The sequence below is a fragment of the Emydura macquarii genome, unplaced genomic scaffold (genome assembly GCF_026122565.2).
Source record: "Emydura macquarii macquarii isolate MOO-44397 ecotype Brisbane River unplaced genomic scaffold, CSIRO-AGI_Emac_v2 contig_3487, whole genome shotgun sequence".
In the NCBI taxonomy this organism is placed as follows: Eukaryota; Metazoa; Chordata; order Testudines; family Chelidae; genus Emydura; species Emydura macquarii.
The window spans coordinates 471529-615707 of record NW_027133624.1 but is presented as its reverse complement, the minus strand read 5'-3'; the positions used below and the strand labels follow the sequence as shown (position 1 = coordinate 615707).

The 144179-nt window shown below is 44.4% G+C and overlaps 7 protein-coding genes across 8 annotated transcripts; 5 read left to right on the top strand and 2 right to left on the bottom strand.

Moving 5' to 3' along the window:
- Positions 1-4488: 4488 nt before the first annotated feature.
- Positions 4489-14035, bottom strand: LOC137144873 (olfactory receptor 8S1-like). Its single transcript, XM_067535359.1, has 2 exons — positions 13714-14035; positions 4489-5108 (listed from the first exon to the last, which is right to left on the bottom strand). Exons 1-2 carry the CDS (start codon positions 14033-14035, stop codon positions 4489-4491), a joined length of 942 nt encoding a protein of 313 aa, XP_067391460.1.
- Positions 14036-26394: 12359 nt separating this feature from the next.
- LOC137144832 (olfactory receptor 5AR1-like) lies at positions 26395-27339 on the top strand. The gene has a single exon (XM_067535318.1). The coding sequence runs from the start codon at positions 26395-26397 to the stop codon at positions 27337-27339; it is 945 nt and encodes a 314-aa protein (XP_067391419.1).
- Positions 27340-35747: 8408 nt separating this feature from the next.
- LOC137144842 (olfactory receptor 14A16-like) lies at positions 35748-36704 on the top strand. The gene has a single exon (XM_067535329.1). The coding sequence runs from the start codon at positions 35748-35750 to the stop codon at positions 36702-36704; it is 957 nt and encodes a 318-aa protein (XP_067391430.1).
- Positions 36705-48893: 12189 nt separating this feature from the next.
- Positions 48894-71760, bottom strand: LOC137144872 (histo-blood group ABO system transferase 1-like). Its single transcript, XM_067535358.1, has 5 exons — positions 71730-71760; positions 53271-53337; positions 51369-51404; positions 50398-50532; positions 48894-49640 (listed from the first exon to the last, which is right to left on the bottom strand). Exons 1-5 carry the CDS (start codon positions 71758-71760, stop codon positions 48956-48958), a joined length of 954 nt encoding a protein of 317 aa, XP_067391459.1. The 3' UTR covers positions 48894-48955.
- A 1804-nt stretch (positions 71761-73564) lies between these two features.
- LOC137144821 (olfactory receptor 4D1-like) lies at positions 73565-80828 on the top strand. 2 transcript variants are annotated; one of them, XM_067535308.1, is made up of 2 exons: positions 73565-73580; positions 79909-80828. In XM_067535308.1, exon 2 carries the CDS (start codon positions 80058-80060, stop codon positions 80826-80828), a length of 771 nt encoding a protein of 256 aa, XP_067391409.1. In that variant the 5' UTR covers positions 73565-73580; positions 79909-80057. The 2 variants fall into 2 exon arrangements, with proteins under 2 accessions (XP_067391409.1, XP_067391408.1); XM_067535307.1 differs by lacking the exon at positions 73565-73580 and having other exon boundaries at positions 79881-80828.
- Positions 80829-88748: 7920 nt separating this feature from the next.
- On the top strand, positions 88749-89681 carry LOC137144871 (olfactory receptor 5V1-like). Its single transcript, XM_067535357.1, has one exon. It carries the CDS (start codon positions 88752-88754, stop codon positions 89679-89681), a length of 930 nt encoding a protein of 309 aa, XP_067391458.1. The 5' UTR covers positions 88749-88751.
- Positions 89682-112583: 22902 nt separating this feature from the next.
- On the top strand, positions 112584-142979 carry LOC137144870 (uncharacterized). The gene is given in 11 exon segments (XM_067535356.1): positions 112584-112627; positions 114436-114727; positions 120272-120499; positions 120908-121034; positions 122443-122952; positions 122955-123349; positions 130225-130492; positions 132381-133114; positions 140050-140309; positions 140637-141015; positions 142149-142979. Coding segments are annotated over 11 exon segments (4068 nt in total).
- The last annotated feature ends 1200 nt before the right edge of the window (positions 142980-144179 follow it).

Here is a 144179-nt window from a genome sequence, read left to right as displayed (position 1 = left end):
TTCCAGGCCATGCAGTTCCCTGCCTAATGGTGAATTCTCCAGCAATACAGACTGTCTCAACAGGCCTGCTTTGGAGGACTGCTTCTTTTTCTCAAAGGCTATACCCATCACAACTGCCCACAGTACAGCCATCACAGACTTCTCTCCAAGAAAGCACAGTTATTCTTCAAGTGAAATCACCACAGAGAAAACACATTAAAACAATACAAGAACCTACACACATGCTAATAAGTCTACCAAAATTCACCCCAACTCCAGGAAGGGCGCTGGCCAGTGATCAGTCCTTCAACCTGCACATGTGTCTGTTTTTCCAGTGGTTGCAAGTTCATAACAGCTGTTATCTCAGAACAAGCGTACCCATGAACCTGCAAGTCACTGTTTTATCCAGCATTGGCATCTGGTTGGGTCCTCGTGTGACAGATGATCACCAGACAACGGGTTTCTCTGAGGATGCAGCTACAAAAGGATCTTTCTGGAGGAGAGAATTTGCTTTCCTCTCCTCCCAGGTATTTCCTAGCATCCCACATACCTTTCATGCTTTCAAAGAGTTCTTTGAGGCTCATAACACATCCCAGGATTTACATTAGTCATGTGTCTTCGGAAAGTTACATACAGCCCCTCAGCGGTACATAAACATTTGCATTTTTAATACAATGACCTCTTAAAATACTTAAACTTAATTCTATAAAGTTCAACTCGATTCCAATAAGTATTTAAGGTGCACGGAGAACAGGTCAGATCTCTGAGTGGGTGTTGGGATCAGCAGGTTAGGATGCTGCGTGAAAGAATATACCACAGCAAATACAGACATCTATGTTATCATCTGAGCTCTCTTTGAGTCAATGGGCATTTTGCCACTTGCTTCAATGCACGTAACAATTCAGTCCTAGACCCTGTTTACACTTACCTCTAGGAGTCGGCAGCAGTCAATGGGAGTTACGCAAGCTACACAAAAAATGTGCATAACCCCCGTCAACTTCTAGGCTCTTCTTCTGCGCGCCGTCTTCACTGCACTGCACCGACGGGAACCGCGTTCCCGTCGATGCAGTGCTATGCCACTTGCGAAGGTGGTCTTAGTGGCTCGATTTCTGGATCGAGTGAGCGGGTCTGCACTGACCGCTGAGTTGATCCAGAGAAATCGATCTGACGGCAGCGACTTTTCTGCCGTTAGTGTAGCCGTCGCCTTAGTGACTTTGCTATATTGTTGCAACTTCTGTGTCTTAGTGAGTGGGTATAACAAGTGAGTTATGGGCATTATTAGGGAGTTGTGGGGATGTGCTCTTGACAAGGATGCTGATATTGTCTTGAGAGCTACTAATACAAACCTTTGCACCCAGGTGGAAGTGCCAGGAGTTGTCGTGGGACACAACACAGGTTCAGGTTTCTGTCCAAGCATAATCCATTGTAGAATCAGGGCCTACACTGGATTCCTCTCGTCATAGCTGGTGAAAATCAGTGAGGACCACCTCGGGCAAATGTTGACACAAGTTGTCTATGCCTCCTTCAACGTCTTTGAAAATCAACTGATACTCCCTAGCATATCGGTCAGCGCTAACGGCCATTCCTACCGCTGCCCGTCCTCTCTGCTCTTCTCTTTGCAGGCAGTCATTGAGCAGGTACGGAGTGAATCAGAGGGATGGACATTGAAAGATGAAAACAGGCACGAGATCCCATGGTCTATCAGTAGTGATTAAGTGGACTGAGAAGTGGGCTGGGAGTCAGGACACCTGGATTTTATTTGTGAATCTGACACTGACTTTCTGTATGACTTAGCTGCAAGTCACTTCAATTCTCTGGGCCAGACTGGACCATCTTGATCATCTACTCTGCCCTCTGTTTAATATGGGCCATGACATCCAGATGAACCATAGCCTTCCTCAGAAATAGTCAGTCCCACTATGGTCCAGATTTTCAAAGTTTTTAGGTACCTAAAGATATAGATAAGCACCTAGTGGGTTTTTCAAAAGTGCCTGGGTGTCTAACTCCCACTGAACTCAAAGTCTGTTGGCATGTTTGAAAATCCCACTAAACACCTATCTGCATCTTTGGGCACCTATATACCATTGAAAATATGGCCCTATGTGCTTAAATGGGACAATGTAATGCCACAATGGGACCCCACTCTTGGTTGGGGTCCCGAGTTATTCCTTGTAATAGAAACAATAAATAAATAGACATTTTAGTCCAGAAGGGTATTAGCCTCAAGTTCCCAGCTCTGGTCCCTAGGAAGGATTTTCTCCCTGAGCCAATAATGGAAATCTAAACTCCTAAGGCATGTCTACAAGGCATTGCAAGCCCGGGTCTGTGGGACCTGGGCTTGTGGACTCAGAGTTTCAACGACCACACTTAAGCATCCACATTGCATTGTACACCTGGGTTCACCAGGGTCTCACTGCAGTGATAATGCATCCATACTGCACTCTGCAGTGGGGTCTGCATCTTGAGCTGTGTCCACACTGCAAAATGATAGGAGTCGGGCCCTTATAGCAGTGGGACTCAGGCTCAGACCCACCCTCCTACCAGGGTCAATGGGCCTGAGCCCTGAGGACTTTCTGATCCAAGTCAAATTGACTTGTGTGTGGACGGTAGCAGGGATTTGAGCTTAACCCTGAATCTGAGCCTGGGGTGTCTATGCAGTGTAAACACACTCCTGATACCCGAAACACACTTATCTGATTATGGCAGACATGTATATAACCTTCATTGTGGTATGATCTGAGCACCTCACCATCTTCAGTTTCTTTATCTTCACAACACATCTGTGAGATAGGGAGTTACTGTTACACCCATTATACAGATGGGAAACTGATGCACAGAGAGACTAAGGCCCAGATTCTTAAAGCCGTTCAGAGCTGTTTAGGCCTAAAGTTGCAGATAGGTGCCTAGTGATATTTTCAAAAGTGCCTGGGGATGAGATTTTTAAAGGTATTTAGCTACCCAGGTGCTTTTAAAAATCCCACTAGGCCCTAGATTATTAAATTTCATTGCTTTCAAATGAAGCTTTAAAAAACCCAACCAGGCACCTACCTGCACCTTCAGGCACTTAAATACCTTGAAAATCTGGCCCGATGTAACTTGCTGAACTTCACATAGGGATGGGGCAGAGCTGGGAATGGCCCTTAGGTCTCCCAAGCACCAAGCTACCTCTCTAATATCCCTACCACACTTCTTACCCTACAACACCATCTGTAAATTTACTTTGCGTTATGAGGGATGAGTGGGTAGGGATTAGCCAGTGCACAAAGCAGGTTGGGTAATATTTCCCTTATTTGGCTCCTGCAAAGCAAACTCCCTTTAAGTCAGCGTTTCACTTAAAATATTACACGTTGGTCCAAGAACATTTATACACGTAAAACCCAGTCAGCTGTCTAAGTAGCAGGGGAATGCAAACTCTGAGTCTCAGAGAGCAGCTGGGTGTGTGGGTGAAGGCAGAGTTAGCTTAAAGTCGGATCTTTTCTCACCCACCCATGGCAAAGTGAATGTGTAAAACCAGAGGAGAATGACGGGCTGGGAGACAAGCTTCCAATCCTCACATTTCCCTTTAGAGACACCAGCTCATGCCTTAATATTCAGGCTGGGTCCTGCAGAGTCTGTTCCAACTCAAAGATGATTATCACAGTTCAGGGCAACTGCACCTGTGTTCCCCCTCCATGGTTTCTTGAGGGCTCCCAGCTGTCACTTTTCATGGGCAGAGACCCACATCCCAATCCCTCATGGCCATGGTTTTTTCCAGGTTGCGCTGTTCCTTGCCTACACTGTGATATCCCTAGCAAGCCAGACTGCCCAAGCAAGCCTGCCTCTGTGCTTCGCTTCCTCTCCAGAGGCTGACAAACAGCATCACTGCCAGCAGTTATAAGTCACCACACCTCTTTCTAAGCAGGCACATTTATTCTTAAGGTGACAGCATTACAAAGAAAACACATTAAAAACCAAATGTCCTATGCAGATGCTCAAAGCTCACCCATCAGTCTTATGGGGCATCAGTAGGCCAATGTCCTTCCAACCCACAATTGGAACCCATGGTTTCCTACAGTATTCTTATCAGCAAATTACAGAAGTATGGGTTGGATGAATGGACTATAAGGTGGATAGAAAGCTCGCTGGATCATTGAGCTCAGCGGGTAGTGATCAACAGCACACTGTCTAGTTGGCAGCTGGCAGTTCAGAGGTCGGTGCTGGAGCCGGTTTTGTTCAATATCTTCACTAATGAGCTGGAGGATGTGGTGGGTTGCACCCTCTGCAAGTCTGCAGATGATAGTAAACTGGTGGGAGTGGTAGATATGCTGGAGGGCAGTGATTAGGCTACAGAGTGACCTTGACAAATTGGAGGATTGGACCAGAAACAATCTTTCAGGTAGTTAAAGGCTGCTATCAAATCCTCCCTCATTCTTCTCTTCTTCAGACTAAACAAGCCTAGTTCCCTCAGCCTCTCCTCATAAGTCATGTGCTCCAGCCCCCTCATCATTTCTGTGGATCTTTATTAGCTAGTTAATGAACATCACTAACACGACTTGAGTATATTTTCCCCAGAGCCATTTTCACTTCTTTATTTTTCAGGCTGTAGATGATGGGGTTTAACATGGGAGTTAAGATGCTGTACTGGATGGAAAAGAGTTCATCTAGAACCACGGAGGATGCTGCCCTGGGTTTCATATACTGGCAGAGAGCCGTGAGGTACAACAAACCCACCACGGTGAGGTGGGAGCTGCAGGTGGAGAAAACTTTACGCCTACCTTCTGCAGAGCGTATCCTCAGGATGGTGGAGATTATGTGAATGTAAGAGACCAAAATGGGGATGAAGGAGCTCAATCCAAATATCACAACGGACATAAGAAGAACCACTTCATTGGTGAAGGTCTCGGTGCAGGACAGAGCTAGCAGTAAAGGGAGTTCACAGCTGAAATGGTTGACTTCATTGGGTCCGCAAAAACTCACGTTTAATAGAAAAAGAGTGTTGATGAGTGCAAACAAAATGCTCATTGTCCAGGCACCAGCCACCAGTTGACTGCAGACTCGCTTGTTCATGATGTTCACGTAATGCAGGGGGTCACATATGGCAGCATGTCGGTCATAAGCCATCACTGAAAGCATGAATCCTTCAGTACAACCTGACATGATGATAAGGAAAATCTGTGCAAAACAGCCGAAGACAGAAATAGTTTTCTGCTTTGATAGGAAGTTCTCCAGCATCTTGGGGATGGTAATGGAAGAATACAAGATATCAAGGAAGGAGAGGTAGAAGAGGAAGAAGTACATGGGTGAGTTAAGCTGGGAATCAGTCCTGATTGCCAGCATAATCACCATATTCCCCACCAGGGTAAATAAGTAAATAATTAAAAACACCAGGAAGAGGAAAATCTGGAGCTGCGGGTCATTGGAAAGTCCCAAGAGAATAAACTCAGTCACATTGTTTTGACTTTCCATTGGCTGTTATAGATATAGCGATGACCTGTGAGAATGGGAAAAAATTAAATTAAATTAATTGACATCTGATGGGGTTGATCTGAGCTATAAGAAATGAGCAAATGTGACAATATGTATCAAAGGCAATTGGACATTTTAGCATAGATGGTAATCATTTACAATGCCACATTTCCGCTGGGTCGGTCTCAGAGCTTTCTGTACTATGCATCACTTCCTAAGGCCTGATCTACACTGCCGCGCTGGGTCGATGGTAGATACGCAAGCTAAGTACTGTAGAATGTGTCTCATCCATCGACTTACTTATGCTCCCTTACTGCGGCGTCTTCACTGAGGTGCACCGATGTGAAATGCCGTCTGGTCGACTCAGCATTACTCCCTTCCGGAGAGGTGGAGTTACTGTGTCAAGTGGAGAGCACTTCCAGGATCGATTGAGCAAGTCTCCACTGGCCGCTCAATCGATCCCGCTTCGTCAATCTGTGAAACCCAACACAGCAAAATCAGTGTAAGAGCAAATTTCATTCTGGACACCTCCTAATTAAGGTTCACAATCTCTGATCCTAAAGATTCCCTGAATTGGTAGAACCCTTGTATTGCAGTCTCTTCTCAGAGCCTCAGTCTTGGACCACCATCCATTGTGCAAGATGCTGTACAAACTCAGAACAAAGAGACCGTATCTGCCCCAAGGAGCTTTGTTCTACCCTCTCATTTGGCATCTGTGCTTTTTATTCAATGGTCTACAGTTTAGAACCTTATATTAATTTCTCACACTGCAGCTTGCTGTTGGGCTTCTTGTATGTTACAAGTCAGGAAAATCTCTGTGTTGTTTCTTACTAAAATTATGTATGACTCTTTCCTGGTCAGTTTGGTGTTATCTGCCTGAATGCATGAAGTCCAATCAAAGGAGACTGTAATAAAGAGGGTGGGGTGCTAAGGAAGGGCATAACAACGGCCTAGATATAGAACGTATCCTTGAACTCAGTTACCAGGTTATTACTCATCTGGAGGGACCCACACAGCCTCTATCGTGGCAACAGGGCTGTCTAGCCAAGGCTGAGAAGAGAGAGGTCAAAAGACACTGATGGGTTAGAAGGTGCCCTTGCCAGAGGGGGAGCAGCGGGAAGGAATGGTCAGCGTTCTGGAGGCTGATAGATGGACAGACAGACTGGCAGACTGAGAGTCTGGAACTTCACCCAGAAAGAACAGGAGACGGCAAGGCTGGGTCATGTCTCCCCAGGAGCTAGAGAGGAATGCAAAGCATAGGGGAGACAATATGTCTCTTCGTTATTTTCAAATCTACTTCTCTAGGCACTGAGGGCAATTTTGGCAAAATTCTTCATGCCAGGGGAGTTACTCCTGATTTACATCATTTTACAGAATGACAGATAGGAGAGAGCAACACCAGGTGGCATTTGGGGTAGCAGGGGAGGGGAGTAAAGGGTTGAATTTAGTTACACAACAAAAAAATCTACCTGGGACTTGTCTCCACTAGGATTTGAAATGGAGGCAGCTATCTTAAGTTATCTATCTCAATGGAAGATACACCCCTTACTGCAGTGAAGACAAAGTTTAGGAGGTTAGGTACTTAAAAAGCAGATCTACTTGGATCATTGGAGATGGGATTTTTAAAGACTTTATTCTCTCATGTGCAAATTGATGATGTTCTTCATCATCATTGTTTCCAAGCTAGCACTTTTCTTCAGTGGACCTCAATGAGCTTGAACAAACAGGGTAACTATCACCATCGCCCCCCAGTTTAGGAATGGGGACTGTGTAATACAGATAAGGTAAAATGACCCATCAGGCCAATGACAGAGACAGGAATGGAACCCACACACCTGGTCCCGGACTTCAAATGCTCATTCATAAAATGTCTTTGAAAAAGGCAAAGGTCACAGCTGATTAAAAAGATGCAAACTCACCAGGAGTCCATATGAGGATTGCTGCTGATGTGAAGTTTTCACTCCGACCTGTAGCTTTTGGACTCATATAAGTAAAAACATCCTCTGTCTCACAAATCCATTGGTTAAAGGACATTGAATGAGCATAACCCTGAACGAGCAAATCACTGAAAGGATATCACGGATGGTAAATCTAATGTTCACAAAGCCCTGTCATGCCTAACTTGGTTAAAGGAATAAGACACTCCCTTTAGCTCATTGAAAGATGTATAGTTTATACCAGAATAATGTCTGAGGTAATCCTTGGGTTCCTTTGGGCATAGATCCCTGAAGGTTTGCATGTGTCACACTTATGTTCACTCATTAATTAATCAAACTTTTAACCTCATACATTTTGTAGCCGTAAGTACATTTCTATGAAAGACATTATTTTATTTGATTTATACATAGATTCTCAGAGGGAGAAAATCACTGTCGCCCTATTGACTTTGTTTTCTCCACTGCAGTTTGCTCCCAAATTAATCTTCCCCATCTGCCCTCTATTTCTGAGGTAGCTTTAACCACATCTTGGTTGCACCACATATCTTTTATTGCAGTGTTTGGGGGTGTCTCTTTGTGTTTTGGGATGTGAGGATTTCCTTGTTGCTCTCGGTTTTCTGTTTAGGGTTATGGCTACTCTTCCCCATGGGTGTTAGGCAGGGATGGATGATGTGCAGTTGAAGGCTGCTGTATTATCTGCTCATGACACTCGTAGGTTGTACTGTTTCCTACCTACATTGTATATCAGGTCATCTGGGAATGGGGACAGCAATGGATCAAGTCACCACAACACCTCTCCATTTGGGGTCATGCAAAGCAGTATTATTGGTGGATCTATACGTGTCAGCCTGTGATGGGACAGGCTTCTCTCCTGCCTTCTTCTCCGCAGAAACTGCTCAGACTCTACTGGTTGTACCTTTACCGTACTCTGTCATTTCAAGTTCCCTCCAGCATTTCCACAACCACCTTCGGGCAGCAATCTGTCTACCGCACCTGTTGATACTAGACACTTAGTGATCAATATGAATACCAGTGAGACACAGTATGCTTGATTTGCAGATCAATAAGGCTTAATGTGCAAGGTTTTCTATAGATATACTAGTTGAGTACAAAGTCTAAAATTAACTACTATACTATATACTATATCATACTCACTAAGCCTGGAGGACTAAGCAGTCACTCAGAAGGCTGTATACAGGAATGGTTTTCCCACCAGGGAATCAGTGGCCTCTGGTCTGACTGGCAGCACCTCCCGCAGACTCAGGTGTTGATGAAGTGCCCCTTTGTCTAAATAGTGACTTCTTACACCCTTCAATTAACAACTTTCACCTAATTACCTCTCTACTCATTATCATATATACTAATTACCTACACTGGGTTTTCACCCTTAACTAAATTCCATCCTCACCATGATCATTGGGGTCATCAAAACAACATCTGGTGATAGGAGGGGTAGTGTAAAAATATGCCCCAAGGCAATGAAACAGTGTACTCCCAGACTTTCAAGGATAATATGTGGTTCCCATCACCGTTATCTATGAGCAGCTGGAAGCATACATGTTGTGTATTTCGTCTTGTTATGTGCCATGGTATGCAAAAACTGAGACCTCTGCAAGGTTATTCAGTAGTCCTATTCATCTCTGCCAACTGGAAGATGTCATGCAACAGGGGTCAGAATAGCCAAGCAAGCAACTGAAGCTATGCTAGGACTGTAGGACAGGGATCAGGCAACTCAAATTGTACTGGGCCTCCAACATTTAACATCTGAGTGATCAGAGTGCAGGCTCACCTGTCTACTCCCTGCACTCTGTCACTCAGCCCCGCCAACAGAGCCAGAACCTGAGACTTCCACGGAGAAACGCCTGAGTTGTTACAGCTCAAGGCAAAGAGCCACTAGCTTCTAGCCGAAATGTATAACACTTCTATCATGCTCTGCGGACTAGATGCAGAGGGGGGAAGGTAACATGGACTGATGAAGGGATTACATGCTTCCTCTGAGCAAAGGAAGCTCAACTGAGCACCTGAAGACCACAGCAAGGAAACACTGGGGTATTGGGTCTGAAGTAGCATCTCTGGCTTACCTGTGTGGAGTTCCTTGAGCCACAACTCCAAATGGTGTGAAGTGGGAATGATCCAGTGCCTTGTGTATCTCCTCCATGGAGAACCCTGGATTTGGCCGTTAGTGTGGGTAGAAAGGGGGCGAATCCCAGTGAATTTAGGAGGGGAAGCTGCATCCCCAGCCACCTGATCTATAAATGAAAGAGTTACCAGAAGAGGTCCAGCTTCCTGTGGCTATCTTTGATCTGCATCCCAGACTGAAGGAAGGTTCGTAGTTCCTTCATTCCATAAAGGAAGGATATCATGGACTGAGGTCAGAAACCAGGAGTCAGAAACTGAGCAGGACTGGAGCAAAGTGGGAACAGGGCTAGAGCAAGGCTGGGAACAAGTCAGCAACAGCAGCAATCACATCTGCTGGCACCAACATTGAGCAGCCACTGCCAAGTGCTACTGCTGGTCTTAAGAGCAATCTCACAGAGGCAATCTGGACAGTTAGGGGTTTCAGCTAACTAATCCCAGGCCTGGCTGCAGGCCATCATTCCTGATAGCGTTGCTGTGCCTCAGTTCTCCATCAGTACAATGGGGATAATAACACTTCCCTCCCTCATAGAGGTGTTGTGGGGATAAATATATTTAAAGGCTGTGAAGAGCTGTGAGATTCTACTGATGAACTGTGTTCTATGAGCACTAAATATTATGTCATCCCAAATTTCTTTTAAGCCACAATTTTATCAAAAGTTTATACCGTAAAGTGGGATTGTCAAAGTTTCTTGTGGATTTGGACACCCATTTCTGAACAGGGGAGATAGGCTTCTAACTCCCTTGGGCAGCTTCAGTCTCCCTCAGTTTGGTCTCCCAGCACGGCAATGTGATGGAGTCAGTGGCTGGTGTGAGATGCTGAGCGTATGTCAACCCTGCAGTTCAAGATGTAGTCTGCAATGGCCGGGAGTAGTCTTACCCCACTGGTTTTAATCTATCTTGCATGCTAAGATTTTCAGTGAAGATAGCTGGTGCCATCTTCTGCACAACCCTGCCGACTTCCTAGGTACACACTCATTTTATTAGCCCATAACAAAGCCTACACTGTCATATGAAGAGCAAATCATGTCAAACCAACCGGATAGCTTTCTTTTACAGAGTAACAAGCCTTGTGGATGGGGGGAAGTGGTAGGTGTGGTATAGTAAGGCTTTTGATACTGTCTCGCATGACCTTCTCATAAACAAACTGGGGAAAAGCAACCTAGATGGAGCTACTAAAAGGTGGGTGCACTACTGGTTGGAAAACCATTTCCAGAGAGTAGTTATAGGTGATTCACAGTCTAGTTGGAAGGGCATATTGAGTGGGGTCCCGCAGGGATCGGTCCTAGATCAATATCTTCATATATGATATAGAGAATAGCATAGAGAGTACACTTATACATTTTATGGATGATACAAAGGTGGGAGGGTTTGCAACTGCTTTGGAGGATAGGATTAAAATTCAAAATGATCTGGATAAACTGGAGAAATGGTCTGAAGGAAAGAAGATGAAATGAATTAAAGACAAATGCAAAGTACTCCACTTAGGAAGGAACAATCAGTTGCACACATGAGAAATGACTGCCTAGGAACGAGTATTGCAGAAACAGATCTGGGGATCATAGTGAATCACAAGTTAAATATTAGTCAAAAGTGTAACATCATTGCAAAAAAACCCAACATCATTCTGTGATGTATTAGCAGGAGTGTTATAAGCAAGACAGGAGAGGTAATTCTTCCACTCTACTCCACACTGATTAGGCCTCAACTGGAGTATTGTGTCCAGTTCTGGGTGCCACATTTCAGGAAAGACGTGGACAAATTGGAGAAAGTCCAGAGAAGAGCAACAAAAATGATTAAAGGTCTAAAAAACATGATCTATGAGGGAAGATTGAAAAAAATGGATTTGTTTAGTCTGGAGAAGAGAAGACTGAGAGGGAAATGATAACAGTTTTCAAGTACATAAAACGTTGCTACAAGGAGGAGGGGAAAAATAATTCTCCTTAACCTCTGAGGATAGGACAAGAAGCAATGGCCTTAAATTGCAGCAAGGGCAATTTAGGTTGGATATTAGGAAATTTTTCCAGGGTGATTAAGCACTGGAAAAAATTGTCCAGGGAGGTTATGGAATCTTCGTCACTGGAGATTTTTAAGAGCAGAATAGAAAACACATGTCAGGAATGGTCTAGATAATACTTACTCATGCCATAAATTCAGGGGACTGGTCTAAAAGACCTTTTGAGGTCCCTTCCAGTCCTTTGATTCTACAATTCTATGACATTTATGCTGGTATTTTTAGTGTGGTAGCTAAATTAAAGATAGTTTGGGGATGCCTACCCCAACTGCAAATGACACTACTAATTGCAGTGTAAACATACCCTTCAAAGGATGGGTGTACATGCAATTCACTTCTAATTCATCTCCACCTTAGGGCTAGTGGTGTAGGGAAAGGCTAATTAGATCAATGCTCTAACAAGATCATTGCTTTCGACAAAGCTGATCTCTTTCCACACTTCCTTTTCTATGCATCCAGTAACACGCTGCTCCTGGGGTTTAGGGGGGGTCCATTAATGTCACTGTAAACATCCCTTCTAATATTAGGGGTTGATTATCTCCCCACTTACACTGATTTGACTCATATTAAACTAGTTATTAGAGCTGGTTGAAAAATCTTATTTTATTTCCACAAATATTATGAGCAATTCTGTTCAAAACATTTTTTGAAAAAATATCATATTTTGTACCCCACCAAAAAGTGAAATGAGAGGAATATTTTATTTCAAATAGCAATTTTCACTTTTTGTTTGTTTGTGTTTTCAAAAACAAACAAAAATGTATATTTGTTTTCAGATTTCCCCTCATCTTTTTCTCTCCCTAGTAAAAGAGGAAAAATGTAGAAAAGAAAAAGAAAAAGAAAAAAAATGTAGGGAAGAAACGTAAAAAACAAACCCAGTTCCTCCTCACACACATTGTGTCTCCCTTTTTTATTTCCTCACATTTTTCAGTGGAAAAGAGGAAGAGAGATTAAAAAAAAATGCTGAAAACCAAAAATCAAACCCCATATTTTATTCTGTTTTCAAAACCCAAACAAAACATTTTCTTTAGAATGGTTAAAAACAAAACAAAACCTTTTTTTCATTTTGTTTCAATTTCTTTCCATTAAACAATGCAGTAATACACAACTTTTTGTGGAAAACATAATTTATATAAAACAATTTGTGATGGGAAAAAGCTTGTTAAATTTTTTTGACCAGCTGTAGGGGTTACTACTGATTTACACCAGGGCAAATGAAAGGAGAATTAACCATCATGATACCAATGGACTCACTCCTGATTTACACCAGGGTAAGTGAGAGAAGAATTAGCCCCGTTGACTGCAATGGAGTTACCCCTGATTTACACCTGGGTGAGAGAGAGGAGAAGGAAGCCCATTGGCTTTAGGAGAGTTACTCCAGATGTATCTCAAAAAGGGGGATTGATTTGATTTTTGAAAAACTAAGGCAGAGTTTTTGGATTCCCAAATTCCTTAGGTGACTGAAAATTTCATCTTAAAGCACTTCTGGACTCAAATACATAGATTCAAATACTTAGCCCATTGCACAAGCGTGGATTATTGACCACCAGTTCAATGTGTCTTTATTCTATATTTAATAACATTAACATTCCTTGGGAAACTTGAATTTTCCAAATAGTTTCCACAGAGCAGTTTTCACGCCTTTGTTTTTCAGGCTGTAGATGATGGGGTTTAACATGGGGGTTAAGATGCTGTACTGGATTGAAATTATTCTATCAAGATCAGATGCTTCAGAGGTCGACTTCATGTACCGGAAACAGCCTGTGCCGTAGTATAAAATAACAACAATGAGGTGGGAGCTGCAGGTGGAGAAGGCTTTACGCCTGCCCTCTTCTGAGCGTATCCTGAGTATTCTGGAGAGGATGTGAATGTAGGACACCAGGGTGAAGAGGAAGGAGCTGGATCCAAAAATTATAATAGATGTAAGAAGCACTGTTTTCGTGGTGAGCGTCTCAGAACAGGACAAGACCAAGAGCGGAGGGGACTCACAGCTGTAATGGTTGATTTCATTGGGACCACAGAAATGTAAGCTTAATACTGAAAGAGTGTTGGGCAGTGCAAACAAGAACCCAGATACGCAAGAGCCACAAAGCAAGTGACAACAGACTTGCTCGTTCATGGTCCCCACGTAATGCAGCGGGTTACAGATGGCGGCGTATCGATCATACGCCATCGCTGAAAGAATGAAACCTTCAGTGCTACCTGACAAAAGGAAGAAGAAGTTCTGTGCAAAGCAGCCGTTGGCCGATATCGTCTTTCTCTCTGCTAGGAAGTTCTGCAGCATCTTAGGGATGGTGACTGAGGAATAGCAGATGTCGACAAAGGACAAATGGAACAGGAAGAAGTACATGGGGGTGTGGAGTTGAGGATCGCTGCTTATCACCAGTATGATCATCACGTTCCCCAACAGGGTTATAACATAAATAACCAAAAACACCAGGAAGAGGAAAATCTGGAGGTGTGGGTCATTGGAAAGTCCTAGGAGGATAAATTCTGTCACCATGGTTTGATTTTCCATTTCCATATATTCCTCAATATTATGAGCTGTAAAAACACATTAAAATGATTAATATAATAGAATGCATTAGCAAAATGATGATATAATTCTTTGCCTCTCAGTCCTACACATCCTTGGCAAGTCATTTTCACCAATCTGCACATCAGTTTCCCCATCTGTAATATGTGGATAATGATACGGACCACCTTTGCAAAATGCTTTGGGACCTGCTGATTAAGCTCTTCTGATAAAGTTTGCAGATGACACAAAGTTGAGGGAGTGGTAAATAATGAAGAGGATGTGTCACTGATATAAAGAGAACTACATCACTTTGTAAGCTTGAGGCAAGCAAAAATATGTGTCTTAATATGGCTAAATGTAAATGTATACATCTAGGAACAATAAATGTTGGCTATACTTACAGGACTGGGGACTCTATATTGGGAAGCAATGACTTTGGTGGATAATCAGCTGAACATGAGATCCAATGCAACACTGTGGCCAAATGGGCTAATGTGATTCTTGGATGCAGGAACAGGGGAATCTCAAGTAGGGAGTAGAGAGGTTATTTTACCTCTGTATTTGGCACTGGTGCGATGACTGCTGGAATACCGTGTCTAATTCTGGTGTCCACAAATAAAGAAGGTCATTAATACATTGGAGAAGGTTCAGAGAAGAGCCAGGAGAATGAATAGAGGATTAGAAATCATGTCCCACAGCGATAGACTCAAGGAGGTCAATATATTTAACTTAATACAGAGAAGGTAAAGGGGTGAATTGATGACAGTGTGTAAGCACCTACACGAGGAATAAATATTTAGTAATGGGCTCTTCAAAGTACCAGAGAAAGGTCTAACACGATCCAATGGCTGGAAGTTAAAGCTAGACACAATCAAATTTGAAATAAGGCATACATTTATAATGGTGAGAGTAATAACCCACTGGAACAATTTACAAAGGATTATGGTGGATTCCCCATCTCTGCAAGTTTTAAATCAAGATTGGATGTTTTTTTAAAAGATCTGCTCTAGGAATAATTTTGGGGAAGTTTCTCCAGCCTGTGCTATACAGGAGATCAGACTAGATGGTCACAATGGTCCCCTCTGGTCTTGGACTCTATGAATCCATGAATAGTGCTGTATACAATCTAGGCATTATTATAGTATTAGTATTATTATCTATTCAATCTCCAGATGCACCCTACGAGAAACCCAGACTCTACGTTCTCTCAGGCATGGGGGGTAGATTCTGAAAGGGACTTAGGCACTTAACAGCCACTTTTGGCACATGAGTTCAAGATCTAGGTTTCACTGAGATTCACAAAAGACCCGCTCTGCAGCCCCTGAAATCTGTAAGCACCAGAACTCACTTGGCACCTACATTTCTGCTGGAAAAACTCCTTAGGCACCTATGTTTCTGCCTTTGGGCATGTGCAGTGCTGCCTACTTGACTTGCCTAAACACAAGAGTGACCCTAAGACATGCTCAAAGGCCACACTAAGTGACCAGGACCTTCCTGGTGACCTCACAGACTCAGAGACTTTAAGGTCAGAAGGGACCATTATGATCATCCAGTCTGACCTCCTGCACGAGGCAGGCCACAGAACCTCACCCACCCACTCCTCTAATAAACCCCTAACCTATGACTGAGTTACTGAAGTCCTCAAATCATGGTTTAAAGACTTCAAGGTACAGAGAATCCACCAGCAAATGACCGTGCCCCATGCTGCAGGGGAAAGCAAAGAAAACCCAGGGCCTCTGCCACTCTGCTCTGCGGGATAATTCCCAAATATGACGATCAGGTAAACCCTGAGCATGTGGGCAAGATTCACCAGCTAAACATCCAAGAAAGAATTCTCTGTAGTAATTCAGAACCCACCCCATCTAACATCCCATCACAGACCACTGGCATATTTACCGCTAGTAGACAAAAATCATTTAATTGCCAAATTAAGCTGCCCCATGATACCCCCCCCCCCCGCCCATACATTTATCAAGCTCATTTTCAAAGCTAGCTAGGTTTTTTGCCCCCACTGCTCCCCTTGGAAAGCTATGCCAGAACTTTATTCCTCTGATGGTTAGAAACCTGTGTGTCATTTCAAGTCTAAACTTCCTAATGGCCAATTTATATCTATCTGTTCTTGTGTCCACGATGGCGCTGAACTTAAATAACTCCTCTCCCTCCCTGGTATTTATCACTCTGATGTATACTTTTAGCCCAGTGGTTAGTGAGCACACCTGGAAGTAGGAGACTTCTAGTTGAAGTGTCCCCTCTGGCTGAGGGAGAGAAGGGATTTAAAGAATGATGTGACATTTGGCAGGAGAGTGTCCTAACCACCAGCAGTGGGATATTGTGATAGGGGGTGGGTTCCCTCAAGATCTTCTGTTGAAGCTGTTCCTCGCTGGATAAATAATTAAGCATCATTGGGCCAGAGAGAGAAAGAATGTATGTGAATGACTCTATACCCACCTAGTTTGGGCACTCCACTCTGGTGTGGGAGACCCAGGGCCCAACATCCCTGCTCCAATGAATATTTAATTATTGATACAAAGCCCTGTCTGGGACGATTTAGTTGGGGTTGGTCCTGCTTTGAGTAGGGTGTTGGACTAGATGACCTCCTGAGGTCCCTTTCAACCCTAATCATCTATGATTCTGTGATACACAGTGGAGAAGCTTCAACAGGAGCAAGTGAGGAAGACCCATATCATACCCCTTAGCTTAACCACAACAGTCATCTGGGTAGTGGCAGATCCCTGTTCAAGTCCCTTAAGGTGAAGAGAGGAATTGAATCAGGGGCTTCCCACTTGCTGGGTGAGGACCCTGACCTCTGCACCAAAAGCTATGAGGCTGCCATTCCTGGCTTCTTGCAAAAAATGCCCTAGATGTCTAACTCCCAGAGAGGGCTCACCAGCTGAGACGCCCAAATGGAAGAATACACCTCCCTGCATCCCAGACCTTGCTGCTGAGCTCCCTCTGAGGGGCAGCGAGCTTTTGTAAATCCCTTTCTTGTGTGCCCCTCTCCCTCCTTGCATTGTATAGGGAACCTGGGTGCCAGACTCAGCCTTTATGAATCCCAGTGATTCCCTAGATTCCTAAAAGCCAAGGGAGGCAACGCTCTGCATCCCAAAGTCTAAGTTCCTTGTTAGTCTAGTCCAGAGTCACTCCTATCTTTCTAGTTTGTTCAAGACATTCATCATCATCTGACTTGTAAGCAAGTGTGGCAAGGTTTCCAAGTCACCACTTCATCTCCTTCCACTCTGCTACCCTTGGTCACCCTGAGACGTATGTCATCCTGCTCCTGGGCAGTATAAATGTTGTGTGTTTTAAGAAGTAAAGAAAAAATGGGGGAGGTTGGAAAAATAATACAGTAATCCAAAGAGATCTAGAGATCAATGGACAGAATGTATTCAAGACTGTTGAGATGCACTAGGAGTATGTTTGTACCCATGAATTTGGCCCACAGTTTCCAATGTGGTCACAAATTTTGGATGTTTCATTATCTTGCAGACTAACTCCTGAGACATGATAATAAGAGATCAGGAACACTGAGAGTGCAACTGACTTTAGCTAGAATCTTGGGTGTTCACAACATTTGAAATTCATGCCTTGGATTATCTCAAGTTGCTCCCCTCAAGAAGAAAGAAAGAAAGAAAGAAAGAAGCAGTCTGTGATCAGTGGTGACTTCAGAATAAGTTATAGGCTTTATTCTGTACTTGTTGATCAAATGTTCAATGATGCTACTGTTTTGTTTTTGTTTTGAATAATTACCAATTAAATAAGTGTCTTGGTTTCAGCTGGTGATAGAATTGCATTTTCTTTCCCCAAAAAGTAGGCAACAGATTAAACAGGAATTAAAAAGAGAACGGAACTCACCATGAATCAGCTGCCTAATAAAAAATATATATTAGTAGTGGTGGCCTCTCTAGTTCCACCCAAAATATCAATCTCAGGGCTTGCCTACATTTACCTCTGAGATTCGGTGGTAGTCGACTGCAGTCATGCAAGCTATGCAAAAAACTTGCGTAACTCCCGTCGACTTCTCTGCTTCTGATCTGCACGCCATCTTCACAGCACTGCGCTGACGGGAACCGCCTTCCCATCAATGCAGCGCTACACCACTTGAGAAGGTGGTCTTAATACGTTGATTTTTGGATCGATTGAGCGGATCTTCACTGGCCGCTCATTCGATCCAGAGAAATCGATCTGACGGCCGCGAATTTGCCGTCATCAGTGAAGACGTAGCCTCAGTCCACTTGAAATGACAAAATGAGTCATTGGAAAGAGCTCCAGCCTCATAACCTGGTTGTCCTCTCTTTACTTGCATGCCTGGATCTGCCATGAAATTGCAAATAACATTAATTACATCAGGAGAGAAGGTATCAAAAGGAAGACAAAAAAAAATCCCAAAGATTCAGAGAAAATGTCCTGGAGAGAGAAAACTGAACAAAAAAATGAACCTTTTCACTCATTCACAGTGTCATTTGTGAATGGTAGGAGACAAAACCATAAGATAGTTATTGGATTTTTTTAAAATGACTTTTATATAATATACAATTGCTGCCAATAGTGGTTCTTAACTCCCATTGATTTCAGTAAGAATTAAGTACAGAATACTTTTGAAAAATCCCACAGGTGCTGTCTCCATCTTTAGGCACCTAAATAACTTTAAAAATCTGGCCCTTAGCCTCTCTCTCAGTTGGTATCAGAACTTTCCCAGCTCCTGGAGGCATGTGAGGATAAGGACATTCAAGACCGTGAGACACTGACATACTATGGCAATATAAGAACTAAAAGTACTAAAAATAGGTAGTATCCATAGATCCACAGATCTCAAAGCATTTCACACTGGAGATAAGTGTCATTATCACCATGTTAGAAATGGGCAACACAAAGGAAAAATACTTCCCTAAGCTCCATGGCAGAGCAAGGATTAAAATCAAGGCCTGTTGAATGCAATTGTACATTATTTCATTTCCTTTAGAAAGGGAAAAGAGATTAAACCAATGTTAAACTGAATTAAATGTCCTTGGAATCCACACACTGATAACCGATAACAGGAGATTTCAGTGCTGTCCCATAACTTGCTGACATAAACAAGGGCACAGCTAAATCCTCCATTGGAAGTCACTGAAAAACTTACCCTCAGCAGCAAAATTATTGCAAAGATGATGGGATCTGTAGACTGTTCATCAGTCTCGGGGAAAAAAAAAAAGATTTATGTGACAGAGAGATTAACATTTTATACCAGCAGAATGTATGAACAAAAATTTCCTTTTTCCCCTAAGACCTGGTCCCTAAAGTTTCTCTTGATTAACACCCTTCGCCTCATTCTGGAGCAGTAATTAATCACACTTTACCTCCCGCCACTTTGACAGCACTAACTAGAAACTACAGACTACAACATTCGGTTTGAGCTGGTTGTGGATAACGCAAGCAACGGATCTTTTCAATTAGGGATCAGAAGCCAATATGCGTCATTCTCCACCACTCAGGTTCTGTGTTATAGACTAAAGTCTTTCATCATTTCCTTTGTTGACAGTCGGTACCTGTGGGCCACGTGCACTGTAACAAATTTCTCCCCAAGGGTGAGATTCACCTTAAGCAAGCTCCTCCACACCGTTTAAGCCATGTTGTGCTCTTCTGTGGTAGAACTAGGCCCAGAGAAACCATTCTCTGTGTGTGAGTGGGTGGGAGCTCAGAACTTTTATCTGACATCTCCAAATAAACCATGGCCACTTTGTCTCAGGCGTATGGCGGGGTAGTGGCCACTGGAAAGAAAGTGTGATCTAGTGTCCCCGAATCACAGTGTAACTGGAACACAGGACTAAAGGAAGGAAGTGTCTAGTAGTAAGAGCAGGAGAGTGAGATTCAAGATTCCGGGCTTCTTTTCCTGGCTTGGAGAGTGTGACATTCCCCTCTGCAATCTGGACTAGTATATCACTGTATCATCCCAATCCCTCACTCCTGGAGACCGTCTTGCGCTTGCCTTGCTTAGTGAACCATCCACTCCTGGATCAATTCACTCACAGCCTCTTGCCTATAAGCAGCTCCTATTTTAGTGAGTGAGTGCTTCTGGCCAGTCACTCATGCGATTATGCAATGGTGTGATCCCCCCCAGCCAACATCCCCAGTCCCAGATACAGCCCTAGGAACTGCCGTCTTACAGAGTTCAATGCTCCCGAACTTTGTTGAACACTATTTAATACTGGACAGTTACAAGGTTCTGTTCACATCTTTGACTTTTTGGCTTTGCAGACAATTTCAAATAGGAATCAAGGAGTTAGTATTCAAATTCCCATTTAATTTCAATGGTAGTTGAGAATCTAACTCCCTTAGGCTCCTTTGAAAATACCAGTCTATAACAGCACCATGACTAGTTCTTCTGCCAAGAGCCAACAGTGTCTTTGTTTCATGGCCCACCATTATACCCCATGGAAGACACACAGCTGCAAATGGATATGTAGTTTGGCCAGGAAGCCTGGCCTATAAGAGAGAATGAGGGATCGGCAAGCCAAATTACAACTCCTATGAAGCTATGCAATAAGGAAATGCAATTCAATGTTCAATTTACTCAAACCATTTTGTTTCAAAGTCAGTTAGATGAAGGGAAACTAAATATTTTAATTCAGGGCTATTGAAATGTTTTGTTTCAATTGGAAAGGCGAAAGTGAAATATTTAATCACTTCCCAATTGAAAATTTGTTTGGTTTTTAGGCCAGTCCTACAATAACATTGGAGGTGAGAACTACCACCTCATTGGCAAAGGTGACACTGCAGGAGATATTCAGAACAGAGGGGCCTTCACAACAAAAGTGGTTGATTTGGTTGGCTCTTAGGACAAGAATGGTGTTTACACAGGACAAAAATGGTGTTTACCAGTGCGCCAGTAAAAATAGTTAAGCCCAAGAGAACCCACCTGTCGATCTTCTGATGTAAGGTGAAAAGTTCAAGGCAGTTGCCATTTAGACCCGATACAGAGGAGCCCTATAGGAATTAGAGGGTCTTTGCTCATGTTTTGTATGTAGTTCAAAGGATGGCATATTGCTTCATAGCAAGATCAGGAAGAGAAGCAGACGGGAAGACGACAACACCAGGAGGAGAAGAAAGACTAGCCAGAATGTTAAAAACACCAGAGACTGAGAGCATGAAGTTTATCCCTTAATAAATTGATTGTTGTTTTCTGAATTTGAATTCTTCTGATGCCAGAAAGAAGAACATCTGGATGAAGCAGTTTTGTATGTAGTTCAAAGGATGGCATATGATAGAAATAGTGGCTGAGAGCATGAAGATCTCTGTAATTCCTGATGCCAGAAAGAAGAATATCTGGATGAAGCAGCTGTTGATAGAAATAGTTTTCTGCTCTGGTAGGAAGTTCAACAGCATCTTCAGGATGGTAACTGAGGAATAGCAAATGTCTACCAAGGACAAGTTACTCAAGAAGAAATACATGGGGGTGTGTAGGTGAGGGTCAGCTCTTATCACCAGCATGATAAGCATGTTCCCCAGCAGGGTGATTAGGTAAATAATCAAAAACACCAGGAAGAGGATAATTTGGACCTGTGGGTCACTGGCTAGTCCCATAAGAATGAACTCAGTCACTGTGGTTTGATTTTCCGTGCTCATTTGATGAGCAAATAGCTAACCCGTAAAAAGAAAAATAATATAAACATTAACAGACGTGAGGACTGGGTGTCTGGCTGGTGAGTCTTGCCCACATGCTCAGAGTTTAACTGATCAACATATTTGGAATCCAGAAGGAATTTTCCACCTTCCTCTGCAGTATTGGGCATGGGTCACTTGCTGGTAGATTCTCTGTACCTTGAAATCTTTAAATCATTATTTGAGAAGTTCAATAACTCAGTCTTAGGTTAGGGGTCTATTACAGGAGTGGGTGGGTGAGGTTCTGTGGCCTGTATTGTGCAGGTCAGACTAGATGATCATAATGGTCCCTTCTGTCCTTATAATCTGTGTGTCTATAACTCTAGGGGCCATCCACCCCATACATCCACAGTGACTGACCCCTAAATGGCCTTTCTTTTTGTGGGGGTAATGGCTCTGATCCAATCCCAGGGCAGGGGACTGGCTGACTCAGGGAGGGTTGGAGAATGAAACATGGGGCCTTTCCCCTTTAGGGTCACTGGTTCCGATTAAGCCCCAGTCCAGGGGACTGGCTGACTCAAGGGAATGGGGAAAAAGACATTGTGTCTTTCCCCTCTAGGGGAGCCAGCTCTGACCTGGTCCTAGGGTAGGGGACCAGCTGGCTAAGGGGCTGGGGAATGGAATACCTAGTGGCTATGTACTGGCTGATACAAAGCAGGGGAAGAAGAGCTTTTCTTGGTGCTACACTCCAAAGCTTTCCTGGCCTATAACTAGGGGACGAGAAACCACCCTGCTATTCTGCACCCAGGAAGTAAATGGAGAGCACATTTGCATTCATCGATATAGGATCCCAACCAGCCTTGGATGGAGATGCTACCCAAGGCATGGGCTGATATCAGGCTGCTCTTGACAGGACATTATCCAACTAAGTATAGTTTTTGATTTTGTTTTCTATGTGACCCTTCTGTTTCCATTGTCCCCACTCCCTAGATCGTAAATCTTGATCACTGACAATAAATATGTGATTGTTTTCCCTGGAACGAGATCTCAGCCAATGTCCAAGGAGTTCCTCCCGAGTTGAATCAGACAAGCTGGTGTGTGTGCTGTTTCCTGGGGACATCAGCTCGGGTATCTCCATGAGTGTTCAATGGAGATGGTTCTAGACACTACAGGGGAACACTTCAGAGGGGCTCAGAGCCTGGTGTGCACCTATTGCTAACCTGCCAGGCTAAGTGAGGGCTGGTAGAGCCCCACGGAGATTGCTTGGGAGACAACAAGCTGGGGGCATCGGGGAGCTGACATCCGGGTGAGTCTCTCTCTTGTGGGACTCAGGAAGGTAACAAGGGGACTCACAGTCCTGGACACCTTGAGAACCATCACAGGCAGTGTCACTATCTCCCTTTAGGAAGAGGAATGAGCTGCACCAGCATAAGGTACCTTTATACCGGGGCAGCTGTCCCACACTGGGGCTTGTGGTATGGAAGAGGAGCAGCTCTGTGCTGGATGTGCCGTGTTGCCCTGGCTGCCAGGATATTTATTGCATAACTATGGTGGGTGAGTGGAATAAGGGGCTGGATGGACAAACAAGCAGGAAGAACAGAGAATGGACCTGGATGACACTGGAGGGTTGGTCCAAGACGAGATGTTATCTTGCCCACCTCCGCTCTCTCATTTTTTCATGAACATTTTCATCTTTGACGAATCCTCTTATTGCAACAAAAATAGTGTTTGTCCAAAAAACCCCAAAAAACATGGGAGAGAATGTTTATTTTTACTGGCTGGGCCTTAAATAGACCAGCTGAGGTTTTTCTGAGCCACTTAAGCTAATTCCCATTGGTTTAATTTAAATGACATTCATTTCACCAGTGGAAGATCTGACTCTATGACCTATTAACTGCCCTAAAACTTGGTTAAGGCAGAGTCAAAGGTTGCCCAGTGCTGGCTTGTGCCCTTCCACAATGTGGAAAGTGATGAAACATAAACCTGTGGAACTGAAATTTACACCAATCGAGGATCCAACAATGTGAGTGAGGCTGATGCAACCTGCCTGCTTAACAGCTGATTTTTCTAAGTGCTCTAAAATCCACATGCTGAATCTCATTTTCTTGAAAATCCCTTGGTGTCTGAACTGGCTTAAGTGGGGTAAATTTGGAGTCACTTGGTCCAAGGGTGCCTGAAATGAAACACTCCTAAATAGGGGACCTGAGAAGAAAACAGGCTAGGCTCCTGGTTTGGTTTCAGATAGGCTTTCACGCTTCTTCTTGCTCAAGGATGCAGGTTGCAGAAGGCAAATTGATACACCCAGGACTGAGGTGAGGTGATGTTTGCAAGATATAAAAAATTATTCTCTTGGGAGACAGCACTGCTATAACTTCTCAGTTTAGCATCTCCCCAGCTAGGCTTTGCCTCTCAGCTGGGCAGAGAGCAGGAGACTGGAAGGTGTTGGTGGGAAAGGGACAGGGAGACACTTGCTTTCCGAAGCCCTCATCAGGACAGGACGGCAGAAGAGCTCTGAAGGGAGAGAGCGAGGCAGGCAGCCAGGTGAAGAGAAGACAATTCCTGCAACGAATGGGCTGAGAATTTCAAGCTTGAATCTCAGATTGATTTCCTTCCACGGGATCACACTTACCAGCCTGGATCATCATTCCGCCTACCTCTGCTCCTTATATGCTGGATCAAACCCTTGGTTCTATCTAGCCTGCTGTTTCCCCTTCTTTCCCTTCAACTCCAGAACAGACCTATGTGCCCATCCAGCCCGCTAACCCCTGGATATTTGCTGCATCCAAACAGACCCACAGTGCATATGTTGCAGCCATTTATCATGCCTTGCTGGAGGAGACAATTTGTCCATTGATCCCAGTTTCACCTGTGAAATCATGGAGGACCAGGTGGGTCAGGATTGAGGGGCAGAGGCAGAACAGTGGGAGCCCAGGTGATGTTTTTCCTTGTTTCTTCTTTTCCACTGGCATGTTGTCCAATAAATATCTTTCACCTGTCCTCACTGTGGCTGCAGCTGCAATATTAAACCACAGCTCAGCTGGCAACCAAGATCACTGGAAAAATGACAAAAAAAATTGTTTGGTTTGAGGATTCCCTCTTAGATTGAAGTGCTCAGACCTGGTCTGGAAGGGTTGGGGCTAGTGGGTTGGAGCAGGAGGCGGAGGCTGGGAGACAGGACTCCTGGGTTCTATCTGAAGACGGAGCAAAGACTTGTACATCTCAGGAAAGTGCTGTTCTGGCATCTCTTTGTCAGCTGAAACTGCATCCTGGAGAGTAGAAAGCTTCTCAATCATATTTTTGTTGAAACCTTTCCATGGCCAGGAAGCAGTTTGGTTTTGACTAAATGATTGTTTTTTCTCCTCAAAAAACAAGTTTTGCCAATTTTATGTATTTACTTACTTACTTTTGGTTTTGACTAGCTATAACTAGGGACGTTAGGGTAGGTATTGTAAAGAATTTAGTCACTGAGAGAGATTTTCAAGCACGTCCAGGTGCCAAGCTCTCTTTACTGAGAATGGGTTTTGGGCACCTACCTGTTTTTCAAAATCTCAGTAGCTGCCTAAATTCCTTAGAAATCTGATCCTTAAACATCTTCGAAAATCTGGTCCTAAGTCAATCTGTGGCCGAACAAGTAATTCAGCTTGAGTCTTCTGTATCCCCAGCCAGGTCCCTCACTGTTTGACCGTATTCCAGTAACACAGATGGAATAAATGGGCCAAAGGTGTTAACAGAACCCAGTCATTGTCTAACATTAGACAGTGAAACCATGTCCAGCGTTTGGTCCAGATACTTAAGTCTGCTTAATGGTATGGAAAACACACCATTATAACCTTCTATTAAAAATACAGAAAAACGTTAAAGAGACAAGGTGGGTGAGACAGAGCTCTGCATGGGTGTCTCTAACCAAGTACCAACACAGCATACGGAAAACAGTGTAAAGTATTAAATAAGTCTTTCATTGTAACAACATGCCTTTTTGATCCTTTATGAAAGATAAAGACAAGAAGGAACACAGTTTAAGCATTTGAAATGTAATGCGTTGAGTTATTTTAATAATTTACATTGTTCCTTTTCCCTTAGCTGGAGAGTCTTTAGAAGGCAGTGGGGGGTGAGAGAGACTATTTGGCTGTCTTTTTTAATAGCTGAGTTTTGGGGGGGCAAAGAGAAGCAGTTAACTGAGATGGGCTGGAGCTGTTGTCATTGCTGTTTCTGGTCCCGTTTCCTCTCAGGTGGTCTTTAGCATTCAACTGGAGCTGGTAGGGTGGTGATGTCACCTTGGTCACTCTCTCTGGCCCGTCTGGTCAGGACATCACTCATGATCAGGATAACAAAGGGCTGGAGAAAGGTTTCAGGAAATGGCAGCCATGTTGGAGAACCTCATTCCAGTAGCTTCTGTCTCTTCTTTCTCGTTTCCACCCCACCAAATCTCTTTCTTTGAGAACCCCAAAAGGAGGTGATGCAGGAATAGCTCATTCCCTCATTATTTTGTCCACCAATCAGGCCTAGTTTCTAACACTCCAGTTTTGGTTCATTGATTTCCCACCCCACACATTTCTTGTTTAGCAGGGATGATCTTAACATAGTCTCTGAGTTCTACTGGAAGGCCTTTTTATTTGGACTTATTCAGTCTCTGTCTCCCTTTCTTATCTTTTCCCATCAACCTTTCTTATTGTAGGTTGTTGTGATGTCTTTTTAACTTTCACATACCTTTCTACAGTTCAGCTCACAATAAGAGTAAATGTATTGGCCCAACTCTCACACCACTGCCCTTTCTCTGCTTGCAGGGGATGGATGTCCGGGAGCCGAAGGGGAGGGAAAACAGCACCTCGATGACTGAGTTCATCCTCCTAGGTCTCTCTAGCAACCCAGAGGAGCAGCTCATCCTCTTTGGAGTCTTCATAGCCATCTACTTGGTGGCCCTGATGGGCAACATGCTTCTCATACTGCTCATCAGCCTGGACTCCCGGCTCCACACGCCCATGTACTTTTTCCTGGGCAACCTCTCCGTGGTGGACATTGGCTACACCAGCTCCACCGTGCCCAAGATGCTGACCAATTACCTGGCACGGGACAAGTCCATCTCGTGGACCAGCTGCTTCTCCCAGACGTTCTTCTTTATCTCCTTCGGGGGGATAGAGTGCCTGATGCTGGGGGTCATGGCCTATGACCGCTACGTGGCCATCTGTCACCCACTGCACTATGGCACGTTGATGAGCCAGCAGCCGTGCGCCCGGTTGGCTGCAGCCGCCTGGGTCATTGGCTTGGCCAACTCAGCTGTGCACACATCCCTGTTGTCCATCCTGTCCTTCTGCCGGGGCAACGTCCTCCGCCACTTCTTCTGCGACATCCCCCCGCTCTTACGGCTCTCCTGCTCCGACACCTGGATCAACCAGGCTGTCACTTTCACCTTGGGTGGTAGCCTCGTCTCAAGCTCTCTGCTGGGGACACTGGTGTCCTACATATACATTGTGATGGCCATCCTCAGGATCCGCACAAGGGCCGGGCGTCTCAAGGCCTTCTCCACCTGCGCCTCCCACCTGACCGTGGTCAGCCTCTACTTTAGCACCATCCTCTTCAATTATCTACGCCCCAACTCCACCTACTCGCAGGATCAGGATCGGGTGCTGCCTGTCCTCTATGGCATCATCATCCCCATGCTCAATCCCATCATCTACAGCCTGAGGAACAAGGAGGTGAAAGGGGCGCTCCGAAAAGCCCTGGCTAGGAGCTAGGCAGGTGAAAGGGACATGCATTGGCTTGAGAGCCAGGACTCCTGGGTTCTATCTCTGGTTATGGGAGTGGAGGGGAGAGGAGAGGGGAATAGTGGGTAAGAGCATGGATGCCAGGAGGCAGGATTCCTGGGTTCCACACCCATTTAAGGGAAAGGCTCTATGTGTGTGAACACAAAGTTTTCTGATTCCAGTTGCCAAAGATTTGTCTGAACATGTTTCAGTTTTCAGCAGTATTGGATGTAACATTTTGGGGGGCAAAACTAGAGCCCTGCAAATCTGTGGACATCTGCTTTATATCCACAGATCATTTTATGCAAATCGTGGATTGGATGCAGATCTCAAAGGCGAGGAAGCAGCTGTCTGCAGCTTATAGCTTTTGGGGCTACTTCTCTGCCTTTGAGATCCAGGGATGAGGGCTGGAGGCTGATTAGCTATTCAGCGCTGCCCCCACCCTCTCCATGGCTGGCCACCAGTAAGTTGTTCAGCACCAGACTGATGTGGCTAGCCTCCAAACAGCTGATTGGGGGCCCCAGGGCTGCGGGTGCCATGCGGATGTGGATAGAGATAAAAGGCAGACTGAGGATGGCACATAGGATACAAATTGATTCTAGTGGATGTGGATCCGCATTTCTGTATCAACACAGGACTCTACAAAAAAAAAGCTTTTTTTTTTTCTTTGCTGCAAAACTTTTTTAAAAAATTAAAAAATTAATTCTTGTCCATTATTTTCCCAGGAAATAAATAAATACATGAATAAAAGTTTTGGGTTTTTTAAGAAAATTTCCCTACAAGAATCTTTTGGGTCTTTTTGTTTGTTTGGTTTGGTTTTTGCAACAAAAAACAAAACTCCAAAGACAATTTTTCAAAAGCTTTTTTCTTTTTTTGGTAGAAACACTCAGTTATTGATAAAACCATCCAGGGTTTGATGAAAATGTTCAGTTTCAAAAAGCTTTTTTGGTAATATGTTTCAGGTTTTGATAGAAATATCCAGTTTTCAGTAAAAAATGTGTGTTTTTGAAAACCTTTTATAGTTAAAAAAATACGTGTTTGAAAACAGAATTGTTTAAATAGACTTGTCTTTCCCAAAAATGTTTGAAGTGTCTTTATTTTGAATGAAAAACTGGAAATTGTCAATAAAAATGATATTTTCCTGCATGCTTTACTGATTTGCCGTTTTTCCTTTGAAAAATGGTTTGGTGAAATGAATTTTTACCATCTGTACTGATTGCCCTTTCGGTGAGGACTTAATGCCTAATAATTATGGCTAGCTGATAATTGAGAATTGTTTACTATTTAATCATTCATTATTTATTATTGGTGCCTGTAAACTGGAGACAGAGACCAGGACCCCACTGAGTTAGGTGCTGTGCGGACAGAATTAAAAGGAGTTTCTTGCCACAAACAGCTTATAGCCTGCCCTATCCACTGCCTGTAATGACTCTCTGGGTGGACCTGTTGCAATGTTACTGTGACTCTAACACTGAGGAAGTGTTTGCCACTGGGTGCTTTACATCAATGAACCATTATGTGTGTGACTTCGGTACCTGTGGTTATAGCAATATTCTGCAGTGAATATCCTGGAGGTGACAGCATTGATTCATTTAGCTGGGATTTTTCCAGACCTTATGGTTGGATCCAATACTTTTCCTCCTAGTTTTTATCTCTTTGTATCTGGTCCTTCCTTAATGTCAATGCTGATGAATGCAATGTATTACACATGGGAAAGCATAATCCCAACTATACATGCAAAATGATGAGGTCTAAATTAGCTCTTGCTACTCAAGAAAGAGATCTTGGAGATGTTGAGGATAGTTCATCTGAAAACTTCCACTCAATGTGCAGCAGCAGTCAAAAAAGCTAACAGAATGTTAGAAACCATTAGGAAAGGGACAGGTAATGACAGAAAAAATCATAATGCCACTATATAATCCATGGTATACCCATACCTTGAATATTGCATGCTGTTCCGGTTGCTCCATCTCAAAAATGACAAATTAGAATTGGAAAAGGTACAGAGAAGGGCAACAAAAATGATGAGCGGTATGGAACATCTTCCATCTGAGGAGAGATTAACAAGACTGGGACTTTTCAGTTTGAAAAAGAGATGATTAAGGGGGATATAATAGAAGTCTATAAAATCTTGCCTGGTGTGGATAAAATGAATAAAGAAGTGTTAATTACCCCTTCACAGAACACAAGAACCAGAGGTCACCCAATAAAATTAATAGGCAGCAGGTTTAACACAAAGAAAAGAAAGTATTTCTTCACAAAACACACAGTCAACCTGTGGAACTCATTGTTGGGGGATGTTTTGAAGGCCAAAACTATAACACTGCTCAAAACAAACTAGGACAGGACAGGAACTAGGACAGGACAGGACAGGAAGAAAGGAGAACAGCAGGATACGGACCCTGGACTTCAAAAAAGCAGACTTTCACTCCCTCAGGGAGCTGATGAGCAGGATCCCTTGGGAGGCTAATATGAGGGGGAAAGGAATCCAAGAGATCTGGCTGTATTTTAAAGAAACCTTATTATGGGCACAGGAACAAACCAACCCAATGTGCAGAAAGAATATCAAATATGGTAGGCGTCCAGCTTGGCTTAACAAAGAAGTCTTTGGCGAACTTAAACACAAAAAATACTGCTCAAACATGCAGGAATTAAATCAGGAAGGCCAAAGCACAACTAGAGTTGCAGCTAGCAAGGGACATGAAGGGGAACAAGAAGGGTTTCTACATGTATGTTACCAACAAGAGGAAGATTAGGGAAAGTGTGGGCCCCTTACAGAATGGGGGAGGCAACCTAGTGATAAAGATGTGGAGAAAGCTGAGGTACTCAATGCCTTTTTTGCCTCTGTCTTCGCAGACAAGGTCAGCTCCCAGACTGCTGCACTGGGCGGCACAGAATGGGAAGGAGGCGAACATCCTGCAGTGCTAAAGGAACAGGTCTAAGACTATTTAGAAAGATTGGACATACACAAGTCCATGGGGCCGGATGCAATGCACCAGAGGTGCTGAGGGAGTTGGCTGATGTGATTTCAGAACCATTGGCTATTATCTTTGAAAGCTCGTGGCAATTGGGGGAGGTCCCTGATGACTGGAAAAAAGCAAATATAGTGCCCATCTTCAAGAAAGGGAGGAAAGAGGAACCGGGGAACTACAGACCGGTCAGCCTCATCTCAATTCCTGGAAAAATGATGGAGCAGGTCCTCAAAGAATCCATTTTAAGGCACTTGGAAGTGGTAGGTGATCAGGAACAGTCAACATGGATTCACCAAGGGAAAGTCATGCTTGAACAACCTGATTGCTTTCTATGAAAAGGTGACGGGCTCTGTGGGTGTGGGGAAAGCGTGATATACCTTGACTTTAGCAAAGCTTTTGATATGGTCTCTCACAGTATTCTTATCAGCAACTTAAGGAAGTTTGGTTGGATGAATGGACTATAAAATGGATAGAGAACTGGCTAGAGCATAGGGCTCAACGAGTAGTGATCAATGGCTCCATGTCTAGCTGGCAACCGGTCACAAGCGGAGTGCCCCAGAGGTCGGTCCTGCGGCCGGTTTTGTTCAACATCTTCATCAATGATCTGGAGGATGGGGTAGATTGCACCCTCAGCAAGTTTGAGGAAGACACTAAGATGGGGGGAGTGGTAGATACCCTGGAAGGTAGGGATAGGATACAGAAGGACCTAAACAAACTGGAGGATTGGGCCAAAAGAAATCTGATGAGGTTCAGCAAGGACAAGTGCAGAGTCCTGCACTTAGGACGGAAGAATCCCATGCACAGCTACAGACTGGGGACCGACAAGCTAGGCAGCAGCTCTGCAGAAAAGGACCTGAGGTTTACAGTGGAGAGGAAGCTGGATATGAGTCAGCAGTGTGCCCTGGTTGTCAAGAAGGCTAATAGCATATTGGGCTGCATTAGGAGGAGCATTGCCAGCAGATCGCGGGAAGTGATTATTCCCCTCTATTCAGCATTGGTGAGGCTTTCATTTGGAGTATTGTGTCCAGTTTTGGGGCCCCCACTACAAAAAGGATGTGGAGAAGTTGGAGAGAGTCCAGCGGAGGGCAACAAAAATGAATAGGGAGCTGGAGCACAGGACTTATGAGGAGAGGCTGAGGGAACTGGGCTTGTTTAGCCTGCAGAAGAGAAGAATGTGGGAGGATTTGATAGCAGCCTTTTACTACCTGAAAGGGGGTTCCAGGGAGGATGGAGCTGGGCTGTTCTCAGTGGTGGCAGATGACAGAACAAGGAGCAACAGTCTCAAGTTGCAGTGCGGGAGATCTAGGCTGGATATTAGGAAAACATTTTTCACTAGGAGGGTGGTGAAGCACTGGAATGGGTTAACTAGGGAGGTGGTGGAATCTCCATCTTTAGAGATTTTTAAGCTGTGGCTTGACAAAGCCCTGACTGGGATGATTTAACTGAGGTTAGTCCTGCTTTGAGCAGGTGGTTGGACTAGATACCTCCTGAGATCCCTTCCAACTCTCATCTTCTATGATTCTTAGCTCATTTATTGGCTGAGGATGCATTTTGCAGTTTTCTGTTTATTAATCATGATCTTGGAACATTCTGTGAACATTAAAATGGGATTGTTGTGTTAACCAATGAGAGTCTCAGATATAGGAACCAACATAAAACTAGGATCATAGTGCAGATATTCATCGCCTGTACACTGTTACTGCTCCACAACACAACAGCAATTTGCACAAGCTGGGCAACTGGCCTGGTGTACTTTAGTGGCACTATGCCTGATTTACACCAGCTGTGAATCTGGCCCTTCGTATTTATTTAGTTTCTCTGACATAGCTACGAGCAGTGTGAATTTAACATTTTTAAAGTGTCATGCAGCATTGTATCCACGCCAAAATGAGCTACGTTTGTGTGCTGTGTGCAGAGAGGAAAAGAAATGAAATGACTGAGAAAAAAAGAAAGTAAGAAAGAAAGAAGTTGGTTTATTCATCCCAGTATAAATTGAAGAACAGATACAGAAAATCTCTGCATCACAGAATTCCTCCAAAGTTCTTTCCCTGGTGGGAATGAATTGGTCTGTAATCATTAAAAGTTAGGCCTGGTCTACAGTAGGAAATTAGGTTGGTATAGCTATGTCGCCCAGAGGTGTGAAAAATCCACACGCTCTGAGGGACGCAGTTAAACCCACCTAAATCCTGGGGTGGACAGTGCTAGGTGGACAGGAGAATTCATCGATCTAGCTACCGCATCTCTGGAATGTGGATTACCTACACCAATGGGAGACCCCCTCTCCTTGGTGTAGGTAGCATCTTCACAGAAGCACTGCAGAGGTGCAACTGGACAGCATTTTAGGTGTGGACAAGTCCTCACACCCTTGTAATGATTTGCCCGGCTCAAAGAGCTATGAAAGTGCAGGTGGTTTAAGAACTTTTGGTCTTCCCTTTAGTTTAAAGAGACAGGCAAAGAATATGGATTTGAAACTAGGCAGTGGATCAGATCCCCAGCTGGCATAAATCCGCATTGCTCTGTCTTTAAATCAAAAGGCCGGGTCACAATGTTGCATAACTAGCCTGAAATCATTGGAACTGTAGCAGCTGACACCAGTTCAGGACAGACCCTTGGTTTTCAGTCTTTGCCTTTGTGTTCCTCTTAAAGACCAACATCAAAAACCCAGGGCAGCCTGAGCTGTGGCTTCCTCTGGTGTCTGCATCCCAAGACCTACTGATGCAAGGCAGGAAAAAAACATCCCTGCTCATCCAGTGGTAACTGTGTGGAGTTAATGCAGGAACTGGCTACTCCAGGCCAGCTGAGATTCTGGTGCCACTAGGTTCTTAGCTATTGTAGGTCAGACGTCTGTGCTAGAAACATATATTTGATTTGGTAAATATCTTGGGACACCCTTTGTGCCTCAGCCCTGCCTTGTTGATAGCCAAGGGTCCTTCCAGGGATGCTGCCATCATATGGGATCCAGCATCAGTGCTGTTCCCCTCTGTGCAGTCAGGGTTCAGCTAGGGCAGGTTGGACAGCCCTGGAGACCAGAGTCAGCTATTAAGCCCCAGAGCAGGTGCAGAGCAGGCTGTGGCTGTATCCCAAGCCAAGCTGGGATCAGCTCTTGAGGTATGAGGGACTTTCAATCCCTGATCCCATTTTATCCTTCACCTCTCAGCCTAACCTGTGCTAAGAGGGAAGCAGGGAGAGCCATTTATGGTGTGGATTCTTGTCTGCTAGGAACTGCAGAGACCCAGCACCTGCGGAAATCCAGTAAAGTGACACAGAAATGGTTGCTGGATATTACAAAGATAGATAGATAGATAGATGGATAGATAGATGGGGTGTATGGGGATAGATAGATAGATAGATAGATAGATAGATAGATAGATAGATGAGGTGTATGGGGCTGGCTGGATGGATGGATAGATAGAGTTTCCCAGCATTGGAGGATTAAATCATCACAAGTTGGGAAAAGTTCCAGAAACACTGCCACAGTAAGTTTGCTATTTCAATTAACTATGTTAGTGTCTTAAAATAGAATGCACATTTACGAAGAGAAATACGAGTTGCAACTGGAACTGCTTAAGACGTTTGCTTTCAATTCATGTAGAGCCAGTCAGATTTCTTTTTTTCAGGGGAGAATTTTGACTTTGCATAAAAGTCCCCAAAATCTGTTGTTTTTGCAACAGAGAACCAATTATTTTCTGCTAAAAACTGTAAATCTTCATCCCAAATCCCCCCCTCTCCAGCAATAATTTAAAAAAAAAATTCAGTTTTTGGATAGAGAGATTAAAATTCCCAGGAAGATTTGTTTAACTGAAAACCCACGTTACCTTTTAAAACCATTTGAGCAGAACTTTTCTGACAACCTCTCGCTGGTAATGTAGCTGTCTGCCTGGCTGGGGATGTCTTACGATACCATAATTTCAAACATCCATTTTTATTTCTGTTTGAAAGAAGTAGCTGCAGAATGGGAAAATTGAGAAAACAGCAGAGCTGATAAGCCCTGGAATATGTTTTATACCTACTAGCACCTTGAAATTCAGGGTCAGCACTGACCATCACAGCCTGTATCTTGACTCTGCCCAAAGACATAAAGCATACATCTACCCTGCAGTGTGGAGTGTGCGTCCCAGCTGTGGGTAAGCAGACATACGTTAGCTCTGCTGGAGCAAGACTAAAAATTGTAGAGTAGCTGGAGGTAGCAATGGTGGTGGCTTGGGGTAGTCACCTGTGTACAAACCTTCCCAAATTCTTTGGGTACATACTTGACCGTACAGCCTGAGCTGATGCCGCTGCTATCTCTGGCCACAAGGGTATATTTAGCGCACTAATTCGAGCAGAGACAAATCATGTCTGCCTACTGGAGATGGAAATGATGCTCCAAGCTGCAGGGTAGATATACCCACAGGAGATCAATGGGACGAGAATCCAGACCTCAGGTCTATCATCATCTCCCGTGTGCTGCCAGCTGAGCACAAATGCTGTAAAAATGTTGGTAGCACATACACATAGTAAGACACAGCCCATCCCACACAGAGCTCACGAAGCAGAGAAAGGGAGGGAGGGGAAACCGAGGCACAGAGAGGGGAAGTGACTGGCCCGAAGTCGCACAGCAGGTCCGAGATGAGGCCAAGAACAGAACCCAACTCTCCTGACTGCCAGTGATCCATACAGCACAGACATCAAGTCACATATGGAAATGATACAACATAGAAGGGCAAACAGATGCTACTACTCCATGAATAGCGAGAGATGGTATTGCTGCCATAAAACATTTTGTAATCAGGTGGCAGGTCATTCATACACAGACTTGGGGAGGAATCATTCCAGACAAGCTGACACTCAGGATGCTGGGTGAGTCCGTCGTATTTCCCCGAAAGTGGGAATCAGGCGGTATTGACATTTTATTATTTTATTTTCATGCCCAAGTTTTAAGTTTCTTGCTTGACAGAACTGAGGGACCCTCTCCGCTATGTCTGCTGGGTCTGACTTGTAATATTTCCCCTTTTTTAATTCATTTGATCAAGGTATATATTAAGCCAGATCCTCAGCACTGCAATGGGTTACCTAGGGAGGTGGTGGAATCTCCATCCTTAGAGGTTTTTAAGATGCAGCTTGACACAGCCCTGACTGGGATGATTTAGTTGGGGTTGGTCCTGCTTTGAGCAGGGGTTGGACTAGATGACCAGCTGAGGTTCCTTCCAACCCCAATCTTCTATGGTTCTGTGAGATGGGGTAAACTGATGCAGCCACATTGAGTTTAAGGGAGCTAAGCCAATTTGCAGGCGAGTGATAACACACCTGACTAGTCAATGGACGTGAAGAGAACGGTAAGACTTTGACATTCACATCATAAGATATTATGGAAGAAATCAGGATCATGCCCTCCATCCCGCTCATGCTGACCTTTGCCCCTCTCCTTTCCTCCCCAGGCAGGACACGATGCCCAACAAAACCACTGTGACAGAGTTCGTTCTCCTGGGATTCTCTGATGTTCGGGAAATGCAGATTTTGCACGTTGTGTTTTTTCTAGTGATGTACCTGGCAGCCCTGTTGGGGAACCTTCTCATCATCACAGCAGTAGCCCTTGATCACCATCTTCACAGCCCAATGTACTTCTTCCTGATGAATCTGTCCGTCATAGACCTTGGATCCATCTCTGTCACCCTCCCCAAATCTTTGGTCAATTCCTTCTTGAACAACAAGTCCATTTCATATTATGGATGCGTCACCCAAGTCTTTCTCTTTATCTTCTTCGCTTCAGCAGATATCGCCTTACTGACCGTCATGGCGTATGATCGATACGTCGCCATCTGCCAGCCGCTGCACTATGAAATTGTGATGAACAGGAGAGCTTGTGTCCAGATGGCCGCTGGTGTCTGGATCAGCGGCATTCTCAATTCTGCAGTGCTCACTGGGAACACGTTTGCACTCTCCTTCTGTAGAGACAATGCGGTGGATCATTTCTTCTGTGAAATCCCCCAGCTCCTCAAGCTCACCTGCTCCGTATCATATCTCAGTGAAACTGCGGTTATTGTCTGCAGTGCATGCTTAGAGTTATGCTGCTTTGTTTTTATAATTGTGTCATATGTTCAGATATTCAGCACAGTGCTGAGAATCCCCTCTGAGCAGGGCCGGCATAAAGCCTTCTCCACCTGCCTCCCTCACCTCACTGTGGTCTCCTTGTTTATTTTCCCTGGCACCATTGCCTACCTGAAGCCTACCTCCAGCTCAGCGTCAGTTCTGGATTTCATGGTGGCTGTTCTCTATACGCTGGTCCCTCCAGTGATGAACCCCATCATCTACAGCATGAGGAACAGGGAGATCAAAGCTGCCCTAGGGAAACTCATTGGCCGGAGGTTATTCACCAAGAATGAAATGTCCGTCTTTCTCCCTTGACCATTTCATTCTGAGTTTGTTTAGAGCTATAAACAACTGAGGACAAAATTGTCTTCATAAGAACATAGTGTTCAAACTTGTTCATACAATAGTAAAAATTGAGACTGCCTCCTCTAAACTGAGTGGCCTTACACCGGGTTATACCAGTGTAAATCAGAACAGAATCTATCTCTCCAAATACACATCTATCTGTCTATCTTCGAGATGTATGCAGTCACCGTCATCATGGTACCACAGAGCTTTGCATGTAAAATCAGTAGCTACAGTGGAGTCCCTAGTGGACTTCATGAAGTATCTATCTCTTCTCCTACTTCAAGATAAAAAATCTACTTGGGGTATGAAAGGCTTTTTAGTTTGCTTGATTGCGTCTTCCTATGTTTTGTCTTGTTTATTGATTTGTTTCCTTTTCCAGATTTGTTTTGCTATGTGGGTATGTTTGATTAGATGGCATTGTCTTCATCTTTCTTTCTTTCTTTCTTTGGTCAGAGAGAGCTGAAATTTTCCTTTGCACAAGGATGAAAGAGCGGGAAAGAGTTTCTGTCTGTGTCAGGATGGCTGCATTCCTGCGTAGGTGATTATTTTAGTGCAGCTGGGATTTGATCATGTTATTAATGATTTGTTAGAGCATCTAGAGCCTTGAAGAGGCATTTTTAAAAATATATTTATCTAAATAAATAAATAAAAATGTTGTAATATTCTTGCTATGATGTAAAGGGATTTGTAAAGAAAAACGTTTTGCCCTGTTTCCTGTTGATAATCTGTCTCTTGACAACGAGGTCAAATTTTTGATCCCATTGAGATGTTTTGGTGTGATGGGCATGGAGTTGCTATGCAGTATTTTCTCTTTTTGGTTTGGGTTTTTGGTTTGTTTGTTTTTGTTTGGATTTGTTCTTCCTTCTGTGGTAAAGGGGGGGAAAAGGCTGTCTGGTCACACAACTCAGAACCGGTTACAGCTCCAGAGGGAAGAACTGCAGGCAGCAAACCCAGTTAGACCTGTTGGGAAACCACAGCTGGTGCATAGAGGGCTGTGACCCAGGACCCATTTTGAGAGGGGAAAATTGTGTAATTTGACCCTAAGAGAGGGGCAGGCATGAGGCCGAGAAGGGGTGCACTCAGAGATACCAGGAATGGGGCAGAGATGCAGCTAGCCTTGTAAATATAACAGTTGGGATTTACACTTTCACATCAAAGGGAGCTGCATTTGACCAATGGCCACCCATCCGCACAAGGTTCTGAATGTGTCTAAAGGTGCTCTGGATCACAGATGCTGGTTGTCGTTGTGGTTGTTGTTATTATATTAATGATTGGTATTATAATACCATATTTGGACGTTGCAGTATATTCTAAATATGTGCTAGATAAAAGCAAAGCTGTTTTGAGTGGTTATATTTTAACATGCTCTGTTTCCCTTTCCTGCTTGGATACACTGATGCATTATAAACAAGTTTCCTGAAAACGAAGGGGCAGCTCCTCACTTGGTCCAAATCGTCAGTGTTTCTTGTCCAAACACAGCAATTATGAATTTAAAACTCAACCCCTTTGAATATTCTGAACTAAGGCACTGATCTGGAAAAACCCTAAACAAGTACCTAAATTTAATCCCGTGAGTAATCCCATGGGAGGCTTAAATTAAACATACTAAAATGCTTTCTTAGTTTAGGGTGTATGAATGAGATATTCACCTGGGCCTGTGGTAACTAGAATGCATCTCCTCTTCATTTTTAGAGGAGTTCAGCAACTCCCTTGTGCTTCTTTGAAAATCCCATCCCAGGTGCATCAAGTTCACTGATTCGATGAACATTAATGTCTGCTTTGCTGGAGTATTCAGGGAATATACATACAAAGGGGACATCCATTCAGCTGACTTAAATATATTTAAAAAGTAAAATGACTATTCCCAGAAACATGTTTTTCCTGTATTCATTCAGTACTTCGAATGCCAATGCGTAGGATCTCACTCAACTTTCTGGGAGACATAAAGGTGCAGCTCACAAATTTTGTATCTTGTAATGCTCTGCTATGTATTTCAGTAAATACCAATGTCCATTCATCACCTATCAGCCCAAACTCCTGCCTGCACAACTCACGTGTCTAGAAGTTAGGCCTCATTAAAACCATCAAGGTCCTGAGTCTCTCTTCTTCTGTTGGTGGAGGAAGGAGAATGTTTTGGTCAATGAATGTGCAATGTTCTGATGGTGAATGAAAAGGAGAGAGGTCTAAAGTAGGGTTGGGCCCTTTGACACCAGGACGGGATTTGACTCACCAACAGCTACAGCACCCGTAGTACCATCCTTTGGTAGAGGGTTAAGATGTTCAGCTGTTCTTCGTGACATCATTCAAGAATTAGGATTTGGGGACCTGGGTGTGTCCGTTACTTTACACACCAAACTGATAAGGGGAATAGAGAGAAAGAGATCAACACCGACGAGGGCCGGCTTGGAGAGAGTATGTAGTGTCACTGCCCATGTCATCGGTTCTGGTTAGATTCTTAAGGTGGAGATTTTCATAGATTTCAAAGACAGAAGGACCATTCTGATCACCTAATCTGACTCCTACATAAGACAGGCAAAACAACCTCCCACAAAATAGTTCCTAAAGCAGATCTTTTAGAGATATACATTCTTGTTTAAAAATGACCGCCTTATTTCAACCGAAATTTGTCTACCTTCAACTTCTAGCCATTAGATCATCTTATACCTTTCTCTGCTAGATTGAAGAGCCCGTTATCAAATAGTTGTTCCCTATGTAGATATGTGTACCCAAAGCCTTCTCTTCGTTAAGCTAAATCAATTGAACTCCATGAGTCTATCACTATAAGGTACGTTTTCTAGTCCTTTAATCTTTCAAATGGCTCTTCTCTGAACTTTTGCTAGTTTATAAGCATCCTTTTTGAACTGTGGGCACTAGACCTGGACACAATATTCCAGCGATGTTCCCTGTGTAGACTCGGTACAGCACATAATGATTTTCAGGATTCTGGTCATTTTATAATGCTGATGAACCTCAGACACTCAGAAGGGATTAAACTTAAACTGGGGAAAAGGGCAACCAGGATTTTGTTGGTTTCAAAGTTCTCAAGAGCTTGACAAATTAAGATTCTGTGGGTTAAGAAATCCCTCTTCTCCTTGCTTCTCTGCCACATTGTCCTTGAGTAGAAGGCCAGAGTAACCACAGCAGGTGGAGCTCTGGAGGAGCGTGGATAAGCAGCCATGAGTCTCAAACACACTGGTTTAATGGTCAAGGACAGAAGGACTGTGGGCTCCCAGGGCCAAAGGAAGGGCATCATTCAAGAAGTCTGAGCCTGTGTCCCAGAGCCCCAGAGGGAGAACTATGACAAGACTCTACCCAGACACAGTAACCTGGAAGTATTTGGGATCCTCTCTCCCCCACACACTTTGTTCCTTCCCCTTTTTTCTCCTGAACCATTCATTCTTTTTGCCTTCCTTTGCTTCCCTCCTGCCTTTCTTCATCCTATCTGGAAAGCTTTCCAATTTGCAGTTCCTGCAGTCTTAATGTTAGTTAATCAGTGGGTGTTTAACATGGGAGACACACTGGATATGTCAACATTGCAATGTAAGCCCAGGGTCACTGGAAATCGAGTCAGCAGAGCTTGGGATTGAGTGTCTACACTGATTGCGGATCCTCCCTTGCAAATTTTTGTACCCAGGCGTCAACCTAGGGCTCCAGCATCCACAGGCCTCCATCCAACCAGCCATATCCCAAACTTCCTAACTCCCTCTTGAAATATGGCTGCTCTACTCCTTTGTTCATGGTGCAATGTGGGAAAACTTGACCGCGCACCCGTGTCATAGGAAGTTCGAGCAGCCAGCACCCTCCTGTGCCACCATGTTGATCTGCGTGCTCCAAGCTACTGAAGCCAGCCACATGGAGGAGTCGCCATTTGAAGAACTTCGCTTATGTGGGCTTTCACTCCAGTGTCAGGAAATGAGCCGAGCTTCTGTGAGCTGCTGATGGATGTTCCAGCAGCCTTTTCTGACCCACTGAAGGCCCCTGACAAAGCTCATGATGGAGCAGGAGGAGGACACAGACATGGCAGACTTGCACATGACATTCGGAAGGTTAAGCACAGGAATAAATTGACTAGGTTGGTTGTGGAATCTCCATCATTGGAAATTTTTAAGAGCAGGTTTGACAAACACCTGTGAGGGATGGTCTAGGTAATACACAGTCCTGCCTTGAGTGCAGGGCACTGGACTAGATGACCTCTCGAGATCCCTTTGAGTCGTACACGTCTTTGATTCTATGTGGCCATAAACCTGACCCTTGTCACACTAGTGTGTCACTCCACTCTTAGCCTTCATTCCTGCTCTGCAGCAACTTGGTAGGCCAGCATTAATGCAGAAATAGGACCTCTGTTGAGTTAATATGATGGTCACTATCTTGGTTGACACCTTGTGGTTGCACCAGGGACCTCCAGAGCTAAGGGCATGAGTCCTTGCAGCTTGAGATAAACTGCCAGGCTCTCTGGTAGGGGTCTGACAGACTCACAGGCTTGGGGCTTTGAGTGCAGAGAGGATTCATAACACAGAGACCAGTGGATGGCATTTGGTACATGTCATTCTGTGGGGCTGCTTTATCTGAACTGGAATCACTTCCCTCAGCCTCCGGACAGGCCTCACAGACATTTGCACTAATCTGACGTCACTGATAATGCAATTTATTCTCAGCCACACATGGTCACTCAGATTCTCACACTCCAGAATGTACGCCTAACCCAGGCTGACCCAGCATGCCTCCTTGTCCCCCTCTAGTGGTCAGACCTTGTATAGCATCTTATGAGTCTGCTATTGCCTCCGTACAGGTCACTTAGTGCTTGAAAATCTACAGGTCCTGTGTTTAGTCCCTACAAACCTTCCATCAAGGGACATTGAGAGAAAGACATATTTAACCATCTTAATGCATTACAAATTATCTTCCAGATTGTAATTATTATCCCCTTTTAACAGGTGATAAACTGAGGAATGCAGAGATGAAGTGACTGAACAAAGTCAGAGGAATAGTTGGGATTGGAACTTGGGATGTCCTGGCCCCTAGCCCTTTTATCATCATCATCCTCAAAATACTTTAGAATCAGGGAAATGTCAGAGTTACAACATAAGGAAGTTGAAGAAGTGAGGAAGGAATATTACAGATGAATAAGAATTACTCTACGCAACAACGCAACTCAAAAATTTGACCAAAGTCATTAACACATGGGTGATGCCAGTAACATGGTGCAGTGCCAGAGGGATTAAGTGGAATCAAAGGAGAAGGAAAGAAAAGGCTATCTAAACAAGAAAGCTGTTAGTGATACACAGAGTATTGAATATCAGTCAAGACATAGATAGGATGTAAATTCAGTGATGTGATGAAGGAAAAGGTCTGCTATCTCTGGAAGCAGCAGTTGACGATTTGTTGACATTATACACACTTCCAGAGGGGTAGCCGTGTTACTCTGTATATAGCAAAAACAACGAGAGTCCTGTGGCACTTTAAAGACTAACAAATTTAATTTTAGCAGACGTAAGCTTTCGTGAGGCTTACCTCACTACGTCAGATGCAGAGGTAGAAATGAGAAACACGCTGCACCCCAGAGCGGCCTGCATTTCATTGGTTGGTTACAGTGACCACCAAATACATTTCTTGTTTACATTCCGTTTCATGCATTGCTAAAGTTCTCTGTGGGCTTGTGTGATGAAACCCAAGACAATCTGAGATGGAAGAGGTCAGACTAGATAATGTAGTGGTCCCTTCTGGCCTTAAACTGTATGGTTCTATGATAATATTAAATATATCCATGTTATGTGACCGTAAGTGTTTGGTCTAAAGCAAGCACAGCTATGGTGGAAGTGAATCTTAAAGACAAACACAATCTCTAGGTATCAAATAACCCCAGAAGAGTAGAAACGATTATCTCCTATTTTTTTCAACGTACAGTGCCAATTCAGTAGGAAAATGTTATTAGGAGACAACTAAAGCCCACTGCATCAACCTCATTGCTCTACATGCAATGTTTCTTCAGGAGCCTAGGAGGGAAAGGTTCTGCTCCCCTAGGTGAATTATTTGTGTCCTTATTCTCCAGACTTTGATGGCATCCTTGGGTCTGATTTACAGCAATGTTCAACACCTGAAGCTTCCAGTGAAGTCAGTGAGACCTCAACACCTTTGCCAATCAAGCCCACACTGACCCTGTGGTGACTGGAAAATGATCAAGGACCATACCAGATCCAGGCATGTCTCCTTCCCTGGCCAGACTCACAAGTGTGGGGCAAAAAGCTCAGCACAACACAGAGGGAGATTTTGCATTAGCCATAGCAAATGTTGGCATAATGAATTCCCTTGGTATTAATTAATCTTCCTAGGGGTTCTGAAGATGGGGGTTGCTTCTGATAACAGGGGACCACACAGCTCCATACTCACAAGAGAGTTTAAAGCTACAGGCACTGAAAAATCAAAGTCTTTGATATAATTTCTGACCATTGCTTGACCGTCCCCGACCCCCAACCTCCCACTCAAGGGAAAGTGAGATGCTCTAGAGATAACTAACCTCGGTGGGTGGCTCACACATGACACGTGACTAGCATGAGAGATTTGCAAACCCAACGACTCCTGGGCATAAATTAGATGTTAATTATACTGAGCTGGGCTAATGCTGGGGGATGCAGCCCCATTGAATTCAACAGAGTTGTACCAAACTGCAATGGCAGAAAATGTGGATGACAATAATGAAATACTAACAAGGCTATGCAAAGTGCGCTACTACACTGTGAGATCATGGTAGCACTTTGACCCTATGCTGCCCCTAGTGCCCTGTATAAAGTATCACTTTCCCATCCCTCACCCTCTGTTGCCTGTAATGCCAATTATGGAGTAGAGCTGCCCCTGCCCCAATCTTTATTTGATGTTGTCTATTAGTATAAATGATTATTTCTTCCTATCCACTACTGCACCCTGGTGCCCATGACACACTCAAGTTGCCCTTTCACATCCCTCACCCTCTTTTTCCACCTAACACCCATTACAATCAGGGCTTCTGGTTTTCAGAATTTATTCATTTCGTTTTTGTGAGGATTATGTTTATCAACTTTTGACTTCCATGACTCTGATTCGATGATGGCGTGCAGCTCTTTGTAAAAGCAGCCAGTCTGCGGCCCAGTGCCAGATCGATCGTTGGCCATCTGGAACGCCTGCCACAGCGCCTTGACTTTCACAAGACCCAGCTGCTGGTCCCTCTTCTAGCCCTTCTTGCGCATCCCCCGAGCGATCGGCTCGCCGGTGTCCATGTTTCTGTGGCTCAATCAGAGCTGTGCCGGCACAGCCTCTTCTCCTCACAGGCCCAGGAGAGCCAACACCTCCTGTCTCCACCAGGCAGGAGCGCATCTGCAGCCTGCAGCCGTCATGGTCAGCGGGGCAGTTGCATTTGACAATGGAGAGCTGCTAGGTGTGCTGGAAAAGGAATTTCAAACATTTGCAGGGCTTTAAAAGCGAGATCTGAGCAGCAGAGTTCTCAATGGTGACCAGAGCTGTCAGGGTGGGGCCTTGTAGGACAGCTCCTGAAAGCCACTAAGAGTCGACGTAAGTAACGCTGTGTCTACACTGGCGCTGCATAGATGTAATTACATTGACTGTGACTCTGCGCCACTCGGGGAGGTGGTGGTGTTAAATCGGCGTAACAGGGTGCTTAGGTCAGAGGGAGCCAAGTTTAAGTGAAGACAATTTCACAGTCAGGTCGACATAAGCAACCTCCATAGCGTCTGTGTGCCAAGCCCTGTCAGCTCGGTAGGTTTCCAAAGCCTGTTCAGGCTGTAAAGCATGAAGGATTCTTTCGCCAAGAATCAGGCAGCACAGACAATATTGAAGAGGTTTATTCACGATACCGGGAAATCTGATAAATCAGCTTCAACTTCATGGTGTTACAGTGGCCAATTATATACGCTTTCTTATCGATTACATAGTACGTTTTAAATTCTTTATCTATTCACTTACAAATACAGACATTGTCCCATCCAGAGAGAACAACAGTGATAATGGTCGTTACATACAGCAGAGACACTTTAATCACTCTGCTTACATCAAGGATGCTAGGGTTACAGTCAGTGGGGAGTTAGGGTGGAGGAAGAAGGGGGGGGGGGTCCTTACAGATAGGTGGCAGATGAGACAGAAATTCTAAAAGCAAATGTGCTGTTCTCATTGGAATTGGAATTACTAAGAGGACATCTGGCTTCCTGAGGCATCGGATGCTTACGCTAGCCATTGTCCTTGAGGCTCAGGTATGCTCGTTAGCCATTTAAATGAGTGTTGACCTACAACTTGCTAGCTGAAAACAACCTCAAGCCTTACAGTTCCCTCCTGTTTGACGAATCGAACCCGTAAGTGAGATACGATCGATTATTTAGATACTTTGATATTCATGATCTACTTTAGGATTTAACAGGGGAGGTGTTATGCACAGGGGAGGAAAATGGGGTGGAGGCAAGAGTAGAGAGCATAGTAAAGTTGTTAATCATGTGCTTAAAGTAACAGCACATACACACAGATGGAAAGAGGACAAAAAGAGGAGCAGCAGCGGCAGCTATTTGCAGGATAGTCCACCAGGTGATGAGGCTGTAGGACGGGCCAGAAATTGAATCTTCCAAGCAGGTTACAATCTGGATGGAGAGTTGGACCTTCGCACGGCCTTTAGCAGTGTTCTTATGAACGGTGGCAGACACAGAGGCGGCAACAAAGACCACTTTAGCTAGCAGCTCCTTTGCTATTTGGGATTGCCATACCACCAAGCAAGTGTTGTCATTCCAGTGAAGATGCGGCCGGGCAAATGAATATCACGCAGAGTGAAGGAGTCTGTCATCTGTAGACACATGGAGGAGTCGGCTGGACATTGTAGTGGGCCGTAGTTGTAATATGATGCAGCGGTGATAGAACACTTGACCAGCAGTCTCAGCATCCAGGAGAGGAAGGAGAGTAACAACCACAGAAGAAGGAGTATTCAAAGGGTGGAGGGTAGAACAAGAGCAAATAATATAGTCAGCAGTTTCTGTACAACAGTCTGAAGTTGTTATGAGCATGCCGCCACTGGGGGAGGGAGACATAAAGCCAGAAAGGCCTATTCGATAGACAGTGTTGTTAGACACATAACCAAAAGATTTACAATAAAAAGAGGAAGGAAAAACATGGGTGGGGATAACAAAAGGGTCTGTAAGAAAAACATCAAAAGAGGGGGTGGAAGAGGTTTCAGGGGGTAGGGGAGGAGGCAACAATTAACTGAGCAGATATATTTGCCATGTTTGCGAGGGCAGAGGAAGAGAGGGTGTGGGAGGGGGGAAAACCAAGGCATATATTTAACATATTTTCTTTTAACATATTGAACAAATCATGATCTAACATATCACAAGCACGTCCTTTAGATTGGGATATAGTCATATGGATTATGATATCGGAGGATTTTTTAATACAAGAGACCGGCAGTATAATGACAGTGAGGCGACCCTGATGAGTAGTGGTCTCAACACTCCAGCTGCTTACCCACTTTTGAGTGTTTTGTAGATGTCTGCACAAGAGGGCAGAGTTAAGGGTACCTCTTCATGTTATAGTCACTAAGGAGGGACTATTCAGAGAGGCTTATGGGAGTTAGGTGCTCACCTCCCATTAAATTGGGAACTGGCACTTCCCTCCTTGGAAATCTTTGAGAAATAGCATGTGACCTTTAAGTTAATGGTTGTTCTCATGTAATTAAAAACTGTATCATAATGCAGATCCAAAAGAGCACAGTCAAGGGGGGTTGTACATATTACTACATGTCACTGGATAAGCAAAAATTACTATAGTTTTGCATACACCCAACCGGACAAAGATAAGGCTGTGTGATCATGCCACATTATAATCCTTGAGAATAACACATATTCATGTCATTACAGATAAGGATGGGCATTTTCAACCGAGCCTGAGGGAGTTAGGACCCCAAAAAGAGACTGAGATTTCTGCACCCGATTCCCTTTGCTCCCAGCCTGGATTACAGGATGTATCCAACAGGAGGCATTCCCACTCTATGAGATTATTTGGGAAACAGGATGTAACCATGACTGTTATTGCCAGATAATGCCGAGCGCACCTCAATGGAGAGTGCAGCTTTGCCTTCGGCATTTCGTGCTTTGGGATGCTTGGCAGTGCAACCTTCCTGTTCAGGTCACTTAAAGAGACAGATTTAAAAGAACAAACCAACATATTTCTTGTATTATATTAGGGCCAGATGTTTAAAGGTAATTAGGTGCCTAACTCCCATTGGTTTCAATGAAATGTAGGCTCCTAATTCAGCTGGACATTGCAATGGTGAGTGGAGCAATGTCTAAGTGCCTTTAAAAATCTGGCCTTTAGTATCTAGAGTACCCAGCTGAGATCATGGCCCCATTGCGCTTTGAAGCTTAGAACACTTCCCAGGGTTTGCACTGGCCACATCTCCCTCCTACAGGCATTACACGCAATCCCACAATAATACGTATGCGTTGCATTTGTAATACAATAGACCCAAAGCTACTGAAACCTAATTCCATGAGGTTTTTCAAGGATGTTGCAGGAAATGGCAATATCTGTCGCACATTCTAAGTAGACCAGAGAGACAAAGAGATGGGAAACTGAGGCACAGACTGGGGAATTCTTCTGTCCGAGGTTACTGGCAGAACCGGGAACAGAGCCCTCTAAGTCCAAGGGCTATTTACTGGATCTTGATGCTTCTCCATAGACAGGGAGAGGATTCTGTCTATCTATTTATCCACCACCATACATTACAGGTCAGATTATGCTCTGATATTGGCCTGAATCCGAAGTAACTACATTGAAGATAGTGGAGTGACACTGGTGTGAAGCCAGTGGAAGGACAAAGAGAACCCAGACCACAGTATCCTCCTTCTCTGGGGTTCTCTGGGATGAAAGAATATTCAGGGTAGAAATGCAATGGCAGGTAAGCTGTCTCTCCTTCCGTCACTTGGCACTGGAGCGGAGAGGGACATCTCTAGGAGTGTGGAGTCTATAGTAGCCTCTGTCCCAGGCCAGAACACCACAGGCACTCACTCTAGGCTCTTCGCTCCTCAGCCCTTACCTCTCTTGGGTAGAGACCCACATCTCTCTCTGCCTCCTGACTGGGTTTTTTTCCAGGCTGCTCAGTTCCCTGCCTACACTGGGATATTCCCAGCAAACCAGACTGCCTAAGTAGGCCTGCAACTGTGCTTTGCTTCGTTGCCGAAGGCTTATGAATAGTGTAACTGCCAGTGGTTATCAGTTACCGCACAGCCCTTTCTGAGCAAGCACATTTATTCTTAAAGTGAAAACATCATAGAGAAAATATTTAAAAAAAAAAAGAAAAAGAAGAAGAATATACATGCATGCTAAAAAGCTTACCAACCCCAACCTCAGCTTCTGGTAGGTGTCAGTCCTTCAAAACCCACAGCTGGGTTTTCCCTCTGGTTCATATTTGTCTCAGATGCAGAACTGGAATAACCGTGTATAGTTCAGTCTTTCCTTTATGGAGTTCAGGCCTTTGATTTTGACCTCATGTAACAGGTGATCAGCTAACAACGGCTCCCTGCTCAGGAAATAGCTTCAAAAGGCTGGGTTTTTGCATAACTGGAAGTGAGAAATTTGCATTCAGCACACACTTGATATTCCCCAGGCAAACTACTTCACACGGTTTGTTCCAAAAGTCCATTCTTGTCTGGCACATTGTCTGCTCAATATAGTCCCTTCATGTTCAGAACACATCCCAGGGCTCACATCCCATCTCCTCAAAGATCTTTCATACAATCCCGGACCACAATAATATGTAAACTTAATGCAACAAGGTATTTCAAGGAGACTGTAGGAAACTGACAGATCAGTCATGCCATTTCGGCTGCAGGAGAGTTCTCTGATTTTAGGATTTTGTGGAAAAGCCGGCAATGGAGGAGCACACATAATGACATCAAATTAAAAGAAAAGAGTTGCAGAATAAAGTCTAATATGATGAAAAAACAAAAACAAAAAAAAAACCCTGATTCATCTGCTGATGGCTGTGAATGTTGGGAGGTAGGAAAAGGAACTGTAAAGCTATGCAACCACCATCCCTCTACTGGTTCTCAGAAGTCACATGACCTTTGCATTTAATACAACAGACTCCAATGATACTTACATTTAATCCAATGAGACTTTTTTCAAGGGTGTTGCAGGAGATCGCCATATCTGTCAGAGCATCCATCCATACTTCTCTCTCTTTCTTCCTTCCTTCAGGACCTGACTTCTTTCAGATTCTTGCGCACTGAGGACAGTCTCTTAACCTTGATAATGGGAGGTCTGATCAGCTCGTCATCCCAGTAGTACTCCGGGGACAGTAGGCGTGTGGGCTTGTGGTAGAGGAGGTATTTATTCAGGTGGCTTTCCTCGTGCCACTTGGCTTCGATGCCGTTAGCTCTGTCCTCTGTGACCCCTTTGAAGCAAGCTGTGGTCAACTTGTAGACCTCAGACACACTTCCGCCATAGAAGCTGGCCGCATAATAGAAATCACCTTCCCCTCTGGGGATGGCGGCTCGTGACTCCGGCCGCCTCTCGTAGGAATTATTCTCCCGGGGCTTGGTGTATTGCCAGGAGCTGATGGTCCCCACCAGCGTGTCAATGATCTCCACCCCAATGTGCTCGAACAGCTGAACGTCGATGTCCATGGAGTAAAGATAGTCTACTTCGTAGCGCCAACGGTTGCGGATGTAGCTGCTGATGATGTCCATGCGGTTCATGGAGATGTCCTGCCATCGTGAGTAGCTCTCAACAGGGATGATGAAGAGACGCTTCTCAGGGGCCAGCTTCATGGACGGGACCTTCTCCGGGTGGTCAGTGAAGAGATAGAAGTTAACCCTGTGCCCAGAGAGGAAGAATATGTTGACGGAGCGAAGAAACCCTTCTATGAACCGGACGTATCTAAGCGACAAATGAGTGCAACAGTCAACGAAGTGAGTTATTAGTGTGGTTTTAGCTGTGAATGTAAACAGGTTATAAAGACTGTCTTGCATTCACCCCAACCACAGTGTCCTGGATATCTAATTTTCACAATCGGGAGCTTGTTGTCTCTGATGCTACCATGACAAGATCCCTAGAAGAACCTCCATCCTTCCTTTCTTTCTTCTGAAACACAGATGACCTCAGTTTCAAAGCTCAGGGCCCTGGACCAAATTGGTCAAAACTTTTCAGCTCCTGGTTCCCTTCAGTCAAGAATAAGACACACATGGTTGGTTCACTATGGGGTTTGAGCATCAGGTTAGTCTCTAGAATAGGGGCACTGGGTTTTGTGTCTCCCTTAACCTGGATGAATGCTCTAACCCAGTGGTTCCCCAACTTTTTATGAAGATGACCCATGACTGTGTTTTGTCTTTTTTTGTGACCCACCTCCTCTGCTCACACTCCCTCCTAGTCCCGCAAAGGAGGCATTGATCACCTGCAGCACCCTCTTTGCTCAGCACCATGGCCCTAATCCTGGCCCCAAAGGAAGGTCCAAGGGTGTGGGGACAATTTGCAGGGTGCGGCACACTTCCTGAATCCCAATATCTCTGTGCTTTAAGGGCTGTCTGCACAGCGTGCGGTGGAGCGGAGCTAGCAGTGTTATAGGAAAACTTTCAAGGATGGCCGTCACACTCCATCACACTGCACAGCTAAGGGTAGTATCACAGGGAAGTTATACTTTTTAACAGCAAAGGTGGCCACCCCGACGACGAGATTTTTCTGTCTGTACTGGGTATTCAGGATGTCTCTGTTGAAGGTGCCTTCCCACATGATGGGAGCCAGCCAGGGAGACATCAGCAACACGTCAGTTCTCCTGCACGGAATGAGAGAAAACACAGGAATGGCCCAATTGGCTCCATCAGGTCCCATAGCCTGTCTTTGTCATTGGCCAGCATTAGACACTTCAGGGGAAGGTGCAGGTCACCTCCTTGTGGACAATGATGGAGACCTCATCCATAAATGACAATTGTATCTACCTACCAGCCAACCCTTCTACACATTCTCCTATTAATCTGAGCACATAACGTAACCGGGTGAAAATAACGGGAATCTTCCTGACATTTCACATGAACAGATTCACACTTTCCTTCCAGAATATTGTGTCATTTTGAAATAATGTTTGAGGTTCACAATGGCTTGGGTTTACAAAGGAGAAGAGGGGAGGGAGACATTTGAGTCTTACTAAAACACAGTGGTTTTACTGCATAGCGCTCTTTGAAAATCCAAATCAGATGACAATTTTTATGGGAAAAGTGAAAGTGTTAAATGATTTTCATGGGAAGCCAGTTCAAATTCTAAAATGTAAAATGACTAAAAGTTGCATTTTCCCCCCAAAAATACTCATTGAAGTGAAAATAGGCCTTTTGTACTTCAAATTGTGTTTTCTACTGAAAACACAAACAACCAAAAAGCCACTTTTAAACAAATTTGCAGTTTTTCACAAAATCAAACTGAAATAATTTTGAGACTTCTCTCTCTATCTATTTTAATATGTTGCCAGGGCTAACGCTTTAGGTTCTTATAGGTACTCATCTCTGGAATTGCTGAGTAATAACCTGATCTACAAATAACTTCCATATTTTTTCCTTTTTTATTTATTTTTTTAATATTTATCCAATTTAAAACAAAATGTCAGAAGGGCAGACTTACTGAGGCTTGTCCAAAAATGGCTGGGCATATGACATTCTGTTGAAAGAAGATATGCATTACTGGGATGTAACCATATATATTTAGTATCTTTAATTTTCCATAATGGCCAATAAGAATGAATTAGAAATGGGCATCTATATTATATAAGGGACACCAAAAAATGAGTATGGTAGAGTTGTATTCTACATAGAAGTTCTGGAACAGCCTTTCAAGGGAAGCAGTGGAGAAGAATACCTAGCTGGCTTCAAGACTGAGCTTGATAAGTTTATGGAGGGGATAATATGATGGGACAGCCTAGTTTGGCAATTAACTGATCTTTGACTACTAGCGGTAAATATGCCCAATGGTCTGTGAAGGGATGTTAGATGGGGAGGGTTCCGAGTTACTACAGAGAATTCTTTCCGGGTGTCTGGCTGGTGATTCTATCCCACATGCTCAGGGTTTAGTTGATCACCATATTTGGGGTCGGGAAGGAATTTTCCCCCAGGGCAGATTGGCAGAGGCCCTGGGGGGATTTCACCTTCCTCTGCAGCATGGGGCACGGGTCACTTGCTGGTGGATTCTCTGTATCTTGATATCTTTAATATATGATTTGAGGACTTCAATAACTCAGTCTTAGGTTAGAGGTCTATTACAGGAGTGGGTGGGTGAGGTTCTGTGGCCTGTGTTGTGCAGGAGGTCAGACTAGATTATCATAATGGTCACTTCTGACCTTAAAGTCTATGAGATTGTGGGAATAATTTCCTTTGAAGGTAATGGTTAAAAAGACACTCTTCCTCTCTATGGCCCAACCAGTGAACCATCATAAACATGATCAACAACTATGGAGACAGTAGAAGATCTCAGGGAAGAATCACCTTCCACTTTATCATGATCAACAGCTATGGAGACAGTAGAAGATCTGAGGGAAGAATCACCTTCCACTTTATCAAGACCTTATCCACTCAGTCTTTCCATGTATTTATTGCCTTAGTAATCCACAGGCATTAGCATTTATTTTATTTAGCAGTAATGCAATGAAATTACAGGTATCCTGTGAGATATCGACTTCAGGCAGGTAGCATAAGTCTTGCGGCCTATGAACTTTGACACAGATAAATGGCTCAAGAGTCACCCTTAAATTTTGGGGAATTGGGAATAGAGTGTTTAAGGGGAAGTTTGTACATAACGACACCAGGCAACCACAGGAATATGAGCAAATGCCAGTTTTTGCATATTTTAGGATAGGAACATCTGCAGATGTCTGACCACAAGAGTGCCATGCTGTATATGATAGTAAGTTGAGATCATTAATATGCTAACCTGTAGAAGGAGGGTGAGGAAATAAAAATAAGGGAGAAACCCCCACTGAATATTCATTAAGCATAGTGGCATCAATGTAACATATTATAAAAGTTGTATCACAGCCAGTGAGGCGTGGAGAGAGAGAAGCAGCCTGTGGGAGATGCCAGGATGATGGCCACTGGTGATGAGGAGGAAGGAGATGGTGGGGAGGAAGATAATGGCTTACATTTCTGGTTGTTCTGCAAGGGATAGTGTGAGTTTATGGAGGTTCCGAAGTATTTTCTCTATTATCTCTACCTACGTTGCTGGGTTAGAGTGTTTGTGACTTTGCTGAATGTATTAATAAAGTATTAAAAATACAAAAATATACCTAAAGTGTGAGTACGGCAGCTGTGCACATCGAGATTCCCCACTGAACAATAATTTTAATAATACTGGGCCTGATCTTGGGACCAGAACCTGTCAAACAGTAGCGTGATAACTGGGAATTCATAAGGAATCAATATAATTAATACACAATTCATAGATCAGGCTACACCTGCATGGATCCTCTTTGCTTTGTTTGCCATGGCCGCAATCTCAGCTGTTTGTTAATGAATGCAGAGCACCCATCCTTACCGTGGAAGGACCGAGAAGGTCTCATCTAGGTCAGCTTGCCTAGGAATGAGAAAGAAAGCAGAGATGACTCATTGTTCTCTTGGCATCAAAGAAACAATGGACCCCATCCCCAGTTGGTGTGAATCAGAGCCACTCCATTGACATCCGTGTGATTTACAGTGGCTGAGGATCTGGCCCGAACGGCTGAACATTTCAAAAGTACATTCTGATTATTTCATTTATTTAATTTTTTTTGGGTGGAGGGTTTAATTTTAGGATACCTAGCTGGAGTCCCCTAGGCCAGGATTTTCAAAGCCACCTGTATTTGTATTTACCATATTAACTGCAGAAGTGCCTCTGGGCCAGCCAAGAGTGGGGCACCAGGCAGTTCTCCCATTCTTTTTGAACAGGGATTGTGTGGGTACAGCTCCCTTAGTTGGCTTTCAAAATTGCAGCTTATACATTTGAATGGGAGAAAAAAAGACTGCAAGAGACTGACCGAGCTCCTATTTGTGCCCAGATCAGGTATCCAGATCCCTGAGGCAAACCTCAGTCTTGCTATTTTTCTTTAATAGGTGAAAAGCACACTCAGCTCTCATTGACTTCACGTTCCTTGGTGGGGTACTCAGCTTGTTTTAAAGTCATGGCCAGGTTATTTAAAGTTGAGCTGAAAAATCAGAGGCAGCTGAAATTAGGCCTAAATCAAAGTTTCAGGCAGACCTGGTCTACACTTAAAAATTAGATCGATCTAGCTACATTGCTCATTGCTACATTGCTCATTGCTGTGAAAACTGTTACATCCTGTGAGACATAGGTAAATTGGTCTAACGCCTGGTGTGGACACGGCTAAATTGATGGAAAAATTCTTCTGTCAACCTAGCCACCACCTGTGAGAGAGAACATAAGAATGGCCATGCTTGGTCAGATCAAATATCCTGTCTTCCGACAGAGGCCAATGCCAGGTGCTTCAGAGGGAATGAGCAGATCAGGTAATCATCAAGTGACTTATCCATTGTGGAGATAATCCACAAATAGAGGTGGATTAACTCCGTCAACAGAAAAACCCCTTCTGTCAATTTAAGAAATGACTACACTCTGGTACTGCAATGGCACAGCCATGGCTGAGTAATGGTTGTAGTGAAGATATACCCTCAGTAGTGACTAAGAGAGTTATCCTCCTAAAGGGATTAACACAAACTAGTAGGATTAGTCTGCCCAGGGAGCCGAGGAGAGAATGTATACTTTATAAGAAGAAGAGGAGAATGAGGGACATTTGATAGCAGCCTTTAACTACCTGAAAGGGGGGTTCCAGGGAGGATGGAGCTAGGCTGTTCTTAGTGGTAGTAGACCAGAGAACTAGGAGCAACGGTCTCAAATTGCAGTGGGGGAGGTCTGGTTTGGATATTAGGAAACAGTTTTTCACTAGGAGGGTGGTGAAGCACTGGAATGGATTACCGAGGGAGGTAGTGGAATCTCCATCCTTAGAGGTTTTCAAGGCCTGGCTTGACAAAGCTCTGGCTGGGATGATTTAGTTGGGGCTGGTCCCGCTTTGGGCAAGGGGTTGGACTAGATGACCTCCTCATCTTCTTTGATTCTATGAATGTGGGCTGGGCCGACAACTCCCATAAGACAACAAGGAAAGGCAGTTTAATGTTGAAATGTGCTACAACAAACCAAAATGAAGCATTTCCATTTCAGGAAGGCCAAAATGTTTTGTTCCAACAGAAAAAGTCAAGATGAAATGTTCTCACATTTCCAAATTGTTGTGGGTTTTTTTTTTTTTTTTTTTAATTTGTGTTCTGCAGAAAGTTTCAAATATTTTGTCCTGTGTTCTGGAACACAAACAAATGCTTGAATGTGGGAATTCCCCAGGGGACAGGAACTCTGAATTTTGTTCAGCTCTGGTTACTACTTAACATGCAGGAAGGTAGTAGAGAGAGGACCCGAGTCAAGCCACAGCACAACAACGGTGAAGATAAATACAAAGCAGGGCTATGGGAGAGCTGGATTGAGGTAAAAGATGTCCTTACCCTGTGGGCTGGCATGAAGTCCGGCTGATATTTGGTATGCTAGCAAAAAAGAAGAGCATCACAGATTAATATAAGTGGAATGGTTCTTTCAGGATGAGCCACGTAATGTCCCATTTACAGCAGCGAAAATCCAGACTGACTCTATATAGCCCCTCACAGAGGCACATACCCCTCACTCGCCACTGTGCCAATCTACACAACTGTCCCAGCACAAAATGGTAGTAGAAAGTGAGAGTCTGAGGCCTAGTACAACAGGCCTAGATGCAAGAACTGAGGCCTGAACCAAAGTCTGGCTTTAGGAAAAGCAACTGCTTGCCTGCTTACAAGTTCACTGACGGACGCAGGAACTTGGCAGAAATACAGCATTGGTAATGCATTGGCATTCCTAAAAACAGTAGCAGAACCACACAGTATTGTTAAAGCAACTCCTCCGATTTATAGTTTTAGTAAGAAGTGAGAGCTTAAGGCCTGAAACAGAACAGGCTAAGGCATAAGGCCTAAGTGGAAAAAGCCAAGTTAACAGGAGCATGAGTGGAAAAAAACAAGTTAACAGAAACCAGCCTGTGAACTTACGACCTGACTGAAACTGGCACGGAGAAAACGCTGATACTGCAAGCATACACATTTCCAAATATTACTAATATCAAAATACTACTAAAAATACACAGCAGGTGCAGAAGGCACCAAGACATCCTGACAAAGAGATCACTGACTCCCTGAAATGACACTTTGAAGGATCGCAATGTCTGAAAAGGTGATAAATAGAGTTATTTTACCCAAATCATCCAAATTCCGGTAAAGGGTGGTTTTAGACTACATCAAGAGGATGGCAACTACCTGCTTCAAGGGGGGCAGAGCGAAATTGTCTGTAACAGTGTATAAAAGAGGGTGTCAGAGAGAATGGCTTTGTCCGGCCTAGGAGATAACAGAAAGTCCCGCTGTTGGGCCGCGTCTATTGTAACGCCGCACTCATATGGCAAGTAGACCCATAGATACTCTGTAGGTCACGTTCCATTGTGCCGCAAGTGCAATAAAACCTGGCCCAGGTGCCTTCGTTGCTCAGTTAATCCATGGTCGTGTTGATTCATTCGATCGTGAGTGCCATCTCGGTTACCTGCGCAGAGATGGGACTGCACTTACACGGGGACACACGCACGCAGCCTACACTGACAAGCACTAACAACTAACAACACTGACAACAATAGTGACTGCAGAAACACAGTCCTGAGAGACAGGACAAGCTCTCCCCAGGTCACGGTGGTGCACAGACACAATCATGAGAGACAAAACAGAGACATCCCGACCTTAAGACAGAGGAGATAGAATGCTGGATGAAAATGTTGTGCTTGATTTGGAGGCAAGGTATGGAACAATCACCAATGTCAGAGATGCAGTGTGAAATTTGTTTGCATCAGGGTATAAGAAAGGAGTCCCAGCAGGGACATCTTTGTCCAGCCTAGGGGATAACGGAAACTGAGCCAGTCCATTGTGACGGGCATACATATCCTAGTGTACCCGTAACTCCTATGGGGCGCGAGCACCGTGCTTCGCTTGCAATAAACCTGGCCGAGCATCTTTGCCGCTACTCCGTCTGCGGTAATTTATGGGCAGTGCTAATGAGGTCTGCCAGTATGCCTAGCTGCAGAAGCTGAGACGGTATCGAGAGGGAAACTCACATCCTGACTGACTGACAACAAACACAACCCACACACACCAACTCAAGCAGCACACACACAATATCCCCAAACATCACTCTGAAGACTGGAATGTCTATTGAGTCCATGTGAAGTGATGCAAAGAGCTCCACGAATGGTTGAGCGGCCTTGGTTCAGAATATCACCGGGTTCAATCATCACTGGAATTCTCGGTCTCCTGTTGTCCAGTTTTTAAGTCCTTAGCCATTTTTGGCTTTTTACACACACGACATTATGAATTACACCCAGGAAACAGCATGGGATTTCAGCTCATAGTTATTAATTCTTAGGTTACGAGAATAGTGCCAATTCTTCAGTTGCAACAAATTGGCATACCTCAATTAATTTCAGTGGATCTATGCTGATTTACGCCCTTTTGGGACTTGGCCCCATTGATTTCAATGAAAGTACATTTACACCCGCTGGGGATCTGGTCCCTTGTGTTTAACGGGTGTGATACTGCAGAAAAAGACCTGGGGGATACAGTGGAGAAGAAGTTGGATATGAGTCAACAGTGTGGCCTTGTGGCCAAGAAGGCTAACGGCATATTGGGCTGCATTAGTAGGAGCATTGCTAGCAGATCGAGGGAAGTGACTATTCCCCTCTATTAGGCATTGGTGAGGCCACATCTGGAGTATTGTGTCCAGTTTTGGGCCCCCCCACCCCAGGAAGGATGTGAACAAATTGGAAAGAGTCCAACAGAGGGCAACGAAAATGATTAGGGGGCTGGAGCACATGACTTTGGGGAGGAGAGGTTGAGGGAATTGGGCCCGTTTAGTCTGCAGAAGAGAAGAGTGAGGTGGGATTTGGTAGCAGCCTTTAACTACCTGAAGGGGCGTTCCAGGGAGGATGGAACTAGGCTGTTCTCAGTGGTGGCAGATGACAGAACAAGGAGCAATGGTCTCAAGTTGCAGTGGGGGATGTCTAGTTTGGATATTAGGAAAAACTTTTTCACAAGGAGGGTGGTGAAGCACTGGAATGGGTTACCTAGGGAGGTGGTGGAATCTCCATCCTTTGAGGTTTTTAAGGCCTGGCTTGACAAAGCCCTGGCTGACATGATATAATTGAGGTTGACCCTGCTTTGAGCAGGGGATTGGACTAGATGACCTCCTCAGGTCCCTTCCAATTCTCATCTTTTATGATTCTATGATTTTGAGTCAACTCAATTACTTTCTGTTTCATTGACTGTAGACATTGTGTTAAAACTTTTGACACCTAAAATAATGGGGAGACAAAGTGAGTGAGTTAATATCTTTTATTGGACCAATCTGGTTGGAGAGAGAGACAAGCTTTTGAGCTGCACAGAGCTCTTCCTCAGGTATCTGAAACTTAGGCCTGGTCTACAGTACAGACGTAGGTCGATGTAAGGCAGCTTACGTCGAGCTAACTCTGTAAACATCTACACTAAAATACAGCTCCCACCAATGTAACTCGCCTACTACACTGACATAATAACTCCACCGCCACTAGAGGTGTAGTGCTTATGTCGATGTAGTTAGGTGGATGCGTTGTCAGTGTAGACACTGCGTTGCTTACATTGACTGTTGCTGCCTTTCAGAAACCATTCCACAATGCCCCACTCTGGCAGTTCAGTCAGTGCAAGCACTCCTGGTCAGGCCGCACCCCGCTGACACAAAGAGCGTAGTGTGGACGTGTAAAACCGATGTGATTACTGCAGTGGCTGTACGTCGACGTAACTCCAGTCGACTTAATTTTGTACTGTAGACTTGCTGTTACTCAGTATCAAAGCTAAATGCAAGAGCAAGCAGACAGAAGATGTGCCAACTACTGATGCTAAAATTAAGGGACCATTCAAGGATTAGGGAGGATTATATAAACACTGCTCGAACGTGCAGGAATGAAATGAGGAAGGCCAAAGCACAATTGGAGTTGCAGCTAGCAAGGGACGTGAAGGGGAACAAAAGGGTTTCTACAGGCATGTTGCCAACAAGAGGAAGATTCGGGAAAGTGTAGGCCCCTTAAAGAAAGAGGGAGGCGACCTAGTGACGGAGGATGTGGAGAAAGCTGAGGTACTCAATGCCTTTTTTGCCTCTGTCTTCACAGACAAGATCAGCTCCCAGACTGCTGTACTGGGTGGCACAGAATGGGAAGGAGGCAAACATCCCGCAGTGCTGAAGGAACAGGTTCAAGACTATTTAGAAGGATTGGACATTCACAAGTCCATGGGGCCGGATGCAATGCACCCGAGGGTGCTGAGGGAGTTGGCTGAGGTGATTTCAGAGCCATTGGCTATTATCTTTGAAAGCTCGTGGCAACAGGGGGAGGTCCCTGAGGACTGGAAAAAGCAAATATAGTGCCCATCTTCAAAAAAGGGAGGAAAGAGGATCCGGGGAACTACAGACCGGTCAGCCTCACCTCAATCCCTGGAAAGATCATGGAGCAGGTCCTTAAGGAATCCATTTTAAGGCACTTGGAAGAGAGGAAGGTGATCAGGAACAGTCAACACGGATTCACCAAGGGAAAGTCATGCCTGACCAACCTGATTGCTTTCTATGATGAGGTGACTGGTTCTGTGGATGTGGGGAAGGCGGTGGATGTGATATACCTTGACTTTAGCAAAGCTTTTGATACGGTTTCTCACAGTATTCTTATCAGCAAGTTAAAGAAGTATGGGTTGGATGAATGGACTATAAAATGGATAGTGAACTGGCTAGAGCATAGGGCTCAACGAGTAGTGATCAATGGCTCCATGTCTAGCTGGCAACCGGTCACAAGCGGAGTTCCCCAGGGGTCGGTCCTGGGGCCGGTTTTGTTCAACATCTTTATTAATGATCTGGAGGATGGGGTAGATTGCACCCTCAGCAAGTTTGCGGACGACACTAAGCTGGGGGGAGTGGTAGATACCCTAGAGGGTAGGGATAGGATACAGAGTGACCTAAACAAACTGGAGGATTGGGCCAAAAGAAATCTAATGAGGTTCAACAAAGAAAAGTGCAGAGTCCTCCACTTAGGAAGGAAGAATCCCATGCACAGCTATAGACTGGGGACCGACGAGCTGGGTAGCAGCTCTGCAGAAAAGGACCTGGGGGTAACGGTGGATAAAAAGCTGGATATGAGTCAGCAGTGTGCCCTGGTTGGCAAGAAGGCCAATGGCATATTGGGCTGCATTAGGAGGGGCATTGCTAGCAGTCACGGGAAGTGATTATTCCCCTCTATTCGGCATTGGTGAGGCCGCATTTAGAATATTGTGTCCAGTTTTGGGCCCCCCAATACAAAAAGGATGTGGACAAGTTGGAGAGAGTCCAGCGGAGGGCAACAAAAATGATTAGGGGGCTGGAGCACAGGACTTATGAGGAGAGGCTGAGGGAACTGGGCTTGTTTAGTCTGCAAAAGAGAAGAGTGAGGGGGGATTTGATAGCGGCCTTTAACTACCTGAAAGGGGGTTCTAGGGAGGATGGGGCTAGGCTGTTCTCGGTGGTGGCAGATGACAGAACAAGGAGCAACGGTCTCAAGTTGCAGGGAGGGAGGTCTAGGTTGGACATTAGGAAAAAGTTTTTTACTAGGAGGGTGGTGAAGCACTGGAATGGGTTACCTAGGGAGGTGGTGGAATCTCCATCCTTAGAGGTTTTTAAGCTGCGGCTTGACAAAGCCCTGGTTGGGATGATATAGCAGAGGTTAGTCCTGCTTTGAGCAGGGGTTTGGACTAGATGACCTCCTGAGGTCCCTTCCAACTCTAATATTCTATGATTCTATGATTCTAAGGTGAAGTGGCCCGTTAACACCCGTGTAGTCAAAGGCCAAAACAGGGGGTTAGTGGGATACAGTTTGTTGTAATAAGCCATAAATCCAATGTCTTTTTGTCCCATGACTACAGGGGTTTTAATGAGCCACGTCATCTTGAATGGTCCCTTAGAATATGCTAAACTATCTCCTTTGACCTTGTATTTAGCTGTGACACTCTGAGTACCTTTCCCAGACCTGAAGAAGAGCTCTTTAAAACTCAAAAACTTGTCTCTCTCTCCACCAGAAGTTGGTCCCATAAAAGATATCCCCTCACGCACCTTGTCTTGTTAATATCCTGGGACCCACATGGCTACCCCTGCACTGCGTACCTAAAATGCTAACACACATCAGTGGATACTGGAACTGAACCGCACAACTATTCAACATTAGGAATGCAGCACATTCACTTGTTGAGACACATCTTCTGGGTAGGCGATGAATGCTTAGTCACTGGATGAAAAGCATGGGAGGGGCCTCCTGGGAGAGCGTAGGGAGGGAACAAATTAACAAAAAATCCACCGTGAAGTGTTGAGGCATGTGTTACCAAGGAATTACCTCAATATTGTAGAGCCACATCCTAGGGTGCTGAGAATTGGCGTAGATCAGCAGACCTCAACAGAGCAGCTTTTATCAACAACCACTGCAGATCTGGCCCCACCGGCTCCTTTACTCCAGTGCTGATAAACCAAACAGTCAACTACTCGACCACAGCTTGGCTCAGTATGAAATATATTGAAGAGGCCAAATAACCAACATAACTCAGGTTTATTGCTATGAGCCCGTAATAAAACAGTACAGGACAAAGATTCAAGATGATACCATTCTCCAGGAAGCTGTCTCATGCAGCGTTGTTACATTCACCTTACACAGAAGGTGGGCTTCCAAAATAACACCCCTGAAACCTTCTTTTTATAACCAACCTGTTTACAAGAAGATTCTAATCCGGACAGTTTCCCTATTTACGTAAACCAAAATTTACTTCGGAGAATATTTTGTAAGTGTTATGGGATACTTAGCATAAGTGGACAGGATTATAACAGAGGTACAGACCAATTTAGGCTATATAACTGCTACAATATTTCTCCTTAATGCATGCTAATTTGTATATGGTGAGAATAATTCATATTATTAATTTAATAATCTGGCTTGGAATTTTTTTAATCAAAACTAAAACCCTAGCAAGAAGCTGCCATTAATCCTGGATTCTCCCTTAGCTGGACTCTACCTTCTAACCCTTCCCCTAACTTTAACCTCTTATTCTGCCTGCTCTTGCCTTCACCAGAGTTACTCTGCGTATACTCAGATTTAACAGAGAGTAATCTGCACATGCACCAATTTTCTGAGCAGAACTGCTCATAAAATGGAGAAAAACAAATTCTGGGGGTCAAAAAAAAAAATGAAATTTTGGAATCATTTTATTTTTGCAGGTTTTTTTAAAGAAATTATTTTCAGTTTTTTATTGGAAGTTTTTATTGAAACAATTTGATTTTCCAAAGTTTTTTTTTTTAATTATTATTTCAAAATGTTCCAGTTTTCTTTGTTTTTCATTTTTCTTTCTTTTCCCCTCCCTTTCTTTTAGCCTCCCCCCACCCCTTTTGTGTCTGAACCAATGGGGGAATAAGGACAAAATGACAAAGAAAAATGCCTCTAAAAAGATCTCCAAAACAGCCCCAAACAAACACATGCACCCCAAACCAAGAACAGTTCACCTCACCCAAAAAAGTCTACATTTTCCCATTTCCTAATGTGACTGGGAAAAGGGAATGTTTATTTTAATTAATACTTTCTATGGAGATTTTCAATTGTGAAAAAAATGGATTTGAATGAAATATTTCAGACAAAAAAAATAATTTTGCCAAAAGTTTCAACCAGCTTGAATGAATATATTCACTCCCTGTGCCTATTCAAGCGCCAAGAAAAATCAACTCGATCTATGCCACTTTAGGATTAGGCCCAAATATCTATTGAAACACTTACCCAAAGAATACAATGATCCCGGCCAGCAGTAACGCAAGCAGAAGGTATGTTTTTTTCCCCAGGATTTTGGGACTGAAATGAGAAAGGATAATACTATAATGCAAATGCAAGCACAGAGAAGGACAAACTTCTTTAATAATAATGTTCTGCACCACCTTACCCAGGCCAGATTCCCTGGCAGAATTTAAGCCTCAGCATTTTATAATGTGTAAGACAGCAGCAAGATGCTGTTTCTTCTTTTTGCAGGATTGTTTTAGGCAGTATAACTGCAGCAGCTAACTAGCTGCACCAGGATCTCGGGGAACTGTCTTCCCGCTGCATAACTTCTCTGCAAAAAAAAAGCACCTCTTGACACTGGACAGGCAGCAGACTGCAAACCGACAGAGAAAGAGTCTTTCTGTCAGTGGGGAAATAAAATAACCTGGAAAGGGCTGTTAAAATCTACCCTGGGCCAGGACTGCCATGCAGCAGCTCCCAGTCTCTGCCACTCCTTTCCCCTCCAGATCAGCAGCTCCTGCCTGCACCTCTCAGGTTACTACCTCTGAGTGCAATAAAAAACCAGGATGTCCGGGGTGATCCGGAGGCCAGAAAAGTGGACAGGTGGCAGTGGGCACTGAGCACCCCTGGGGCAGCTCTCTCAGACAAAGGGAGGATCCTGGGCAAAACTGGGCAGGTGATAACCTGAGCCCCCTCTGGCGGGGCAGGGCACCCCCTGCCCCTTTGCTCTCCAGCGTAGCACAAAATGAAACTGCAGCCGCAAGCAAGGCCCCCTCTGCCTTGCAGTCCCCACCCCTCTGCCACCTGACACCAGGCCTGTCCCTCCCAGTCAGCTGCCTTGGGCTGGAGTGGGGGGGGGGGGGAGGATTTGTGCAGGAGCCAGACTTTCCCAGGGGAGGGTGCAAGGGAAGGAATGGGGCAGAGGGGCAGCAGCGGGGACAGGCTGCAGGCACCCAGGTTCAGGAGAGGGGCAGGGGTGACTGGGGCAGCCGGGGAGGGGAGTTGGGAGAGGCGGGGGTTTGTATCCCCCCTGGATGGCAGGTCAGCGCCCCCGCCCCAGAGCTGGGATGTTAAAGGCCCCAGGAGCCCAGAGCCTTAATATCTTTGCAGATCTGAGCTCTGGGAGACTAGTTACAGGGGAATCTTTTACTGACAAACAGTCACACACACACACACACACACGCAGCCCTCCTCCTTCCCTCCAGCAGGGGATAACACACACAAACACACACACACACACACACACACACACGCAGCCCTCCTCCTTCCCTCCAGCAGGGGATAACACACACAAACACACACACACACACACACACACACACGGAGCCATCCTCCTTCCCTAAGGCTCAGGATAACACACACACACGGAGCGGGCCTCATTCCCTCCAGCAGGGGATAACACACACACAAACACACCCCCAAACCCTCCTCATTCCCTCCAGCAGGGGATAACACACACACACACACACACACACACACGGAGCTGTCCTCATTCCCTCCAGCAGGGGATAACACACACACACACACACCGAGCCATCCTCATTCCCTTCAGTAGGGGATAACACACACACACAAACACACACACACACACTCTGAGCCGTCCTCATTCCCTCCAGCAGGGGATAACACACACACAAACACAAACACACACACCCTGAGCCATCCTCATTCACTCCTGCAGGGGATAACACACACACACACTGAGCCGTCCTCATTCCCTCCAGCAGGGGATAACACACACAAACACACACGCACACACACACACACTCCAAGCCATCCTCATTCCCTGGGACAGGATAACACAAACACATACATACACACCAAGCCATCTTCACTCCCTACAGTGCAGGATAACACATGCACGCACACACACGCACACACACACACACAGCCATCCTCATTCTCTGGAACATTGGATAACACACACACACACACACACTGAGCCATCCTCATTCCCTCCAGCAGGGGATAACACACATAAGACTGAGATTTTCCAATGTCATGAGAATGGAAGAAGAAAAAGCTCACCTCATTTTCTCATGCTATCCTTTATGAATTCTAGAGTATATTTTATAACTGTCTTTGTGGTTATAGAAAAGTTGCCATTGCGCTAAACATTACACAAACACATAGTAAGTAACAGGGAAACAAAACATCCGTCACAGAGTTTATCCTCCTCGGATTCAAAAATCTCCCAGGATTACAGACCCATCTCTTCTTGCTCTTTCTAGAAATCAACTTTGTGACCATGGCCAGGAACATCTTCATTGTTAAACTAGTTGTGGCCAACCAGCACTTTCACACGCCCAGATACCTTCTCCCAGTTCAAACACCGCCTTCCAGCACCCCCAAAAACCTCCTCCAGTTCCTCCCTCTGCCCTCCCAGCAGTGTCCTCTATTTGGGACCATGAAATAGGGTCACCCTAGATAAAGTTGGATTTTAAAGGCACGTTTTCTGTTCCCCTTCCTGGGGTGACTTCAGTGGGACCCGGCTCTGGAAGTCTCGATGAGCCACAATTCCAGCTCGATCCCCAGGGGGCAGTTCCAGGAGGGCGGAGGGATTTCCTGCCCGGCCTGGGCAGAGGCAGACGTGCCTTTTTCACTCCCCTCATTCTGAAGGCTGGGCCCAGAGCCGTGTCACAAGGCTGTGTTAGCTGGGTACATGCTGGGAAAAGCCCTGAGGCCCCCCACTCAGGCCGGTGCAGAGAGGGGATGAGAGCTCGCAGGCCCCCAGCCCGGCTCTTTCTCTCCTTCCCCTCTCCACCTCTGAACCTTGTGTACCCCGCTGCGGCTGGGCTGAATCTCGCCCCAGGGGGCCCAGCCGAGGGACACCCCGTCTCTCTCTCGCTTTATCCGGGGGTCTCTCGCCTAGTCAGGGTCACCGTCCACTGGTGGAAGAGGTGCCTGGAGGTTGCGGAGAGTCTCGCTTGCTCAAGTGGGGACGGCTCCGTCAAAGGCAGAGTCGAGCCTGCCGACATCCTCCGCTCCCGCGGGGCCTGTCCGCCAGCTACCTCGTCCCTGGAGCGCGGGGTGTCCCTCTGCCCCACACGGAGGGAGCCCTCATTGCTCATTGTACAACAGGGGGGTCATCTAGCCTCCTGTACAACAAGAGCAAGAGCCTTGTGTCCGGCAAGTATAAATGGGATTGGTTCCCCCCGGGCTTTGTCTGTGGGTCTGGAAGCCCAGGAGGGGGCCGCCCCTCACTCCCAGGCTGGGGTGGCCTCATGGCCGGAGTGAGACTGCTGTTAACTCTGCCCTGAAGGGCAGAGACTGGGGGGCACACAGACACTCCTAAAAGGTGATTGGGAGCAAAGGTCCCTTTGACTCTCAGTTAGCACATTTCAGTTCAAAATTTTCTTTTTCTTGCTTTCTTTTTAAAAATATTCTTTTTTTTTTTTTTACTTTTTTACATATTTTTTTTTCTCTTTTTATGACTTCCCCTTTATTTTGTGTCATCTAGCTCTTAATTTTTATCTTTTTGGAAGTTTGATATAATTTTATTTTCTTTGTCTTTATTCTGTTAGTGTTATATCATTTTATTTATTATTATTTTTAAGGTTTTTGTATTGTTTTTCTCTTACGATTTTTATTTTATTTTTGCTCTTTTAAATTGTGTTGTATTTTTTTTTCTATTTATTTTTTCTTTTTAAATGAATTTTATATTCTGGCCAGCCCTTCCAGTTGGGGACCATTACCTCTCATTCCAGTGATGTCCTCTGGCCTCCAGAAAGACCACACCCCCAATTTAGCCTGGTCTCTTAGCCAGGAGTGGGCTGGCTGGAGTTGGGGACAAAGAGCTAAGATGATCAGCGTAACCAGCACAGTGTTGTGAGCCTCCAAGAAGAAGGGAAGCTAAGGGGGAGGTTGTTTGTAGGCCTCTAAATCCCATAAAAATTCCTATCTCCAGGAGTTAAATGGTTATTGGCAGTCAATGGAAGACTTGTTCTCCTGCTTTACTTTCAGGATCTGCCACATTTCAGGTGTTGTCTCTGCCCCACACGGAGGGAACCCTCATTGTACAACAGGGGGGTCATCTAGCCTCCTGTACAACAAGAGCAAGAGCCTTGTGTCCGGCAAGTATAAATGGGATTGGTTCCCCCCGGGCTTTGTCTGTGGGTCTGGAAGCCCAGGAGGGGGCCGCCCCTCACTGCCAGGCTGGGGTGGCCTCATGGCCGGAGTGAGACTGCTGTTAACCCTACCCTGGGGGGGCAGAGAGAGGGGGGCAATCGGAAGCTCCTGACATGTGATGAGGGAGCTCACGTCCCATTGACTCATGTTGGTTCAATTTCAATTTTTTTTTAACTCTTTATTTCAAGTTTTAAATCTTATTTTTTCAAAACTTTTATTTACTTTGTTTTTTTTATATTCTGGTCACCCAGGCCCACTCCCTCCACCCGTACCAGCCAGCCCTGTCTCCACTCCACTCTCCGGCCAGCAGCGTCACTTGAAAATAACAGACCATCTTTTCATGACTTCTGGTGGCAAGGTCAAAATTCAAAACTGGGACATTTTCCCCTGTGCTGAGTGGCCAGATAGAGAATGATTATCCCAAATATCCTGATTCTAACTCAACAGAATGATGGAATTGTTAAGCAAGTTAACATGTGACCTCTTACTTACAAATATCTGAGTTTGCGTACAATTGCTAATACATGTTTTAAAATAAATTAAAAAAATTAAAGAAAAAAATTGCAAAATACATTTATTTTGAATTTTATTTGAGCACTTACAACTTACAAATCCCCACTCATTTTACAAAGTTTGATGAGTAAGCATTACTACTACCATATTCCCATGTTATGGGCTGGGGAAACAGGCACAGAGAAGTGAAGTGATTTGTCTCGGCAAACAGCAAGTCAACCGACACAGCTGGAACTAATTCATGTCCTGTGACACCCAGGAGAACAGAGATTTTTCAAAGTTGTAGAAAGGACTTGAAGACACAAAATTAATGCCAGCTGGGGAGACAAATTCCCCAGTGTGAAAAATCTTAGCCAGGATCATATCAGAATTAGAACCCAAAAGTCCTCAAGTGAACCAACTGTCTTAAAGATGAGAAAACACTTCATTGAGACAGTAATAGAAGGCGGCGGGAGTCCTGGCTTTTGGTGCCCAGCCCTACTCTAGCCACTAGTCTCCACGCCCCACCCAGAACTGGGATACAACCCAGGAGTCTCCTGCTCTGAGCACTTGACACCACACACCAGGCCCCAGGATTAATTAATAAACTTTTAAAGACCCCCAAACTTTTTAACAATTCCCCTTGTGACTCGTTCATTTCTCACGGAGGGAAGAACCAAATTTAACCTGAGATTTTCAAAGCCGAACACCAAATTCACATTGAAGTTAGTGGGATATGGGCATCAAAATCATCCTTTATGATTTTTTGAAAATCTGAGCCTTCCTTGAGAGACAGCGTGAGAATGTGTATACTGTCGCTGACATATCTACTCATAGCAAAACTCTCCCAACTGCACTGTGCAGAAGAAATGATTTAACAAGTAGAACCATTTTTTTCCATAAAGCTCCAAGGGATAAAATTGTCAGTGGGTTTTTTTTTTTTTTTTTTGGACTCTTAAGTCTCTGTTGAATTTTTGTACACTGTGATTGCTACAAAACTACCCTGTGAATTTTGTTTTGAAACTCACAAAAAGTCAGTTCTGGATTTCATAAACATTCTCAGTGAGGCTGTCCGAAGGACAGTTGGAATTCTGAACATTTTCAAAAATAACCTTGCTTTGTAAAAGTCTTGATTCACTCCTGATTGTGTTGGTCCGTTGATTTCACTGGAATTACACTCGGGGTGAAAATGTAGTGATACAGTAGTCAGTGGGGTCCTGAGAGGTTGGGATCATCTCAGATAGACTGGGATTTCAGAGATTAAGTTGTCCTTCTATAGGCTGCTTTAAAAGTATCAAGTATAATCAAACCTCAGGCAGGGATTGCCTTTCTGTTCTGTCCAGCACCTAGCACAGAGGCATCGTGGTTCATGACTGGGGCTCTTAGCTGCTGCTACTCCTACTAATAACATATAATAATGATTCAAGATGTATTAATGGAACACAGAAGCAATGTGTCACAATGTGAGGAGTGGGGGGGGTCACAAATTTTTTTTAAATTTATTTATTTTATTTTATTTTATTTATTTAGTTATTTAGTTATTTTATTTTTTTTCTTTATTTTCTTCTTTATTTTTTGTTTATATTTTTATGTGTTTAATTTTTTAATTTTGTTTTGTTTTGTTGGGGGTTTTTTTTGCAAAAAAAAAAGAACCAATAAAAAATAATCTTGGATATTTTTTACTCAAGAGGCATGTTTTTTTCATTTTAAAAAACCCACAATTAAAAAACAATTACAAAAAAAAAAATGAAAATTCTGCAGGGCTTCAATCAGGTGGGGAGGAGCAGTGTGCCAAAAAAACAACATAATTCTGTGCTGGAGTTTGTTTTTTGGTTGTTTTTTTTTGTTTTGGTTTTTTTCCCCTTCCAAATAATAGTCAAAAAAAGGGGAAAAAAAGCAGTTCAAAATAGATATTTCCCTAGGGAATGTCCTTTTTGTCAAAACAGCCATTTTTCATCAAGAAATGTTTTGAATTTAAAAAAAAAAATCACATCTAGTGTCTAAATTATTTATTATGAATTAGTTGCACGTTTACAGTGAGAACACCTGGTGGATGAGTGGGCCTAGGCTGTTTGAGGCAGTGTGGCCTAGTGGACAGAGCGTGGGAAGGCATTTTAGGAGATCTGTGTTCTGTTCCCAACTCAGCCCCTTGCCTGGGCAAGTCACTGCTGCTCCCTGTGCCTCAGTTTCCCCATATGTAAAAAGGTGATAATTGATACTGATCTCCCTTGGTAAAGCATTCTGAGTTCCACTAATGAAAAATGCTCAGTTACCCCTTTGAAAATTAGGGAGAATGCCTGTTCCTACCGCACTGGGATTGCTGTGTGAATCAATTCAGTAAAAAAGATTGTGAGGGGCTATAAGAAGCTATGGTTATGTTAGTACCTGCGCTAGATATTCTGCACGTTAGGGCCAGATCTTTTTTAAAGGTATTTTAGACACCAAGTAGGATATTCAAATGCATCTCGGTGCCTAACTCCCATTGGTTTCAATGAGTATCCAGAGGCTGGATGCTTCTGAAAATTCCCCCAAAATCCTAGGCGCCAATTTAAGCACCTCCAATTTAAGTCCAAGAATCCGGCCCCGTGGGGATTCAGAGAAGCCCTGCTTAGCTGCCCCCAAATGCTGTCTGGGCGTTCATCATTGCCGTAGTGTCTGTCTCTGAGCTTGTGCCCTGCGGCCCCATGCCAGGCCTCTGGGCGTCTAACCTGCAGCAATGCACACCCACCAGGGGAATAGAGGGGCTTCCTCCACTGATCTCACCTGCAGGGCCCAATCTGCTCCACCCACAGCGGTGGCAAGCCTAGGCAGCTGTAGATTATGGTACGTTAAAATCAGTGGCCATCAGTGACTCCTGAGCAGCCCCCTCCTGCCCTGCCCGGCCCTCAGAGATCTCTGTTTAATACCAATCCTTGACACGTTGTCCTCAGGTCCTCCTGTGCCCTCTGGCTGGAGTCACAAGGCTTAAAGCCAGAAGGGAATCACCTAGTCTGAGCCCCTGTGCACCATAGGCCACTAACACACCCAGCACCCGCACACTAAACTCAGCCAGTGAAATTGGACCAGTGAATCACAGCCACAGGAAACTAGACAATTATGTGCCAAAGGGAACAAGGGACCCCAGTGCCCAAGGCCCCCACAACAGCAGGGAAGTTATAAAGTAAAATACACGCAGATAATCCTGGTGTGTGACCGGTGTGACCCGTCCCATGCCCAGGGTAGCCACCTGATAATGCCAAGGTCAGGGCAGGCTGCAAAAGGAAAGCAGATTATCCCAGTACTGGTGGGTGGCACTGAAGTCAGACTTCCCAACCAGCCACAAACTGCACTTCTGAATCCCCACAGAAGCCAGTCCACAAATGCCAGAGCCCCCTTTACTGCATTTCAGCTTCTGGCTCCCAAATCAGCACTACGTCTAGTAAAGAGACCAGTTCTTTAAACTCTATGCTCTTTACTAAGAAGGTTCCCTCTGACCCCAAGGGGTCAGCCACAGCACCAGATCAATATAGGTTTGGATCTTACACAAAATCCCACGCTGCCAGCCAATCCTTTAGTAACTAAAACTAAAGGTTTATTTCAAACAGAAAGAAATAAACCATAAGAGAAATGTTAAAGGGTCAAAGCAAATCAGCTACATACAAATGATTGAAAGTCCATATACATCAGGTTTCTAGAAGAAATGTGGAGGTGCAGGCTTGTATAGTTCCCTCTGGTACACATCCAGTACCTGGATGGGTTTAGTCCTTCGGTTCAGTTGCAAGTGAATTGATCCAGAGGTAGGTGTGTGTCTGCAGCTGGACAGGAACATAGACAAAATGGATTCTGTGGTTTGATCTTATAAACCCTCTGTCCCTGGCCATGCGGCCTGTGGAAAGTTACAAGAACTAAAATGGAGTCCAGAGTCACATGGGCCAATCCTGGTGACTCTTCAGGTCTGCCTTTAGTTTCTTCCTGGGCCCCTTGCATCCGTGAGTTTCTTAATGGGCCATCAAGCAGGCTATTGTTCTGCCGCCTCTCTATCTGGGGTGTGTCCCAGCCAGCCCAAACTGACATACAGAAATATCAAATACATCCATAACTTCCATTTCACATATAACACATGAACATGAGTATTATTATCTTACCCAGCACGATATATCCCTTCTAACAGTATCCGACATGATATATCTCCCACAAATTATTATGATTCTGCCATACTGGATGTCACACAATATACTAAATGCCCCCCCCCCCCCCCCCCCCCCCCCCCCCCAAGCCAGCCTGCGTGACACCCCCAACGCGAGACTGGTGTAGAAAGGACTAATCAGAGCTCCTGACTACACCTCATATGGCCATCTGTTAGATCCTGAGCATGTGAGTGTGAACCAGCCAGCTATACATCTAAGAGGGAGAATGTTCTCAGTGTCCTGGCTTCATACCTTTCAAGTTCCCATCTCCAGCCAAGGGCATCCCGGATGAGTCACTCATTTTTCAAAGGTGTCATAGGCTGGAAATGACTTAATAAGTCTCTGGATAGTCCAGCTGGAACTAGCATCCGGTCACCATCCCAGAGCTCTGTTGGCTCAGTGAGGCCAGAAGGAGTAAAAATTAAAATGTACTTTGACCCTGAATATCCAGCTCTGATGCCGTTGGATTGCAGATCTGTGGAGTAAGACGAGGGCTTTTTTTTTTTTTAATTTAATAAAATGTCACAGTGGAGCTGCATTGTATAACTTAAAGATATACATTTTGAGCTGATGCGGAAAAAATATTTCACAAATTACAAAAAAAATTTGAAAAACATTTTATTACAGAAGTTTTGGAAAGTAGTTATTGTCATGCTGGGTAGATGGGGGGGAGAGCATTTGTTATATTGTTTGACATCAACATGTCAAAATCATATTAATTGATGTGAGATATGCCATGTCAGCTACTGTTAGGCAGGTTATAATATGCTAAGTAAGATGATAATACTTATGTTCATGTGTGATGTGTGAAATGGAAGTTATAGATATATTTGGTGTATCTGTATTTTAAATGGTGCTGTCTGAGTAAGGACTCAGACAGGATGGCTGCAGGACAATAGCCTGCTTAATGGCCCTTTAAGACATTCCCGTGTGCAAGGGGCCCAGGGGAAGAAGCCAGCATCACCTGATGAGTCACAGGACTTGTCCATGTGGCTTTGGACTCCATTTTAGTTCCTGTAAAACCCTACAAACCGCGTGGCCAGGGCTAGAGGGTATATAAGGCAGAGGCCTAGGGAATCCATTTTGTCGTCAGTCACCAGTCTTCAGCTAGGACTCAGCTTCAGGTACCATCTTACCTCTGGATCGTCTCATCTACAACGGAACTAAAGCTGTGAAACAAAGGACTGAGACCCATCCAGGTACTGGATGTACACCAGAGGGATTATACAAGCCTGCAAACTCCACAATTCCATTAGAAACCTGATATATATGGACTTTCAAATCAATTGTATGTGTCTGATTGCTTTAATTCTTTAACATTTCTCTTATAGTTTCTTTCTTTCTTTTTATAATAAACCTTTAGTTTTAGTTACTGAAGGATTGGCTGGCAGCGTGGGATTTTGGGTAAGATCCAAACCTATATTGCTCTGGTGCTGTGGCTGACCCTTAGGGGTCAGAGGGAACCTTTTTAGTAAAGAGCAGAGAGTTTAAAGAACTGGTCTCTTTACTGGACCTAGTGCTGATTTGGGAGCCAGAAGCTGAAATGCAGTAAAGGGGGCTGTGTGCATTTGTGGACTGGCTTCTGTGGGGATTCAGAAGTGCAGTTTGTGGCTGGTTGGGAAGTCTGGCTTCAGTGTCACCCACCAGTGCTGGGATAATCTGCTCTCCTTTTGCAGCCTGCTCTGACCTTGGCATTTTCAGGTGGCTGCCCTGGGCACAGAGGGGTCACAGTTATTTTTTTTCAATGACTATTAATGGCATTTTATATAAAAATGATTAGTTTTTGTTTTTTCAGTTTTCCTTTGCTTTTCCTATTTTTCTCCCCTTTTTCTCTTTCTACCCTTTTCCTAAGGACAAGGGCAGCAGAGAAGGAGAAAAAAGGGGAGAAAAAGAAAACCTAAATAATAAGTAAATGAGATAATTTTTTTTTCATTTATTTTTTGTGTTTCCTCTGAAAATCTGGAAAATGTAGGAACATTTTTATTTCCCATTTTCAATTAAAAAAAACATTTCTTAACAAAATCTGTTCCCATTAAAAGAAAAGATTGAGCAGTTTTGTTTATAAACACATTTTTATTTCAAGAATAGACAATCAAACACAATGTGAATTGAACCTATAAATATACGGATATAAATGGATCTTTGTATTAAAACAAACAAACAATCCTAACCCACTAATTCTTGGTAAAATTAAAGACTGAACTTTATTAAAACATATTGCTGACTTGTCATATAGGAAATACAAATAAGCTGTATATTGTTTAAAAGAGAAAAGGGTGAGCCATAAAATATTGGCATATCACAATTAATTTAGAGGAAAATTCTATAATAAAATCTTCAGACTAGTTAAGAATTATTTATGTTGCATAATTTTTTTCAATTTATTTGAATTTTTTTCTCCTCCTAAGAAGACTATGATCCTTGTGATTTTTTCCCCAGTGTTTGAAATAATTAATATGATTTTTTTTAATCAGAAATTCTCAGGGTAAAATTGTCAGCTGACAGAAAATATTCAGAGTTAATGAACATATTCTGGAGAGGATAAAGCAGAAAGGGTTTCCGGTTAGTGGTTAGAGTAACAGCCTCGGAATTTGGACTCCTGTGATCTGCTTCAGGTTCTAGAAGTGGAGTGGGATGTAGTGATTAAACAAGGTGGGAGTGAGGACTCTTGGGTTCCCCTGGCTCTGGGTGGAATTAATTCAGAAGTCTGGGATTCTGAGTTATTCCCAGCTCCATGCCTGTCTCACTACATGATCTTTGTCATGTGACAACACCACCCTATGTCTCACTTTCCCGCTCTATAAAATGGTCTGTACACGGCTATGAAATAGTCCCCTTTTTAAAAAACCCACCTTTTAAAAATTGCTAGGGCCAGATTATTAAAGGTATTTAGGTGTCTAGCTGGATGTTCAAAAGTATCTGGGCACCTACAACTCACTGAAATAAATGAGGTTTAGGCCCTTGGGTGCTTATGAATATCCCACTAGCACCTATCTACATCTTTAGGCACCCAGTTTAATATCAAATCACAGAGGATTATAATTGGAAGGGACCTCAGGAGGTCATCTCGTCCAACCCCCTGCTCAAAGCAGGACCAACCCCAACTAAACCATCCCAGCCAGGGCTTTGTCAAGCCAGGCCTTAAACTTAAAAACTTAAGGATGGAGATTCCACCACCTCCCTAGGTAATGCATTCCAGTGCTTCACCACCCTCCTAGTGCTGATTGTTCCTGATCATCTTCCTCTCCTCTAAATGCTTCAAATTGGATTCCTTGAGGACCTGCTCCATGATATTTCTGGGCACTGATTTGAGGCCAACTGGTTTGTAGTCAGTCTCACCTCATGGGGGAATGTCAATGGGGGAAAGTCAACTAAAGGGTAGTTTTGTTTAATCTATGAAGGTTGAAATATAAGCAATATGTCAATGCTGTTATACCCAATCCTGTCCTAAAGCAATGTCTGAACTGTGTGAAGATTGGTTGATGACAAGTCATTTAAGAAAGACATAAAATCTGTGTATATACAGAAGGAGGGAAAAGAGGAGCCATGAAATATTAGCCTATCCACACTGATCTATTTGAATATTCTATAATATACTAATTGCAGGTGGGCAAAGAATTCATAAAACTAGTGGAGAGCATTTTCAACCATGATTAGTGATTGTGAGGTGCCCAATTTGAGGCATCTTCTAGGGGCCTGGTATTCGGAAGGCCAGTGCATGACACATTCTGCAAATCTGGGCCCTTTAAGGCATCTGAAGCTGGGCACCCAAGAAACGAGGCACCCAAAATCACAACTCACTCGTGCAGTGACTTCACTGAGAGTGGGAGGATCATCCAGTGGTTAGGGCACGAGCTTGGCACTGTCATAGTTATATTTTTTTCTTCACTGAAAGACATTAATAAGCATCTGAGATTAACCCCAAAGAGGGTTCACAGATATGCTTTAATAACTTATTTGTCTTTAGAGTTCTAGTCTCATAGCAACTAAACCCCATTCCTTTCTGGAAATGGCATAGAAACCAGATGTCCTGACTCATTTTCTCTGGGTCTAACCCCTCCTTCAGTTTTTTCTTGGTAGGACAGTAAAGAGTTCAAAGCTGGAAAAATGGTCAGGCCTAAGTTACAGGGAACAGGGTCATGGCAAGGGCAAACCTTGTTTCTGCTAATTGGTATGAATTCTAGTTAGAGCCTGTTATCTTTCTTCTTCTCCTCCATTCCTGGCCATCTGCGCAGGGATGAGGCTAACAAAATAACTATCACTACTCCTGCACAAGGCCTTTAGTGGGAAGAAAGCATTATCTTCTTTCCCCCGTGACATGCCTTTACTTCAAAGAATTAAAATTAATAGTTTTTAAGATGATGGCCTGACCTCTGTCTGGTAATCCTGTAAAGAACAAACAGGGGCAGGTATAATCATATTCATTATGTAGTTGTTAATATTTATTTTGTAGGAGTCAATGTAACCAAATAAGGGTCTATAGGGATACATTTACATACTGCTATGGATAAAAGAATTGTAAAGTAACCCCCTTGTTGCTCACTCGCGGTGTCGAGGTTGAACGAGCAGGCAATAAAGGGTTCCGTCTCCCCAGTCTGCCCCAGGGACAACCTGTTTGGTTATTTCTAATACTCTTCAAATGCCATGAACACAGCCCAGGACTTCCTAGGACTTCCTTTGCTGCACAGGCCAGTCAAATATCCACTTCTTTCCATATATCCTAAATCACGTCTTTGTACCAAGCTTAGCCTACTCAGCACCAGAGGATATATCTGAAGCCTGTTGAGACTCCCTGGCTAAAAGAAACACATAAACAACAGAATCACTCTGTGAATTTGTGAATTGCTCCTCTTGCGACGCGGTCCCCAAACGTCCAAAGCACTGACTCTTGATGCTGCCTCGGAAAGGGAATGGGGATTTCAGAGGTTTGTTGAGCCTAGCTCTGCCTTTGGCAGCTATTATATAAGGGGACGTTTTTGAGGGCTGTTTCTCTATGTCCCCTGCCAGTTGGGAGGGCAAAGATCAGCTTTGAGATCACAGACTCGATCGTTTGGACACCGCTGGATCAGGGATGACAGACACAGCAACTGATGGGAGGTAATGCCTCTCAAATCTTAATGCATCAAATGTGCTATGTAACACCAGGGACAGGCCTGGTTATTGTAGAGGGGGATGTGTAGAGACCATGCTGAAAAGGAGGGCGAGATCTGCTTTGTGGAGATAACATTGATCACCGACAGATCCTTTTCTATCCTAACGGGGATATTGTCTGGAGGTTTCAGAGGAGTCTAAGTCAGGCAGGTAATAGCCCAGAGACACGTTACCGCCATCACTGTCTGAGTCTTTCGTGCTATTAGCTCTATGTCACTTGTCTTCAATTGTGGCAGGGCCTCTAGGTTGTTCAGATCTGACATGTATTATCTCGGGGGTGGGTTGGAGATGAAATGGGAAAACCAGGAAGGGGCCAGAGAAGTGCCTGGATCTGCAGATAAAATCAGAGTGAAATTCCCACCCTGGATTTCTTTCCATTACAATCTTTTATGTTTTATAGCTTTTGAATAACTTTACACTAAAATTTTGTGAGAAAACCCATTTCAGAATTTAACTTGGATTTATAGATACTGAGGTCAGCAGACATCATTGGGGTCATCTGTTAGGTAGGCCAGAGAACTTTCCCCAGAATAATTCCTAGAGCAGATCTTTAGGGAAAAAAAACAATGTATCTTGATTTAACAATTGTCAGTGATGGAGAATCCACCATGACCTGGGGCAAATTGTTCCAGTGGGAGTTGGGTATGTAACTCCGTGAGAGCTAGGAACACCTTAAATACCCCCCTTTTGCACTAAGCTCCTAAAATGTTTAAAGGTGACTCACTTCACACAGACCAAGGTGTAGCCCACGCTACAATGAGGTTTTTCGTCCCTCTCTGTTGGCTAGAACATAGAGAGAGCATATCTGCCACAGCTTTCAGTGTACGGCTCTGGGCTTTTATCTCAACTAGTAGACACTCATGTTTTTCTATTGAGAAGTTATCCGTTCAATCCTTCTAGATGTCCCTCTCAAACTTAACCTAAGAGCTGCAGCAGCCTCGAGAGTCTCTGAGGTCTATATGAGGGAGTGGTAGGTAATGCCCCATCTTCATTGCCTTCTGCTCAAGTTCTCCCACTAAATACTTGTATGGCCGCAGACACCACGGTATCAAAGTGCCCAGCAATCCTTAACATGCTTAACCTCATTCCCGCAATGTAAGGAAATAGTGTAATTAATCCTATTCAAAAGAGGCAGAACAGAGGCAGGAGAGTAGGTGGGAGTTATCCCAAGTCACATAGGTTGTCTGTGGCAAAGCAAAAACTGAACCCAGCTCCCGAAAGTCCAAGACCAGCACTCTACCTTCAAATCCATCCCCTCCAACTATTCATAGCAACTGAACACCATCCTTTATGGTTAATGTTTTTAGAGCTGGTTGACATCCTTTTGCAAGACATGTCAGCAGAGTGCAGGGAAAAAGCTGTGTATTTTTGGATGGGGGTGTCATCTAATGTTTCAATTTTACATCAGAATTAGAATTAAGCTTTTCCTTTTATTTAAATAAACATTTTCTTCTGGAAAAAAAAATCACTATAAAAAAAAGGGTTTGGTTGGAATCAAAATATTTAACGGGAAAATTGTTTTTTTCATTGATAGTTTTCACACTTTCATGAGAAAATTTCAAAATAAAATAAAGCTTTTAGTTTCATTTGGATTGAAAAGGTTCACTTCTTACTCTTTGCAAGGTAAATTGTGAGAAAACATGACTCTTTCTCATTCTTTTCTTCTTAGTTTTCCTTCCGCAATTTTAGTGCGGAAAATGGTATAAAATTAAAAAAAAAAAAAAAAAAAAAAAAGGAAAAGAAAGAAAGAGACTTAATATCTGAAGCCTAAACATGGAAAAATAAAATTTGGAAGGTCTAGAGCATCAGGGTTATAGATGAATGAATGGACATGGTAGGGAACAGGGATGCTTTTGTGGAGGAAACCACTCCCTGTCACTGCCAGAACAAGATCATGACTGGCGGAGAGAAAAATGTCTGCTGAATTAGGATACTCCTGAAGAGCAGCTGAGGGTGTGACCCGTCCGTGCCTAGGGTAGCCACCTGAAAATGCCAAGGTCAAGGCAGGCTGTAAAAGGAGAGCAGATTCCCCCAGCAGTGGTGGGTGACACTGAAGTCAGACTTCCCAACCAGCCACAAACAGTGTTTCTGATTCCCCACACAGGTTATAAAGAAGCCAATATACAAATACACACAGCCCCCTTTACTGCATTTCAATCTCTGGCTCCCAATCAGCCACTAGGTCCAGTAAAGAGATCAGTTATTTAAAACTTTATGCTCTTTACCAAAAAGATTTCTCCTGACACCAAAGGGTCAGCCACAGTACCAGATCAATATAAGTTTAGATCTTACCCAAATTACCACGCTGCCAGCCAATCCATTAGTAACTAAAACTAAAGGTTTATTATAAAAGGAAATAAACAAACTATAAAATTAAAGGATTAAAAGATTAAGATTAAGATTAAAGGATTAAAGCAATCAGACACATACAAATGATTTGAAAGTCCATATATATCAGGTTTTTAATAGAATGGTGGAGTTTGCAGGCTTGTGTAGTCCCTCTGGTGTACATCCAGTACCTGGATGGGTCTCAGTCCTTTGTTTCACAGCTTCAGTTCAATTGTAGATGAGTTGATCCAGAGGTAGGTGAAGACTGAAGACAGAAGACAGACTAAAGACAAAATGGATGTTGGGCAGCTGCCTTTTATGTCCTTTGGTCTTTGCCATGCTGCTTGTGGAAATTTACAGGAATAAGATGGAGTCCAGGGTCACATAAGTAAGTCCTGGTGACTCTTCAGGTATCTCCCTGGCTTCTCCCCCTGGGACCATTGTATCTCTGAATTTCTTTAATGGGCCATTAAACAGGCTAGTGCTGCAGCCATCCTGTCTGAGGTGTCACCCAGACACAGCACAGTTTGAAATACAGATATATCAAACATATCCATAACTTCCATTGCACATATAACTTCCATTACACATCTGAATATAAACATTATCATCTTACTTAGCACATTATAGCCTTTCTAACAGTACCTGACATGGCATATCTCACATGAATTATTATGATTTTGACATATTGGTGTTAAACAACATAATAAATGCCTCACCCCTCCACAATCTAGCCAGTGTGACAGAGGGCACAGTGTTTAACTGAGAAAAACTACGAAAATTCCCCAATAAAGCTTGTTAGCTAACATGGATAAAAATGAATGTGATACCAGTCATTTGGAGGGGAAAAAGGGAGAATCAGAAAAAGGCCTTATTTATAATACTTATTTTTGTTCAAAGGCAGGTATTTTTTAAGTACATAAAATGGACCAGCAGAACTTCACCACGACAGTGACTGAATTTGTCCTCCTGGGTCTCACCCAGAGCCGGGAGCTAGAGAATTTTTTCTTCATCATCTTCTTCATTGTATACGTGGCCACCTGTTTGGGAAATTTCACCATCATCATCACGGTGATCGCAGACCATCGGCTCCACACCCCCATGTACTTCCTGCTGGCCAACCTGGCTTTCCTAGATGTCAGCGACACATCCATCAATACCCCTAGATTGCTTTGGGGTCTCCTCTCCCAATGCAAAACCATCTCGTTCAAACAGTGCATCCTCCAGAGGTTCTCTTTTCTCTTCATCGGGGGCACAACGGTATTTTTGCTTGTGGGGATGGCTGTTGATCGGTACGTGGCCATCTATAAACCACTGAGATACTTGATTATCATGAACCAGGGTGTTTGCGTGGGGATAGTGGCACTAGCATGGCTGGGTGGATTGGCTCACTCTGCTGTTCAGATTGGACTGATCCTCCAGCTACCGTACTGTGGGCCGAATGTCCTGGACAATTTCTACTGTGATGTTCCACAGGTCATCAAACTGGCCTGTACCGATACCCACGTGGTCGAGCTGCAGATGGTCTTCAATGGTGGAGTGCTCCTTGTACTCGTATTCATCATTCTGCTGATCTCCTACGCCGTCATCTTAGTCAAGATCAGGATCCACGTCACAGACGGGAAGCGCAAGGCTCTGTCCACCTGTGGAACCCAGATCACCGTGGTGTGTTTAATATTCATACCCACCATCTTCATCTATGCTCGGCCCTTCAAGAAGTTTGCCCTGGACAAGGTGGTATCCGTCATTTACACAGTGATCACCCCCATGCTGAACTCAATGATCTACACACTGAGAAATGCTGAGATGAAAAAGGCCATCAAGAGACTGGTGAGCAGAATCCTGTTCTCAGGGAGGAAACTAAAGACATAATTTATTTTTGAAGGATCATTTCTATAAGAAACCAGATCTCAACTTATCAGAAAGGGGCTGTCTACGCTATGTGAACTGTGTATTCCATCGAAAGAGGTCACATCCTGCACACTCATGAATCATTGCGTCTGTAAATAAGTTACAGACCAAGTGCCATAATCCCCTTTGAAGTCTGTGCAAGCAGCTCCATTAGACTGGATAGATCGTATTTCTAGCCGGTGTAAATCTTTGTACAGTTGTTGCATTGCAGCCAGTAGACCATATCCCCAGCTGTAAACCTGCACGGCTCCATTGGAGTCAAAGACTGAGATTCCCAGTTGATACTATTCAGTGTGTTCTGTAAATATTTTACATCAGATGAGAATATGACCTTGAGAATTTCTGGTAAAAGAATTTCCTATGAATGATTTCAAACCCTGGAGAAAAAATCACAAAGATCATAATCTTTTTCTGAGGAGAAAAATATTGAAAAAAATATGTAACATAAATCATTCTTAACTGGTATGAAGATTTTATTATAGAATGTTCCTCTAAATCAATTGGGATTTTCTAATATTTTATGGCTTCTCCTTTTCTGTCTTATACAAATACAAATCTCAAATTAATTATACAAATTATAATACAAATTATTATACAAATTATACAAATACAAATCTCAGATTATATTTATTTTACTTTTCAGGAGAAGAACTACAGGAAAGAACCAGATTACCGTCTCCATGAGATAGAACTGTTGTCCAAGATTTTCAGTTTCCAATTTAGATACTTATAAGGTATCCATAACAGAGTATCTGAGTGCCTCACAACCCTTTGTCCTCACAACACCCGTGTGTGATAGGAAAGTGCCATTGTCCCTCTTCTGCAGAAGGGGAACTGAGGAAGAAAGGGATTAATTGACTTGCCCAAAGTCCCTTGACCATTAGGGAAATGAACCCAAGTTCTTGACAGTACCAGGTAGCAGCAGGAAGATGGTGAGTCTCTTCTACGCGGTGGGGACACCACTGATCAACCCACTGAGCTACAGCTTATGAAACAAGGAGATGAAGGAGGGTCTGAGGAGGACACTATTGGGGGAGTTGTAGGGGGTTCTGCTCTGGCCCTAGTCTGCAACTGCAGGGACAGGCCCTTCAGGGGATCACAGAATCAGAATCATAGACTATTAAGGTTGGAAGGGATCTCAGGAGGTATCTAGTCCAGCCCCTTGCTCAAAGCAGGACCGCCTGCAATTAAATCATCCCAGCCAGGGCTTTGTCAAGCTGGACCTTTAAAACCTGTAAGGATGGAGATTCCACCACATCTCTCGTGTTGTCCGATGTTGGCTGTGTGTGTGTTCTATCAGTGTTTATGCTGTCCCCACTCTGCGCAGAAAACCGGGCCATCAAACCACAACTGGATTATCTAATAAGTCCACAGATTCCTTTGTGCAACGAAGGCACCAGGCCAGGTTTATTGTCAAACGAGCATGGTAAAAAGCATCTTATACATGCTACAAGCACACTTTATACAGTGGAGGAGGAGGAGGTCTAGTTTAATACGTGTGCCTCTGACAATGGTGTTGGCTCAGTAAACGGTGGGACTTTCTGTTCCTCACTCAGCCAGACAAAGACACTCCCTTTGAGACCCCGCCTTTTATACACTAACGCAAACAAGTTGTGTATCGTCCATCTGACATGTGTAGTTGCCACTCTCTGAAGTAATAAGATGCCACCTTTTATCTTGTAACAGATGGTTCAGCCAAAACATCTCTATCCATCATATTGTCACTCTGAGGGGTCAGTGAGCCCTTGTTATCTTTGGGGTATTGGGACGTTCTGGCACCTTTCTGGAATGTGCTGTACCTAGTGGTTCTTTGCATTGTGTGTGTAATGCCAGCTCAGGTTTTCCCAGTTACTGTGAACTTACAGGTAGGCTCACCGCCTGACTCCTGCTAACTTTGCTTTCTTACAGCAGGGCTTGACCTGGTTCTATCATCACCTTGGTTGCCTCATCAAAGAGCCATTTTTTATACAGCAGGTGACCCTGATAGGCCACGCAATATGCTGTGTGTGTTCCCCCAGCAGGACTGGAGCCAACAACCCCTGGCAGGGGAAGGTCTCATATCCCAATGCCCATCCCATTAGTCTGCAGGAGAGAGGAGTGGGGGGGATTTGATAGCCTCAACTACCTGAAGTCGGGGGTTCCAGGGAGGATGGAGCTAGGCTGTTCTCAGTGGTGGCAGATGACAGAACTAGGAGCAATGGTCTCAAGTTGCAATGGGGGAGGTCTAGATTGAATACTAGGAAAAAGCTTCACCCTGACCTCCTATGGGCTAATGGTCCAGGCGGTGCTGAGGGTCCCTGCAGGGGCCGGGCGGCACAAGGCCTTCTCCACCTGCACCTGGCCGTCGTGGGCCTCTTCTGGGGCTCGGGCACGGTAACCTACATCAGCCCGTCCACTTCGGGGGGCAGCGGGAAGCTGGCGACGCTCTTTTACGCCGTGACCATCCCCTTCCTCAACCCACTGATCTATAGCCTGCGAAACAAGGAGGTGAGGGAGGCGCTGAGGAGGAAGCTGCTGGGAGGGCGGTAGGGGGCCGTGTTCTGGTCCCAGTCTGCACGGACTGGCCGGTCAGCAGGCTGCACGGACTGGCCAGTCAGCGGGACTGGGCAATGAGAAACAAGTCCTTTCCTTTCTCTGCCCTGAGTGTGTGCGGCTGCATTTCCAGCTTGTTTCCTGGATCAATGTGTTCTCCTTAGATCCAGAGGGCCACATTCTGCCCCTTTCTCTCCTGCCAGTCTGGTGATGGCCGGAGACTGAGACCTGGGACCCAAATCATGGCAGTGTTGTATTGTTTGGTATGGATCACACTCCCCTTTCACAGCCAGGGACAGAACTCAGGAGTCCCAGCTTCACCTGATCTAACCACTGGACCCCACTTCCCTCCCGTACCAAGGGACAGAAAGGAGAAGACGTTCTCTAACCATCAGAAGCGTGAGGTTCTGGAACAGCCTCCAGACTGGGGTTACGGTGATAAATAACTTCATAAGTTTTCTGGAAAAGCTGGACAAATATACAAGCCGGATTGTGTGATGGAGTCTCTTGGGATGGAGGAGCGGGCGGTGGCAGCCCTGAAAGTTCCTTGTGGTTCATGTCTGATGTTCCCAAAAGCTCGAGCTTTAGGGTTTCAGTTGGTCTCCTGCAAGGCTCAGGAAGGGACCCCCCCACTCCAAAATAATTATTCGATTGTTGTCTTTACTCAAAACTGGAATTAAGATAATATATAATTGTGTATTTATTATTTAAATTGAAGGTAGAAATGGATAGCATATAAAGTTATTAAAGTATTTTAATTAAATATAGGAATTGCTATTGTAGGTAGTTATTTGTTTATTTTAATCAAAATTATAATATAGTTATTAATTTTACATGTTAATCAAATCAAGGCATTTATACAGAATGCAATGATTAATTTTACATTCTACGTCTCAAAATTGGTATAAACTGTAACTCAATTGACCATTTTAATCTAATTTGGAAAACATAAGGTGAAAATTGTTTGGGTGAGGGCCTGTCTTTTTCTTCTGTGTTTGTGCAGCACCTAGCACAATGAGGTCGTAGTCTGTGACTGGAGCTCCTGGGGGTTACCTCCATAATAAATAAACAATAAAATAATTAATAAATAGCATGATTATCAATTGGCTCTAATGAGTATTTGCACAGTTTAACCAGATTGCTATATTAATACAGATTTTCCTTCTGCAAAGTCCTTAGGGCCAATCCACAAGTGATGTCTTTGGATCTGTCCAAACTCAAGGTAAAGAATTTTAAAAAGTCCTCTTGATTCAATTTTGTGTCATCATTAGTTCGACAGGGAGAAAGGCTGGGGTAAAATTTTCCAAGGTGCTTAAGTGGTTTAGGAGTCTAATCCCATTTTCAAAAGGGATTTTTGACCAGATTGTCAATGGGATTTAGGTGCCTAAAGATTCAGCCCTAGCCTAAGCATTTTCATTTTAGCCTTGAAGTCCAGGGAGGAGGGAATGTTAAATCAGCTCCCCTTGCTTCTCTGAGCATCACCTGTGGTGCTGACCAGCACAGATGGGGTTTGTGGTCCTAAAATGATCCAGAGGTTCTGATCCAGCAATGGAAGGAGGAGCAAAAGTTAATTCCCAATGCAGGACAGCTGGCCGAATGCCTCAGTGCAGGATCTTAATCCAAACCTGAGGGTTTCAACAGGCAGAATAAACCCAGCTTGAATGTCAGATCCCAGGCAGAGTTTGACATGCAATATGTGTGAGAGAGAGACTGACTGTGACTCTGTGTGCATGTGTGGGTCTGCTGTTCCTTACAACTCAAATGACACCTCCCTCCCAGATCTTTGGGAAGAACCCTGGTGTCCTTTTGATCGGTTCCTTTCAACTCCAAGGTCACCAACCTCCCATCGGCCCTTTGAAAATCTTAGTCTTTCTTCACACAGCCCCCTCTCTCCGCAGACAGTCCTTTACCAGGGTCGTGTTTGGTGGATTTATTTTCAACCCATGAGGCTTAGATACTTGCTTATTTCTGTAAAATAGTCTGATTCAGCAGAGAATTGTGAGTGATCTACCTCACTCCAGAAAACCACAATCTGGCATTGGGTGTACATTGGTAGAGAAATGTACATCAGTATGAACACCACTATTTCCAAATACAATTCACATCAAGGCTACACACTACAATGAAATGTATTTCTCCAGAGAACAAAATGGTGACCTGTTTTCCAACCTCAGCAGCAGCTTCCCTGAAAACACAGCAGATGCACTGGGGATATGTTCTCCAGAGGCCTTTTAAAGCACATATACTTAAATTCTTCTTCAAGGTCCTCATTGTTAGTAATACAGAGCCATCACCCTTTAATTATTTGAGCTGGTATGTAAGAGATATTTTGCATATGCTGTAGCTAACAATGTCTCCAGTTATTCAATCTTTCATGTATGTTTGAATCTCAGTTTCTATCTATCTATCTATCTATCACCAACTTATTCTCTCTCCATATATGTGTCTCTCTATCTAGCTGTTGGACTGTTTTTCTGTCTGTTGAATTAGTCAAAATTTATGGTTCCTGTGGAGGGTAGAATCTGTCTTTTTAGTGGAGAGATGTTATAACCGACCATGGCTTTGATGTGCACACACATTTCACACTTCAGTTCTATCTTTAGGATGTTATTCTTTCTCTTTGAATGTCCAGCTGATTGCATACATGAGGTAGTTTTGACTTTCTGATTTAGCTAAGCTGAAAACTAATGGATCTCAGTATAAAAAGGACTGCAGTGCTATGCATGGTAGAAATCTGCATATGTAAAGCAGATACAAAGAAAAATAAACCCTAGGGTGATTCTATATTTTGCTAGTGAATAAAAGCAATCATTATCTTCATCTCTTTCTTTCTCTCTCTCTCTGTGGAAGTCTTTGTCTCTTTCTGACTAATCATTTGTCTCTCTTTTGAGCTGTTCAAAACTTGCTCGCGTTGTGAAGAGCAGAATCTGGCTTTCTGTAGAGTCTTGCTATAACCTCCCATATTTCTGAAGGGCCCAGAAATGTCCTACATAAACATTTTATTTAGAAAGTGGTACCTTTTTTTCTGAACATGCAATTTAGTTGCAAACCTGATATAGTGAAATCTTTCTGATTTAGATGAACTGAAAACTAATACATTCCAATATCAAGTGGACTATGATACTTTGCATGGTGGAAAACTTGGAAAGTTAAGCAGTTTGAGAAATAAAAGGTAGAATGATTTTATATTTTATTAATTTATAAGAGCAGCCTATCTATCTAAGAATGATGTCTCTTCTGTTTCCCTCTGTTTCTGTACCTACATAATTATACTCAATGCTTACAGTGGAGAACAGAACTTGACCCTTCATTCCATGGGGTTACTATATTTCTGAAAGACACTGAAGTCTTTCACATAGAAAAGTTTTGTTAGAACATTGAACTTTCTTCTTGAACATGTAACTGATTTGAAAAAAAACAAGAACAACAAAAGTTACTTTGCATAAAATCTGGAAATGTGTAGCCACTAAGTAAATTAAGTCTATAGCATTTCTGCATAACCTTCCATTTAGTGACAACAATCTATATATAAATATACTGGTGGAATAAATTGCCTAGGGAGGTTGTGGAATCTCCATCACTGGAGATTTTTAAGAGCAGGTTAGACAAACACCTGTCAGAGGTGGTCTAGATAATATTTAGTCCTACCGTAAGTGCAGGGGACTGGACTAGATGACCTCTCGAGGTCCCTTTCCATCCTACAATTCTATGATTCTATATCTGCCTTCAATCTTTTCAAAGTACTACCCCTGACTGTAATATTAAACATACAGTCCATGAAGACTAATATAATTTGTTTATCACTTTTATAGGTACCCCATGGTCCATGGAAGGCCAAGCTTTTTCCAACATCCTGACTCTAGCCTTGATGAAGGAAAAGACTGCTATCCAAGCATCACAAGAAAAATGAGGAGTCAGGCTCTTCTATCCTCTACTTCAGGTACTCAGAAGGGTGCATGGCCTGCCAGTGAGAGAAGGATTTCTGAGCTCTATTCCAAGCTGCAAAAGGGGAACGGATGCTAGGATTTAGCGCTTCAGGAGACACAGGGTACAGCTGGGTGAATTTTTGCGGACAAATGGCTTATTCGTTGAGAAAGGACGTTTCAGTCAACCTTAAAGTATTCACAAATTTGACATGAACTGTCAAACAGTTTCAGACAAAATCATAGTTTTCAGGCTAGATTCAAAGGGATCTCGGTACCATTCATAAAGCAGCCAGAAGAGGAGAAGCATCCTTTAAAATTTTTAGCCTCCTGGTCAGGACGTTCAGCTGGGACATACAGGTGTGAATGTCTCTTCTAGAGCAGAGATTTGAATGCAGATCAGACCCCTTCTCTAGTTAAGCATCCAACCACCAGGCTATAGGCCAGGCTGGGTGTGCACTTTTCTCATTCTCTTCTTTTGAAGCTCTCCCACTTTGTGTCTCTACAGGCTAGTCTACATTAGAAGAGCTACAGCCGCACTGATGCACAGCTGTGCAGCTGTAGCATGTCTGGTGAAGACACACTATGCCGCCGGGAGAGACGTCTCCTGTTGGTCTAATAAAACCACTGCTGCGAGAGGCGATAGCTATGTTGGCGTACTGGTGTTTACGTCGGGATAATTTATGTTGCTCAGTAAGATTGGCTTAGTCACACCCCTGAGTGACATAAATTATACCAACATAACCGATAGTGTAGACAAGCCCCTTGTAAATATTGATTGGATCCGACAATTGAACCTGGGTCTCCCACTTATCCTGTCTTTGATTTTTCAGAACTACCAGCATACTGGAAAAACACCATGTATTCACCCAGCTTTTCTTCTGGGTCCTATGCCTAGGGTGACCAGATGACCCAGTTTTGTAGGGAACGTCTCAATATTCAAGGCTTTGTCTTATAAAGGCTCCTATTACCCTCCACCACCCTCCCGATTTTTCACACTTGCTAACTGGTCACCCTACCTATGCCTGGCTAGGAGGAGAGGGAAGGGGGAAAGTATGATCTGTTGGTTAGACAAGGGCAGGCTGGACATCAGGATTCTAACTTTCTATTTCCAATTTTAGGAGTGGATTGGGATCTAGTGGATTAGAGCTGGTGTGTTGGAGGCAGGTCTGCTCCGTTCCATTCCAGGCTCAGATAGGAAGTGTGGCATAACTCCGGGAGGGGAGTTCAGTATTTGGAGTGTGTGGGGGGGGAGATGGAAGTCAGGATTCTTGGGTTATATTCCTGGCTGTGGAAAGAAATGGGAGAGAGAAAGAAATTCAGATTCAACCATTGACCCAAGTGAAATATCTGAAGTGTTGCATCCTTACTCTTTCTTCTCTTCTATAGTCCATTCTCCTCTCTTTTGTAGCTGAAAGGAGATGTGGCCATGGAGAACCAAACCACACCAACTGAATTCATCCTCCTGGGATTTTCCAAACTCTGGGGGTTGCGTTTCCTCCTCTCAGGGGTCATCTCCATCATCTACATCTTCACCCTGCTGGGGAACATTCTCATCCTCCTCCTTTCCTTGATGGAACCGTGTCTCCGAACACCCATGTACTTCTTCCTGGGGAACCTCTCCCTCTTAGACGTCTGCCAGACCACCACCACCATTCCCCAGATGCTGCAACACCTTCTCTCAGGCAGAAATAATATCTCCTATGCAAGCTGCATATCCCAGCTTTACTTCTTCCTCTTATTTGTGGGGGCAGAGGGCATTCTGTTGGCCACCATGGCATATGACCGCTACGTGGCCATCTCCAACCCACTGCGCTACACAGCGCTCATGACTAGAAAGCTTTGTTCCATGCTAGTGGCTGTCTCTTGGCTCACCGGTTCACTCAATGCAGCTGTTCATACAGTCCTCACAATCCGCTTGTCCTTCTGTGGTTTCAACAGGCTCAGCTACTTCTACTGCGACATCCCACCATTGCTGGCTCTGTCCTGCAGCGACGCCTCCCTCAATGTCACCATGACACTGGTCTCCAGTCTCTTCTTGGGCTGGGGTCCCTCCTTGTGCATCATCCTTTCATACATGCACATCGTGTTTAGGATAGTGAAGATGCAGTCCTCCAGGGGAAGGAGCAAGGCCTTCTCTACCTGTGCATCCCACCTCATGGTAGTCTTGCTCTACTATGGAAGCTGCATCTTCACCTACGTCAGACCCCTCTCCAGCTACTCTCTGAACAAAGACAAGCTGATCTCCCTTCTGTACAGCCTCGTCACCCCTATGTTAAACCCAATCATCTACACCCTAAGGAACAAGGACGTGAAGGGGGCTATGAGAAAGGTCTTTGGTAGGAAAATATTCTTATAACGGACTCAAGATTACCGGCATCTACCCCCAACTCCGGGATGGGAGTGGTATGAAGTGAATTAGAGCATATGGGAACTGGTAGCCTAGGATGGATCGCTTGATGGTTACCTGTTCTGTTCATTCCCTGAAGCACCTGGTACTGGCCACTGTTGGAAGACAAGATACTGGGCAAGATGGACCATTGGTCGGACCCAGTATGGCCATTCTACTGTTCTTATGGTAGTCAGGACTCACCCCGGATTCTGTCGCTTCCTGATCAGGGAGTAGTGTCTAGTGGGTTAGAGAACAGATAAATTGGGGGGGGGCAGGACTTCTGAGTTCTGTTCGTAGCTCTACAAGAGGAGTGAGGTCTATTGGTTGAAGTGAGGGGCTGCTGGGAGTTGGGACTCCTGGGTTATACTCAATTACTATTGAAGGGGAATGAAATTGAGAGGTAAGAGCAGAGGAGCAGGAGTCAGAATTTCTGAATGCTATTAGGAGAGACGGTCTAGTGATTAGATCAGAGGACTGGTAGCCCCGGACTGAAGACTTCTATTCTGAGTTCTGCTAGTAATGTATTGTGTGACACTAGGAAAATCTCATGCCTCAGTTTCCCCAGTCCAGAAACTGGAGCTAATGATACTTCCCCACTGCTGTAAAGAGCTTTGATATCCGCAGATGAACGCTTGTATATGGGTGGTAAGCATTGTTATTAACCCTGGAGGTCAATCACTAGCAAAGTTTGAGAGAGAATTCAAACATACACCATTACAGTTAAATTTAATCTTAATATATAACCTTAATGGCAGTCAGTGTGTGGCATTGAAGATAGACATTTAACTACAGTCTTGAAACTGCATATTAGTGGTGAGTAAGTGGTACATTACTTATTGCCTACTTCCCTCGAGGGAGGTGAAAGGATTTAGTTGGCCATCTGACACTGAATATCAGTGGGAGCTGGGGCAACTAACTCACCCAGACTTCTTAAAAAACAACAGATGTCAGACTAGTTTGTAATATCATTTCATATACCTGGATGAGGAATGCTCTGGAAGGCCAAGTCTACATTTCACAGTTTTGTCGGCATAGATATATTCGGCGAGGAGCGCAAAAAATATCACACACTCCTGACCCACGTAGCTATGCTAGCAAAACTGCATTGTAGACACAACTATTCCAACAGAACAGTGCTTCTGTCAACATAGGTAATTTCATTCTGGGAGCTGGAGCAGCTGCCTGGGGAACTCCTTTTGCCAGATGAAAGATTTCTGGTTTATGGATCAACTCTGTGGTCTGATACGTTCGGAGACTGGTCTAAAGTCTGAATCAAAACTCCAGATCCAAATGGTCCCTAGATGGATGTTCCCATTTCTATAATGTCTGGATCCACTACCCAATGAAGAGAACGATCCTATTATCTGATCAACTTGTTCCACCAACACAAATACAATCAATCACCCCGTTAACCCACTTCCATCCCATGAGATGATAGAGGCGTGAACAGCCAGTGAAATACTCCTATAAACTTCAAAGTGCTTCAGACAAAATGGGAAGATGGTTCAGAAATGGGACAAAGCACAATGGAAACCAAAACTCTTAGACATTAATGATTATTTAAGTCTGTTGGCATTCATTGTCCTCTGCACTTTAAAAATGGGAAAGGCAGATATTTGCTTTGATCAGATAGTTGCTTTTTGTAACTCGACTTTGTGGGGACATCATATTATCTGTACGTGCAGAGAAAACATCAAGTCACCTCTCACAGGTCAGAGAACTTGCAGAAATATTGAAAGTTTACTGGATTGAAAATGATGAAATAATGTGTCCAAGGATGGAATTTCTTCCTAGCACCTGTTAGATCACTCTCATCTTCGGAAGGATCTGATTTTGTAGTCCTTATAATTAGAGCTGGTTGAAATATGCTGTGTTGTTGTAACAAAAAAAAAATTGAACATTTTGAAATAAATTTCTTTCTTTCTTTAGGTTTTGAAAAAACAAAATGTTTAATTGAAATTTTGCATGAAAAGTCTGCATTGCACCATAATTCAACATTTCCCATGAGAAAACTGGAGTTTCCTGATGGGAAAATTTCATGAATATTTTCCTGGGAAAAATCCCAATTTTCCACACACCCAGCCACACGTTGGATTTAGTTTATATCTCATCTACAAGATGGTACCTCTATCTACACAGTTCTCACTAACACATTCTTACTTAAGGGTGGGAGAAAGGAAGTGTTATTTTTCCCATTTGACAGTTGTTACCCCCATTTGAGAGATGCGGGAATGGAAGCAGAGAGAGATTCAAGAGGCTCTGTGACAGAATCATGAACTGAATCAAGATTGCCTGAGTCCCAGCCTGGTGCCATATGCACACTTTTTTTCCTTTGGAGTATTAGAACTCCCATCTGACAGAAGTGGAACTGGTAATCACCCTCACTGCAGTGCTTCGATAATTCACCTCTCAGCGAAGTGGTGGCTAGGTTGACAGAAGAATTCTCCCGTCAACCTAACGCTGTCTACACTGGAGTGAGGACGGCTTAACTCCTTTGCTCAGGGGTGAGGACTTTTCACACCCGTGAGAAACACAGCTGGGATGACCTACCTTTTTAAAGTAGATGAATTCTAAATAGGCCTTTGCTGTAAAGTGTGACCTAAACTTCACAGGTCAGGTTCTCAGGATGGGTTGTGGGTTTTTCTTTTTTTTGTGCCACTTGTGTGGCTCATCAGGGCAACATGCCAGTGCTGAGCAGAGAACTGATCTGCCAAAGAGGGACTCCTGCTGGCACCTCTGAGCCTCTGACAACTCTGTCCACATCTCATGTATGTGGCCAGCACATCAGCAAAGCGGTTGGGAGGGTGGCAGGGAGACACCATGAACAGAGATGACAACCGAAGGCACAGATTGGCTGAGGTGTCTAAGGATAGCACATTATGGATAAGATTTGCAAAGACAGTTAGCTGTCCAGTGAAATATGGTGCCTAAACACCTTTAGGCTCCTTTGAAAATCCCTTTTTGTGTGAATAGCCACAACAGAAGAAGCTCAGAGACAGGAAGTGGAGCGTGCAAAATGACGCCTTCCCCTGAGAAGAGATAAAGGCTACAGACTGTTCTTTTGGGATCAGACTGCCTAAAATTCAGGAGTAGCAAATGTGACCCGTGATTCTCGGACCCTCAGCTTTAAAGGGTCCGGCTAGAGACACCTTCAAGAGTCCTGCTCTGCAGAAAGTGATGACCATCCTGCAATGATGATAAGGGATTGAATTTTGAAAGGATCTGAAGGGACTTTGAAAACCTAATTCCCATTTAGACTGACTGGGATTCCCTCACGCTCCTTTGAAAAACCCAGTCCAGTATCCTTAGAGTCCTAAAGTGCCACTTGTCCTTTCCATTTGGATGACAACGCCCGGCATAGAGATCACATCGCAAAGACAGTTGGTAAAATTTTCAAAAGTGCCTGAGGCCTGGATTCACAAAGGGACACAGACTTTTGTCACGCTCAGCAACACAACTTTTAGGCACCTAGAAAACCATGGGAACAACACTGTGGTTCATACAGCCTGAGTTATGCTCCATATACCATGAGTGGGGAGAGCTAAGGGCCTTTGATTGCGATTCCTGAAAGCCAGCACGCTGGGCGGAGAGATGATCAGTTAAACCTTGAGCATGTGGACAAGACTCACCAACCAGGCACTGGGAAAGAATTCTCTGTAGTAACTCAGAGCCCTCCCCATCTAACATCCCATCCCCTCCATAAACTCAGGGTGCTGAGGGAGTTGGCTGAGGTGATTTCAGAGCCATTGGCTATTATCTTTGAAAGCTCGTGGCAACAGGGGGAGGTCCCTGAGGACTGGAAATAAGCAAATATAGTGCCCATCTTCAAAAAAGGGAGGAAAGAGGATCCAGAGAACTACAGACCGGTCAGCCTCACCTCAATCCCTGGAAAGATCATGGAGCAGGTCCTTAAGGAATCCATTTTAAGGCACTTGGAAGAGAGGAAGGTGATCAGGAACAGTCAACACGGATTCACCAAGGGAAAGTCGTGCCTCACCAACCTGATTGCTTTCTATGATGAGGTGACTGGCTCTGTGGATGTAGGGAAGGCGGTGGATGTGATATACCTTGACTTTAGCAAAGCTTTTGATACTGTCTCACACAGTATTCTTATCAGCAAGTTAAATAAGTATGGGTTGGATGAATGGACTATAAAATGGATAGAGAACTGGCTAGAGCATAGGGCTCAACAAGTAGTGGTCAATGGCTCCATGTCTAGCTGGCAACCGGTCACAAGCGGAGTTCCCCAGGGGTCGGTCCTGAGGCCGGTTTTGTTCAACATCTTCATCAATGATCTGGAGGATGGGGTAGATTGCACCCTCAGCAAGTTTGCGGATGACACTAAGCTGGGGGGAGTGGTAGATACCCTGCAAGGTAGGGATAGGATTCAGAAGGACCTAAACAAACTGGAGGATTGGGCCAAAAGAAATCTAATGAGGTTCAACAAAGAAAAGTGCAGAGTCCTCCACTTAGGAAGGAAGAATCCCATGCACAGCTATAGACGGGGGACTGATTGGCTAGGCAGCAGTTCTGCAGAAAAGGACTTGGGGGTAACAGTGGATAAGAAGCTGGATATGATCAGCAGTGTGCCCTGATTGCCAAGAAGGCTAATAGCATATTGGGCTGCATTAGGAGGGGCATTGCCAGCAGGTCACGGGAAGTGATTATTCCCCTCTATTCGGCATTGGTGAGGCCGCATTTAGAATATTGTGTCCAGTTTTGGGCCCCCCACTACAAAAAGGATGTGGACAAGTTGGAGAGAATCCAGCGGAGGGCAACAAAAATGATTAGGGGGCTGGAGCACAGGACTTATGAGGAGAGGCTGAGGGAACTGGGCTTGTTTAGTCTGCAAAAGAGAAGAATGAGGGGGGATTCGATAGCGGCCTTTAACTACCTGAAAGGGGGTTCCAGGGAGGATGGGGCTAGGCTGTTCTCGGTGGTGGCAGATGACAGAACAAGGAGCAACGGTCTCAAGTTGCAGGGCGGGAGGTCTAGGTTGGACATTAGGAAAATGTTTTTCCCTAGGAGGGTGGTGAAGCACTGGAATGGGTTACCTAGGGAGGTGGTGGAATCTCCATCCTTAGAGATTTTTAAGCTGAGGCTTGACAAAGCCCTGGCTGGGATGATATAGCTGAGGTTAGTCCTGCTTTGAGCAGGTGGTTGGACTAGATGACCTCCTGAGGTCCCTTCCAACTCTAATATTCTATGATTCTATGAACTTATCAAGCTCAGTCTTGAAGCCTGCTCGGTTTCTTGCCTCCATTGCTCCCCTGGGAAGGCTATTCCAGAACTTCGCTCCCCTGATGGTTAGAAAGCTGCGTCTAATGTCAAGTCTAAGCTTTCTGATGGCCAGTTTGTATCCATTTGTTTTTGTGTCCACATTGGCTCTGAACTTAAATAACTCCTCTCCCTCCCTGGTATTTATCCCTCTGACGTATTTATAGAAAGCAATCCTATCTCTCCTCCGCCTTCTTTTGGTTTAGGCTAAACAAGCCAAGCTCTTCAAGTCTTCTCTCATAAGGCAGGTTTTCCATTCCTCGAATCATCCTAGTAGCCCTTCTCTGCACCTGTTCCAGTTTGAATTCATCTTTCTTAAACATGGAAGATCAGAACTGCACACACTATTCCAGATGAGGTGTCACCAGTGCCTTGTATTAATGGTACTAACACCTCCCTAGCTCCACTGGAAATACCGTGCCTGATGGATCCTAGGACTACATTAGCTTTTTTTCATGGTCTCATCACATTGGCGGCTCATAGTCATCATGTGATCAGCCAATACATCCAGGTCCTTCTCTTTCTCTGTCACTTCCAACTGATGCATCCCCAGTTTATAGCTCAGGGATGGCAGATCAGGTTAACAGAACCACAGAATATTAGGGTTGGAAGGGACCCCAGGAGGTCATTTAGTCCAATCCCCTGCTCAAAGCAGGACCAACCCCAACTAAATCATCCCAGCCAGGGCTTTTTCAAGCCGGGCCTTAAAAACCTCTAAGGATGGAGGTTACTTGGTGGGGCTCAGACTTGGCAGGTCTGATTGCTGGGTGCAGTTTAGAGACGGTAGGACAGATTTTTGGGAAGGCTCAGGGACGGCAGATCAGATTGCCAGATCAGGCTCAGGGTCAGTAGAGCAGGTGGCTGGTTGCAGCAGGTCAGATTTGCTTTCATTCAGAAAGTGGAGGTATTTTGATAGAGATTGATCTGACCTAAAACAAACTATTTTTTCTTTCAGTTTTCTTGATGGAAAATTGAAAAAAATGAGGCAAAATCAATTTTTTCCTAGGAAAAACGTCAGTTGTGGGAAAACTTCATTATTTTATTGAAAACATATACCATGGGAAATTCCTGATCAGGAATTTGCATAATATGTGATATAGTCACTTTGTAATGACAGTTAATACTCTACCATCTAGTGCCTGAATATAATCACAGAAGGGTCTTTTTAATGCAGATGTGAGGGACATTCAGAGATCTATCATATTCTTAGACAATTGGGGTTATTTTTGAGGTTCTGCACCTTTTTATTAAACATTTGAGTACTTAAATAGTAAAATTTCTATTAGAAATTAGAAATTAGAATAAGAAAGAAAGAAAGAATTGTTTGTAAAAGTTTTTGTCTTGAAAATAAGGCCTTTTTAAGCTAAATATTATTTTTTTCTCCGCCAAAATTATCAAACTCAAATACCCTAATTGGTGGGCAGTGGAAATCAAGCTCTTCATTTTTTTTTAGGGAGACCCTGACGTTTTGACATCTGGACTAGCAGGGAGGCTCCTTTGGCTACCCTTTGGAGCACACTCACCTCCTGGGGGCCAGTCACTCTAGGAGAACTCAAAACAACAATGAACAGTGGGCTGCATATCCTCTTAGGGTTAGATTTTGTCTCTACCTAAGGATAATTTAATTGGGGCAGTCCTGCTTTGAGCAGGGGGTTGGACTAGAAGACCTCCTGAGGTCCCTTCCAACCCACATCTTCTATGATTCTATGACTCTACCTTTACCAGAGCTGGTTGAAACCATTCCATCGAATCAGTTTTTCTTATGGCAAATTGAGGTGTCAACATAACCGAAGCTTTGCTGAAAAGCGTCGGCACTCCACAGAAAATGTTGAATTTTTCCCAAGACACTGAATTCCCCCAGGTGTAAAGAGCTCTTCAGCCTAGCAGACACTGGTTTAACTGGACACAAGGGCTGGAAGCTAAAGACAGACACATTCTGACTGAAAATAAGACATATATATTTTATACATGATTATAATTAACCATTGGAACAACCTACCAACGGCTGTGGCGGATGTCCATCACTGACCGTTTTTAACTCAAGATATGATGGGGTGGAGGGTTCTCAAAGACATTCTCTGGGAATTATTTAGGGGAAGTTTCCTGACCTGTGCAATACAGGAGGTCAGGCTAGACAGTGGTCCCTTTTAGCCTTGGAATCTATGAATCTGTCTATGACTCTGTGACTAAAACCATAACGGCAGGCCTGTGACTATGACTCAAGAGCAATTTATATGCCAAGCATGGACTCTTTGTAAAGTAAAGCTAAAGAAAAGCCCCACCAGGGTGAGCTCTGTCTCCTCCTCCCAGAATGGCGCCCGGAACCAGTCCAACACCCTGGGCCAGGCCTGGCCCTGCCTCCCCCACTCAGGCCTTATCCCCCCATTCTGGACCAGGCCTGCCTCCTCCACGGGGCCTCACCACCTGACCATGGGCCTGCACCCTACCTCCCCACACCAGGGACTACCCCCCACACACCCTGGACCTGCCCTACACCCCCCTCAGCAGGGTCTATCGTCACCCCAACCCTGGACCTGCACCCTGCCCCCCCATGCCATGGATTAACCCCCCCACACTCCCCAGGCTTGCCCCCTCCACAGTACCTAACCCCACCCCCGCCCTGGGCCTGCGTCCTACCGCCCCCTCAGCATGGTCTATCACCGCCCCCACCCTGGACCTGCACCCTACAACCCCCTCTGCTGTACCTATCTCCACCCTGGGCCTGCATCCTGCCCCCCCCATGCTGGATCCTACCCCCACACACCTCGGGTCTGCCCTTACACCCCCCTTTCTTGGGTCCCACCCCCCCACACCCCAGGGCTTGGCCTGCCCCCCACACCCCACAACCTCACCCCCCACTTTCAGGGCCAGGCCTATTCCCCCACATCCCCCCAATCCTAACCCCTTCCCCTCCAGACTCCCCCCACCACACACCCCCCTTCAGGTAACCACGGTTTGCTTACACAAGATTTCACTCGGTTGCCTTTAGTTAAGCTGCCCAGTGTTCTGCAGGGCTTTGGCTCCGACAAATTAAAAGGCAGCCCCATTGTTAAATGAGACTCTGTCATCCTAACCTCAAGCCGAGCTGTCCAGCAAACGTGGTGGGGACGGGGAGGAATTAAAAAAAAAATGTTTTAATAAAGCATTTTCCGATGCTGTAAGAGAGTTTTTTGTAAAGAGCTCTGGCCTGTTACATCAACCACTAGTGAGGTTTATAAATCCACTGGCCATATAACTCTATGGGTTTATGTCTGGGAAAAAAATAGCAACTCATGATTTATATACCAAGTCTCTCGCTTTTTAAGAGATTGTCTCTCGATTTCTGAGCTGGTGCTGTGGGCAAGGAGCACCCGACCTGTGACAGTGTGTGAGCCCAGAGATGGAAGCGCCTTGTGAGTAGGGGTCTGTGGGTTAGGACTGAGGACACGGGCAGAACTGGGGATCCTGGCAAAGCCCATCACAACCCAGGTACATTGGCTGATCTCTGTCACTGAGGCCTAGAAACCTGGAATTGCCTTTTGCTCACTACGTCTGGGCCCTGCTGTCTTGGCTAACCTAGTGGGAATCTCTGCTTTCTTTACTGCAATCCACACACCCCGTTACATTCCCTCGCTGGGGGGGACTCTGGTGGAATTTATGAATGAAGGGATCGCCTTTCACAGCAGCTGGCATAACTGGCTTGACCTTTTTTACTTTACACATCAGGGGGCTGCTTGCCAAAGGAACAACGCCCCCGCCTTCCTTTGTCTAACTTTGATCTAAGCCTCTGACTTTCTTTTCTAATCAGTCCCGATGGGACTGCCGCAGAGACCTGCCTTTTCCCAGCAATGTTTCCATGCTAATGGCCCATCCTGGGACCCATTACAATGAGAAGTGACTTTATTTCTGCCACTGGCCCTTCATTCCCTGAGAGCTTTGACAAACCTCCAAGCAATGGGCAGGTCTCAGCTGGCCCTAACTTTCCTCGCTCCTGCAGTCATGACAACCTGTGTGTCAGCCTGTAAATCTCCAGAGGGTCACAGGTGCTGCCTGGCTAATTGGAGACGTTTCTTTTTAGTAGCTGTGTTGTTAACGGGGATGATTTTAATGAGCACCTAAAGAAGCGCCTTTAAAAAAATGATGATTATTTTTATCCTAAGCAAGAGTCAATGATATTAACGTGTTTCAGGCTGGGAATCTGTCACTGCAGATCATGTAGAAACAGCGGCACCCTTACGGTCAAGCACCTTACACACTATAAACAAACTATTAATTGCCACTCCTAGCTACTAGAACAAGATAGCGCTTGGTAAAGTCTATTCCCCTTGCTACTGCCGTCCTTAGCAGAGTGTTACAGTCACAGCAGGCCACCTATCCCACCTGCTTTGCCTGTGAAATTAGTGATACTCAGAGTCAGAAGGAATATTCTTTAATTACCAAAAATCATGATATATTTTGAAATAGACTTTAGCGCCTGTGACTGTGAAATGCACCCACTCAGTAGCCCTTGCCAACAGAAGTCCACTTGGCACAGGAATGAGCCCATTAGCAATAGATAGATAAATAGATGGGGTGTATGGAGATAGATAGTTAGATAGATAGATAGACGGATGGGGTGTATGGGGATAGATGGATAGATGGATAAATGCTGATGGACAGAGCTGGTTAGACAGATGAACAGATGGCATAGCGGATTGACACGTGTAGCTAGGCAGTTGGAAATACAGAGGGATGGTGTGGACATGCCCCTGGAACCGGGGAGCAGCGTCCGGGTCTGGCTCCCTCTCTGGGTCCTCCTCAGAGGGGGACCACCCCTCCCGGCTACCTCTCACCGGGAGCAGTCTTGTGCCTTTTTCAGGGCAAGCAGCCTAGCGCCGGGCCCCTAGGCCGGGCGGGCAAAGCAAGGAGTCTAAAGCCAGGCCCTCCAGCGGGGCTGGCAAGGTGAGCAGTCTAAAGCCAGGCCCTCAGGCAGGGCTGGCAGGTGAGCAAGCCGCTCTCAGGAATGGCACGGCGGGGAAGGCTTCCACACGGAGGATAGGGAAGGGGGGAGAGGGACGCAGGCCCGCCCGTCTCCACTGCATCCCAGCCCAGGGCCCTGGCAGTGGCAACGGCGTTTGCCACGGGGTTGGCGGGGCTCCGGCTGCAACACGCCGCCCGGGTTGCCCCTGACTCAGCCGCTAACGTGCAGCTATCCCTGGGCTTCTTCCTCCCCGAAACCCCCGGTACCTGCCTCCTCTGGGTTGTTGGGGTGTGGTAGGCCTGCTGGGCCCTCCTCGTCCACAGGCGGCAGCTCGGGTAGCTCCATGGGCTCATCTTCGGAGGGCAGCTCTTCCAGGTCCTGCGGCCCCCAGGCCTCGGGCAGGGCCGGTAGGTTCTCGGGGTCCCAGGCTCGGTATTGCTCCGGCAGATCCGCTTCCGGCTCCCAGGCCCCGGGTGTCTCCGGGGGGTTCTCCTCAGGCTCATAGTCAGTGGGGAGCCCCGATGGGCCTTCTTCCGGCTCCCAGGTCGTGGGGGTCTCTGGTGGGCCCTCCTCCAACTCCCAGGCCATAGGGTACCTGGGGGAGGCCTCTGTTAATCCCCAGGCTGGGTTTAAGGCCGGCCGCTCCCTCTCAGCACAGCTCCCCGGCCCGGCCTTAGCTAGGAGCTTAGGAGGAGACGCATCCTTCCCCTTCGGCCATCTCTCTCCAACTGAGCTCACCGGCCTGGCTCTTAAAGGCCTAGCTCCGCCCCCCTGCTTCCGGTCAGGTGGGGCCACTGGGGCCTTTAAAGGCCTAGACCCGCCCCCTTGCTTCCAGTCAGGGCTTCCCCTGGGGCAGGCCTCTGTCAGCCAGGATGGGTCTGGCTCCCTCTCTGGGTCCTCCTCAGAGGGGGACCACCCCTCCCGGCTACAGATGGATAAATAGCAAACAGAGGAAAACAGACAGACATCTTGATGGACAGATAGACAGCAGCATGGACAATTAGGTGGATGGACAGAGGCACAATTCTACAGTTGGTCAGGTGGACCATTGTATGGATGGATAGTTAGATTGATGATTATAGAAAGAGAGCAATGGGAATACAAGCTCACACACAGACACACACCACTGTTCCATCAGTCAGTGTGCTTCAAACTTGATGGAAGGAGATCATTTCCGCAGGACAAAATTTAGACATTGGTGCCTACACCGTGGATGTCTTCCCTTTACCTGTCTTCTGAGCCCGCCAGTAAAGAGGCAATTGGTGTTTTACACTGTGCTGTAATTTTCATAGGGCTACAGATCCACTAATGACTTCCCTGGCCTGGGAAACTCTGTATCTTGAGTTTCGCAAAGGTAATTGGGGGTGCTCAGATCTGAGGTTTCTGTCTCAGATCCTAAAGTCCAGGAAGCTTGGTTCAGGCCCACTGCTGCTCTGAATTAGGTTGGCGGCATCAAGAGAGGCCTAGACAGAGCTGGGAAATAGAGACAATGTCCAGTTGCCGCCAGTCATGCACATGCTGATATATCAGACAGTGGTGCATTTCGCATCAGCCTGCTGCAGCTGTGCCTGGACATCAATGGTACAGGGGAGAAATCAGGGAGAAATGTGAACTCAGCCAGACAAACAAAACACATAGACACTCCTGCAGGCACGTGAAGACACCCACACAGACACACATGCACACTTGTACACGCAGGTATCAACAGACAAAAGTAGACACATGGGTGCATACACACACAGAAACTGCAGACACACATCTGGAAGAACACAGCTGGAGTGTATATGTTCACTCTGCAGGGGTTAAAATAGGTGCCCCTAGGGTAAAGAAACTTTCCCTGCTGCATTACTGTAGGCACCTTTTCCTGGCCAAAGCTGCCTGCAAAGCAAACTCCATCTTGGCCACAAGGGTGCTAAAATTACACACATACAGAGTCACACAGATGCACAAACCCACAACTCAGATAGGCCCACACACTCATATCAAGGCATAGGCACACATACACACACATGCAAAACTACACTAACACATAAACCAAATACATCCAGCACTTAAGGTACGTACGCCATATTTCCCTCGCCCTTTCACTCAGACATGTGCAGCCAGTCATTTTCCCCACCCTCCAGGCAGATTCATTCAGATCCATATTCTCATGATTTAATTCTCCCTTTAGATTAACGTGCAATACCAAAGTTGTAGGCACATCAATAAAATTGCTCCTGATTTATGCTTTATTAATCGAATCATTACCTCCTGCGGAGGATCTGGGCCAACGTTCCAGCTAAGTCCCGGCCATTTAAATAGCTATGCAATGCACAAGCCAGAGGAGCTGTGTTGGTTTAGCTCCATCAAGGAAGCGGCCCTGCACGCCCTATATCTGGGTGTGGCTGCCCTGAATTTATTGGATACTTGGACTTAAGGAATGGTAGTGAGTCAAGGGCTGTAATCCTCATTACTTTCCTTGTGACAATGCACGTTCGTGCAAGTCTCTCCAGCTGTGATTCCCAGATTTATTGCGCAGTAACATGCAAAAAGAGCACAATCGTGTGCTGGATTCTCAGTACAGGGCAGCCACCAGACATGAGACCGAATGGGCCATTTTTCTTGGTGGGTTTATTGTCAAGATTGCAACAGCACCCCCTAGAGGCTGGAGTGTGCCAGGCAGGTGGACAAGATGAATAGACTTTCCCACTGTCATGCAACAGTTCAACACGGGACTAAAACCCAGGTCGCCCGACCAGCATCCCTCTGCACTAGACCACATCTCTGTCATAATGCTTGAGCATGTCCCTTTACAGAACAGCAGAGCACATGGTACGAGGTTCACATGTCACAGAGTTGTCAGAGAGTTCAGGGCCATCAGTCATACATTGTCTTGATAAAAACTGGGCCACTTGCCAGTTCCTCCCATATTGCAGAGTGTGTTGTCATTTCCTAGGCAAAGCTTGGGGGTGGGTTCTATCCGATGCCATATCGACTTGTTTATTAAAAAACAATGATGTGGCAGCCAGAACCCTCTGCATCTCCTGGAACGTCTATTGCATGATAATACAATGGCTTGGGAAAGATACCTGTAGGTTTATCTCTTTGACTAGGCCCAAACTCCTAGTCTTGGAGTCTCTGTATACTACATGAGCTAACATTTATAACGAAGATCAGAAAATGCAGACGACATCAAGGTTGAGATTTTCAAAGGGGCCTAAGGAATTTAGGTGCCTAACTCCCATTGAAAGTCAATGGGCATCAGGAGTCTAAGTTTTCCAAAAGTATTTATGCGCCTTAAGGCACCTACTGGGATTTACAAAATTGCTTAAGTAGGTTAGGTTCCTAGGACCAGATTTTCAAAGGTATTTAATGGAAGTTAAGTGCCTGAAGAACTTTAAAAATATAGCCCACAACTCGTATTGACCTGCAGTGGGAGTTAGACATCTAACTTTCTTTCATGCTTATGTCAATCTAATAGGCACCTATCTGCATCTTTAGGTGCCTAAATATCTTTGCAAATCTGGCCCTAAGTACCTTAGATTCCTTTGAAAATCCCAATCACAGGCTTCGTCCAGTGATCACTGATGTGAATAGGACTCTTTCCATTGACTTCAGTGAGAATAGGCCACAGTAGAGTTATTGCCTGTACATATATGTTGGGCGTAGTATATACAACATTAATGGGTAGTATATGCATGTTGTTAATATAATATATATTATGTCTATAAGCAATTGGCTTGGGGGAACTTTGACAGGTATATATATATATGTGTTGGGAAGTAACGTTAACTGAAAGCATATGGCTTTAGAAAATAGGAAGCCTGTCAAAACCAAGATACATGAAGAGGTTGTGATGAACCCCTCCGCCCAACTCCGAAACAGAAATAAGACAGGTACAGAGGAAAACAGCAAGTTTAGGGTCTGTTACAAACACATATTTTTGCCTATGCCTTGTGCCTGGCTTTCCAAGCAATCCAGACTCATCTGACTCAGTAAACTGTCCTCTTCATTATTTACCAGTCCCCAAATTTTTGTGTCAACTGCAGACTTCCTTAGTGATGACTTTATGTTTTCTTCCAGGTCATGAATAAACATATTAAATAGCAAGAACCAATTTATGTGGAAATACTCATGTTCAATGATGATTCCCCAGTTAGAATTACATTGTGTGACCTATCAATTAGCCAGCTTTTAATATGAGCCATGTAAATTTTGTATCTTTCTAATTTTTGCAATCAAAATGTCAAATACCTTAGAGAAATCTAGGTATTTTACATCAAAACCATTACTTTCCTCAACAAAATTTATAATCTCATAAAAAAAAGATATCAATTTAGTTTTACATTGTTGATATTTCATAATCCCATCTTGAGTGGCATTAATTATATTACCTTCCTTTAATTCTTTATTAATAGAGTCCCATGTCATCCGCTTCATTATCCACCCCAGGGTCAATGTGAGAATGACAGTTCTATAATTACCTGCATCATCCCATTTTCATTTTTAAGACTGGCACAACATGAGTTTTCTTCATCTCTTTTGTTCCAAGACTTATTGAAAAGCAACATTAACAGTCAGGTGAACTCCTGACCCAGTTCTTTTACAACTCTTAGATACAAGTTATCTGGACAGAAACTACTAAATTTAGTCTTTGCTGTTTTTATTGTTGTCACTTTAGATTTATACTAGTGTAACTAGAATCTAAATTTTTCCACATATTTAAGAAAAAATAAAGATGATACAATCAAAGTCCTCAGATGTTTCACTAATAACAGTTGGCACTCTCAGTGAAAGATACAGAGTGACCTAGACAAATTGGAGGATTGGGCCAAAAGAAATCTGGTGAGGGTCAAAAAGGACAAGTGCAGATTCTTGCACTTAGGACAGAAGAATCCCATGCACTGCTACAGACTGGGGACAACTGGCTATGCAGCAGTTCTGCAAAACAGGACTGGGGGTTACAGTGGACAAGAAGCTGGATATGAGTCAACAGTGTGTCCTTATTGGCAAGAAGGTTAATGGCATATTGGGCTGCATTAGTAGCAGCATTGCCAGCAGATCGAGGGAAGTGATTATTATATACATGACTTATGAGGAGAGGCTGAGGGAACTAGGCTTGTTTAGTCTGCAGAACAGAAGAGTGAGGGCAGCATTTGATAGCTGCCTTTAACTACCTGAAAGGGGGTTCCAGGGAGGATGGAGCTAGGCTGTTCTCAGTGGTGGCAGATGACAGAACAAGGAGCAATGGGGAAGGTCTAGGTTGAATATTACGGAAAAAAAATTCACTAGGAGGGTGTTGAAGCACTGGAATGGGTGATAGTGGCGGGGGAAGGGAAGGTGGAAGAGGAAGGATTGATATTTCTAGGCACTGAGATTCCTTTTCACATCTGGGCCTCAGTTCTCTGTCTTTATAATGGGGTTCATGGCACTGGCTACCTCAGCGGGGCATGGTGAGGATACCTACGTTAGAGGCTATGAGGGTCTCAGATACATCGCTGGAGGGGGTCACAGACTGTGGAGGAAAGCCTGTTGTCAGCAGAGATGCTGTTCTTATATGCCGAGCATAGCACCAGGACAGTCTATTTCCTCTGCTGCGGCCTGTCGTCGACCGAAATCATTTTCCTAGGCGCAGCTGCTACCTGAGGGTATATGAAGGCAAGTAAGTAAAATATTACATGGCAGACACCCAGGGTTAAAAGAGTAACCTCGTGCAAGGCCACACTACCAGGTATTGAGGCCCTCTGAGCTTCTGCGGCTTGACTTAAACAACTAGGGGCCTTAGGTCTGTAGCAGACTTACCAACCTTTATCCATGGCCTAGCCACTAGAGGGGAGAGACAGCCTCACAGTGTTCACCTGGGTTACGCCTGGATTGACCTCCAGGAGACAAATGATGTGTTTGGTCCTGGAGAAGAGATGCAGTTACTGTACGTCCTGCCCTCTGAGGTCAGAGGCGGTAGTACTTGGTTTATTCTGGGGCAGCGCGCTCTTTGCCCCCATTGCTGACATCTGCTCCTCATACCTGCACCCATATGTAGCCTCAAGCCCAGGGAGATCAGCTGGATTCCCCCAGAATATAGGTGTGCACTGAAATGAAGCAGTTCATAAAAGGGCCTAGGTTTCCAACTTGTCAGCAGCCGCTTTCCCACACCCCACATATCTGCCATTGCATCCAGCAGCCACAGGTACACGCCTATGCAGGAACAGCAGTGATGATATTTAACTCATGGTCATTAGGTTTCATAGTCAACACCTCAATGTGATGAGCTGCATTCCTAGAATTGCATGCATGTGCAAAAATGGCAGCAGTGGAATTTAATTGATTATCATTAGGTTCCAGAGTTAACATTAATATGACTGCGGAAAGAGCACAACTCTCTTAGGCTATGTTTACACTTAAATCAGTGCTTTGGTGTAGACCCTCACTACAGTGACAGGAGGGGGACTTCCAACACTGTAGTTAATCCAGCTTCCCAAGAGACTGTAACGGGGGTTGCCAGAAGGCTACATCCATCGACCTAGCACTGTCTACACCAGGGGTTAGGGTCGCTCATGGGTGCGGATTTTTCATACTCCTGAATAACCTAACGTTTTAGTGTAGACCTGGCCTTAAAGCGTTAACATTGAACATTGTTTTAAGTGATGCAGAAGAAAACATAAAATCCTCATTGATACAGCTGACACAAAAGTTGGGGGTGTGGCCAACGACGAAGAGGACAGATCGCTGATTCAGAGCGATAAGGGTCGCTTGATACATTGGTCACAAGAAAACAATATGTATTGAAATACAGCCACATGTAACTGTCTACCTCTAGATTAAAGAGTGTAGGCCATACCTACCCAATTGAGGAGGTAGATAAATTGAAGATCATTTAAAAAAATAGCCACAAGGATAAGAAAAGCTGCCTTATAGGTATAGACTCAAGGAGCTCAGTCTATTTGTCTTAAGAGAAGGTTAAAGGGTAACTTGATTACAGGAGATACATGGGCAATAAATATTTGATAATGGGCTCTACGGTTTAGCAGGGAAAGGTATAACACAAACCAATGGCTGGAAGTTGAAGCTAGACAAATGCAGACTGGAAATGAGGCATTATTTTTCACAGTGTGAGTAATTAACCAAGGGAACAATGTATCAAGAGGCGTGGTGGATTCTCTGTGGCTGACAATTTTTAAATCAAGCTTGGCTGTTTTAAATAAAAGATCTGCTCGAGCAATGATTTTGGAGAAGTTCGCTGACCGGTGTTCTACAGGAGGTCAGTTAATGATCACAATTGTCCCCTCTGGGCTTGAAGTCTCTGAATCTTCGAAATCCCTGGACATGTGTATTTGGGGCAGAGCTGGGACACAAGGTTAACCCACAGCCATCCGTGGGAGTAGAATTTTTATAGAGGTTTGGGAGTATTTGGCACAGAATTGTGATCCCTTGATAAGTATCCTTTTTCAGAGTAGTGGATAAAGCTAAATGGATTAAAAAAATAAGGCTGGCATTTCAGAGACTCCTACAGAAGGTAGGTGCCCAACTCCCATTGGAATTCAATAGGAGTTGGGGATAGAATTTTCAAAAGTGTCCTGAGTCAGATTTTTAGGTGGCTGGTGAGATTTTCGAAAGCACCTAGCACCTGCAATTCACTGATTTCAATGGGTTTTAGGCCCCTGGACATTTCGGAAAATCCCACTAAGCAACAGGAGGTAGATTAAGATGCCACTTCAGGCACCTAAATCCTAGATTCAGGCTGCCCTGGGAGTTACAGAAAGCCCACTCAGCTGCTACCAAACCCTGAATATCGTGCAAATTAGGCCCTGTCCCCCGCAACACTGAAAAGTAAAAATCCTGGAGCTATTTTTATTGAGGTTGGTTCAGGAGAATCCCACTTGAAACACAAGAAAACAAAAACAAAACAAGATTTGGGTCTCACTTTGAGCTGATGGCTTCCCTTTGAAAGTTGAATGTCTGATCTTGTAACAGAGTGTGTGCGTTCCGCTGAGTGACACCAGAACGGCCCGTCCCTGTGACACCCCGGCCCCACGAGCCGATGGAAACTCCCTGTTGGGCCGGAGCTGTTGGAGAAGGAGGCTGTGGGCTTTCTCCCTGCTGTGGCCGGGAAGCACTGAGGCACAGCACGGCGATAATATGCAGGGAGGCCGGGGTGGCCAAAGCACTGGTTCAATCTGACCTCTCTAAGCAGACACACAGCCCTGCTGTCAGAAGAAATCAAAGGGCCCCGGCTCTCCTGAGAGCATTTCCTCGCTCCGGGTCAGCCTGGTCTCATCTGTTCCCTCTGAGGGACAGAGAGCAGCGCCGCTGAGATCTCCCCAGCATGTTTCCTCCAGCTGAGCCGCTGTGTGCCGAGAGACACCGACCGGAGGGGGGGCAATTATCCACCCCACAATTAGCAAAATTACTATGATTGGTTCCCCGCCTTGCCGAGGCCTGGTGGAGTCCAGAGACCACACGGATAATCAATAACACAAACGCTAATGCAAGAGCTGGGAAATGCCTTCCGCCCGTCTCTGAAGGCTATTATAAATACACCCCTGGGCCATGCTTTGTTCAGGTCTGTGCGACGGTCAGGCAGAGCTCTGTCACTGTCACAGCCTCACATCATTGCTTTAATGTTTCCCCTTAGGTTTGAAGCGTAGGCTGGAATCTGCGGGCCGGCCGATTTAGCCGAGGACGGTGCTGACAGTCTGTGTCTTGCTTCTAATGAGGCAGCTAACACTGTAACTGAGAACTCAGCGTTTTAGCTGCAACTTGCCAGGATACTTTTCTGAGGGTCAAAATGATTTTTTGCCTCTTGCTGTTGCTGCCTCCTGCCATCGGCAAGATCCAAATGTGCTCCATGAGGAAACCGCTCCCGACTTACCTGGACTATTATAGGCAAGGAGACCACATTATCGGTGGCATCCTCTCTCAGGTTATTTCTATGCTCGACCTGGAGACCTTCCTGCAACCTCCCCCTCCTTGGTACATTAAGTACTTCATGTGAGTATTTCTTTATTGTTTAATGAGGCAAAACGGGGGAGGAAATGAAAGGGGGGTTCCAGGGAGGATGGAGCTAGGCTGTTCTCAGATGGTGGCAGATGACAGAACAAGGAGCAATCGTCTCAAGTTGCAGTGGGGGAAATCTAGGTTGGATATTAGGAAAAAGTTTTTCACTAGGAGGATGGTGAAGCACTGGAATGGGTTACCTAAGGAGGTGGTGGAATCTCCATCTTTAGAGGTTTTTAAGCTGCAGTGTGACAAAGTCCTGGCTGGGGTGATTTAGCTGAGGTTACTCCTGCTTTGAGGAGGGGGTTGGATTAGATGACCTCCTGAGTTCCCTTCCAATCTTAATCTTCTATGATTCTATGAGATCCCATGCCTTGAGAATAAATGGGGTCATACTACAAATCTAAACTGGTGTGATTGGGAGCAGTTTGTCTCTTTACAGGGCAGAAACTAGGCAGGGTTTTAAAGAAACTGCTCAGGTGAAATACTACGAACTCTGCAGAACTGTGTTACGTGCACCCGGTAGTTTTAAAATAATTGGTTAAGAAGTTCTTGGGAGATTGATTTTTATTCAGCAAATCCGGTTATACTGGGGAATGCCCAGAGGAATGGGGAAAACAAAACAAAACAAAAAACCCATATGTACCATTATTTAGGAACATGAGAAGAGCTGTACTGGGTCAAACTAATTGTGCATTTAGCCCAGCATCCTGTCTTCTGACAGTGGCCAATGCCAGGTGCTTTGGAGGGAAAAAACAGAACAGGGAAATCATCGAGTGATCCATCCATCACTGTCATCCACTCCCAGCTTGTGGCAAACAGCGGGTAGGGACACTGGGCGTATGGGGTTGCATCCATGGCCATCTTGGCTAATAGCCAAAGATGGACATGAATTTCTCCAGTTCTTTTTTGAACCCTGTTATAGTTTTGACCTTCACAACATCCTTTGGCAACAAGTTCCACAGGTTGACTGAGCATTGAATTTAAAAGAAGTAAACCCAGGTTTTTAACCTGACGCTGGCCAGAAAGATGGAACGTCTGATATGGGAAGCTACCAATAAAGAATTATATGATGGCAGCATAAATGATGCCAGCCAGCATGGTTTTTAGGACACTAGATTTTTCCAGACAAACTTGATATAATTTTTTAAAGAGCTTATAGATTTGGTTGACAAAGGTAACTGTGTTGCCATGATATAAGCGAGATAAAGTGGGGGAGGGAATATCTTTTATCAGATCAACTTCTGTTGATAAAAGAGATACGCTTTTGAGCTACACAGAGCTCTTCTTCAGGTCTGGGAAAGTGTCATAGCTAAATACAAGATGGGACGGAGCATCGGGAGTTAACACATGTTGCAAGAAAGTATTCAAAGTGCAGTGGGAAATTAACATCTCCACAGTCAGTGGACAAAGGCGAGGTAATGTGTTATAGACTGGGATAATAAGTCTTAAAACCAGTGTCTATGCTGAGTCCATGATCTAACAGAGCAATGAATTTAAGAATTGTGAAAACATACTCAGACTAATCTAGGGCGTTTGACGCAACATTCTGATTTAAAAATGCATTTTACAAAATCCATGTAAAGTGGATTCAAAACTGGCTCTTGACAGATCTTAAAAAATAATTGTCAATAAAGAAGCAGCATCAAATGGGGGCTTTCCTAGCAGGATCCCGCATTCTAGTATCTTTATCAATGATTGGAAGAAAATAGCAGATTCACTGCTGGTAAAGTTTGCAGTTGACACAACAATTGGTGGCTTGGTACCAAATGATAAGGACAGGCCCGGTCTACAGAGAGAACCGGATCGCATGGTAAACTGGGTTCACTTGTACAACAGCGTAATGCAAAGTCCTGGATCTAGAAACAAGCAGGGTAGGCCACATTTCTGGGATAGAGGCTCTATTTTGGAAATCAGTGACTAAGAAAAAACAACGAGAGTCCTGTAGCAATTTAAAGACTAATAAATTTAATTTCTGCAGGCATAAGCTTTTGTGGGCTGTAACCCACTTTGTCAGAAGTAAGGAATAGAAATCAGAAAGGAGGTATATATATACATCCCAGGGTAAGAAACAACAATGGGGAAGCAAAGTCCATCTATTTAGAGTAGTTGAGGCCTATTCACAACCGTTGATTAGGGGGTGAGAATGTGTGAACAGTGACAATTACTTCTTGAAATGAGATAACCATTCCAAGTCCTGATTCAGACCCAGTTTGATTGTGTCGAGTTTGCAGATGAGTTCCAGCTCTGCAGTTTCTCTCTGAAGTCTGTTTTTGAAGTTTTTTTGTAGAAGTGTGGCAAATTTCAACTCAGCTACAGAGTGTCCTGGGAGATTGAAGTGTTCTCCAACTGGTTTATGGATGTTACCATTTTTATGTCTGATTCATAGCTGTGCGCACGGGGTGTGCCGGGTGTGCCCAGGCACACCTACTGCAGGGGTGTCATATAGCAAAGTAGAGGGAGGCGCCGCCGAAATTCAAGGATCAGCGCGATTTTTCAGCGGTGGGAAATAGTGAAGCGAAATTGACAAGCTGCCACTGAAATTGAAGGATCAGGGCGATTTTTCGGCAGAGGAGAAAGAGGCAATGGGAAATTGAAATGTGAAACTGACAAGCTGCCACAGAAATTGAAGGAGCTGGCAGATTTTGTGGAGGTGGCTGAAATTGACACCCCTGAAAATATCATGAAAATTCCCTGGGTGCACACCCTAATTCCTGGGTGCACACCCTAATGAAATGTGCTGTGCACGCCGATGGTCTGATTTGTGTCCATTTATTCTTTTGCGTAGTGACAGTCAGTTTTGGCCAATGTACATGGCAGAGGGGCATTGCTGGCACATGATGGCATATGTTACATTAGTAGATGTGCAGGTGAATGAGCTCCTGATGGTGTGGCTGATGTGGTTAGGACCTGTGATTGTGTCACTAGAGTCCATGTGTGGGCAGAGCGGGCAATGGGGTTTGTTGCAGGGGTAGGTTCGTGGGGTAGAAAGGGAATTAGCGGTCCTGGTGGATAAGGAACCGAAGATGAACTCCCAGGGCAATGCAGAGGCTAAGAGAGCAAATGTAATCCTTGGATGTAGAAGCACGAGCATATTAAGTAGAAATGTGTGTGTGGGAGGTGTGAGACAGCAGGGCCAGAAGGCAGCAGGAGGGTGTTAGAGATATATAATTCTCAGAGCCTTGTTCCCTGTGGACTGAACTGGGTTACTCCAGGTCAGTTAGAATCACCTGAGGCCAATTAAGGCCCAGCCAGAGACCTGATAAAAACCAGCCAGGCAGAAGAGAGGAAGGAGAACTGATGGGAGTATTGAAGGAGCGTGGTGACCGATGGCAAGACCCAAGAGCCAGGGGAAGGGGAACTCTTGGAGGGAAGCTTCCCTGCCATACCCCTGGCTCAAAGGTGCAGAGGCCTGAGGGAAAAGGACCCTGCCAAATGGGGGAAATGGGACTGAGAGACTCCCCCAGATGGGAAGATTGGTAGAGACCCTGGCCAAGAAGAGAAGGGGTGGGGAACCCCAGAAACTGGAAGGACAGAGGGGGCAAGTAACTGAGGGACAAGAAGCATTGTCAGCAGTGCATAGCTGCTACTATTAGGACCCCTGCATTGGGACGCGGAGCAGAGGACAGGCCTGGATCCCTTTCCTTTCCCTCATTGCCCCACTGGGCACTACCGGGATGGCCAATGCCCAGAAACAGGGGCCCCACCACGAGGAAGAAAAGTGCGGTACCCACAGTAGCAGAGCCGGCAGTTTGCCACAGAAGGTTTTGTGGTATATGTCATTACAGAGATTGTTATTGTCCAGTGCAGCTCTCTGCATTCTTGAAAGTTGGGGTTGGTCATGCTTTGAGCAGGAGGTTCGACTAGATGGCCCCCTGAGATCCCATCCAACCTTAATCTTCTACGACTCTATGAAAGGATGTTGAAAAATTGGAAAGGGTTCTAAAAAAGAGCTATAAGTATGATCCAAAGTCTGCAAAGCCTCCCGTGAAGCTCAATCTATTTAATTTCTCCAAGACAAGGTTAAGAGATGACTTCTTCACTGTCTATCAGCATAAGAGAAGGTTTCTGATAGTACTGGGCTCTTTAATTCACCAGAAAAAAGTGTCACAAAAATCCAGTGGCTGGAAGCTGAAGATAGACCAATTCAAACTAGAGCTACGGAGCATTTTTTTTTTACAGCGAGGGGAGTTAGCCACTGGAGCAATTTGCCAAGGGATGTAGCTGACTCTCCAGCTTTAAATAAAGATTGGCTGTTTCTTTTTAAAAGATGTGCCTTATCTCAACCCGAAGAATTGGGCTTGATGCTGGAATCACAGGCATGAATTTCTGTGTTTTGTGCTATGCAGGAGATGTGACCGGCTGATCTCAATGGTCCCTTCTGGCCTTAGCAACGATGAGTCTATGAAATGCCAGGCAGTTCTGATGGGCTCCCGGAAAACACCTTTGCAATGTGACTGGGGACAGGCTGGTCAAATGAGAGGTGTTCGTGAGCCTACTATGGAACAAGACGATGCAGGCCATGCGCTCTGTCTTTCCTTTAATAGTTAATAGCTAAATTCATAACTGGGCTGTCTGTACCTTTACATTTGAGGAGTTCCTCTTCTGTCTCCTCTGCATGAAGCAGGCAAGTTTTCCTAACCTACCTGCTGGATCCTGATTGGTTAACGTCTCTTCCCAATCCTTCTAAGGACTAAATCTTATACATACCCAGGCCTGAGTGGGTTTTCCCTAGGCAGAGGCTGTCAGGATGCCAACGCCTCCAACAGGGGACAGATCCAAATCACTTGTAAGCAAAGATACTTTCTTCGTGAGTAGAATGGTCCTGCTCCGGCTCCCACTGAGATCAGGGCAATAGTCCCAGGACCAGGCCAAATAAGCTATTGTACTTGTGAACTTGTGGTGCCGTGACTGTATTCATCTGTTGGGGAATGGGAGAATGATTGCTAATCCCAGCATTCAAATATCTTGAGTCAGGCCTCAAAAAAAAAAAAAAAAAATCCTGATATTAGCTGAAAAATCATTAGATTAAAACATTTTGGGGAAATCATTTTATTTGTCATCTGGTTTCTGAGCTTTTAGATTACATGTGGGTCATGTTTTAAAGCTTGTCTCTGCAACCATGTGGGCTACACACCTAGAGGCTAGATTTATAAAGATATTTCAGTGCCTTGTGGGATTGTCAAAAGCGTCTAGGATCCCATCTCCCCCAGTGAGATTTGGTTGCCTGGATGCTTTTGAAAATCCCCCTTGGCACCTAAACGCCTTTAAAAATCTAGCCTTTAATTCTAGAAAGAAAGAAAGAAAGAAAGAAAGAACTGGCTGTGAATATCACTTAATCACATGATTCCTGCATCTGGGACTTTAAGGAAAATATTGCAGGGCTCATGATAAAAATCACAAAAGTTGGCAACAGTACGTTGGCCACAAAGCTGATTCAGCTTTGATCCTGGTTCTCAAAAAGCTGAGGTGCAATGCCTCTCCTATCACCTAACAGGCATGTTCCGAACAATTTAACTCTCATTGCAGGCTGGTGCCTAAGAACTATCAACATGTCCTAGCCATGGTGTTTGCCATTAATAAGGTCAACCAGGATCCTGAGCTGTTACCCAACATCACGCTGGGATTTCGCATCTACGAGAGCTATTTCAATACGAGGAAGATCTGCGAGGCCTCTCTTACCCTGCTTTCCACCAGGTTTGTGATGATTCCAAATTACAACTGCGACACAAAGGACAAGCTATTGGCTGTCATCGGGGGGCTCGGGTCCGAAATGTCCATCCAGATGGCAACCATTTTAGGCATCTACAAAATCCCACAGGTAAGGTATGTGCCTGTGTGGGGGGAAAGAGGGTGTAGAAGGGTTTCACAGCTCAGTCATACAGGGGCCAAATTCTGCATTGATGTAACTTTATTAACTTCAGAGAAATGGCCTCAGGGACATAGATGCAGCCACTCTTGGGGAACGGGAAGACACGTTTGTCATGGATCTAAAGGGAGATCAATGCCCCGGATTCTACACAATCCTCGGCAACTCTTTTATTGTTTGACAGGCCCTAGGCATTGCTTCGCACAAAGGTAAAGCCCACAACTTAAGACGGGGCCTGTAGGCTCCAGCACCCCTGTATTCTCTCCATGGTTCTCCAGTGGATCCAAAGGAGTTCTGCTGGAGACAGCTCCACCTTCAGAGAGCAATGCAACCAGCAGTATTTTCAGTGACACAGGGAAGCCATGTCATAAAAAGCCAACATTTCTAAATCTGCTGGAATACAGCCTTTGAGAATCCTTCGGGCAGCGTGGAAAAGCCAACCTTGTCTGAGTTTATATGGACAGAAGCAATTGCTCCAACTTTCCATAGTTTCATAGAATCATAGAAGATTAGAGTTGGAAGGGACCTCAGGAGATCCAACCCTTTGCTCATTTTGCTGGAGTCCATCTTAATATGGGGGTCTATCTGATCCTGTGTCCCCTTGTCCTGGGCAGCAGCAAAACATAAAACCAGTCTGTTCATAGCTAGTTCATTTGTGTCCAGATCCAGCCGTGTTGTGTCCATATATTCAGCCTCCCTTGGCTTCCAGTGATTTAAAGTTCATGTTTGGTCCTTTAGTCTTCTATTGTCTCTCAAAGATTACAGAAAAATCCCACATTCTCCATAATGTCCCACCCGCTGTTTAGCTTCTGTGAACTCCCTTTTCCAGGCAGCTGCAGGACGCAGTGTATTCTCACTTCAGGTCCCATCGCCTCAGCTTTCCTTGTGTGGTTGCATCTCTCGCCGAGGATGAAACTGGCCCTGATACTGAAAACAATTCATAAGGGAATCTTGTGGGTCAGACTTAAGGTTGTTATTGGACTGCATATAGTTAATCAGTATTGTTACCTGATTCGCTGAGTTGCTACTGACTTTTGCAAATTTCCAGTGAATCTCTTATTACATTTTGGAAATTTCAAAGGTTCCAGAATTAGGCACAACAGAATTAAGTTCAGCGCCTCATTAGAAACCCCGACCTGCACAACGACAACACTGACTCTGAGGGCAAAGCAAAGCTTGAAATACTTTTCTTAGCATAATTAGTGCCTTTCACGTATTCACTTCTTTTTTCATGGAGACCTGGTGGTGGAAGACAGCCAGTGTTCCACAAGGGTCCTACCCTGTATCTGGCATGCCAAGCGAATCCAATGGTCAAGATCTCAAGGCTTACATGGTAGTTTGGACTATTAGAGGGCCTGGTTATTACCATGGATATTCATATAAACACCCAGCCTCCTTTGTCCAAAACTGACTTTCTCACCCTATAAATGTTGGGGTGTCCTTATCCCATAGGCTAGGATGTTAATGATCTCAACTTATTACCATATACGTCAGTTCGTTGCCAAGGCAAGTTTGTGGTTATGAATCTGCAGATGTTCCTATTATAAAATATGCAAATCTAGTATCAATTTATATTCCTGTGGTTACCTGGTATCATTTTAAAGAAAAATTCCCTACACATAATAATCGTGGTTCACCAATAACTGATGGTCACTCTTGGGTAACTCATTTGTGCTAAAGTTAATAGACTTCAAAGCCTTATGTTGACTGTTGAAGCTAATGTCTTACAGGATGTAGGCCTGTAGGTTTTTTGTGTTATTGATACATAAAATGCCTTTAAGCTAGATCCATAGGATACAGTATTAAAATTTGAGATGTGTTACTTGTTGTTCGGATAGCTTCAGTGGTTTCATGAACATTACTCTTAGAAACCGATTTCTGGTGGAAACGCATTCACAAGTTAAAAAGTCACTTTTTCTTTTCTGAATGTTCCCCAATGTATTGTTTCTGGGAACGTTCCAGCCAATTGACCTCCTCCCCTATATTATTCATAGGAAGCAAATGCAGAAGAAGCAGAGGCAGACATGAAGCAAATTCAGATTTTGACTTTATTAGTGGGTGCGGTATGGTGTGTTGGTCACCGATGTTTATCAGTGTAGGCTGCGTGCGTGTGTCCCTGTGTTGATGCTGTCCCAGCTTTTATCAGGAAACTGAGACGGCTCTCACGATTGAAGGAACGACATGACCACAGATTAGATGAGCAACGAAGGCACCCAGGCCAGGTTTATTGCATGCGGCACAATAAGAAGTGACCTACAGACTATTTCTGGGTCAGTTTTGTATAGGCGGCATTACAATGGTCACGGCCCAATGGCGGGACTTTCCGTTATCCCCTAGACGGGACAACAAGTCTTATACAGGTCTTATACTTACTACAGTGGGAAACAATTTAAATTTTCAGAAGGACTAGCTGGGAATTTTCTGTTGAAACATTTGTTTGTTTGCTTAGTATGGTTTTGAGTTTTGGACAGAAAATTGGATTTGAGGGTCAATGAAAACTTTCAAAGGTAGTGTCTGCTTTCTTTGAAAATTTTCAAGTTTTCATTGAGAACACAGAAACCTGGAAACAAAATATTTGTTTTGTTTTGTTTTTGGCTCAAATTTTAAATTTTTGGTTGCTGAAAAATTTGGGATTTTAGATAGTCAAGAAAAAAAACTTTGTCATTTACATAGAAATGTTCTGCAGAGAATAGAAAACATTTTATAACTCTAGATTTCACCCAAATCTAAAAATCGACACATTTTCTCTTTTAGATCAGCTATGGCTCATTCAGCACCATGCTGAGTGATAAATTCCCATTCCCTTCTGTCTACCGGATGGTCCCAAATGATATACATCAGTCCCTGGGAGTGGCCCGATTAATGCAGCATTTCCGATGGACCTGGGTTGGCCTCATCGCTTCGGACGATGATAGCGGAGAAAAGTTTGTGCAGACTTTGAAGTCAGTACTGACTAAGAACAGCATCTGTATTGCCTTCACAGAATGGGCCCCGCACTTACCTTCCTCTTCGATGAACTATGCGTTAAAAGAGCAACATTTTAAGTTACATTACAGTATCACCCAGACAAAGGCCGAAGTGATTGTTGTCTATGGTGATGTAGATTCCCTGTTAGGATTTAAATTGTTTTTGCATACAAACTATCAAACAGCACCGATAGGGAAGGTTTGGATCACGACAGCTCAGTGGGATTTCACTTCATACATTGCTCTGAATAGATGGAGTTTAAAACCCTTCCATGGTGCCTTGTCCTTCACAGTCCATACAAAGGAGGTACCAGGATTCCAAGATTTCCTCCGGACCCTCAACCCTTATCAACCCCAGGGAGATATTTTTATTCAGCGGTTTTGGAACACTGTATTTAATTGTTCAATTCCATATGCTGGCTTGAATATAAGGGGTGGGAGAAATTGCTCAGGGAAGGAGCAACTGGCAAGCCTGCCAGGTTCTGATTTTGAAATGAAAATGTCAGGTCAGAGCTACAGTATCTACAATGGTGTCTATGTGGTGGCACATGCTCTGCATGCCCTGTATTCATCCAGATCCAAAAAGGAAACCATGGGGAAGGGACAGATGCTGGAACTTCAGAATATCCATCCCTGGGAGGTAACGTCTTTTCTCATGGAAGCACCGATAAGAACTTGAGAATTAACATGCCACCAAGATTTTCTTTTTAATGTGTGTCAAAATTTTCAGTAGGATTTTTTTTTCTCACGTGTATAATAATAGTAATTAGTAATTTTATCACATACACTGGTGTAAATCAGGAGCAATTCTCCTAAATCCAATGGAGCCAAACTCTGGAGAAACTATTGTAAGTGGGAGTCGAATGAGAGTGAATAACATATTTTTAAGCAAATATTTATGAGTATTTGCTTGCAGAAGTGCTCATGATATGCTTCATAAACTCTTAAGAAATCATGCTAAATGTTCTCTGTGCACAGCTTCTCAAGTCAGGATTTAGGGTATGTGTATACTGATGACGGCAAAGCCACAGCCGTTAGATCGATCTTTCTGGATCGATTGAGCGGTCATTGTAGACCCGCTCAATCAAACAGGAAGTCGACGCGGTAAATCCATCTCCTCAACTGGCGCAGTGCTGCATCAACAGGAACACAGGTCCCGTTAGCGCAGTGCAGTGAAGACGGCGTGCAGAAGGGAAGCACAGCAGTCAATGGGAGTTACGCAAGTTATTCTGTGTAGCTTGCGCAACTCCTGTTGACTGCCGTTGAATTCTAGGTAAATGTAGGCCAGGGCTTAGAGACAGATTTTTAAAGGCATTTAGGTGCCTACTGGGAATTTTTAAAAGTAACGAGGTGCCTTTTACTAGCATCTATGTGCAACTGCATGTTAGGCACATAGATGCTTTTGAAAATCCTACGAGATGTCTAAGTACTTTTAAAAATCTGGCCCTATGTACATTATAATAGGACTGGTCAAAATTTTTCATTTGCAATTTTTTCCATCAGAAAATTGTTGTTTCAACTAAGAAAGCTGGAAAGTGCCTGCCTTTGTTGAAAATTTCCCTTATTCTGCTGAAAAATCAAAAATTCCAAAATTCAACTCAATACGTTCAGTTTTAGGCAATTTTCAGCCAAAAAGTTATAACTTGGAGATTTTTTAACAAAAAATTCTAAATTGTCCATGGGGGAAAAAAATCCCATTTCCTGACCAGATCCACATAATGAACTTGAACATTTAAAAGCAATGAGTTTCTTAGTTCCCTGGAGAACACAGAAGGCACAGTAATTCCTTTTAAGAAATGTGGAACCTCTCAAGAGTCCAGCAGAGGGCAATACAAATGATGAGTGGACTGGAGCACATGACTTATGAGGAGAAGTTGAAGGAACTAGGCTTCTTTAGTCTGCAGAAGAGAAGAATGAGGAAGAGATTTGATAGCAGCCTTTAACTACTTAACAGGGAGTTTCAAGGAGAATGAAACTAGGCTGTTCTCAGTGATAGTAGATGACAGAACTAGGAGCACAGGTCTCAAGTTGCAGTGGGAGAGGTCTAGGTTGGATATTATGAAAAAAACATTTCACTAGGAGGGTGGTGAAGCACTGGAACGGGTTACTTAGGGAGGTGGTAGAATCTCCATCCTTAGAGGTTTTTAAGGTGCTGCTTGACAAAGCCCTGACTGGGATGATTTATTTGGGGTTGGTCCTACTTTGAGCAGGGGTTTGGACTAGATCATAGAATCATAGAATATTAGAGTTGGAAGGGACCTCAGGAGGTCATCTAGTCTGCCCTCCTGAGGTCAGATGACCTCCTGAGGTCCCTTTCAACCCTAATCTTCTATAACTCTGTGATTGTATGAATTTTCAGAGTGTGTTAGTTCAGAAATCGCTTCATTTATAAAGCCAACCTGTCCCAGAGAAAACGGAAAATATAAACTCCCAAAAGGCAGGCGTTTGTAAATTGCATTATGATGGATTCAGCACGTTGTCCACCATTTACCACATTTTGTAACTTCTGCCAATTTCTCTTTCAATCTAGCTCCATCCTTTTTTAAAAAATGTCCGATTTAACAATAGTGCAGGGGACGAAGTGTATTTTGATGAGAACGGCGAATCATCAGCTGGATACGACATTTTAAACTGGATTGTTTTCCCCAACGATTCCTTCGTCAGAGTAAAAGTTGGCCATATGGATCCACGGGCCCCTGTAGGCCAAGACTTCACCATTAACAAGGGGGCCATCGTTTGGAACAGCAAGTTCAATCAGGTGGGGCATCATTGCAGGTTGCAGTGTCACAGGGGAACTGGGGAGTGTTACCCCCCTGCCGTTGGAGATTCCTCCTCCCTGGCCGGGTGAATCCCATTGGGTAACCCTGAGTTTCTGTAACAGAGACACGTTCCCGGTGCAGAGGGAATTTAAAGCACCAAGAATATAATATGACCCTCACATCCTTCTGTATAGGGTCAGAGGTCCCTGATCACACTCAGAATGGGTGGAAGTATATTGAGAAGTAGAGTTGGTAAAAAAGCAAATTGGCAAAACATTTTTCATGAGAAATTCAGTTTTTAATAAAACATTTTTTCCCTAGAGTTCACACTTCCTTCCAAAGAAGGAATAAAAAACCCACACAATGTTGTCCTACGGTTGCTAACCCATTCTATTATTTCTGTTCAGACAGTGCCACGGTCAGTGTGCTCCGAGAGCTGCTGTCCTGGATATGTTAAGACAGTTCGGGAAGGGGAGCCAATTTGCTGCTATGACTGTGTTCGATGCCCAGAAGGGACCGTGTCCAGCCAAACAGGTCGGTATCTCCAGAGGAAAGCGTGTGATCTGACTCAGTTTCTTAGGTCTGCAGCAAGGGTGGGAGGTTGTTTCTCTCTGCTTTAAGGAGCATCTTCCATTGTCTCTCCCTGTTATTGGTTTACATGTGTCAAAGTCCCAGATTTTAAGAAATAAAGTTGTGTGACATCTCAACCTTCCCGAAAACGTACTTTAAAGATTTGTATCTAACTTCTCTGTGTGTACAGCGTGAACATAATGGAATGACCACCTCTTATAAAAGGGCAGAGCTGGGGGAACTGTGCACAGAAGTAGCTGTGGCCGGAGTTGATTAAAACATTTGAATCTCTCTCCTGGGCAAAATTCCAGGGTTATGACGTGTGTTTTCACCCAAAATTCGGACAACAAAGTGGAAATATCAAAACAGGATGAAAATGTCAATTAAAAAAAGTCAAAATGACCCGAAATAGAATGTTTCATTTTGCTCTGAATCTGTATTACTCCCCATCCTCCTGGTGCCTCATCAGAGCTGTAAATTGGATGACTCATATCCCCATACTATCCCAGGAGCCATGCTCCCTGGCTGGACTGTATTTCCCATGATGCACCACACTCAGCCACCATCGAAGTCAGGTGTCCATGGTGCATCATGGGAGATGTAGTCCAATCTGGGAACCAGAACACTGATATTAAATTTGAAAATTTAAGCCAAATTAACATTTTCCCATGGGAGATTTCAATTTTTCAGAAATCAGATTTTCCACTAAAAAATGGTTTTGATGGAAAATGTCTGACCAGCTCTTCCTGTGAATAAATTTTGCTATGACTATTCAGCCCACTTCAGTATTTGCTTTCCCCAGATAAGAATGTACTGGCAGGGATGTTCATGGAAATAGCAGATGTTAAGCAAGTATTTTAGAATCTCTGCTAAAAGGGAATTTCAGATGGATAATCCTGAATATTCACCACACAAACCTGATTCTCTGTGTACCACTCACCCTATCAACAAATAGAAACAACATAGTGCAACCTGTGGGTTATTTCACTCAAAACAGACTGGATTTCTGATATCGGATAACTGCAAGCTGAATGTACACATGTTGCAGTTTGAATGTGTATGTGTAATATCAGACATCAATAATTTTCTACAGTGCCTGTGTTTCATCTTTGCTATAAGAGCTGATGGGGTGAAATGTATCCCAAGTGTAATTGCATTGGTTTAAGTGAATCTATCTATCTATCTATCTATCTATCTATCACATACTCATCACCCTAAATGTCTTCCCTTTTCTCTGATATCATCTCCCTCTTGATCACTTGATATGCAGGGGGAATGGCTTGTTTCATTTGATTGGAGACTGGCTAAATTAGTCTGTGTCAGGGAAACGTGACATGTTTGAGATAAAGAGACATCATTTTCTTTCTTTCAGATGCAGATCATTGTGATAGGTGTCCAGAAGATCAGTATCCAAACAGGGACCAAGATAAATGCATCCCCAAGATCACAAATTTCCTGTCCTTTGAAGAACCTTTGGGATTTGTTTTGGCTTTTTTTGCCCTTTTATTTTCTCTTCTCACAGCCTGGGTGCTAGGAATGTTTATTAAGCACCGGGACACTCCCATAGTGAGGGCCAACAACCGGGATCTCACCTACCTTCTACTCACCTCCCTCCTGCTCTGCTTCCTGTGCACCTTGATATTCATTGGCCGGCCTGGGCAGGTGATCTGCCTTCTCCGACAAACAGCTTTTGGTATCATCTTCTCTGTCTCGGTTTCTTCTGTCCTGGCAAAAACCATCACTGTTGTTCTGGCCTTCAAGTCCACAAAGCCAGGAGCCAGGATGAGGAAGTGGATGGGGAAAAGACTGGCCATCTCCGTCGTCAGTTCCTGTTCCCTTGTCCAAGTAGGGATCTGCGCTGTCTGGCTGGGAATGGCTCCCCCTTCCCCGACTTGGACATGAAATCAGAGACTGGACAGATCTTAGTGCAATGCAATGAAGGCTCAAACACGGCCTTCTACTGTGTCCTGGGCTACACGGGCTTTCTGGCCCTTGCCAGTTTCACGGTTGCTTTCCTAGCCCGGAAGCTGCCTGATACTTTCAACGAGGCCAAGTTCATCACCTTCAGCATGCTGGTGTTCTGCAGCGTCTGGGTGTCCTTCATCCCCACTTACCTGAGCACCAAGGGGAAATACATGGTGGCTGTGGAGATCTTCTCCATCTTGGCCTCCAGCGCTGGGCTACTGGGCTGCATCTTTGTCCCGAAGTGCTACATCATCGTGCTGAGGCCTGACCTGAACACTCGGGAGCAGCTGGTCAGGAAACCCAAATCCGGGACCTAACAACGATGAAATTTTGCCCTTTTGATGGCATTTCTCCATTTAACTCACTGATTTCATCCTGGGGTGAATTTGGCCCTGTCTGTTACAGATCCCTAACCAGCCCCCCAAATGCTAAAATTAATTGGAATATAAAAATGAATCATTAATGTGTGAGTGTTTCTAAGTGACGTGTCCTGCTCGGGGTTTCTAGTGTCTCAACTCATAGAGTCCGAGGCCAGAAAGGATCATTGTCACCATCCAGTCTGATCTCCTGTAGATCACAGGTCAAGGAATGTCCCCAAAAGAATTTGAATGAGAGCAGTTATTCCCAATAATTCCCATCTTGTGTAATGACTGGGGTTACTCTGTACCGCAGACCCTCACGGGGCCAGCAGCGTGCATGGTGCACTGTCTTAGAGAAAAGCACTGTATGCGCTTCGGTAGCTTGGACTTGTAGGCAGTAGATCTGGTGGGTCTCAGTAACCACTCGGACACTGGGCTAAGTGAAAGGGTGTATTCCTAGGGGTGGCAGGAAAGGGGAAGCCTGCAGATCCCCTAGGCACAGGGGCTCAGATTTCAAAGTGAGCAATAGCCATTCTTGTTCGGGTCACTGGCAGTGCAATTGGGAGTCAAGGATCTTCAGGGCTAATGCCTGGGGGGTCCTCTCCAGTCCAGCCTCTATTCAGGAAAATAAATGTTTGCAGGTTTCCAAGCCAGGCTCCGTTTCTGCCTCTCATTGGAGCCGCCTCTGCACCGGGTCCCTGCCCAGCCGCTACTGCTCTCCCAGACGTCCCCACACAGATCTGCACTCAAGTGCGATTTGCAGTAGTCACAAGATGTTCCACACACAGCCACATCCACAGATCGTGGGACTTCTCTCCAACTCCCCACGCAATTCCCACGGCCAAACAAGCCTGGCCACTGCTGCTTCAGAACCCTTCCCCTTACCTGGCCAGGGGCAGGAGAAGTGCAAGGAGCTGATGGGAATCGTAGCCTCTGCTTAGCCTGGAGGAAAGGGATACACAGTGGGGAAGGGGCTGATGGGATGTGTGGTCCCTGCTTTGCAGATCCATCACACTTGATTTAAAAATTGCCAGGGATGGAAAATCCACAATCCTCAGTAAATTGTTCCAATGGATAATTGCCCTTACTGCTCATGAATCGCCCTTAATGTCAGAGTATGCCACGGCCAGAGTTGTGTGTATTCTGTGACTGTGCAAGCTAGGAGCTTTCTACAGAATACACACTTCATTGCACAGTCGTGCTCCAGAATCTGAGATTTCATGGGCAAGAATATTTTTTGTATCCATTGTGGGAGCAAAGAGAAACCCCAAAACCATACAGTGATGCAGTGTTGTCTTCCTGGGTCTGAAGAGAGCCTGAAACAATAAATGCCAGGAAAGAAAAACTAGTAATATGTCAGCTAAATTAGAACAGCAGCTCAAAAACGAGGTCCGGACACAGTGCGTTGCATAGAAAATGCAGAAAGTTTGATTGAACCAGACCAGGCAACATGTCCAGTTCTTTGCCGGAATGGTTGCTTTTCATCATAACAGAGGATGAGGCAGCTCAGAGCGCCCGCCTTAATTTCTGCTTTGACAGTTCCCAGAAATAGCCCATTTTCCCAAGCACAAATATGGGATTCATTTCTTATCAAAGCCCCATGCGCGTAAATCATAAGAAAACAAGTCCAAAACCCAAGAAATATAAGTTGGATGAATGGACTATAAGATGGATAGAAATCTGGCTAGAACATCGAGCTCAATGGGTAGTGATCAATGGCTCGATGTCCATTTGACAGCCCGTAACAAGCGGAGTTCCCCAGGGGTGAGTGCTGAGGATGGTTCTGTTCAACATCTTCATGAGCATTTTGGAGGATGGGGTGGATTGCACCCTCAGCAAGTTCATGGAGGACACTAAACCGAGGGGAGTGGTAGATACGCTGGAGGGTAGGGATAGGATACAGAGTGATCTAGACATCAGAGGATTGGGCCAAGAGAAATCTGATGAGGTTCAGTAAGGACAAGTGCAGAGTCCTGCACTGAGGACGGAAGAATTGCATGAACAGCTACAGACTGGGACCTGGGGGTTATAGTGGACAAGAAGCTGGATATGAGTTAACAGCGTGTCCTTATTGTCAAAAGGCTAATAGCATATTGAGCTGCATTAGTAGGAGCATTGCCAGCAGATAAAGGGAAGTGATTATTCCCCTCTATTCGACATTGGTGAGGCCATATTTAGAGTACTGTATCTAGTTTTCGGCCCCACACTACAGAAAGGATGTGGACAAATTGGAAAAAGTCCAGTGGAGGGCAACAAAAATGATGAAGGGGTTGGAGCACAAGACTTATGAGGAGAGGCTGAGGGAACTGGGCTTGTTTAGTCTGCAGAAGAGAAGAGTCAGGTGGGATTTGATAGCGGCCTTTAATTACCTGAAAGGGAGTGAAAAGCTCTATAGAAAAATGTGAATGATCATTGTGAATTATTTAAGAGCACTTTGCGTGGTGCTCAAAATTCTACAATCCAACAACTGAGGAAGAAGACTTTATGTGTTAAAAAACTGACTTGGTTTAGAAACAAAGTGAGCTATATATGTATATCAATATCTCTATCTATAATAAAAGACAGGGGAAGTTGATAGTAAAAAATATTAATCAGAAGCTAGGAATTGTAGAAAAATGATAAGGGAAGCAAAGGGAAAGAAGGAGAACTCTATGGCCAGCAGCTTTAGGAATAATAAAAAGCAATTTTTTAAGTATATTAGGAACAAAAAGAATCCTGACAATAGTATTGGAACATTTCTAGATGGAAATGGTAGAATTATGAACTATAATGAAGAAAAGGCAGAAATGTTCAATAAAGATTCCTGTTCTGTACTGGGGGAAAACAGATGATGTAGTCATGACATATGATAACGCTTTTTGCATTCAGCTGGTATGTCAGGAGGAGGATAAATAGCAGCTACTAAAGTCAAACATTTTTAAAGCAGCAGGTCTGGATAACTTGTATCCAAGAGTTTTAAAAGAGTTGGCATAGAAGTAAGCTAGACCATTTGAGCTGATTTTCAATAAGTCTCGGAGAAGTTGCAGAAAGCAGGCAGAAAGCTAATGTTGTGCCAATATTATAAAAGTGTAAACGGTATGACCAAGCTAATTATAGGCTTGTCTGTCTGACATCAATCCCAGGCAAATTAATGGAGAGGCTGACAAGCGACTTGATTTAAAAAAAAATGTTAAAGGAGTGTAATATAATTAATGCCATTCAACATGGCTCATGGAAAATTGATCCTCTCAGAATAGCATTTTGTCTAATACCAGAAAACATTTTCTTTGAGGCCAGAAGTTTCCTTCTCTTCATTTCTTTTCCTTTGAGATTCAAAATATGTGTCTTCCCACTACTTTTCCTTTGAGGTTAGATGTTTTTCTTTCTCAGTTGCTGCTCTATTGAGAATGCCACCATGGAGAGTAGCATTTTTATCGCAGGGACACTGATGTTTATACCATCTAGAAAATTGATGAACTAGCCCCTTTCCTTTCCCAGTCATTTCAAGCATCCATCAAGGGATAAGTTACCTTCTCGCACAGGGGATAAATAATACATCAGAACAGTTGTGAACCCTGTGGGAGAGGATGCAATACAAAATGATACAAACAGGGCAGTAGAACTAGGAATATGCTGGTCTTCTACCATAAAGATCTGAGGCATATAAAGGAATCACAATAGAAAATAGTCTGCAGTATCATATCCTGCTGCATAGAATCCAGAGTCAAAAGGTAACATCTGAAATTCAAGTTTCCACAGTGAGCTGGCCTGTCTTAGAGGTAAATACATATTTGTCGCTTTTTAAAATTAAGGTCTATTCATCAGATTTGGAGATGGAAATAGATAACTACATTAGGTCATTTTGGGTCAAATTTTAAAACGTGTTTGGGGACCAACTGAGATTTTTAAAACTTTCTAGTTGCCTAGTTGCAGGTGCCTTGGTGATTCTGAAAATCACACTAGGTACATTAAAGGTCCATTTGTAAATGTACAGTGCCTTTCTAGGAACTTTTAATACATTTGGTCGACATTTTTCATTCAAAATTACTTTTTTTTCTTCCCAAAATTAAAACATCATTAACAATTGTGTTCAATTTTTTCCCCCAATACTTTTAACAAAAAATATTTTTCAGGACGTTTCAGTTTTGGGTTTCCCCTTTATTCCCTTTTGTTTGTGTACAACAATAACAAGTATATCCCATGATTGCTGAGAAAATGAATGAAATATCGATCTTAATCAACCATTTTTGAAAAATTTGAATGTTTTATGGCTCCAATTCAGGACAGAATTTAAAGATATGCTAAAGTCAGTGGTTCTCAACCTGCGGCCTAGTCAGCAAACAGTTGAGGCCATATGATATAAAGGGGTAATACAATGCTGAGAAAATTACAAATGTGATTATATAGCTAGATAGTTAGATAACCAATTTTAACCTTTTTTAAACTCACAAGACTAAGTTAAGTTAAGACAATGAAGAAAACAAAGCACATTTTTTCCCCACCAATGCAGTGTGAGTCAGCAGTGTGCCCTGGTTGCAAAGAAGGCTAATAGCATATTGGGTTGCATTAGTAGGAGCATTGCCGGCAGATGGAGGGAAGTGATTATTCCCCTCAATTCGGCATTGGTGAGGCTCCATTTGGAGTATTGTGTCCAGTTTTGGGCCCCCCACTACAAAAAGAATGTGGACAAATAGGGGAGAGTGCAGAGGGCCACAAAAATGATTAGGGGCTGGAGGACTTAGGAGGAGAGGCTGAGGAAACTTTGTTTAGTCTGCAGAAGAGAAGAATGAGGGGGATTTGATAGCAGCTTTTAACTACCTAAAAGAAGCTTCCAGGGAGGATGGAGCTAGGCTGTTCTCAATGGTAGTGCATGACAGAACAAGGAGTAACGGTCTCAAGTTAGAATCATAGAATCATTGAGTTGGAAGGGACCTCAAGAGATATCTAGTTCAACCCCTGGTCAGAGAAGGACCATTAATCCCAGCGAGGGTTTTGTCAAGCCGCAGCTTAAAAACCTCCTAAAGATGGAGATTCCACCACCTCCCTAGGTAACCCATTCCAGGGCTTCACCACCCTCCTAGGGAAAAACATTTTCCTAATATTCAACCTAGACCTCCCCAACTACAACTTAAGACCATTACACCTAGTTCTGTCATTTACTACCATTGAGAACAGCCTAGCTCCATCCTCCCTGGAACCCACCTTCAGATAGTTAAAGGCTGCTATCAAATCCCCCCTCATTCTTCTCTTCTGTAGACAGAACAAACCTAGTTCCCTCAGCCTCTCCTCATAAGTCTTGTGCTCCAGCCCCCTCATCATTTTTTTTTGTCCTCCGCTGGACTCTCTCTAACTTCTTCACATCCTTGTTGTAGTGGGGGGGCCCAAAACTGGACACAGTACTCCAAATGCGGACTCACCCATGCCGAATAGAGGGGAATGATCACTTTCCTCTATCTGCTGGCAATGCTCCTACTAATGCAGCCCAATATGCTATTAGCCTTCTTGGCAACCAGGGCACACTGCTGACTCATATCCAGCTTCTTATCCACTGTAAACCTCAGGTCCTTTTCTGCAGAGCTGCTGCCTAGCTCATCGGTCCCCAGTCTGTAGCTGTGCATGAGATTCTTCCATCCTAGGTGCAGAACTCTGCACTTGTCCTTGTTTAACCTCATCAGATTTCTTCTGCCCCAATCCTCCAGTTTGTTTAGGTCCTTCTGTATCCTATCACTATCTTCCAGGGTATCTACCTGCAGTGGGAGAGATCTAGGTTGAATATTAGGAAAAGGTTTTTCAGTAGGAGGGTGATGAACCACTAGAATGTGTTTCCATCTTTAGAGGTTTTTAAACTGTGGCTTGACAAAGCCCTAGCTGAGATGATTTAGCTGAGGTTAGTCCTGCTTTGAGCAGGGGGTTGGACTAGACAAACCTCCTGAGGTCCCTTATAACTCTAATCTTCTATGATTCTATGATTCTATAACCAAACATATATTTTGCTTCATGGTGTTAATATAAGGTATCCTGATCGGAGCTAACACTGTGTCTCAATTTCAGAAAGCCTAGCAAATTTCTATGATCTTCAAAAAAGCAAAAACTTAAAACTAATTTTTTAGGGAGTGGGGGATTGTTTTTCTGTTTGTTTTTTGGATTTTCAGCACCTGAATACAAACATTTTCATCGAGGGACTAAACCTTCTAGAAACTAGAACATGTTCAGATCAAATATAAAAGTTTTGTGTTTTCAGATTTCAGATGAAAACTGATATTTTTTTGTAAAGCATATAGTTTCCATGAAAACTTTCATTTAATTCAAACCCTGAGGTTCCATAATTTTTTTAATCATCCCTAACCAAAGACAAATGGAGCAGTGGACTGATCTTTCATAGGGGAAGTGTTTTTGGGGAGAGAGGTTCCGGATAGATACAGCAATTATTTACTTTGTTGGTGGAGAAGGGAAGTATCCACATCTGAAGTAATGTATCACGGAACCAGGCAACCTGGACATCTGGTCTCAGGAATGAACAAATAATATAGAATCATGAAATGTGACCACAAGAGGACAATGAGTCTATCCCCATCACGCTGAGACAGGAACAAATATACCCTAGACCACCTCTGAGAAGCGTTTGTCTAACCTGTTCTTAACACTCTCCAGTGATGGGGATTCCATGAAAAGGGGGAGTGGGTTTTCGGATATGGCTGAAATTAACCTGATGAAATTTCAGTTCTGCACTATGTTCCTCAACTTGCTTTGCAGAGGTGGTTAGTTTTCATCTAGCTCCAGAATGAATTTGAATGAAAAGCTGAGTTTATCTTCTTGAAATTATATTGATGAATTCGCTTTACTTCCCCTAGATACATCCCATGGCCTACACCGATCGTAGAAATCAAACCTCCGTTGCAGAATTCATCCTTCTAGGATTTGGGCATGTCCCTGAACTGCAGAGCTTCCTCTTCCTCCTGTTTCTAGTGATCTACATTATCACCATGGCTGGGAACATCCTCATCGTCGCACTAGTTGTGATGGATCAGCACTTTCACACCCCCATGTACTTCTTCCTGGGGAACTTGTCCAGCTTGGAGATCTGCTACTCCTCCACCATCCTGCCCAGGATGTTGGCCAGTCTCCTGACTGGGGACAGAACCATTTCTGTGACCAGATGCATGACACAATTTTATTGTTTTGCTATCCTAGCAGCTACAGAGTGCTATCTGTTAGCAGCGATGTCTTATGATCGATATTTAGCAATATGTGATCCACTCCATTATGCCACTCTTATGAACGGCAGGGTTTGTTTCCAGCTAGTGGCTTGTTCCTGGACAAGTGCCTTTCTGGGCAGTACCACAGTACTCATTTTAATGTCTAAACTGACGTTTTGCAGCTCCAATGAAATTGACCATTTCTTTTGTGATTTCTCACCCATCATACAACTCTCCTGTAGCGACACCCAGCTTCTAGAACTAATGACTTTCACAGTGTCTTCCGTCGGGTCACTGATCCCATTTCTATTAACCCTGGCATCCTACGTGTGTATCATCGTCACCATCCTGAGAATCCCCTCCACCACCATGAGGCAAAAGGCATTTTCCACCTGCTCCTCTCACCTTGTCATTGTCACAATCTTTTATGGAACTCTGATGATTGTCTACATGGTTCCAACCACCCACCCTTCAAAGGACTTACACAAGGTGTTCTCTGTCTTCTACACAGTCCTGACCCCCCTTGTCAACCCCCTTATCTACAGCCTAAGAAACAAAGAGGTCAAGGAGGCCTTGAGAAAAGCTCTCAGGAAGTTTCTGGCTTTTGCAAGGCTTCAGACTGTAAAACGCCACGAGATGGGGATTAACTGATCTGGTGACCCAAAGAAATAGATTCTGGAACACCCACACCTCTGGCCCTTCAGCTAATTCTGATAAAAAATGACCTTTTGGGGTTGTAAAAGAAGGCTGAAATTTTAAAAGGAACCTCTGGGTGTTAGGAGCACTGTATTCCATACTTCGATCTTTGGGAGGTCACTTAGGGTCCATCTACATGGCAATGAAAGACCAGCAGCATAGCGGTGGCTGGTCCACTTCAACAGACATGATCGGATGGGATTTCTGCTGTGGGGCTAAAAATGGCAATGTAGACATGCAATATTGGGCCAGACCCTGGAATCAGAAACCCCATGAAGAGGGGCGAGTATCAGAACCTGGGCTTCAGCCCAAGTCTGAATTTTTATATCGCCCTTCTTAGCCCTTCAACCCAAGCCCTGTGAGACTGAATCAGCTGACCCCAGCTCCCAGTGCCATGTAGACGTAACCTTAGGGTGGGATTTTCAAAGCAGTTTAAGGCAGTTTAGCACCTCAACCTCAGCCAGTGGCCAAAGCCAAGTGCTTCAGAGGGAATTAACAGACCAGGTAATCGTCAAGTGATCCATCCCATTGGCCATTCCCAGTCTTAACCAAACAGCAATTCCTGAATAGTCCTGAATATTCACCACACAAACCTGATTCTCTGAGTACTGCTCACCCTATCAACAAATAGAAACAACATTGTGCAACCTGTTGGTTATTTCACTCAAAACAGACTGGATTTCTGATATCGGATAACTGCAAGCTGAATGTACACATGTTGCAGTTTGAATGTGTATGTGTAATATCAGACATCAATAATTTTCTTCAGTGCCCGTGTTTCATCTTTGCTATAAGAGCTGACGGGGTGAAATGTATCCCTAGTGTAATTGCATTGGTTTAAATCAATCAATCTATCTATCTATCTATCTAATCTATCTATCACATACTCATCACCCTAATTGTCTTCTCTTTTCTCTGATATCATCTCCCTCTTGATCACCTGATATGCAGGGAATGGCTCGTTTCATTTGATTGGAGACTGGCTAAATTAGTCTGTGTCAGGGAAACAATGTGATGTTTTTGAGATAAGGAGACAACATTTTCTTTCTTTCAGATGAAAGAACCTTTGGGATTTGTTTTGGCTTTTTTTGCCCTTTTATTTTCTCTTCTCACAGTCTGGGTGCTAGGAATGTTTATTAAGCACCAGGACACTCCCATAGTGAGGGCCAACAACCGGGATCTCACCTACGTTCTTCTCACCTCCCTCCTGCTCTGCTTCCTCTGCACCTTGATATTCATTGGCCGGCCTGGGCAGGTGATCTGCCTTCTCCGACAAACAGCTTTTGGTATCATCTTCTCAGTCTCCATTTCTTCCATCCTGGCAAAAACCATCACTGTGGTTCTGGCCTTCAAGGCCACAAAGCCAGGAGCCAGGATGAGGAAGTGGATGGGGAAAAGACTGGCCATCTCCGTCGTTAGTTCCTGTTCCCTTGTCCAAGTAGGGATCTGCACTGTCTGGCTGGGAACGGCTCCCCCATTCCCCGACTTGGACATGAAATCAGAGACTGGACAGATCTTAGTGCAATGCAATGAAGGCTCAAACACGGCCTTCTACTGTGTCCTGGGCTACACGGGCTTTCTGGCCCTTGCCAGTTTCACAGTTGCTTTCCTAGCCTGGAAGCTGCCTGATACTTTCAATGAGGCCAAGTTCATCACCTTCAGCATGCTGGTGTTCTGCAGCGTCTGGGTGTCCTTCATTCCCACTTACCTGAGCACCAAGGGGAAATACATGGTGGCTGTGGAGATCTTCTCCATCTTGGCCTCCAGTGCTAGGCTACTGGGCTGCATCTTTGTCCCCAAGTGCTACATCATCGTGCTGAGGCCTGACCTGAACACCCGGGAGCAGCTGGTCAGGAAAACCAAATCCGGGACCCAAGAACGATGAAATGTTGCCCTTTTGATGGCATTTCTCCATTTAACTCACTGATTTCATCCTGCGGTGAATTTGGCCCTGTCTGTTACAGATCCCCAGCCAGCCCCCAAATGCTAAATTTAATTGGAATATAAAAATGAATCATTAATGTGTGAGTGTTTCTAAGTGACGTGTCCTGCTCGGGGTTTCTAGTGTCTCAACTCATAGATTCCGAGGCCAGAAAGGATCATTGTCACCATCCAGTTTGATCTCCTGTAGATCACAGGCCAAGGAAGGTCCCCAAAAGAATTTGAATGAGAGCAGTTCTTTAAACAATAATTCCCATCTTGTGTAATGACTGGAGTTACTCTGTACCGCAGACCCTCACGGGGCCAGCAGTGTGCATGGTGCGCTGTGTCTTAGAGAAAAGCACTGTAGGCGCTTCGGTAGCTTGGCCTTGTAGGCAGTAGATCTGGTGGGTCTCAGTAACCACTCGGACACTGGGCTAAGTGAAAGGGTGTTTTCCTAGGGGTGGCAGGAAAGGGGAAGCCTGCAGATCCCCTAGGCACAGGGGCTCAGATTTCAAAGTGAGCAATAGCCATTCTTGTTTGGGTACCTGGCAGTGCAGTTGGGAGTCAAGGATCTTCAGGGCTAATGCCTGGGGGGTCCTCTCCAGTCCAGCCTCTATTCAGGAAAATAAATGTTTGCAGGTTTCCAAGCCAGGCTCCGTTTCTGCCTCTTATTGGAGCCGCCTCTGCACCGGGTCCCTGCCCAGCCGCTACTGCTCTCCCAGACGTCCCCACACAGATCTGCACTCAAGTGTGAGTTGCAGTAGTCGCAAGCTGTTCCACACACAGCCACATCCACAGATCGTGGGACTTCTCTCCAACTCCCCACGCAATTCCCACGGCCAAACGAGCCTGGCCACCTGCTGCTTCAGAACCCTTCCCCTTACCTGGCCAGGGGCAGGAGAAGTGCAAGGAGCTGATGGGAATCGTAGCCTCTGCTTAGCCTGGAGGAAAGGGATACACAGTGGGGAAGGGGCTGATGGGATGTGTGGTCCCTGCTTTGCAGATCCATCACACTTGATTTAAAAATTGCCAGGGATGGAAAATCCACAATCCTCAGTAAATTGTTCCAATGGATAATTACCCTTACTGCTCATGAATCGCCCTTAATGTCAGAGTATGCCACGGCCAGAGTCGTGTGTATTCTGTGACTGTGCAAGCTAGGAGCTTTCTACAGAATACACACTTCATTGCACAGTCGTGCTCCAGAATCTGAGATTTCATGGGCAGGAATATTTTTTGTATCCATTGTGGGAGCAAAGAGAAACCCCAAAACCATACAGTGATGCAGTGTTGTCTTCCTGGGTCTGAAGAGAGCCTGAAACAATAAATGCCAGGAAAGAAAAACTAGTAATATGTCAGCTAAATTAGAACAGCAGCTCAAAAACGAGGTCCGGACACAGTGCGTTGCATAGAAAATGCAGAAAGTTTGATTGAACCAGACCAGGCAACATGTCCAGTTCTTTGCCGGAATGGTTGCTTTTCATCATAACAGAGGATGAGGCAGCTCAGAGCACCCGCCTTAATTTCGGCTTTGACAGTTCCCAGAAATAGCCCATTTTCCCAAGCACAAATATGGGATTCATTTCTTATCAAAGCCCCATGCGCGTAAATCATAAGAAAACAAGTCCAAAAACTGAGAAGTATAGGTTGGATGAATGGACTATAAAATGGAAAGAAAGCTGGCTAGATCATCGAGCTCAATGGGTAGTGATCAATGGCTCTATGTCCATTTGACAGCCCGTAACAAGCGGAGTGCCCCAGGGGTGAGTGCTGAGGATGGTTCTGTTCAACATCTTCATGAGCATTTTGGAGGATGGGGTGGATTGCACCCTCAGCAAGTTCGTGGAGAACACTAAGCCGAGGGGAGTGATAGATACACTGGAGGGTATTGATAAGATACAGAGTGATCTAGATATTAGAGGATTGGGCCAAGAGAAATCTGATGAGGTTCAATAAGGACAAGTGCAGAGTCCTGCACTGAGGACGGAAGAATCCCATGTACTACTACAGTCTAGGGAGCAACGGGCTAAGCAGCAGTTCTGCAGAAAAGGACCTGGGGGTTACAGTGGAGAAGAAGCTGGAGATGAGTCATCAGTGTGCCCTGGTTGCCAAGAAGGCTAATAGCATATTGGGCTACATTAGTAGGACCATTGCCAGCAGGTCGAAGGAAGTGTTTATTCCTCTCTATTCGACATTGGTGATGCCACATTTGAAGTACTGTATCTAGTTTTGGGCCCCACACTACAGAAAGAATATGGACAAATTGGAAAAAGTCCAATGGAGGGCAACAAAAATGATGAGAGGGTTGGAGCACAAGACTTATGAGGACAGAGTGAGGGAACTGGGCTTGTTTAGTGTGCAGAAGAGAAGAATCAGGTGGGATTTGACAGTGGCCTTTCACTACCTGAAAGGGAGTGAAAAGGTCTATAGAAAAATGTGAATGATCATTGTGAATTGTTTAAGAGCACTTTGCGAGATGCCCAAAATTCTACAATCAGGAAGAAGACTCTGGGTGTTAAAAAACTGAGCTGGTTTAGAAACGAAGTGAGCTATATATCTATATCAATATCTCTATCTATAATAAAACAAAGGGGAAGTTGATAGTAATGAATATTAATCAGAAGCTAGGAATTGTAGAAAAATGATAAGGGAAGCAAAGGGAAACAAGGAGAACTTTATGGCCAGCAGCTTTAGGAATAATAAAAAGCAACTTTTTAAGTATATTAGGAACAAAAAGAATCCTGACAATAGTATTGGAACATTTCTAGATGGAAATGGTAGAATTATGAACAATAATGAAGAAAAGGCAAAATGTTCAATAAAGATTTCTGTTCTGTGCTGGGGGAAAACAGATGATGTAGTCATGACATATGATAACACTTTTTGCATTCAGCTGGTATGTCAGGAGGAGGATAAATAGCAGCTACTAAAGTCAAACATTTTTAAAGCAGCAGGTCTGGATAACTTGTATCCAAGAGTTTTAAAAGAGTTGGCATAGAAGTTTGCTAGACCATTTGCACTGATTTTCAATAAGTCTCGGAGAAGTTGCAGAAAGCAGGCAGAAAGCTACTGTTGTGCCAATATTTTAAAAGTGTAAACGGTATGACCAAGCTAATTATAGGCTTGTCTGTCTGACATCAATCCCAGGCAAGTTAATGGAGAGGCTGACAAGCGACTTGATTTAAAAAAAAAGTTAAAGGAGTGTAATATAAATAATGCCATTCAACATGGCTTATGGAAAATTGATCCTCTCAAAATAGCATTTTGTCTAATACCAGAAAACATTTTCTTTGAGGCCAGAAGTTTCCTTCTCTTCATTTCTTTTCCTTTGAGATTCAAAATATGTGTCTTCCCACTACTTTTCCTGTGAGGTTAGATGTTTTTCTTTCTCAGTTCCTGCTCTATTGAGAATGCCACCGTGGAGAGTAGCATTTTTATCCCATGGACACTGATGTTTATACCATCTAGAAAATTAATGAACTAGTCCCTTTCCTTTCCCACTCATTTCAAGCATCCATCAAGGGATAAGTTACCTTCTCGCATAGGGGATAAATAATACATCAGAACAGTTGTGAACCCTGTGGGAGAGGATGCAATGCAAAATGATACAAACAGGGCAGTAGAACTAGGAATATGCTGGCCTCCTACCATAAAGATCTGAGGTATATAAAGGAATCACAATAGAAAATAGTCTGCAGTATCATATCCTGGTGCATACAATCCTGAGTCAAAAGGTAACATCTGAAATTCAAGTTTCCACAGTGAGCTGGCCTGTCTTAGAGGTAAATACATCTTTGTCACTTTTTAAAGTTAAGGTCTATTCATCAGATTTGGAGATGGAAATAGATAACTACATTAGGTCATTTTGGGTCAAATTTTAAAACGTGTTTGGGGACCAACTGAGATTTTCAACAATTTCTAGTTGCCTAGTTGCAGGTGCCTAGGTGATTCTGAAAATCACACTAGGTACATTAAAGGTCCATTTGTAAATGTACAGTGCCTTTCTAGGAACTTTTAATACATTTGGTCGACATTTTTCATTCAAAATTACTTTTTTTTTCTTCCCAAAAATTAAAACATCATTAACAATTGTGTTCAATTTTTTCCCCCAATACTTTTAACAAAAAAATTTTTTTCAGGACGTTTCAGTTTTGGGTTTCCCCTTTGTTTGTGTGCAACAATAATAAGTATATCCCATGATTGCTGAGAAAATGAATGAAATATCGATCTTAATCAACCATTTTTGAAAAATTTGAATGTTTTATGGCTCCAATTCAGGACAGAATTTAAAGATATGCTAAAGTCAGTGGTTCTCAACCTGCGGCCTAGTCAGCAAACAGTTGAGGCCCATATGATATAAAGGGGTAATACAATGCTGAGAAAATTACAAATGTGATTAGATAGCTAGATAGTTAGATAACCAATTTTAACCTTTTTTAAACTCACAAGACTAAGTTAAGTTAAGACAATGAAGAAAACAAAGCACATTTTTTCCCCACCAATGCAGTGTGAGTCAGCAGTGTACCCTGGTTGCCAAGAAGGCTAATAGCATATTGGGTTGCATTAGTAGGAGCATTGCCGGCAGATGGAGGGAAGTGATTATTCCCCTCAATTCGGCATTGGTGAGGCTCCATTTGGAGTATTGTGTCCAGTTTTGGGCCCCCCACTACAAAAAAGATGTGGACAAGTAGGAGAGAGTTCAGCAGAGGGCAACAAAAATGATTAGGGGCTGGAGCACATGACTTAGGAGGAGAGGCTGAGGAAACTAGGCTTGTTTAGTCTGCAGAAGAGAAGAATGAGGGGGGATTTGATAGCAGCTTTTAACTACCTAAAAGAAGGTTCCAGGGAGGATGGAGCTAGGCTGTTCTCAATGGTAGTGCATGACAGAACAAGGAGTAACGGTCTCAAGTTAGAATCATAGAATCATAGAGTTGGAAGGGACCTCAAGAGATATCTAGTTCAATCCCCTGGTCAGAGAAGGACTAACCTCAGCTAAATAATCCCAGCGAGGGTTTTGTCAAGCCGCAGCTTAAAAACCTCTAAAGATGGAGATTCCACCACCTCCCTAGGTAACCCATTCCAGGGCTTCACCACCCTCCTAGGGAAAAACATTTTCCTAATATTCAACCTAGACCTCCCCAACTACAACTTAAGACCCTTACACCTAGTTCTGTCATTTACTACCATTGAGAACAGCCTAGCTCCATCCTCCCTGGAACCCACCTTTAGGTAGTTAAAGGCTGCTATCAAATCCCCCCTCATTCTTCTCTTCTGTAGACAGAACACGCCTAGTTCCTTCAGCCTCTCCTCCTAAGTCTTGTGCTCCAGCCCCCTAATCATTTTTGTTGCCCTCCGCTGGACTCTCTCTAACTTCTTCACATCCTTGTTGTAGTGGGGGGCCCAAAACTGGACACAATACTCCAAATGTGGACTCACCAATGCCGAATAGAGGGGAATGATCACTTTCCTCTATCTGCTGGCAATGCTCCTACTAATGCAACCCAATATGCTATTAGCCTTCTTGACAACCAGGGCACACTGCTGACTCATATCCAGCTTTTTATCCACTGTAAACCTCAGGTCCTTTTCTGCAGAGCTGCTGCCTAGCTCGTCAGTCCCCAGTCTGTAGCTGTGCATGGGATTCTTCCATCCTAGGTGCAGGACTCTGCACTTGTCCTTGTTGAACCTCGTCAGATTTCTTTTGGCCCAATCCTCCAGTTTGTTTAGGTCCTTCTGTATCCTATCCCTATCTTCCAGGGTATCTACCTGCAGTGGGAGAGGTCTAGGTTGAATATTAGGAAAAGGTTTTTCAGTAGCAGGGTGGTGAACCACTAGAATGTGTTACCATCTTTAGAGGTTTTTAAACTGTGGCTTGACAAAGCCCTAGCTGGGATGATTTAGCTGAGGTTAGTCCTGCTTTGAGCAGGGGGTTGGACTAGATGACCTCCTGAGGTCCCTTCCAACTCTAATCTTCTATGATTCTATGATTCTATAACCAAACATATTGTTTGCTTCATGGTGTCAATATCAGGTATCCCGATCAGAGCCAATACTGTGTCTCAGTTTTAGAAAGTTTAGCAAATTTCTATGATCTTCAAAAAAGCAAAAACCTGAAAACTAATTTTTTAGGGAGTGGGGGATTGTTTTTCTGTTTGTTTTTTGGATTTTCAGCACCTGAATACAAACATTTTCATCGAGGGACTAAGATGTTAGAACATGTTCCGATCAAATATAAAAGTTTTGTGTTTTCAGATTTCAGATGAAAACTGATATTTTTTTGTAAAGCATATAGTTTCCATGAAACCTTTCATTTAATTCAAACCGTGAGGTTTCATAATTTTTTTAATCATCCTAATCAAAAGACAAATGTAGCAGTGGACTGATCTTTCATAGGGGGAGTGTTTTTGGGGAGGGAGGTTCCAGATAGATACAGCAATTATGTACTTTGTTGGTGGAGAAGGGAAGTACCTACATCTGAAGTAATGTATCATGGAACCAGGCAACCTGGACATCTGGTCTCAGGAATGAACAAATAATAAAGAATCATGAAATGTGACCAAAAGAGAAGAATGAGTCTGTCCCCGGCACGCTGAGACAGGAACAAATATACCTAGACCACCTCTGAGAAGCGTTTGTCTAACCTGTTCTTAACACTCTCCAGTGATGGGGATTCCATGAAAAGGGGGAGTGGGTTTTTGGATATGGCTGAAATTAACCTGATGAAATTTCAGTTCTGCACTGTGTTCCTCAACTTGCTTTGCAGAGGTGGTTAGATTTCATCTAGCTCCACAATGAATTGGAATGAAAAGCTGAGTTTATCTTCTTCAAATTATATTGATGAATTTGCTTTACTTCCCCTAGATACATCCCATGGCCTACACCGATCGTAGAAATCAAACCTCCGTTGCAGAATTCATCCTTCTAGGATTTGGGCATGTCCCTGAACTGCAGAGCTTCCTCTTCCTCCTGTTTCTAGTGATCTACATGGTCACCATGGCTGGGAACATCCTCATCATCGCACTAGTTGTGATGGATCAGCACTTTCACACCCCCATGTACTTCTTCCTGGGGAACTTGTCCAGCTTGGAGATCTGCTACTCCTCCACCATCCTGCCCAGGATGTTGGCCAGTCTCCTGACTGGGGACAGAACCATTTCTGTGACCAGCTGCATGACACAATTTTATTGTTTTGCTATCCTAGCAGGTACAGAGTGCTATCTGTTAGCAGCGATGTCTTACGATCGATATTTAGCAATATGTGATCCACTCCATTATGCCACTCTTATGAATGGCAGGGTTTGTTTCCAGCTAGTGGCTTGTTCCTGGACAAGTGCCTTTCTAGGCAGTACCACAGTACTCATTTTAATGTCTAAACTGACGTTTTGCAGCTCCAATGAAATTGACCATTTCTTTTGTGATTTCTCACCCATCATACAACTCTCCTGTAGCGACACCCAGCTTCTAGAACTAATGACTTTCATAGTGTCTTCCGTCCTGTCACTGATCCCATTTCCATTAACCCTGGCATCCTATGTGTGTATCATCGTCACCATCCTGAGAATCCCTTCCACCACCATGAGGCAAAAGGCATTTTCCACCTGCTCCTCTCACCTTGTCATTGTCACTATCTTTTATGGAACTCTGATGATTGTCTACATGGTTCCAACCACCCATCCTTCCAAGGACTTACACAAGGTGTTCTCTGTCTTCTACACAGTCCTGACCCCCCTGGTTAACCCCCTTATCTACAGCCTAAGAAACAAAGAGGTCAAGGAGGCCTTGAGAAAAGCTCTCAGGAAGTTTCTGGCTTTTGCAAGGCTTCAGGCTGTAAAACGCAACGAGATGGGGATTAACTGATCTGGTGACCCAAAGAAGTAGATTCTGGAACACCCACACCTCTGGCCCTTCAGCTAATTCTGAGAAAAAATGACCTTTTGGGGTTGTAAAAGAAGGCTGAGATTTTAAAAGGAACCTCTGGGTGTTAGGAGCACTGTATTCCACACTTCGATCTTTGGGAGGTCACTTAGGGTCCATCTACATGGCAATGAAAGACCAGCAGCATAGCGGTGGCTGGTCCACTTCAACAGACATGATCTGGTGGGATTTCTGCTGTGGGGCTAAAAATGGCAATGTAGACATGCAATATTGGGCCAGACCCTGGAATCAGAAACCCCATGAAGAGGGGCGAGTATCAGAACCTGGGCTTCAGCCCAAGTCTGAATTTTTATATCGCCCTTCTTAGCCCTCCAACCCAAGCCCTGTGAGACTGAATCAGCTGACCCCTGCTCCCAGTGCCATGTAGATGTAACCTTAGGGTGGGATTTTCAAAGCCGTTTAAGGCAGTTAAGCACCTCAACCTCAGCCAGTGGCCAAAGCCAAGTGCTTCAGAGGGAATTAACAGACCAGGTAATCGTCAAGTGATCCATCCCATTGGCCATTCCCAGTCTTAACCAAACAGCAATTCCTGAATAGTCCTGAATATTCACCACACAAACCTGATTCTCTGAGTACTGCTCACCCTATCAACAAATAGAAACAACATGGTGCAACCTGTGGGTTATTTCACTCAAAACAGACTGGATTTCTGATATCGGATAACTGCAAGCTGAATGTACACATGTTGCAGTTTGAATGTGTATGTGTAATATCAGACATCAATAATTTTCTTCAGTGCCCGTGTTTCATCTTTGCTATAAGAGCTGACGGGGTGAAATGTATCCCTAGTGTAATTGCATTGGTTTAAATCAATCAATCTATCTATCTATCTATCTATCTAATCTATCTATCACATACTCCTCACCCTAATTGTCTTCTCTTTTCTCTGATATCATCTCCCTCTTGATCACCTGATATGCAGGGAATGGCTCGTTTCATTTGATTGGAGACTGGCTAAATTAGTCTGTGTCAGGGAAACAATGTGATGTTTTTGAGATAAGGAGACATCATTTTCTTTCTTTCAGATGAAAGAACCTTTGGGATTTGTTTTGGCTTTTTTTGCCCTTTTATTTTCTCTTCTCACAGCCTGGGTGCTAGGAATGTTTATTAAGCACCAGGACACTCCCATAGTGAGGGCCAACAACCGGGATCTCACCTACCTTCTTCTCACCTCCCTCCTGCTCTGCTTCCTCTGCACCTTGATATTCATTGGCCGGCCTGGGCAGGTGATCTGCCTTCTCCGACAAACAGCTTTTGGTATCATCTTCTCAGTCTCCATTTCTTCCATCCTGGCAAAAACCATCACTGTGGTTCTGGCCTTCAAGGCCACAAAGCCAGGAGCCAGGATGAGGAAGTGGATGGGGAAAAGACTGGCCATCTCCATCGTCAGTTCCTGTTCCCTTGTCCAAGTAGGGATCTGCACTGTCTGGCTGGGAACGGCTCCCCCCTTCCCCGACTTGGACATGAAATCAGAGACTGGACAGATCTTAGTGCAATGCAATGAAGGCTCAAACACGGCCTTCTACTGTGTCCTGGGCTACACGGGCTTTCTGGCCCTTGCCAGTTTCACAGTTGCTTTCCTAGCCTGGAAGCTGCCTGATACTTTCAATGAGGCCAAGTTCATCACCTTCAGCATGCTGGTGTTCTGCAGCGTCTGGGTGTCCTTCATTCCCACTTACCTGAGCACCAAGGGGAAATACATGGTGGCTGTGGAGATCTTCTCCATCTTGGCCTCCAGTGCTAGGCTACTGGGCTGCATCTTTGTCCCCAAGTGCTACATCATCGTGCTGAGGCCTGACCTGAACACCCGGGAGCAGCTGGTCAGGAAAACCAAATCCGGGACCCAAGAACGATGAAATGTTGCCCTTTTGATGGCATTTCTCCATTTAACTCACTGATTTCATCCTGCGGTGAATTTGGCCCTGTCTGTTACAGATCCCCAGCCAGCCCCCAAATGCTAAATTTAATTGGAATATAAAAATGAATCATTAATGTGTGAGTGTTTCTAAGTGACGTGTCCTGCTCGGGGTTTCTAGTGTCTCAACTCATAGAGTCCGAGGCCAGAAAGGATCATTGTCACCATCCAGTTTGATCTCCTGTAGATCACAGGTCAAGGAAGGTCCCCAAAAGAATTTGAATGAGAGCAGTTCTTTAAACAATAATTCCCATCTTGTGTAATGACTGGAGTTACTCTGTACCGCAGACCCTCACGGGGCCAGCAGTGTGCATGGTGCGCTGTGTCTTAGAGAAAAGCACTGTAGGCGCTTCGGTAGCTTGGCCTTGTAGGCAGTAGATCTGGTGGGTCTCAGTAACCACTCGGACACTGGGCTAAGTGAAAGTGTGTTTTCCTAGGGGTGGCAGGAAAGGGGAAGCCTGCAGATCCCCTAGGCACAGGGGCTCAGATTTCAAAGTGAGCAATAGCCATTCTTGTTTGGGTACCTGGCAGTGCAGTTGGGAGTCAAGGATCTTCAGGGCTAATGCCTGGGGGGTCCTCTCCAGTCCAGCCTCTATTCAGGAAAATAAATGTTTGCAGGTTTCCAAGCCAGGCTCCGTTTCTGCCTCTCATTGGAGCCGCCTCTGCACCGGGTCCCTGCCCAGCCGCTACTGCTCTCCCAGACGTCCCCACACAGATCTGCACTCAAGTGTGAGTTGCAGTAGTCACAAGATGTTCCACACACAGCCACATCCACAGATCGTGGGACTTCTCTCCAACTCCCCACGCAATTCCCACGGCCAAACAAGCCTGGCCACTGCTGCTTCAGAACCCTTCCCCTTACCTGGCCAGGGGCAGGAGAAGTGCAAGGAGCTGATGGGAATCGTAGCCTCTGCTTAGCCTGGAGGAAAGGGATACACAGTGGGGAAGGGGCTGATGGGATGTGTGGTCCCTGCTTTGCAGATCCATCACACTTGATTTAAAAATTGCCAGTGATGGAAAATCCACAATCCTCAGTAAATTGTTCCAATGGATAATTGCCCTTACTGCTCATGAATCGCCCTTAATGTCAGAGTATGCCACGGCCAGAGTCGTGTGTATTCTGTGACTGTGCAAGCTAGGA

Excerpts from the sequence above, each read along its gene's own strand:
- LOC137144873 (XM_067535359.1), bottom strand. The coding sequence starts at position 14,035 with ATGGAAATGGAAAATCAAACCATGGTGACAGAATTTATCCTCCTAGGA. Across the intron at positions 5,109-13,713 it reads CTTCTTCTTCCTTTTGTCAG|GTTGTACTGAAGGATTCATG; the intron begins GTAGCACTGAAG and ends TCATCATGTCAG.
- LOC137144832 (XM_067535318.1), top strand. The coding sequence starts at position 26,395 with ATGGATGTCCGGGAGCCGAAGGGGAGGGAAAACAGCACCTCGATGACT.
- LOC137144842 (XM_067535329.1), top strand. The coding sequence starts at position 35,748 with ATGCCCAACAAAACCACTGTGACAGAGTTCGTTCTCCTGGGATTCTCT.
- LOC137144872 (XM_067535358.1), bottom strand. The coding sequence starts at position 71,760 with ATGCCCTTGGCTGGAGATGGGAACTTGAAAG. Across the intron at positions 53,338-71,729 it reads TGGAGATGGGAACTTGAAAG|TCATCTCTGCTTTCTTTCTC; the intron begins GTATGAAGCCAG and ends GAGAACAATGAG. Across the intron at positions 49,641-50,397 it reads GCCACCTTTGCTGTTAAAAA|ATACGTCCGGTTCATAGAAG; the intron begins GTATAACTTCCC and ends TTTGTCGCTTAG.
- LOC137144821 (XM_067535307.1), top strand. The coding sequence starts at position 79,881 with ATGGACCAGCAGAACTTCACCACGACAGTGACTGAATTTGTCCTCCTG.
- LOC137144871 (XM_067535357.1), top strand. The coding sequence starts at position 88,752 with ATGGAGAACCAAACCACACCAACTGAATTCATCCTCCTGGGATTTTCC.